General features: G+C 30.9%; 1 protein-coding gene across 1 annotated transcript; it reads left to right on the top strand.

Annotated features, from left to right (window-relative positions):
- Positions 1 to 22672: 22672 nt before the first annotated feature.
- On the top strand, positions 22673 to 125415 carry LOC148281242 (uncharacterized). Its single transcript, XM_088227016.1, has 2 exons — positions 22673 to 22737; positions 124864 to 125415. Exons 1-2 carry the CDS (start codon positions 22729 to 22731, stop codon positions 125413 to 125415), a joined length of 561 nt encoding a protein of 186 aa, XP_088083142.1. The 5' UTR covers positions 22673 to 22728.
- The last annotated feature ends 10361 nt before the right edge of the window (positions 125416 to 135776 follow it).

The raw sequence follows: 135776 nt of genomic DNA, 5'->3' as shown, positions 1-135776 counted from the left end.
AGTGTTAAATAATTTATTTAAATAAAATACATGAGTATGAAACAATAAATATTTAGAATAAAACCTGATAAACGTTTAATATAAATATAAGTTTGCCTTTATTCTCTTTTTCTTCTGTATATGTAATAAAATATCATAAAAACTAGGATTCAACAAAACATTTCACCATGATATTCAATATTGATTTAAAAAAACATTTTCCAATTCATAAATTGGAGATATTATGTAATAATATAATTAAGGTATTGCTTTATTGTAGCAGATTATTAATATTTAAAGCATTTATTTCATGGTCAAACATTTTGTTAAATGTTATTTAACAATTGTATATAACCTTACCGCCATTTTGTGTCTACTTGTTTCGAGACGTACTAGTTGTGACACCAATTATGCATGCGATTTCTACGTTATACCTTTATCATAGTAGTAGGTGTACAAAAATATAAAACCAACGTGCTAACAGGACACATGACGTGACCAGCCAATACCTTTTTTTTTTAATTTGCGATTTTGTTAGAGAAATAGTATTTTTTCAAAGACAAGAGAGGAAGAGAGGAACTTGAACTAACTAGACGTGATTTCAATTTATATGACCATAAAAATGAGACATTGTACAATGGACTATACTTTATGGTTATTTGATTATTGATTAAACGGACATTCTTTTTTTCAAACGGGTACGGATATTCTGTCCAATTCTTTACCATCTTATAAGAACACAATATCAAGTTTATTTGTAGATGCTCGTCAAACTATTGACAATTCAATTTCATAAATTAAAAAGAAATACTTGTTTATTTTTATTACCTTATACATGTTTTTTATTTTTTACTATTATATCAAATTGCATTGTAGTATTGGCAAATACGCATTTCAAAGATACAAATTTTATATTTCTTATTTTTTCGTGATAATATATGCTAGCTTGTTTATTAATTTAACTTAAAAATGTCTTTCTTGCTTACCGTAACACTTTATTTATTGTTTGCTTTACAGAATTTATTTCATAAGCTTATATCTTTGCATTTTTTGTTTATATGCTTACTGTTTTTTCTTGCATACCTTTGCTATTTTTGTTTTTTTTTTTACTTTGTAAAACTTTTTATCATATCCTTTTTAACTAATTTCACATTTTTTTTCTGTATATTCTGTTTAATATTTAGTATGTTAGCATGTATTTCATTTTTATTTTTTTTAAATGCCTTTTGGGCGTTAATGAACAAAATAAATAAATAAATAAGTATACATAGAAAAGTCAGTTAACGGTTATTCGTAAATATTAACTAACGTAAAAACTAACGTTTAGTCAAAAAAATACCAGGTAGTTAAATAAAATATTTATTTTCAAATACCATGACAATAATATAATAACCTACTTTAAAACAGAACAACCCCCATTCAGTACACGTGTAAATTCTACAATATCTAATAAATACATATATATATATATATATATATATATATATTTACATATTAACGTTATTACGTTATGCATCTTTTTCGTATATTAGAACAAATTGACATTGTAATCGCATTTGAAAAAAAAAGTTGTACGTATTACGTATAAAACATTATCACTTTAAAACCACTCAGTTTGAGACAATGTATCTTACAATTAAGATAATAAATTATTCATACAGAAAAACTTAATTTTTATTTATACCTGTCTTTCCTAAAATTTCCCTTTCTTCGTGTACAAGTTTATTAGGCCTATTAATGGTGTATTGCTTTTTATAACTTAAGTTGATAAAAAAAAAACAGTTTTATTTGTATGTTTTATAATGTAATTATAAATAAGAAATTTTATTCCAGTAAAATAGCTAAGTAGCACACAGCCAATTCTACCATTAACAACATATATTTTATTTTAACATAACAATGTAGAGATAACTTACAAAATAATAATAATAATATCGTGAAACGGCGGAAATTTTCATCCAAATTTCTTTAAAAATATCATCTCAACGCGTAAAAGTAAAAAATATTTTATTATTTTAAGCACCAGCAATATCTTGATATTGGTTTGCTTATAAATAACAAGGGATAATTAATATTAACGGAGGGATTCTCCAAAAAATCCCTTCATTAGTATCAAATCTCTTTTACGCAAAATATAAAAATATAATAAGCTTTGTTAAATGGAAATAAGGCAACCAAAATATTGTTTTTCTTCCAAGCAAATATATTTATCAAAAGTTTCAATATAACAGTGAGTTTCCATACCTTAGCTATTTTGGTTTTTCAGGTTAAGAAATATTTTCAGGATCAATAATAATGGCAAGCTAATACATTCACTAAAAAAGGAAGATGTAATATTAGTTTATTGAGTTTTTCCGAACATGTTATTTGAAAAAATATAATTGAAACCAATTAAATGAATCTTGGTAAACAAAGATGTAAACTTTCAATGTGTTAATTGTTCTGAAAAGTTTTTTTTTTGTTTTATACAAAAGTACTTTTAATCAAAACATCGTGTTTTATCTTATAGGAGGCCCAATTACACGGCAAATACAGCACAAAACACCTTGACTTGAGAAAAATCACATGTAATTTTTTGTGTTCTAATCGGAAATTGAACCCGGAACCTTCCATGGGTCAAGCATTTTAACATTTACCCCATGGAGACCGTCATTGATATTTATAATCTTCACTTACAGCATTTAAATTTTCTGCTGTCGATATCTTACGTATCTTAATTTTGATATAGGTATGTGGTTTTTTGTGAAATTGTATTTACATTTAGTCTTAGTAATAATATTATGTTTATTTTCGTAAAAATCATTTGAATACACTTAAACCGTTTAAACGGATACGCGGTGGCTGACAATTGTGATTAATAGGTATTTAAATATTGTTTTTATGTTATTCTTTCTCAAATACCTCCCCTTTACTGTGCGAAAAAGACGACTGCACGTTGGACTGATTATGCCTAAAGAAGTTCTCCAAAATCGATGTTGTATTTTCCCGTTTTTCGCACCCCAAAATAAAACGATTTAGACGTTTTTTTTTAAAAAATTTGCGAATGTAACTTTCTGTATCAATATTATTTCCGTTTTTCAAAATTGTTTATCATATTTCCATATCTTTGCTTCTGAAGATGACAAATAAAACTGAGGGCTTTAATGGGTTTGGATGATTCTAGCTCCCATAAAAAACAATTTATCAAAAAACTAAAACAATAGATACACGCTCATATTCAATATATACAATGCGAATTTCTTTTTTGGCTCTAGTTCCATAATTCAGGGAGAAAATATGAGAATACGTTTGCATGGTGAAAAGTCACTCACGTTTTCTCTTAAGGTTTATTTATATTCATTAAGTTGGCCTCGTGGTGCAATTGTCAGCGCGTTTGCCTACCAAGCAAGAGGTCTGGGGTTCGATTTCCGACATGGTTGATATGAAATATTTATTTGAAAGGGTGTTTTCAAACCAGAATATTTGGTAATACTGGTACCTGAAGCGTAAGACTGATCATCTTATCTTCATGTTTCAAAAAATGATCAAAATACGCTACGATTGTTACACCAATTCAGTGTCCTATGGTGAGGATTAAATACAACTAAAGTGGTGAGGATAAAATATAACTAAAATGGTGAGGATTGAATCTAACTAAAGTGGTGAGGATTAAATCCAACTAAAGTGGTGAGTATTAAATCCAACTAAAGTGGTGAGGATTAAATCCAACTAAAATTGTGAGAATTAAATCCAACTAAAGTTATGAAGATTAAAAGAGTTGTATTTTTACTGCGGGCGGCACGTCTTGGAAAGCCGTCTTAGAAACGCGGAATTGAAATTGGAGGAGGCGGAAGTGCTGGCTGGCGATAGACTTTTTGGAGGCGTCTAGTGATGTCCACATGCTGTCCACCACAGGAGCAGATGAGAAAAAGAAGAAGTATTTTACAGTTAACAATCGAATAGCTCAAGCGCTTTCCAATTGGATGCTCTAGCTTGGTGCCACAACATTATTCATTCAATTTTCACAGACAATTCTACTTCGATTATTTAGCCACATACGTATTAGCCAATTTTGCCAATAGAGAACTGTGGTCCTAAATGATTCCCTTTTGTCCTGCTGCGGATATCCAAATCAATCATCTGAACACATATTGTCATCTTGTCCCTTTTCCCCCAATCTATGAATCCCGAATAGAACTTTTTGCTACTATCCGTGGGCCTGTTATAGTTGTGATATGTTAATATTGACACCTCCCTAGGGGGTTGAATCCAGTCTTTGTCGACAAAAATTTGGACAAACTCAAAACATTGTTGAATGATAGGAGAGTTGTGAAAGATTTGCGGTTTACTTACCGTCAACGGACCTATCGGCAGAACTGACCGAGAAAAAGTGGAAGAGAACTTGAGACGTCACAAGCAGAGTAGTTTCAGAAATAAAAAAATCTGATAATACGATACATAAAAATAAAAAAAATGTTTTTTGCTTAGTTTAATAATCTATTAATAAATAAAATAAAAATAAAACCGTTGAACTTCTTCATTGAGTTTTTAAACCAGCTAATTTCAGATCAAATGTCCTGTTAATGGCTAAAGAAACATGTTATTATTCAAATGTTCTTTTAATAAAAAAAATCACTTTAATTAAAGTTTTTGTTTCAAGGTGTCTTAAACGAATTCGTTTGACACTTTGTCAAAAACGTCATTTCAGTTTGCTGCAACATTGATATATGACTATTAAAATTGTTTTCTAAATTAAGAACATCTTTCAATATATTTTCGTAGCCCAAAGTCATGCACAGACTGCTGTTATTAACACCTGCCACCATACAATATGAAGTAAAACACACGTTTACTATGTTCTCATACGTTTATATGAACCAAAACCACCTTGTGAAAAGTGCAAACAGTTTGTAAAGGATGAAAATGGGTTTTTGAGTACTATGTTACTATAAAATGAACATAGTTATGCAGAAAACAGCCAGTCCACGATTTTGATAAATAAGATATTGCTGATATCACGTTCAGAAAGGTCAATGTCATGAAAATGAATGTCAAATCCTATTTTATTTAGAGTTCGTATGAGGTTTCATTCAATATTAGTTATTCGTTTTCTGCGAAACGCAAATGAAAAGCGAAATGGTTGTGTGTTCAGTCAGACTAGAAAAATTACCGAAATTCTTTTAAAACATAATTTGATTGTTTTGAAGGTTGTTATAAAAAAATATTCATTAATTCTTTAAAATCTAGTACCCATATGCAAACATAAAATAATATGATCAATATATGATGGTGAAAGTTTTACTAGAGCTGGCTGTTTTTTGCGAAATGCACATCTTAAATTGTGTGTTCAGCAAGACTTTAAAAATAATTAAAACGGGTGAAATAATACATAAACTTATTACGCCTGCACTATAAAAAAAACTAATGCGAGCATTATTTTTCATTTGTCGAAGTAAAATACGTTCCACTTTCTGTGAACATTCGATTTTTCACCCATTTCACAAAAATTCTATTATCACAATTTTTCTTCTCTATAGCTGCTGTTTTTTGCACAAATACATCCAAATGTAGCCTTGAATTTATTTTTATTTAATAAATTTAATGCATGAAATTGGTATACATATTTAACAACGGGAATCTATATAAAACTAATGAATAGAAAATGAAAACGGAGTGTTCTGTGTTTATGATATTCTCAATCTAACATGCCTCAGCCATTTATAAGATGTTTTTTTTTCATCTTTTAGAGCATTAGTAGTTTTATACTAATATAACAATAACAATAAAAAAAAACTTCAACTAAAACTACTTAATTATAAATGGCTAGCTTATCAAATGTAAGAAATTAAAAATCGTTATTATACAAATATAAAATATATTTATGTGCCAAAAATACATGTACTTAAGCATCAATAATATAGTAAAATATTTAATAAAAAACAAATATAAAGTTAGGAAATACATAAAAATATAAATAAAATTTGTACCAATTATACAAAGTACTACGTTTTTTTATCTACATATATTTTTCAAAAAAACCTCTTGCTACACTATTTAAATACCCAATTATTTTTATTCTAAAATTTGTTTTACATTTTGAATTTTTAATATTTGGCAATCAATCATTCAATTTTTTTGGAGAAATTTCATTATTTTGCTATTTCTAAAAGCTTGCTTGGTACAAATGGGACAATACAGTGTATTTGTGTTGCTGAACGAGTATTTATATTTTGTTGGGTTCTTTTGACCTCACTTAATTTATCATAAAATTTAAGTAGTAGGCACCTCACAAACAATTGTCTTACATCTAATATCTTTAACTAAGCGACTAGATCTTCCGTTGGACACCTCGAGGGTTTTTTGAGAATGATCTTCATAATCCATTTTTGTGCTAATTTCACTAGTTCAAGGATTGAACGAGAGCAACCTCCCTAAGCTAACTTGCAATATGATAGTTTGCTTTGGCAAAAAGCAAAGTAAATTTTACTCAAGTTCAGCCTTCAAAATTTTTCTAAGGCTTTTATAAACGTATGCTGATTCCCGTGTTTTTTATTTATTTACACCTTTTATCAGAAATACAATTTTACGTTCACTTTGCCCAGCTAAGAAGGGTACATACTCCGTTCCAAGCTAGGCAATTACATTCTAATAAATGATAATAGTTAACATATTAATAGAGAGCACAGATAAATAAAATATAAACTTACTCGTTTACACATTTTGATACATATTTATTCACACATACACATAAATACATATATATATATATAAATACACACATATATACACATGTACATACACACACGCACATAAACCCATGCGCATACACATACATACATTCATAAAACATAGACAATTTATTTATAATGTGAAACTTCATGGTTGTCATCTGTATTTATATATTTTAAAATTATTCTTTATTTTCATAATTTATTTTTGACATCCAGTAAGAATCTCCAATCCGTGGCATGCGTTTTCTGACTCCCTACGACCAATGTCATGAAAGAGCGAGGTCAAAACCTTCCACAACTTGACAACACTCCCGTCTTTCCATGGTTCTGGCAAAAGGTTATAGACCTTTTTGCCTACGTAATAGTGTTGTCTTGATGCCAGAACAGTGTTGACCCCTTCACTTAGTATCAGATCCCTATTAGAATTGCTTGGATATTTCTATAATTTGATCTTTTCAGCTTTGTTTAGAACCATATATAGAATAATGTATTACTTAAGACGGAAAATTCAATAACTCAAAATGTTAAGCTCAACAAGTATTTATTTTGAATAGGTTCAAACTCATATTATCTTTTACTATAAAACATCTGTTAATTTCAACATTTTTTATGTATGTTGACCAGCCAATGCCAGTGGTCAGATGCCTTTTAAATTCTTAGACTTCCATGTTCCTTTCTCGAAAATGGTAACCATCTGTATTGCAACAAATTTCAATCTTAATGACTCCCTAGGGAGTGAAATCTAGCCTTGTCTAGAAACATTTAGACATACAAAAAATAATGTTTATTCAACTACCCGGTAGAAAGAGAGGTTAATTTTTAAAAGATATTTTAAAACGTTGGTCAGTAGATAGAACAATTCTGACAAATCGATCTTATCCATTTCAATCCAGGTTTCTTTATTTACGGTTTTTTTATTCCTCAAAAGTCAACAGATGGAAGAAATGAGGTCACGTGGATGCTTAAACAAAACCAAAATGATTGATATTGCAGTGTGTAAAGTGAACACATAAACCTACCAATTTCTGGTCATAAACCCTGTAAACGCATAGACTTCTTTTGAAAAAAAAAATATTTTAACAAAAAATGGGAATACTTGCATTCTTATGATTTACCCAAATATATTTAGATTTTGAGAGCATTTTTAACGATTTGTAATTAATTCACTATTAGGAAATGGGAATCAAGTTGGGGTAGAGTAGGGTTCGAACCAAGGACCTCTGATCTGCGAGTCTGGATCACAACCCAATTCTGTTTATGTTTGATTTAAAATGTGTTATTTGGTATCTTCCAATAGATGTTTATTTAATCAAATTAATTTAATAGTGAACTATATTTCAAACGTGCGTTATATAATTTATCAGTTATAAAGACGACAAGAATTTGCTCCAAAACAAAAAAAAATCTCTACCTCAAAAACGTTTTCCCTGTTTTTTGCAACGAATTTCAGTTTTTAAAAACATTTATGTACTATCATTTTATACAAACTGACAGTATTTAAAAGCTGGATTGTAAAAAAAATAATCCAAGGAGTATATCAGGGCAATTTCCCGAAAAATTACAACTAGAGTGAAGGAGCACATGAGTGCAGAGAGAGCAGGCTCGGTCCCCCAAAAAATTGACTCGGACTGAACACCACATAAAAACGGCGCATAAGTTTTCCTTTGCGCCGATAATCTTAGGGGGGCCAAAAAGTTACCAAAATCGATTGGTAAAAGAGGCGATCGAGGTCTACAAACATCCCGAAAATATAAACGGGGATGATGGGATGCGTTTAAAATCCCCCTGGTACTCAGTTATAAAGGAATCACATAGAATTGGGAAAAATCACATTTTTTATTTTTTTTTAGTAATAAATGTTTATGAAATACTGTCCAGTAAAACAATTTATTTTTTTCAAATATCTTAGTTTAATTTATTTTTTTTATTTGTAATTTTGAATTCCCGCAAAAACGGTCATTCCATTGGCCACGCCCCTAATACGTCACGATTCATGTTTATTTGTCCCTAGCCATTGAAATTTGTTTCGAACATTATCACAAATCTTGACGTCACAACAACCAAGGCCAAACACATCATTTTTTTCTAGCAATGTATTTTTATTAAATTTATTTTTAAATATGTGTACGAAAACATTTCGCCACAATATTAATATTGGTTTTGAAAATACAATTAATTATTTGATTTCCACTTTATATATTTTTTATCGATATTTGAAGCATCTAATATTTTATTATTGTAGACTGTGAAGGGCCGCAAAGTTCAAAATTGACAAATTGTAGAGAGCAACGACTACGACACCGTACAAATCCTAAGTAGTTAACGTTACCCATCTATGAACACAAATAACATCAACCCTGATGATGGACCCCGTAATGCGATCCAAAACGTCGGTAAATAATACGATAGACACACGGCAAAACAACTTAGAAAAACTTATTGTGCATTTATTTTCAACTTTTCCGAAGCTTTAGATAAAAAAAATCAATCATTTTCTACAGCGTGTTTGAATGATATGCCTTTGTTAATATATCTACCTGTATTTATTTTTAAGAGTGTGTTTACGCTAAAAATATATCATAGTCCCTAGACTGGTACCTGAAGTGTGAGACTGATTATCTTACCCCCATGTTACAAAAATGATCAAGATAGGCTGCGATTGGTGTATCATTGCAGTGCCCTGTGCGCCATTGGGAGTGGAAAAGGAATGATAATGATGATGAATGTATCTTTTGTTGAACCAAGTAAATACATATTTTTTACTTGCGATAAAAAGCACATTTGAATGATTTTTAAAAAACTTTTTATCACACACACTTAAGTAAAGGTTATTAAAAATTTAAATAGACCGTACGTAAATACGATGTGTGCGTATTTAAAACATTTCTTCTGGCAAGCCGGTATTGCGGATTAACGATTTTTTTTATTTATTTGTCATTTATTAATAGCATACTCATTAATTCTAATAAATATAATTTAAAAAAAATTTTAACGTTAAAATAATATTAAATCTTCAGAGAATTTTTTTTTATTGATTCTTATTTCGAAATAATGAACGTATTATAAATCACAAAATCAAAATGAAATCAGTTAATATTTTACTATTTTTCAAATTATTTTTATATCAAATCAACTTATTTGAGAACCGAATCTGGGACCTCAAGCGTGGTAGCAAAACATACTCACCATTACATTACGGACAGAATTTGTTTTGCAAACGGTGTTTGTAAATATTATGTCGTTAAACCACCCCATTTGTAATAGGGGTTGAGGGTTGAGTGCATCCAGTTGACAGTAAAGAGCGCACCCAAACACCGTAAAACGACAAAGAAAACTTTGTTTAGAGAGAAAAGATGGGTGTGAATTACCATAAGCTAATATAAAAAATCACCTTGTTATTTTAACATGTACCTTTATTACGTGAATTATAACACTATGAATTTTTGAATTCACCTTATAAAAATTGCTTCAACGAAACCAACTGAGTTTAGTCTCTTGGTAGAAAAATGTGTAAAATGTTGGTTTCCTTAAATACGATCCTTAGTATTCCTTTCACGACACCTTTCTGAGAGTGTCTAGTGAAGTAACAGCTGGTGTGACCGTATAGGAATAACGCGTGCCTATTCAAAATCTGATTCTGCCTCCAAACTTAGAGCAAAAACAATATGAAATTGATTAAGAATGAGATCTCCCTACGTGTGAATTGAATGTAAATTCTTTTGTTTCATGCAAACAAAACTTCAAGATCAAAAAATCGAAAATAATATACTAAAAAAGATACTTCCCTTTTTACCATAAAAGCATTTTAATCAGTGAAACCTTATATCAAAATATTGATTAAATTAAAATTAAGTATTGAGATAAGGGGTGGTTGTACATAGCAATATTTCATTTTTAAACAGTTTTTCCTGCTGATCGTGTTATTGCTATTTGGCTCTGAGGAAAAATGACAACACCCGACAGAAGTCTTAGATATTATTTGCTAAACTCATAGTTAAAGAAGTAGTAAAAGCTCTAGAGTTTTCTCGATTTTCGACCTAAATATTTTTATTTTTACGAGCGAAACCAATAGGAAGCCCCTCGATATTTAAAATGATTTTCGGGACCATGTAAGGAATCATTTAATTGCCTTTGATATTTTATTATTACTGGACTATCACCTAAAGCATAAGACAGACGAGCTTACTTCACGGAATGTATTTTCAATGTACGATGCTTTGGTAAACAAATACACTGTCTTATGCACCACCTGGTGCGGATAGGGATATAATTATAAAACGTTAAGTAAATAAATATAAAAAGCGTTTTTTATGAAACTTTTTTTTTTGTTTTTTTTTTTTTTTGACGAAACGCAACTTTTAAAAATTCCCATAAATTCCATTAATTACACATTTTTGATGAAAAGATTCATGAAAACGCATTGTTAATTTACGAACGTCATCAAATTGAGTTTTCATTTCAGTGTGTTGACGCTCGTGTTGCGAAACAGCCATATGTATAATTTATTTAATGAGAATTTCAATAGAGTAAGCTCAGAATTAGCGGCATCGTTCCGTTGTACGAGATATGGAACAGGAAGGATGTTGGAGAGGAGTATGTAGGTATGTTTGAACATAAGGGATGAAAGATGGGGATGAGATGGGGATGATTTGCGTCGTGTCGCATTAATGCAATGTTTGCTACAGTCTGAGCGAAATTCGTATCGACGATATAGATAGTAAGTACAAATATGTTATAACTAGGGCGTGAATTATGGGATTTCAGATAAAAGGTTTACTGGTAAATAATGCTTTGGAATAACTGAAAAATATTTATTTTTTTAACCGATGTACTAGTTAGTTTGTTTGCTTGCCTGGTGTCCCGGGTTTGTTTCCTGCAAGATCAAGGTTAAACCTTCATTTTAATGCAATATTTTGTACTAAAAGGCTGATTAGATTTTATGGGACTGATCATCCTGCGTTCAAGCGTGTTGTTTATCAATATATTGCAACAGCGATAGATAATATTCTAGAGAAAAGAATCCGTATTCTCCCCTTAGTGTAAGCTCAATGTCCGGTCTTTGGCTGGTTCACGTGGCCCCTTTACATACTGTGTAACATTCACACAGCAAAAGTGAGCTTATAATCAAGCCCATTCCTCTTTCTTATCTAACTCATATAGTGTCCGTGCGGCTGGACTAGGAAATCATCTCTTATCCACTATCAAAGATGTTACTACTGTATTTCTTTTTAAATCGCGTTAGAAAAACATCTTTTTTCTCTTTCTTCTTTCTTTCTTCTGTCTCCTTCTTTCCTGTTTCCCTTTTTTTCCTTTTTCCCGTTGAGTATTAGTATTGATTGAAGGGAATTTATATACAAAGACATTTTTTTTGTACTATATCGTATATTTTCGTATGTCTTAAGCTTTTAATTTTATTTTCTATTGAATATGTTTAGTAACTTAAATTTTAAAAATAAAACTTTTGTTTTATTGGTTTGTTGGAAAAATTACCATTTGACAATTAGCCCGCCAATGTACAATTTACGTCATATACAAAATAATATTTTTTCTCCATAACCATAATTTCTCATTTGAGTTGCATATCAAATGAATTCCACTTTTCCATCAAACTCCGTAACCCTGTTTTTATCATATTCAATAAAATGGAATACTTAAAAGTCTCCCTTTTCATTTTGCAGTGCGAGATATAGTCTTGATATTTTTTCCTTTTAAATATTTTTATCTACATGATGTAAGCAAACGTATTTACACATTGAAGGCAACTTGCAACTAAACATTACTTGTGTCTGTTTTTAATAATCCGACTGCTGTCGTGGATACATGGGTGTGTATGGAGGTAGATAAAATAATTTAGTGTACTCGTACAAAAAATCAACCACCACATATATCCTCAGACCAGAAAAAAATACATTGTACAATATGGATATTTAACTGTCTGGGTCTAGTCATATTCCAGCAAAATAACAGGAAATTGACACTGTAAATGGCTTGATTTCCATATTACCTTTTTTAAATTGTTCTCCATCTCTGCTGTAATATGTCACTCTTAATAATTCCCCAGGTGGTGAAATAAAGTCCATGTCTACAAAAACCTTGACAACGTTGTTAATTAAACCAACTGGTCCATAAAGAAGTATAAAAATGTCAAATATTTTTAAGCGTTGTCTATTATGTAGGTATAATTTAGTAGGTATCGTAAATCTTTCTTGTATCAATAAAGGTTTCAAAAAAGAATCGAAAAAAAAATGTTATGCAGTGTATAAAATGGCCTCTTAAACCAGCCAATGACAGCTTGCCCACCACATAATCTGAGGACATAAATCTCCTTGGCGATTCCTACATACACGGAGAATTTGCTCGTTGTCAAACGAGAAAAGCTGTCCAAAGGAGCTCTCTGAAATCTGGTAGCCTCCGTATTTTTAAGCTGAAAGAAAGTTATCCAGGAGCACATCATATGTACTTCATTGCATCGAAAAAAGAGGGAAGTGAATTTTTCACTGGCTGGGTCAAATTGATTGGACATGATCAATTCGCCGAAATGTTTACAAATCTTTTTAAAAGCCTTGAAATTCCTTTAGAAAGCTACCAAATCTGCATATCTGACAGGACTTATAACAGGGCCACGAATAGTAGCAAGAAGCTCCATTTAGTTATCATAGAGAAAAGAAAAGGTACAAGACCACAGAATGTGTTCAGAAGATTGTCTAGGATATCCGCAGCAGCACGAAGGTGTGTCAACAATATTTGAAACAAATATTTTTTGATTAAATTTACCATGACCTGATAAAAACTGCGTAGTCCAGTGATCGGGGATCCCAAGAAAAGTCTAAGCGCTGAAGGATTGAAGAGAAAAAAGGAAAGGTAACCTTTCCTGAAAAGGAAGATTCCCATCGCGATTGCCAAGCATCAAGAAGAGCATTTTAAGTCTTTTTTTTCAAATTCGATTGAGACATTTTTTCAGTTGGAAGTAGACGGACACCACCAATAACAGAGTAACGCCTTCTTTTTAGGTGGAAATTTGCAGATCGTTGCTGAACCTCCAGATCCAAAGGAAACAAGCTCGTTAGAACCAGAAGTGCATCCGTCGAGCATGTCCTATATGCTCTAGAAAGAGCCAGAAGAGGTTGCTTTTGTCCGCTTAAAATTATTCGCCTGAAATATTGCAAGTCACATCGGTATGCCCAACAACCAGCTGCAAAGCATACGATGCCTAGGAAAATGGATTTATAATAGACTGTTGAAGTTTCAAAAGACAATCCCCATCTGGCTCTGGCCAAGTGTGTAACTTTGTGGAAAGCCATCTTTCCCAAATTCACAGATTTCCTAGCATGGGAAATGTAAAAAAATTGCCTTTCAAGGATTACACCAAGGTTTGAAACTGAATTCGACGCTCGAATAGAAGTGCCCAGAAATTTGATAGATAGAGGACACACAAAATTACCTTTTAAAAGTGAAAATTGAGTTTTTTGTAGATCTCAAACAGATTTTTTCCTTAAACTCCTTATAATTTCTACCCATTTATTTATTTTAACTGGATTTTTGGCAATACTTAATAAACATTAACAATTATTTGTATTCAATACATAAAAAAAACGTATTTTTCCAGAATATCCCCTGTTGGTGAAAAGAATGTCGTTGGACATTTACAAAAAGAATTCCATTTAATAATATCTATTTTATGTTTTGGAATTCAACCAAAAGCAAGTACCTAGGTACCTATTTAAATTAAATATCTGAATATTAATAATTCATTACACGCTGGCGAGACTGTATTTTTTTTTGCTTTGGGAAACAGCAAATCACACAATGACAAAACAAAAATATTAAAATTAATATGAAATATATATACAAGTTATCGAAAAGTCGTTAAATATTTTTAGAGCGATTACATCATACTATTTTTAGTACAAACAGAACTAAATTTTTCATTTGCCCGCACACAGAAAACGGAGAAGAAAAGACGTTTTCATATTATTAATGCTTTATTAACAAAAATACAACAAAAAATAATGAAAAATTGTTTCTTAAGTTCTAATAAACCGGAGAGCGTATTTCACAGGGCATCCATGTTGTAAATGGGAGAGCTAGCATGGTTTTCTGTTATCCGAATGTTTTGAAATGACACACCGACAAAGCGTGGTGATTACAGCTCAAATGTATGTAAATAAAGCTGGATTTCCACGTCAGTTGCTTTACTTTGTTACCATACAGCACAAGGCCCAAGTTTGTGTTCTGTAATGCTTGTGTTACAATTTGACAACTATTATTAAATAGCAAAACACGTCACAATACCTTCTAATTTTACGGTTGCTTTAAGAGTATCAGTCGGTTACTCTAAATTTTTTTTAATGAAAGTATCATTTTTTTATAACATCGCGCCCCTTCCGTTCTGCCAGAAGTCTAATTGCGCCAATCTAAGAAAAAAAAACGACCGTAATAGTTTTGACATTCCTAATTTTTAATCACAAATCACTATAAAATAATTTGCTCAATACAGTTATACTGCAATGGTTTTACTAAACCGTATTTACTCGGGTATCGACATTTTTCATATTACTGAAAGAAAGTTCAGAGAGGATGGCTATCCTATAAAAGGAGGCTTCCTTTTATCATATTTCTACATTCAAAGTGTACTTTTTTTTCGTATTATACTCGTATATGCCTTGAATACTTTTCAGAATGTACATAAACGTATTCAATACATAAACTTAAAAAAAAATAATTCAATATAACAATTATTTATTGAAAAATATATTTTTTTAAACTTTTAAGATACTTTCTGTAAAAACTTGCTTGATTCACTGTGCGGAAATCTGAGGTTACCTTGGTTTAATTTTAGGTAAAATATTTCATTTAAAAAATAATTCTATATACCCGCTTGACTATAGAGTTTATTCCGAACAAGTTTAAGTATTGGGTGTTAATTAAAGCTGTCTATTTTATTCCAAATAAAGAGAACAAGAAAACACAACCAAAAAAATACGACAAATCAGTCATTAATTCATAGCATCTTCTCCGTTAACTGCGCAAATATCACGAACAGCTTTGGCAATTAAACGCGAACAGAATGAGGTGCCAAAATTAACATATTTAACGTAAAAACAAATACAAAATCTCGTGGAGCAGAAAATTTACTTTCGAAGTTTGTTAAATTTTTGGTGCTAATTTTTAAATGTACAAAAAACCGGACACAACTTATGTTAATATCTTATTAGCTTTGTTATCATATCCTATGATAACAAATCTAAAATAACAAACTATTTATAGATTTTATCATAACATAACGTTTCATCATAAATTATAATACATATGATGAAGCGTTATACCAATTTCCAGAGCTTATATCATTGTCACTCCCCGCTGCACCAACTTAATACATGTTTCACAACAGAAATGATCTATTTGTATCAGCATAAGCTGCTCCGTCTGAAAATTACACATCTTCCATCAGAGAGAGCCGAGTACATGGAATAAACCGCCGTAATTATGTATACATTCAAGTAAAACTACCGAGTACCCGATGTAGAGTGTGCTATGTCCACTACAGATTCAGCTTTCCTTCCCTATCATTAGTTACACCCTCTATCTCTCCACTTCAATCTCTGTCTCGTTCGTGTATTTGTACTAAAGCGACAGGTCAGGGATGACCAACATTTACTTTACAGTTGCAAATATTATTTTAAAAGGACAAATGTTTCCACTTTGTGATCGTACCGCACTCAGAAAATAACAGTGACAGAATTTAAAAAAAAATTACAAGAGAGCAGTTACACACACATCCGCGCTATCAGTAAACGTCGAAAAACAAAAACACAACCTAAAGTTGACTATTTTGTGCCATCAAGTTTAAAAATATTCAAATTACAATGTCTTGTGTCAATACTACGATCTAGAATCTTAGTACATAAATATAAATAAATAAAGTACAATAACACACATTAATTATATATTTTTTTTATTTAAATCTTAAAGTAGGGCACACATATCATACATATTGTTATGTGTGTTCTAATAATAACATTACAAATATATTTAATTTATAAATTGTTTATCACATATGTCTTGACAATTATTTTAAATTTTGATATGTTTTTTTCTTCATAAATATTTTTTTCCATTTCGTAATACTTTTTAATTGCTTTAAATAAGATTGAATTTTGTGACTTTGCCTTTTTCCTAAATGGGAGTCTAATTTTGATCTTTTCTCTAGTATTGTGATCGTGTTCATGCTGGTTCCGATCAATTTTTTTCCAAAATTCTGTTTTTTTATTAGAGTTTATAATTTTATGAACAAATATCATTGTATTGTAAGATATTCTTTGTTTATATGTTAATAATTTCATTTCATTTACCATCGACTTTACCCTCGTATATCTGTTTTTTTTCAAAAAAATAAATAAATAAAACAAATATATCAAATTGTATTCTACTTATATATGTATGACTTATTTTACTTGAATGTTATTTTTCTTTTTTACTAATCAATAACTTTAATTTATATATATCCCTTTATTTGTTTGTTTTTATGTAAGTTCATAAAAATATTGCATATTTATAAGTATGATATAATTTCACAAATATTTTTTTTTTTAATGACCTACGCTCAGACGTTTAACTCTTTGTTGGCATTTTTCCCAAATTGCGATTACTACCTGTGAGATTAAAAAATGTAATGTTTCCTTAAAAATATTGTTATATTTTACGAAAGTTGACGCATATTGTATTTTAGAAAAATAAAAAGAATAAAAAATGACAACGTGTTGTCATTTTTGCTTTTAAGATGACATCAATATTTTTTTATTACCAGGTCATTGATCGAATGGATGGGCAAAATAATCGAGAACGATTCTAAAAAAATAATACAAAAACAACAATTTCGGACTTGCATCATTATAATCGTTCAGGTGCGATACAAAGTTAAGTTTTTTGACCTGGGTTTTTTGACCATTACATTGGTGTGGTATTTTTACTGTGTTTGAAAGGATAAATAATACTGTTCTGTCAGTAAATTGAACCAGAACTCTAAACGAGTGTTTTCGACTCAAATTAACCTTCAAATAAAAATCCAGAAAACCAAATCGTGTAGAAATAGGTTCACATCGTAGCGTCGTGTTTGTCGCACTCCCCTACAATGCTTGAGGTCCTGGATTCGATTCCTAGGGATCGATTTCCAATCGATTTGAAATACCAGTTTTGAATTGTAATTTTACTCTAAAATATACCATTACGCTTGCTACTGAAAATTCACGTTCATTAATGAACCTACTCTAACAAAATCATATTCATAGCAATTTTATATGTCTAAGACAAACAGCTCTAATTTTAAGTTATTGAACATAAAACAGAATTCAAAAAAGGTTTACCATTACTCATTATACATTATATATTTTTTTACAGGCATTTACTTGTTTGATAGAAATATGCTTAAAACCCCTGGAAAAAGCAAATCCACCCCTCTCCCTGCCTAATCACTTGCAATACCAAACGCAACCTAAACTCTAGTTGGGGTGGACAGCACATTGTGTATAATGACCTTTTGTAGTCCTCTAACATGCACTCAGTTGCAATAGCGCGTTTCTACGATATTCAACCAAAATTATCCTTAATTGGTTGCAAATACTAGCCGCTTTTTCCGTCCATTATTCAAATTACATCCGACTTAATCGGAATTTGCTAATGCATCTGCCGCTTTGATTAATAATTATCTATTTGATATAATTTATATACGAATAACTCGGTCCCTTTTCATTACATAAAAATATTACTATTTAAAAATTATCTTTCGATGCAGATTTCGTCAATCCAAATACAATACTATTATTACAGTCAGAAGTCAAAAATATACCAAATATTTTATTTAAATATTACAACAGAGATAAAGAACATTTAAGAAAAGGTAATATAGAAGTTTAGGCATCTACAGGGCTTATAACCTGTCAATTGCTGGTTTAAGTGGCCACTTTACAAACATTTACCATTCTGCTCATATTTTAACATGTTTATTCCTTTAATTCTTTCACCTGTTGATGTTTGTGAAGTTAAAAAGCTGAAACCTTTATTTGCGCGGGTGAGATTCATCGAATTGAATTATTTCACCTACATACTAGGCAACGCCTAAAAATAGAAGTTAAAAAAAAAAAAAAAAAAATTCCATACTTTTTCGTGGACCAGATGGATTTATCAACAATATTTTGACAATATTTTGACAGGTCATAAGGCCTGTAGATGCCTTGACTTCTATATTACCTTTTCTTTAATGTTCTTCATCTCTGTTGTAATATATTAGTACAAACAGCTCCGCAGGGAGTTGAATCCAGTCCTTGTCTACAAAAATTTGAACATATCCAAATATTTTATTTTGCATAAACATACAATTGTAAAAAACTTCACCTCGATTAATTTAATAAATAATATCGATATTTTTGTTTTTTAGGTTAATAAACACTGTATTTTATAAACCTATCAATTTTAATTTTGTTGATTTATAAAAAAAATGATTCAATTTTGTGAGAATATTTTATTTCATAATATTAATTAAAATGTTTGACCACAAAGTTAATGTTTTGAAAATATTTAAAAAAATTATATTTGGTTTATTTTAGACTCAACAAGAAGAAGGTAGGTAAATAATTCAACAAATAAAAGTAAATAGTTATTTATTGTGTATGCAGATAATTGGTAGAATTCCATATTTAATTTAGTAATGTGGTTTTTTGTTTGAAAATGTCCTAACAAGACGAAACGCGTCACAATATACCCTTTGTATATTTTATAAAAAATAAAGTAGAATAACAATCCAATAAACTTGTTTTATTTTGGATACATTACCAAATTAAAAGTAAATAGCGTAAATACTTTTTTTTACCCAAATTATTTGGGTAAAAAAAAATATTTACGATATTATCTTTTATTTGTTGAATTATTTACCTACCTTCTTTTACATAGTAAACAAAGTACAAATGTCTAACATAAATCAGGGGGAAATGTGGTGTACAATGTACACGTAAAAAAACACAGAACATTGTTGTGATTTGCAAGCTCATAAAACATAATTGTTCATTTGTTTTCCAAAATTAAATATATTAATTTAGAAGGCAAATTTGTTTTTTTTTCAATTTTGAAGTGATTAAATGACTTTATTTTTGTTCAAAAATTTACTAAAATCGATCAATAATACTTAAAACGGTATATATTAAATCGCTAGTATTTTTAACTCGTTTCCTTTATCAATCAAAGCGCTCTATCTCAAATTTCACATCTTTCGGTTAGACGCTTAAGCGGATTAATCTATTTCTAATTCAGATGACGAAATGATGCATTTATTGAGTTACTCGTAGCTACGCGACTGAGTCTGTCGCGATAAACTCAATTTGCGTAAACTGTCAGGTGACGTCAGTTTCCAAAGATAAGTATCCAGATTCCAGGATTCTGATTTGTAACGAAAGAGAGACAGTTACAGCCTGCAATTCTGTAACTCGATTTAGAAATGTCTCGGGGAATCGCGTAATGATTTGCGGTATACCGCAAACAGTGTACATACAAATAATTTTACATTTTGTTAAAAGATTCTCAACATTGATTTTTAAAAATATAAAAAAACATTACAGATAGTATAAATAAAGCTAAAAATTGCAATAATATTCAATCGTTAATAGTTTTTTTTTTACATTGACAATATTTCAAACTCAAGACAACAAATTTATCTATGTTCCAACACCTTTGTTTTGTTTTCATTTGAGATATTTATAATCCGAAGAATTAAAATAATGCATAGTAAATCATAAAAAATCTAAATAGGAGAGGCTTTTGAAGACCTCAAAAAAATGGTCCGACCACTTGGCCGCTGTGGGAGGTAAAAACTGGCCGCAAGCAGCAAACGACCGAAAGAAATGGAAGGATATGGATATGTAACTGTACTCTAAGGCACTTCTCGTTTACATTCATGGTGGAAATAAAATTTACAATACTAACTATGAAACGCGTCTTAAAACAAAACAGCTATACATGGCACCTAAAATGACAACATCATTTGGTCAAAGGAGTCATGTATACCTTGCTCCAAGAATATATAACAAAATAATATTTGCCACAAAAGTGGATAAAAATCTTGAGCAATTTAAATTATTTGTAAAAAAATGGCTACTTGATTTGGGTGCCGAGAACTGTTTTAAGATAGTCACCCCACTAAAGCAGTAGACTTGTTTATCTAAAATTATTTTTACATTTTATGTTTTGTATTTGTATCCACACAGTGTCTCGATGAATATATGTCTTATACGAGTATATTTGGCATTTGTGCGGATGTTGGGACAGTAGCTTGTTATTTGACCTTATATCTGCACAGTAGTTAAGTATGTGTGCTCTACTAATAATATTATTTTGTTTGTTTTTTCTTCTTTTTTTCTTTTTTTCTTGATTTAATTTATTTTAGTTAAATTATTTATTGAAAATTCTTGATAGAATTCCATTGTTATGATGTCCAACTAGTTAGACACTGTTAGACATTGTCATAAAACAATAAATGTTTTTTATATAATGTAATCTTCTCTTAAAGTACACCGCCAACACATGTTTCAATAATTTGTCTCATTCTGTTCCATTAAAATATTACCTAAAATATATTTTTCAACTAATTTTTAAATGTACCTACACTTAAGATTGTATTTAATTTTATATAAATTATCCTTACACTGTATAATATTCACCAGTCTGAAGATGCCCATTAGAGAGTGAAAGCGCTAATTGGTCAAATAAATAAGTGGAAGTGTACCAAGTATTTTTAAATTAATAACTTATTTGTAAATATAAGTTATTACATCAGTACTTTTATTTATGTATGTATATATATATCTGTGTGGATTAAAGTATTAATATGTATTATTTTGTGTGTATTTTTTAGACACCATAAGTATATATTAAATCATGTAAATTAATTCCCTGACACAAGTTGTGCTCAGTGAGGTATTTATTTTTTAAAAATTGTGTTACGTAAAACGTGAAATAAAAAATAAATAAATAAATACGCTAAAAAGACAGCTCCTGAAAGTAAGAAACAGGACTCTGAGCTTTGAAATGATAGTTATTTGAATGAATCTACAGGATAAGTAAAATGTTTTTTTTATTTTTTTTTTATATATATTTAAAAAAGCAGCGTGTGAGCTTTGAAAACACACGAAAATCCACAAAAACTTTGGAGGGTTTATAAGTTTCATGCATAGTTTAAACATTCCGAGATCAAAAGCTGTCTATGTGATGATGGAACCCTTCAAGTTGTAACCCGCTTGTTGATGCAGTACCATAATAGTGCAATGTAGTGAAAGGCATAACCTGGAGGCGCGATGCAGAAGCGTTGGTGAGGATCTAAGCCACACTGGTTTCGTAATGAGTAACAATGACTTATTACAATACAACAAAATGTAAGTATCTTACATGGTTAAAATAGTACATGTCATAAGGGCAATAAATGATAACAGGACACAAAATGCCAATGTTTAAGTCTTAACTTTCAAGATTCGTTTTAATTAGTCAACCGTTGCCGTACACTATGCTCCATAGTCCATAGTCGATGACACACTTGTGTTAAATTAGTTCACCTCAAGTAGACTAATGACCGACGATGCAATGTCATTATTTTCTATCGAATCCAATAAAACTTATATTACAACTCTTGCAATATTGCACATAAAGATGGGATCGTCGCCCTGCAGTACATTCACATCGTCTCTACCATGAAGAAATGAACTACAAAGGAATATGGTCTATAAAGAGACCACAGGACGCAGCCAACATCAGTCAGCTCGTTCAGTGAGCCCAACAAGATCAGTGCAGTTCACTTAGTTCTAGCATGTAGTTCAAGTTCAGTTACTTCTACCTATCATCGCCAATACGCTCCTGCTACACAACCAAGTGCTGCATCTTATTTGGCGTGTAATAAATACGCACTAAACAGCAACCTCGTGTCTTCTCTGTCAATCTCTAACTGGGGTAGGAACTCTAACCAAACCCTCAGCAGCCTATTCCTACAGGTGCGAAAAGAAACATGGCGATGGTAATTATATTTTCATTACTGCACAAATACCAATATTTTATTTTTTTTATATAAATCTTTTTTCTGTCTCTCAGATAAAAAAGTAATTCAACGTTCTCGGCGTGGCGCATCCACTGTGACACATCATTTTTTGTTTTTCAGTATTTGAAAAATGTAAAACATCATTTACATCATGCCCCTTACAAGATTTAGTGGTGCATAGGGAACTGCATTGATTAACCGAATGAAACGTTTTTTTAATTATCTGTTAAACGAAGTTAATTTGAACGCCTCAGGTGATATTCCACGAACAATAATAAATTGCTATTAAAATAACAAGATCTTAAAAATGTTAGGCGAAGACGCCAACCACTAAGCTACAAGGCGTTCCTTTCTCTACTATTCTTCAGATTGTTTTATTATAGTAGCCATCGAGTTGAAAAGTACTGTCCAGGGTTTTGGTTTTATTTCACATTTCTGTATTCCTAATCTACTCGGATAAAGATAAATAAGAATTTATTAAAATTAAATTTAACTGTTTATTTGAGAAAACTTTCTGGATGATTTCAACCTTGGTTAGAGTAATAATGGTTTAAAAATCAGCTATCATTTGAGAAACCTTCATAGATTTCTGTTCCTCTTTTTTTTATCTAACAAGTTTATATTCCTCTTTCAAATCACTCGGTTAATATTATCAGACGGCTTGAATCAAATCATTTCATCTTTGAATTATAAACGGAAAAAAAACTAATTTACCATTTCTGAGATAAACCTTTTCATTGCCAAGAAGTTTTCCAAGAAATGTTTTACTTGACTTGTCATTTAAATATTTATTAATTTTTGGCAAGTTGCTAAAATAAAATAGGATACTAAATAAAACCCGTGTCGGCCTCGTGGTGTGATGGTCAGCGCGTAAGCCTGCCATGCAAGAGGTCTCGGGTTCGATTCCCGACATGGTTGATGTGAAATATTTATTTAAATGGGTGTTTTCACACTTTAATATTGCATAGTCCGTGGACTGATACCTAAAACGTAAGACTGATCATCTTACCTTCACAAAAATGATCAAAATACGCTGTGATTGGAGTACAAATAGAGTGCCCTATGCACCATTAGGTTCGGAAAGGGAACGATGATAATGAAATAAAACCTATTGAAGTTCTACTGTAAAATATAATCAATTCTGACGCCTTCATAACTGAAGATATAAATTTACCTTGTTAATAATATTTTGAATATGACCAAACGTTTGTAGACAAGAACAGGCTCTAACTCCATTTGAAAAATCGCAATATCAAAATATAATCAAAAAGGTTACTCTCAATAGCGTTACTTAAAAAAACGTTAAAAAGATCATATTAAGCTATTTTAAAAAATTACAGGACGAAAGCACCACATGCGTGCAATTACTAAAAATATTTGCTCAACACAGTATAATAAGCTCACTTCTATATTTGAAAAGTCATTTTCTAGAAAATTGGCGTAATATTTCTTTTTAAATTTGATTTTATAGTAAAATATTTCAGTGCGCACGGACGTGCGTCTAACATTTGATTTAAAATCCAATAAATTTGTTTAAAATTAACCATTGTTTTATTAACATATTACAACAGAGATATAGAACATTCAAGATAATGTAATATAGAAGTCTAGGCATCTACAGGGCTTATGACCTGTCAATGGCTGGTTTAAGTGGCCACTGTGTAACATTCACCATTCTGCCCATATTTAAACATCTATATTCCTTCAATTCTTTTCTCTGTTGATGTTTGTGAAGTTAAAGAGCTGAAACCTTTATTTACGCGGGTGAGATTCATCTAATTGAATTATTTCACCTACTTAAAGATGCCTTTACTTCTATATTACCTTCTCTTAAATGCTCTTCATCTCTGTTGTAATATGTTAATATAAACAGCTCCCCAGGGAGTTGAATCCAGTCCTTGTCTACGAAAATTTGGACAAACTCAAAATTTTATGGTTTTATTATTTAAGTAAAATTTATCTTATTATTTAATGTAATACAATTATTTCTATACGCTACGAAGTTTGACAGTGCAGAGGAGCAAATAGACAACGATTGTGGTAATGCCAATGAATAGATGTGTTGGTTATATAACAATAGCGCTGAAAGAGTTAACAATGGGGTAAAGAGGGTTTAAGAGATTACTTTGCATCTTGTTTTATTATTTTCCGATGTTTGTGATGATCTCGATCATTCTTTTACTATTTTACTTTTCGAACCGTACTTCTATTTTATTTTGAGCATACATTGGCCAAACGGCAAAAAATAAAAGTGGTTTTTCGTATCATTTTAGTTTCAAATAAGAGGTATGCAAGAAAAGAAAATAGATACAAAAGTAGAACTATGGATATTTGTATGTTAATTAATTATCGATATAGATTTAAGTCTTAAATGGTAAAAAAAGAGTGGAAAACGTGGAGAATAAACTGAGGAAGTGAAAGAAAATGCTTATTCAGGCGTGATTTAAACATGGCTACAGTATAAACAAAGTAAACTATCTATTTCATAATTGTAATTCAATTAAACAAAATATTTAATTAAATATATTAGAACAGAGACGAAGAACATTCTATAGAAGGGAATATTGAAGTCTAGACATATTCATTGGCCGATTTAAGTGGCCACTTAACACACTGTGTAACATTCATCATTCTACCTATGTTTAACATAAATGTTACTTCAATTCATCAATTGTATTATTTATCAATTTATCAACGGACAAAGTTCGATTCTTAAATGTTGACATTAAATTATTTATTTATTCCCTTCCCACTTTTACCACCTACCCTCATCACGGCAATGTGTATATTTTTACTTTTTTTAGTAATCCTTATTTCTCTTTTTGTAAAAATTTATAATTTTTATTTTATGCTGTTCCGAAAGAAAGGTTTTTATTTTACAATATGTTCATAATAATATTTAATATGCATTTTCTCAAATTGAACGATTTGGGTAGGCAGAATGAAATTGCCTAAGCAATATTATCTTCAGAATTATAAAATGCGGAATACATGTGTTCGTTTGCGTCTATTTGTTTGTTTGTCCTTCAAAAGAACACCTCAGAACGGTAAGTCGTTGCGACGTGAAATATAAAAAATATTTAAAATGTCATTTCTAAATCAACAATTTTTAAATATTTTTTTTTCGGACTTCATTGGTATTATTTATATTTTTAGATATCATTGTTAAAAAAATAGTTTTTTTAATGGTTAGTTATACCAGCGTGAAATTTGAAATCAACATTTAAAATTCCACTTTTACCTGTAGATCAACTATGCTGTTTTCAAGCCCTAGATTTTTATGACTGCTTCAACATTTTCGTAAATTAACTGTGCTATTTACGTGTAATTTTTTCCAAATTTTTCTTTAAAAAATCGTACTAGTTAGCCAATTTTTTAAAATTAAAATAAAAAAATACTAACGGTTAGCCATAGCGCTGTGCGACATGAAATTTTAAAAAAACACACAACATTTAAGATGCTATTTTTTCGCCAAATATTTTATTTTTATAAAAACCAATTGAAATTAAATCCACCAATGTGAAGTTTTTCTAAAAAGTTGTTATTTGTACTTTTGTTTACTGATAGGATAAATGTTGAAAGAAAGTTTTTGGTTTAATATGTATTTTAAACACGTATCAAAATTATCAAAAATGTTTCCACTGGCAGGAGATACGTAAATGAAGGAACAATAGTGATTTAAAAAAAAAAACAAATAAACTATACATGTATACATGCGGGTTCATTCCAATTACAGTTTAAATTCTTTCAATAAAAAAATCAGTTCCGTACATCTTAAAACAATATTTTATTTAAAACACAAATTATGCACTATTTTTCTTGAAATTTTAAAATTACAAAACAACGTAAAAACATACGCAATAGATGTTTTTTGTTAATTTTTTACCTCACTTTACGTTAGTATTTAGTTACAAAAAATCATTTTTGCTTTGAGGACGGTTCGCATTATTTGTAATACGAATTCGGCTATTTGTTTTTCTTTTGACAAATCGTCTTCTCCAGGGCTTCAAGGATGCTGGTAAGAAGGCTTAACACAAATGTAAGCAGGGCTTTTACTTTCTAGAAGATAGGTTGTTCGGAGGTCTACAACACCCCACTTATTTTTGACATTACCCGCGTCAAGAAAAACTTTTCTGAAAACAAAATGGTTTATTAAGAGTCCTGAAAAGTGCCAAAATTGGACGTTGTGTCTGCGTTGTGCTTACTGATGAAACACTTTTTCTATCTTTATGATCCTTGAAACTTAAATATAGCACAAATAAAATTAACTCGGAGAGGTATTTATTGTCATTTAATCCTTAATTGAGTAATTACCACGAGTAAATAGCATTGAATAATTTACCCAATATCTTCCTCCGTAAGGAAAGTTGACATTTAAGTCTCCGTTTTATATATATTCACTGTACATTAAATACAACGTTAATACCGTACAGATAACAATATTTATGTTCAAAGAGTAGAAACAATGATGAGTAGAAACAAAATGTATTCAATGATGCAATATAACTTAACAAATATTATTACACAACAGCACAAATGCGAATATAACTACTGTTGACGATTTTCAGTGTTAGTATAATTTTATTTAGAGTTAAAAAGAAACATCTAGGTCATAAATTCTTCTAAGATTATTTATATGAAAATCATTTTTCATTGAGTTAAAAATAGAAAGTATAATTCGAGATAAAATGGCGTGTATTCTTTTGGAGGCTGTCAGCGTAAAAAGGAGAACGATCTGTCGTGGGTTCATTGTTTTATATAATTTTGACAACGCCCTCTGTTGGCCGGTCTTTAATTGCATGTGACGTTCAAGGACATGATTTTCCCTTCTACTGCTTGCTTTAAATCTAGGCTGCATGTGACTATAGCTAGTTATAGTAGTTTGACGTATGTTTGAATTTGAAGATAGTCGCTTTGAACGATAGTACTTATTGGTGATTTGATTAAAAGGAAAATAAAAATACTTATTTCAATTTCAATTTGATATTTTAACACATTTAAATACTCCATCTTGTTAATTTTGTTGACTTGTTATTTTGAAATCATAGGGTAAATACGTATTTTAATAATTTAATATAATAACAATTGAGAAATGTCTTTGTCATACACATAAATAAGACGCTAAGGAATTTAACTAGCTAAATAGCACCATATGCTGCCTTGCTAAATTCATTGGAACTGCTTCATTTGTAAGCGGCAAAATATACTAGCTCATGTTAATTAATGTTTCTTTATTTTTACCCCTTAACCTCTCTTTAAATATGAAAAAACAAAGAAAGCATGAAGTAACCGCGATATTTAATACACTCGACTGTGAAGTCTGGCTTTGATGGGTCGATTGCTGTTAGATCAAAAAGCTATTTTATCTAGTCTACATAAAAATTACCAGTTTTTGTTTAACTGTTAAAAGAACCGCTCTTATAACAAAGTTAAAAAAGTAAAATTTTAAATAGCATTTTTAAAAAAACGTATGGTTAGAGAAAAACTCGGATGTGCCCAAATTTAACTATCAGAAGCACTCACTACCCATAACATATTACTATAATAGTGTAATGTATCAAGATCATTCTTACTTGAAGTTAACAAACGTTTATTCATAAATATATAAAATCTAAAATGATAAAAATATAAAACCTTATACAAACGTTCAGCAAAAGTGTAAAAAACACATTCATAAATTTTGAGCAGGATTGTTGCGTCTTCTATGATATACATTCAACTCTAAAGTTGCTTCTCAAAATGGACGCAAAGCCGATGGAACAAAAGGCATCATCATTCGGTGCGTATGTGAATCGTACTTGTATCTACCAGGAATTAACATTAAAGATGTGCTTGACGTGTTTTCGGTAATTTATTTATTTACATACATAAGTTTATTGTTTATTATTTAAGACAATAAGTCCCAACTCCATCGGTAGTTGCTTTCATTTTATGAACAATAATATACCATGTGAAAACAGTGCTTTATTTATTTGGTTGTTTATTGTTTACTTTTTATCATGAACACTTGGCTAACTAAGTACTCTGCCCGCGCGTATTTTTTATTTGAATCATTGTCATAAACTCTCAAATTATTTCTAACTTAAAATTAATTAATAGAGTTTAAAATTCCAATCGTATATGCGCTCTGTAGGTGCAAGATATGTTTTTAATCCAGCTCTAATTTGTAATCATCATCATTCACTTTTTGCTTTAGAAGATTTCATAGCTCCTAGGCCACGATTAAAAATGCTATCTTCATCGGTACATATCGAGACGGTATAAAATAAAATTGATATTTATGTACGAAAATGTATAAATAATAGTAAAAAATATTGGGTCTTCGTTGGTTACCCGCAGTTAAACATGCTTAGTAGAAAAAAAACGTAAACATATTACATTTTTCAAACAGAATACTTAACTTTATATTATAGATAAAATTGAAGATAAATATGAACATCCCATTGTATTGTGGGAATTGAATCGTAAGACTGATCATCTAACCTTCGTGTAACAAAAATGAACAAGAAATGTTGCGATTGGTTTACCAATACGATGCCCTGTGCATCTATAGGTGCAGAAAGGGAATAATGATAAAGTATTTTTAATCTTACTAAAGCTTTACAACAAATTAAAAATAGGTATGTCTAGTATGTTTAGTATTTCACTTCCATACTGCAAGAATGAGGGGTAGGTATTAGATCAAAAGGCATTATAACTATTTGTTAACAGTCGTGTTCCGAAACCGGTATGCGTATTAAATTTAATAACATGATTTTCATCATCGTCATCAGCATACTCTTTCTGTACACCGATTGCAGCGTATCTTGATAATATATTTTTCTTACATAAAGGTAAGATGATCAGTCTTACGCTTCGGGCACTAGTCCAGGGACTTTGAAATATTCTAGTGTAAAGACGCCCTTTAAAATAAGTTTTTCATGTCAACCATGTCGGGAATCGAACTCGAGACCTCTTGCATGGCAGGTCAACGCGCTGACCACGAGGCTGACAGTTGAAAACGATTTTGAATAAAAAACAATATTCAATTTTTAAATAATGAATATGGAGGCTATGTTTCATATCGTCGGTGCGCGTTGTGGCTGCAAGACATTTTTATCTGTTATTAAATGAAATTATAACTGGAAACAATGCAAATAATGCAAAGAGTAGTTTGTTTGTCGATACAATTCTACATGCAAAAAACTTTGGTTACAGAATTACATAAAATATTTTAGAAATCCATTTGATATTAAAGTGTTTATTAATTAACAATGAAGCAAATATTCAGGCATAATTTTTTTTTTTAATTTTCTTTTGCAGCTAGACGTTTTTATTTCTTTTACTTTTCGAAGAGAAAATAAATGGTATCGATGCGTATATTTGTAAACATTACTATTATGGCTGTTTTACGTTAGACGCGACGGAAGGGGTAAAAATAAGTTGTCTTGGGAACGCCCAAATATTCACATTATAAAAGATAAAATAATAGGAGCACGTCTTCAATTCCACTGACGTCAAATAAGGTTCCTACGGAAGATATACGATCTCTTTTGGAAGTAGGAAAAGAAAAGAAAATTTCTATATATCCATCTTGCTTCGGTGCAGATCTAACTACATATTAATTACTTTTCAGCTTCCCATATTTTCAACATTTTCAACAAAATATTTCATAAATTTTAAAATCCTCTTAGGAATAATCTTAGTTTATTAACAGTTTAATAAAATACATTAATTAAAAACATTATGAAATTATTTTATCCAAATGCAGTATTATGGAAATAAAAGACTGGTGAAACTTTAATCCACGAATTTAAAAAATCCAGTGACCAGTTTTATCTTCGAGACTGAGATTTTTACTAAGAAATTTATTGTATCAATCCATCCAAAAAAAGTATGGATAGAGAGTTCAAAATTATATTATAGAACCACGACGATAATGTATATATACAATATTTGAACTTAATTTGTTGCAAAAGAGAAGTAAAAAAAAATTGGGAGGGGACTATGAAAGTCTAGGCATTTACAGGGCTTATGACCTGTGATTGGCTGGACAGGACATAAGGCCTGTAGATGCCTAGACTTCTATATTGCCTTCTCCAAAATGTTTTTCACCTCTGTTGTAAAATATTAATGTTAACAGCTCCCCAGGGAGTTGAATCCTGTTCTTGTCTACACAAATTTGGACATACTCAAAGTATTATTGATAAATCCAACTGGTTTATGAAGATGTATAAAAATTGAAAATTTTTCATGCGTTGCCTAGTGTAGGTGAAATAATTTAATTAGATAAATCTCACCCGCATAAATAAAGGTTTCAGCTCTTTAACCTCACAAACATCAACAGATGAAAGAATCAAAGGAATATAGATGTTCAAATATGGGCAGAATGGTGAATGTTACACAATGTGTAAAGTGGCCACTTAAACCAGCTAATGACAGGTCATAAGCCCTGTTGATACCTAGACTTCAATATTACCTTCTCTAAAATGTTATTCATCTCTGTTGTAATATGTTAATGTTAACAGCTCCCTAGGAAGTAGAATCCAGTCCTTGTCTACAAAATTTGGACATACTAAAAATATTGTTGATTCGCTATTCTGCCTACGTTTAAACATCTACATTCCTCAATACTTTCATTTGTTGACTTTTGTGAAGTTAAAGGGCTAAAACCTTTGTCATGTGGGTGAGATTAACCAAATAATGACAGGTCATAAGCTTCGATATTTCTTTCTCAAAAATGTTTTCTTTTGCAACAAATTAAGATCTAAATAACTCCCTAGGGAGGAAATCCACCCAGTCTGCAAACATTTGGACATGCTCAAAACATTGTTGAATATTTAAACTCGTGGTATACCTATTCATAAGACACCTTAAAACAATTTGTTAAAAGGTATTTTAGACAAAAATGACGATGATTAACTTTAAAAAATTGATAAAATGATAATTCCGCCCCAAATAAATTCACAAAAATAACAACTTAATAAATAAAAGTCTGAATTATTCCAATAAAAAATAACTCAAATTATTCTCTTTTATATTCTGCATTACATTAATCCTGAAACTAATTAACTTTTTCCTTCTGTAAAATCAAAGAACACTACAAAATACACCCCTGTACTTTAAACGACTAAAATAAATAAATATCTTAAAGAAAATAGTAATTTAATAATTGAAAAAGGAAAAATATCTTTATATTAAAATGAACATTTTGAAAATTCAGATTCATTGAAAAATAAACTTAATTAGACATACTTATTTTTATAAGAAAAAATATCCACCTCAAAACGTGCTTTTTTAATTTTTTTTTTTATTATCGACAACGAGTTTTTCCATGTTACTATGCCGTGTGTCTATCGCACTATTTTTTTTTTATGTTAAGGTTGATATCAATGTATCGTTTTATAATGGTTTGTTTTTTGTTTTTTAATTGTTGATCGACGCATAAATCTTAACCCACAATTTATTATATTTATGGAGATATTAAACATATTAGATGCAATGTGTACACACGAAATCTCTCTCATTTTATATTACATTCTTTACACCCCTAAGACATTAACATATTATATTTCTGACAATTTAAATTATCTTTCTAATCATGGTCTATCACTTCGCTCTTCTCGGGAGAAAACATTTTCCGATACGTGAGTTTTTTTTTCTGAAAATTTTGTTTGTTTTTCAATTGTATAGCATCATCATTCTATGTGCGCTCCCTAGTTGGGGCATATGGTCTCCACAAAGAGCTTTTATACATCTCTATCGGCTGCCAGCACCTGTGCGTCCTCCCAAGTCAGTTTTTCGTCTCGTAGTTCTGACTTAAAATACCGGTGAACTGTCAGCTGTAGACGTATAGGACGTCATGAACTTTATGCCTTTTAAAGTAGGCAAGCGTGGTTCAGGTTCGCAGGAGGCATCGCATGCCTACTTTACAAGGCATCAATTGTATGCACATACGTTAATTCTTTATGAAAAATTATGTTTTAATTTGAATCTCAGTTTACTATGATTTTTTTAAATTTTTATTTTACGAAGATATATTTAACTGTTTATTTTCCACAAAACTTCACAATTTATTAAATAAAACTCTAATTCAAAATTATAAACGGACTTTTAAAAAGATATTCTAATTGAAAAATATATATTGTAGTTTATCCATGCAAAAAATTACAAATATAATTGCATAAATAACGATGTTTTGAGTATGTCCAAACGCTTGCAGACTTGCTGGACTTCCTCCCTAGGGAGCGATTCATATTTAAATTTGTTGCAACAGAAAGCAAAAACATTTTTGAGAAGGAAATAAAGAAGTCTAGTTATTTACAAGGCATATGATCTGTCATTGGCTGGTTTAAAAGTCCACTTTACACACTTTGTAACATTCATCATTCTGCCTATGTTTGAACATCCACATTTCCTCAACTCTTCCATTTGTTGAATTCCATGAAATAAAAAGTAGAATTTAAATATTAATGGCTCTCTAGGAAGGAAATCTACCCAGCCTTCAAGCGTTTGGACATACTCAAAACATTGTTGAATTAACAACCTGGTAAAAGAAGAAGTATAAAAATTGGGAAATTGTTTTCAGGCGTTGCCTATTGGTTCGACCCGATGAATCTCACCCACATGATAAAGTGTTAGCTCTATCACTTCACAAAAGTAAACATATATTATAGTTGAGGAAATGTGGAAGTTTAAACATAGGAAGAATGATGAATGTTACCTACTGTGTAAAGTGGCCACTTAAATCAGCCAGTGACAAATCATAAGCCCTGTAAATTCCTAAGCTTCCATACTCCCATCTTAAAAATGTTTTTTGTCTCTGTTGCAATAAATTTAGATGTAAATTACTCCCTAGGGAGGAAATCCACCCAGTCTGCAAATATTTGGACATACTTAAAACATTGTTCAATATTTAAACTCGTATACCAACTCATAAGTTACATCGAAACACTTTGTTAAAAGGACCTTAAGACAAAAATTACTCAACTAAAATTACTATTATTAACTTTAAAAAAAAAAAGATAATTCCGCTCCAAATAAATTCACGAAAATAACAACAAATTTCAAGCATAAATAAAGTTTTATTATTCATAAGTAAAAAAATCTGTAGGTTGCTTTAATTATTACTTTTTCATATAGCTTCACAGTTTATTTAATGAACGTTTAATTAAAAATAAAATAATAAAATTGATAAACAATGTATTTTTAATTATGGGTAATTCACACTCGGTTTAATTACCGCGTAGTGTAAAATAGGTATATTGATGCCGGGTTAGTGTGCGAAATAACAGAAAATAGGAAATGCATAAAATAAATAACATCATTATATCGCGTCTTAAATTTTTTGGAATAAAATTGATATACTTCATTCGACGAGCGTAGAATCAAAAATTGTGATTCATGTAACTTTTGTATTTCCATTAAAATTACCTTTATTCAAAAATTTCCCCTTTTCCTTGTTGGAGCTTTCATGAATAAATCATCTAGTCTAAAGATGTCACACACGGGTTTGTTACGGGCACGGAAACTTATTTACGTTGGGTAATGTAAAATGTATGAGGTGGGCAAATAGTATCAAACAACCTAACTAAAACACGAAAATTAACTTTCATTCGATACATTGATATTTAAGTAATCTAAAACCATACTCATCAAATCGTCAATTTCTCCTTCCTTGATATCTAACTCATTTTTTGTACTCGTATATAATATGTTATTGATTTACATTTCAAAATTTGAAACATAATTTTTGTGCAAAATTTGCAATATTTTATAATCATACTTGGAAGTAGGGGAAGAGATCTTGCTTCCCCTACATCCGTGCAAACGAATCTAGGAATCATGATCCATCATTTTCTGCACTTGATGCTCAATGAGACATTGCTTCAGTACACCAAATCTAGCCTTATACATATAATATGTTACATGAACTTGCGATTAAGGTGCCTGTCCAATACCTCAATTACTGCCTCGGTATGTCTTACCTACTTGTCATCTCGACATCATATGATCGAAACAAACAAATGAATGACCGCAACAATTTCGTCCGCGTTCCTTACGTCATTAACATTTAAAATATTTCTCATTTATATTTTAAATAGACTAAGTGATAAAAAGTGCTCTCTTCAAAGCGATTATAAACTGCAATGAGTCCTAATTCAAGCAAAAAATGCTCGCTTGAACATGATGTTTATGTAACTTTTGTCAATAACCAAGACAGTATGCTTTACGAAAGTCTGTCTTTATCTACCGAGCGGTTACAAGGCCGGGCCCTACAACGTTTCGATACATTTACTCCGGAAGATAGTAAAACAGACGGAAAAAAATAATTAACTAGTATAAATAACATAGATGTACATAAATACCTTGTTTTTAAAATTGCTTGAATATTTGTTAATTATCTCTGTTTTTTAAGTTAGTCCTCTTTGTTTATTCTCAAATGTAATTTCAAAACAGTATATTGTTAAGTGTCTTCGGCACGGGAAACTTCAGTAAAGTCACATTATGTTTATTATTAATTATAGTTTGATAGCAAAAAATATGAATAAATAAAAAAAAAATATGGGTATAGATGTGTGAGTATAGTTTGTATGTGACAATGTGGCTAAAATTCAAATTTAAGAATGCGTAAAAATTTCATGAAATTAATAAAAAACAAAAAAACTGCACAATTGTAAGTACTCACGTACATATATTATTACATTTATGTTTGTATAATGTGCAAATATTTAGGTTTAGAACATCAATAATCTGTTGATAAAATATGTGACAAATGAGAATACTTTTCTCATTTCTGTTTTTTGTCTTATCATGAAACATCTTGCTAGAGTCCTACTATTTGTTATCGTTAATACTGCTTTCGACTACACAATTTTGTCATGCAACACGATTCCTTGCTCCAATTACACATTAACGTTGTATTGATGGCGACTCTGTTTACCAACAACGCCGGAAGCAGAATTTCTGACCATATCCGTTTCCGCCGCCGCCGTCTTGGGTCTACGTAACCCATTTCATCTCCATAATTGATTAGATCCAAACAGGCTTAGCGGTAATAATTGATATTAATGATAAATGTGACACAGTGTTTATATTATCTACTCAAACAGTCAATAACAAGCCACAAGCTCTGTTTGTGCCCAAAATTCCCGAATCAAAAGAATTGTCTGTTTTTCGCCTTGTGTTCTAATGGTCAACGCATTTGCCTACCGTACAAGAGTATTTTAGAAATATTTATTTTAAATTGTGTTTTAAATGGAATTATTTTGTAACACCTGAGCTGGTATTCCAAACGCTCTTGTGGTCGTATTATTTCGTGTATTTACATACAAAATACACGAGAAAAACTGTTTTTTCGTGCCGCGAGAGTGATTCAGAATAGCACCCTAAGACTGCAACCCGATGCGTAAAACTGATTAAATATGCTGCAGTTAATGTACCAATTCAATACCTTAAGCGTCATTCGGTGCGGAACGATGAAGATGAATAACGTTAATTACGTTACTTATGTATACATTTTTTTTTTTTTTTTTGAACTTATTAAAATAATTTTAAAAAAAAAAAGATGCACATTGTTTAAAAATGGGAACTTAGTTTTGGTGGACTGGGTTTCAAATCTCTAACCGGATTTCTGATACGAATTCTACGATGCTACCCACGGAACCACAACCCATCTTGACATATCATTACATTTTTCATACAAATGTTACTATAGTTTTATGCCATAATTTTTGTATACTCACGAAAACATTAAGCTTTTATTGATTTTTCTAATATAATTTACATTTACATTTTTAGTCTTAACTATTTTTACTAACAATGAGAGTGAAGTTCAGTATAAATCTACAAACATTTGGATATACTCAAGATATTGGCCGATTTAAAGGTCTTGTCGAATATACAGTTCAGGCCGCTTTTATAAAGAATTTCAAGACTCTCGAGTTGAGTTTTTTTATCATTTCAGCGAATTTATCATGTCCAATATTATTTTTTTTTGTCAGTAAATAATTTTGCTTCAATCTTTTCATTAATCCAATAAATTACATAAAATGATCTTTAGGATTATCTTCTTTTAGCACACAAATGCCTAGGCTGCCAGATTAAAGAAAGATCCTTTCGGCAGTTTCAGTCTCAGAGTTTTTAGATACGGTGTGGAGTAATTGGTGGGCCAGCCGTACAAAAGCTGTTGTTGAATATATCAATAAATAAAATAAAAAAACTTTACAAAAATTGGAGCGGAAAAAATGGGGAAGGAAATAAGGAATTATTTATTTATTTTATTATGAAAACAAACATATGTACTCAAATATTGCTAATTACTTAGTATATTAGTGTAAGAAACTCATGCAAACATACAAAATTGTATATACTCAATAAAATAATTTTAATTATGTTCAATATAATAAATGTAAAAGAAACGAACAGGAAAAATATGTTTATTATAATAAAGTTAAATATCGGCGTCTCTCAAAATTTCTATAATTTTTGACCTAAATTTACATACATTGTCACAAAAAATATCAGCCTCGGTAAATATATTGTTACATTGGTCGCATATTCTAGGTATTGTAGATTGATTAAAATAGTTTGTTGACGCGTTTTCTGTGTAAAACAGAAGATTTTGTCTTGTCGGTCTAGATGGCACATGAAATGGAAGTCTTTCAAGTAGGTTAGGAGAATCAATTTTATTATTTATTCATTTAAATAAGAATAACTGGTTTTACATTATTTTTCGGTTTTTAAAATAGTTTATTCCATGGTTCTGCATACTTTCAGCATGTTTAGAGAAGTTAATGTTTAACCGGTAGTCGACCTGCTTAAAAAAATTGTTGGACCCTTTCTAGTCTATTAATACTTACATTATAGTGAGGTGACCAAATAGGAAAAAAATATGGGCAATTGAGGGGTTGAGGATTTAAAAATGTCTGTAATGGGATACAATTCTTACATATAAATATGTACATGTACATTTTTTACAATATTTTAAGTTTATAGTATGTTAAAATCTTAATTGATAATTTCTAGATTTTACCTTGACGGGATTGATTAAGCTGATAAGAATATGGATGTCTTGGCCTTTACACAACTTATGATCTATCATCAACTGGCTTAAGTTATTATTGGCAGACTCTTTTGATAACTTTTTCAATATTCTGCCTTTCAGTTTTTGACTTCCATATAATTATTTTTCGATTCTATATAATACTAACGAACTTGACAGACGTTATCCTGCCTTAACGTTCTATCTCCTCATGTGATTGGCTAACAGTTCTCTTCATTATTATTATTGACTTGATTATTTGTTATAGCGCCACCTACTGGGTCTAATTTTTTTTCCATCCAAGCACCCATTTAAACACACGCAACAAATTTCATCAAAATCGGTTAAACCGTTTAGGAGGAGTTCAGTTACATACACACGTACAGAAGAATTATCAACATAAAGATAACATATGCAAGGTTTGGATATAACTATATCATCATGCCTAGACTTCTATATTACCTTCTCTTAAATGTTCTTCATCTCTGTTGTAATATGTTAAATAAACTATGTTGCTTTGCTCTTAAAAAAAAAATGCTCAGTGCACATAATTTTATGAGCTAAGAAACCGGAATAAAACAAGAATAAGAAAGACAATTTAATAACTAATTCACATCACAATTCATGGAACGGAAAAGTCTAAAACGGTTAATCTCTTTATTGGTATGATGTAATAACTTATATTTACATAAAAGTTATTAATTTTAAAAATACTTGGTAAACTGCCACTTATTTATTTTGACCAATTAGCGCTTTCACCCTCTAATGGACATCTTTAGACTGCTGAAAGCGCTAAGTTGTCAAAATAAATAAGTGGAAGTGTACTAAATATTTTTTTAATTAACAACGTATTTGTAAATATAAGTTATCACATCATTACAATGTAATTCCATCAAGAATTGTCAATAAATAATATAAATGAAAAAATCTTTATTGGTAGGTTATTCAACCGACCAATTATCCTCTCCAAATGAAAAAGCAACAAATAAACTGTAGACAAGAACTGGATTCAACTCCCTGAGGAGCTGTTTATATTTACATATTACAACAGAGATGAAGAAAATTTAAGAGAAGGTAATATAGAAGTCTATTCATCTACAGGGTTTATGACCTGTCATTGGCCAGTTTAAGTGGCCACTTTGCACACTGTGTAACATTCACCATTTTGCCTATATTTGAAGATCTATATTTCTTCAATTCTTTCATATATATCACTAGGCAACGCCTGAAAATGCATGCAAAATGTCATTTTCAGGCATTGCCTAGTATGTAGGTGAAATAATTCAATTAGATGAATCTCACCCGCATAAATAAAGGTTTCAGCTCTTTAACTTCACAAACATCAACTGATGAAAGAATTGAAGGAACACAGATGTTCAAATATGGGCAGAATGGTGAATGTTACTCAGTGTGTAAAGTGGCCACTTAAACCAGCCTTTGACAGGTCATAAGCCCTGAAGATGCCTAGACTTATATATTACCTTCTCTTAAATGTTCTTCTTGTCGGTTGTAATATGTTAAAGAAACTGTAATGCTTTGCTCTTAAGAAAAAAATGCTCAGTGCACATAATTTTATGAGCTTCGAAATCTTGCAATTTTAAACTAATTCATTCAAAATTATAATGGCCATCATAAAAAATTTTATTCTTCTTTTAGCCCGCAAACTTGTAATGCCAAGCAACTCAAAAGAAAAGAAACGATGGCAAATACTGCACTACTAAAACAGTTGAGAGGGATTATTTCTTTATCCATATTTCATATTCCTTACAGGTTGATCTGTTTTAAGGAATACAGCCATCAATTCGTATATTGTTTAAAAGACACCATACCCACAGAGCCTCCGTTACCACTGCCCTTATTCATGAAACTGAAAAAAGTTTTCCATGGGCTGTTTTGCTAGCTTTCCGCCGGGGAGGGTAACGACGCGTGAATTCTCCGCAAAACGAAATTTTCAACGTTTTAACGTTATATTCTCATTTTCTTCTATCGAAATAAAGCCTCGTGCCTACATATATCCCACATACTTAAAAAAATAGACCCTTAGCTAGTATGTTTTGTTATCATCGAAACACTAATATCAGGTATTATCAAGTACATTTGTTTTCTTTTAGATGATTTTAAGACGGTTAGTAGTTTCAAATTTCTAACAAAAACATAATTTTTTTTTTAGGGAAAATAACAGAAATTTGAATTTTTAAATTTTTAAAAGAGAAAACAAATTAGGGATGCTGAATCTATTACATCGTTTCGTTAGATGGCGATGATTTTTGTTAAAAACAAACATCCACATTGGTAGGAGTGTTATCGGAAAGCGTCTGGATTCTATAATGATGTTTTGTTTTCAAAATTATTTTTGTATGTATACTAACTTTTGTTTGTAAATATTAGTATATAACCACTTTCCTACTTTTTTAGTAAACCGGTCATGAGACGTACTCGTCTTTACGTCAGGACGCTCACTACACCAACATGCAAATACACCTCCACTTTCATCATCACCGTAGTATATATATAGTATTTTCAAATATACATAAATCATATGCAGATTTATAGAGGTGCGAACACCGCCATGCCTAAACATGCATTAAGCTGAATTAAAAATTATTTAATGAGGGGGAGTAGAGGTGAGGTTATCCAGTTGGTGAATTTTTAATTCAAAAAGTGGGTTATTCTGAAAATAAATTTTTCAAAGCTTTTTTATTTGATAAACCTCTTTATTATTTTATTTTGTAAGTTATTTCTTTATCCTTATTAAAATCATGATTTGAAGTTATAAGATGATTAGGAAACTACGAAAAATCATTATTATTTAAACATTTCATGTGTTTTTAACGCGAATATTGAAGCTACGTGACGTTTTCCCAATGTATATCGATGGGCACAAGCTGCATTAGAGTTGATAAACTCCTGAGTTGTCAAATCTATCACTTTTATCTTTGCAATTAACTAGCTGACCCGACAGACGTTGTCCTGCCCGGACGTTAGCTTGCTTTGGAAAAGGTTTTTTATTGATAAGTAGGTACCTAGCTACTTGTTTGTGATTAAATTCCAAAACTAAAAATTGTTAATATTCAAATAAAAAACTTAAGTAGGTACTTTTTTATGGTTGAATTCCAAAACATAAAATAAATAATTTTTTTTGAATGTGGCATTCTTTTTGAAAACGTCAAACTCCGGTATTATCACCGATTGAGGGGTGTACTTATGTGGGAATAAGATTTTTTTTAATGTATTGAATTTAGTTTTACCAAAAATCCAATAAAAAGGACAAATGGATAGAAATTATAAGGAATTTAAGGAAAAAATGTGATTGTAAATGCCTAGACTTTTGTATTACCTCCTCTAAAATGTTATTAATCTCTCTTGTAATATGTTAATATTAACAGATCCCCAGGGAGTTGAATCCAGTCCTTGTGTATAAAAATTTATACAAACTCAAAATATTGTTGACATTTTTAAGTACATTCAATTGGTTTTTCATCTAAAATTTCAAAGTTTAATGTCTTTTTTTAAGAAAATTTTTGTTCCGTTTTTTTAGAAAGGCACTGCGTAATAAAAAGCGATAAATTATTTTTATAATTATACATTTTATGAAAAATGATAAATTATTTTCATGATTTAAAGACAATTGGGAACATCGCATTTTTTTACAATTTTCAATTATTAAAAGTCTATGAAATACTTTCAAAAAATTTTTTTTTTCCACTTATTAATAGCATAAAAAACATTTTTGAATTTATCATTTTGAATTCAGGCGAAAACGGTCCATTGCATCGGCTACGCCCCTAATACGTCACGTTCCGGTAAAATTTTAAATGTTGTGACCGTTTAAATTTAAATAGCACTTCGTCATGAATCTTGACTTAAAAATTATCAAGGTTGGGCATGACGCGTTTTTATGGAGAATTTTCGAATCAGGTTGTGGTCCTGTGGCTAGCGTTGCGGGCTCACGGATTAAAGGCCCGTGGTTCTAATCCCATTTTACCCCAACTTGATTTCCACTTTCTAATAGCGAATTATTCACAATTCGTTGAAAATGGCCCCTTAAAAATAAATACTAAGGTAAATAATAAGAACGCAAATATTTCTGAAAAAAATCTGTTTTTTGATAATTTCTTTTTTTAAATTATGTATAAAAACATTTTTCCACAACATCCATATTGATTTTGAGAACATAATAAATTTTTTAGGATCAATTTTACATATTTTTATCGGAATTCGTAGTATGATATTTGCCTATTAATAAATTACATTCGGTGTTCGATTCACCCTTAGCTACACCTAAGTTTTAATATCGTAATTAAGATCACGATAAACTCGCCACCCTAAACAAACCAATAACATTTCGCTTTGGAATCAATATCCCTTTAATTTGTTGGTCAGAACAAGGGTAACAATTCCGGTAAGACAAACAACGTCCAGAGAGGTTCCACCCAGGCACTTTCTTTGGCCGTATTCAATTACATATCCTTATTTCCCGGATAGTACATTTTCGCTCACCGCTGGGCACTCTGTCATTTTTCTAAGTAAACAAATGATCGATCAATGAAGGTTGCATGAAAGATACGTTTGGTCAATGCCCTGTCATTATAGAAGGTAGTGGATGGCTTAGCAAATACGATTCAATGAGCAAATACTGCTATACCAATATGTTACTGTACCAATAAAGATAATATATACTCCACAATACTAATACATTTTAAATTTAAACAATTCTGAACTGAAATTTTAGTTTCTTCTTTAATATCTTAAAATTTCGTATATCAATTTCTAACATGATGTTAAGATTTAGCGTACCTCTTTATAAGACACCAAGAAAAAAATGGTATATAAATATAATTCCAAAATTGAACGTTGTTATGCAGAAAGCAGCCAGTCCACAATTTAAAAAAAATACGATATTGGCGTTATCGGGTGCAGAAAGATCAATTCTAAGTTCCGCTAAAAAACAGCCAGGAAGCTTTCATACAAAAAACTGTAATTATCACTTTCTGAAAATAGTGTCAATCACAAAAACAACATTTCTTAATTTTCAGAAAACACCCACAGTACTTGAAAAACCATACGGTACTTTAAAAATCGTTAAAACTGGTCGAATACACAAAAAGACTCTTGTTTGTAATTTATAAAAAAATTATGTATTCAATTTTTATCATTTGTCAAACTCAAAAATATTCCAACTGTTAGGATGATCTGATTATTTACTTATTTCACGAAGGTCCAATCATCACATTTCACTTTTCTATGGCTGGCTGCTTTCTGCATAACTAAGTTCAATTGATGTATTTATTTTTTAATATTTCGTATTAAAAATAAGTCGCATGTCATAAAAATATCGTAATAACAATAACGTTCACCTTCAGATCAGTCTTCCACTCGGCTTTTCCAAATACAAAAGGTTTATTATCTAAAAAAACAACATGTTTTATAAGGTTTGCAAGACGTAAACCAACACAAAATATGTATTCCGCATACTATTTTCCCTATGTTTGAATATCCATATTTCTTTAATTCTTCCATCCGTTGAGTTTTGCATATTTAATAATCTGAAATCATTAAAATTTTCAGTTTTCAGCTATTTTACTTCACCAATATCAGCAAATGGAAGAATTTAAGAAATGCAGATGTTTAAAAACACACTAAATGTTTCATGTTACACGGTGTATAAAGTGAGCTAATGACGTCATAAGCTTTGTAATGCCTAGATTTTAATATTTCTTCTTCAAATATGTTCTTCACCTCTATTGTAATATGTTAATATTAATAACTCCCTATCGTTTGAAATGCAGTCTACGTTTTCACACATTTGGACAATCTCAATATATTATTTATTAAAAAATCTATTTTTTCTCGTATGAAATAAAATTTAACCATCATTTATTCTTTGCACATTTTTAACCATTTCTTCAAATTATTTAAGTAAACAAATTTATAAATTAATTTTAATAATTAATAATTAATTAATTTTTGATCAAAATTATTGCTATGTCGGCTAGATTACTGTTTAAATTAAGAGATATTACGCAAAACAAAATAAGTGGCTGTTTATATATTTCCAATTTTACCTGTTTCCAAGGTCTTTCTTAGATTTTAAAAATGTATCAAAAAATATTATTCCTTTTCTACATCATATTTTAGATCATTGATCTGATTTTATCTTCTTAGGAAGTGGAGCGACAGCTACCTTTTCTTGTTTTTGGTGGTATTCTTACGGTTAAATTATACTTGAGTGTATTTTTTATCTTAATTTGATGCAACAGAGGGAAAAGCATTGTTGAGCATGAAAAATATAAGTCTTTCTTTAATGCACGAAATACACAATTTTATCATAGAGCACAATTATATTTTTTTATGTCCCGACTTGTTAGAAAATTCCGTTTTAAGTCGGGACTCTTTTATATATAAATCAAAAACAGTTAAATACGTATTAAAAAATATACAAAATAATCAAAACAATAATAGAAAAATATACATAATAAAAAATTAAACATGTTGAAAAATGGAATGCAGAAAAGTTATATTATAATACATGCCAATTTAATAAGATTTTTAAGAATTAAAAACGCAATTTTATTTGATCATTTGATGGGTTATATGCAACTTGGCTCAACTTCTGAGGTGCGCGACCTGAATATCGTTTTTGATCAAAATTATCCTTTATTAGGCACATAAATAATGTAACTAGTAAATCTCTAAAAATGTTAAGCTTCGTGTTGACATGTGACTAAGGAATTCAAAAACATAAGCACTTTGAAGTTGATGTATACTTCATTAGTGAGAAGCCAGTTAGAGTATAACTCTACAATATCCTTACTACAACTGTCACCAAAATTATCTTGAAAGAGTTAAAAAAAATTCTGACGGTATATTAATTTTAAACTTAGAATCATTCATAATTTTTAATTAAAAACATTAAATTTGTTAAAACATAACGGAAGGAGAAAAATTGTAGACCTTTTAAATTTATTCAAAATTGTAAATTTAATATGGGGTTGCCCTGAACTATTATCTCTCATCAACTTCAGGGTGCCTGAAAGAATGAGTAGACAGGTGCCACCGTTTTGTAGCAACAATTCACAGACAATGTATACTTGTAATGCCGTATTAAACAGACTTGAACTCGGCAATAGTTATTCCCACGTATCTGATATAATATTTAGTGTAGGGTATTGTTCCTATAGAACAAACCTTTTGAACTCTTTCAAAGATGGTGAATGGTAATTATATTTTTAATTGAATCGGCATTCACTTCGTAACACTTCATTATAAATTATTATGAAAACAAAACTTTGTTATCAATTAATATAATAATGGTAATTATATTTATTTATTTATTTATATGCATTTCATAATATAAACAGTTTTTTGTTCACTTTGCCAAGCTGTATGAAACAGTACTTATGATTTTTTTTTTGTATTACTGTGGAATGTTTGATTATTTAAACTTTCTACTGAATATGCTGTTTATTTTTTAATATAAATCTTGTATAATTTTTAGGTATTATTTTTTTTTATAAATCTTGAGTTTAAAAAATAAAAATAAAATATCAAGCCCAAAATGTTAGTATTATAAATGTTTGTAAAATACAGATTTGCCGTTTATATTAATAAAATAAAATAAAATAAAAATGTTATTAATAAATTAATCAATAAGTCAGGGCATTTACAGAGATTATTACCTGTCATGAGCTGGTTTAAGTAGCCACTTTACACAATGTGTAAAATTCTATTCTCTGCGTTTGTTTTAACACCCACATTTCCTAAACTCTTCCATCTGTTGGCTTTTGTGAAGTATAAGAGGTGAATATTTTTTATTGATGTCGGTGAGATTCATTTAGCTGAATTTCACCTGCTAGGCAATGCCTGCAAACATTTTTTCAATTTTTAGATCTAATTAACTGCCTAGAGAGTAAATCCAGTCTGAAAAAAACATTTGAACATACTCAGAATACTATTTTTATAATCATTTAAATTTATTCGAATTCTTTGTACTGATGTTGTTTTATTTATCGATTTGTAGATTAATTAAAAAAAACACCCATTCTATACGAAATATAATTTGTGGATTTAAAGATCACCAGTTTGTAGTCAATTAAGTGCTCAAAAGTCTATCCTACAATTCGTTTATTTATTCTGATTAAATGTAAATTTGAATCAATGAATTGTGTTATTTTACACCAACTATACTAAGTAATGAACGTTTAAAACGTGTTTACACAGCTTAACGTAACAAAATCAGAACCATTGAGTCATCAGAATCAATTGAATCTCCTAAACGGCCTACACTGGGAGTACCCAATCAACTTAGGACAAATAATGTTAGCCAATCCGATAATAGAGTGATACGTCAAAGATGTCCGTACTCCAATTACAGCAGTGGCGGTGTGGTGAAACCTAACCCGGGGGTCCTTGTGCCACCCCCTGTCCCGGCCACTGGCGAACGGTCCCCTGGTCACTCTGCTCGGGGTCTGCTGGACACAGCCGCATATAAACTGACGTCCGCGTTGCTTACAGTGCTAGAAATGGATTTTTATTCATAATCTACTCGTATAAGTAAACGTCATATTATTACAGCGTATCATTTTTAAAATTATTGACTACTTGTTTTTATTAATATAATCATTTATTAACTCTAAATAATATGTCGACCCCGAGGTTTAGTGGTCAGCGCGTTTGCCTTCAATGTGAGAGGTCTCTGGTTTAATTCCCAATATGGTTGATAAGAAAAAACAATTTTATTAAGGTGTTTTTACTAATATTCGGATTGTGGTCCTGTGGCTAGTGTCTCGGACTCACGGACAAAAGGTCCGTGGTTCGGATCTTACTCTACCCCAACTTGATTCCCATTTTCTAATAGTGAGTTAGTTACAACTCGTTAAAAATGGCCCTCAAAATGAAAAATTTGGGTAAATCATAAGAACGCAAATATTTCTTTATTAAAAAAAAAATAATAATAATAATACTTTACTGATTATCTTACGTTAATGTAAAGAATATCGAGCAACGCTGCAATTTGTGTACCAATGCAGTGCCATATGCACCATTCAGTGCCATATAAGTGATGATGATTAATAATATAATTATTTTTTATCTACTACCTCACTAGGGCACAAAACAGCAAACTATTGAGTTTTTAGAATAGGTGTCTAAGAAGAATACTGAATGTGCTGAGCGAATGACTTCGTAAGAAATGTGGAAATAAGACAACGGACGCAGTGACTTACAGTAACAACCATCATGAAAGCAGAGGCAAAACGGATGGTTGGGCCATACACTACGGATGCCTCCCGAAAGCCTTGATCACGCTTGCCTACTGTCAAGGGTATTAGGATCTCGCGTTCTTGGACGTCTACGGCTGACGGTTTGTCAGCAGTTTACGTTTGAACTATGGGACGTGGACCTGACATGGTAGGACACATGGGAGTCGGCAGCAGACTGAGGCCTGAACAGATTTCGTGAAATCACGAACATGGATTAAGTAAACTTTATTTTTTCCATAAAAAACTAAATACATTTGATAATAAATATTATCATCTCCATCATCAAATTTTTTTCCGCACCCGATGATGCATAGGCCATTTAATTGATACAATTAAAATATATCTCGATCATCAACAGAAAATATCCCTTAATTTGCATCTCTACCACTATGTAGGGCCACTATCACTCATAGTTTAAAAGTTTAAAAAGTGTTCTAAACAGTTCTGGATAGTCTGTTATATACTTTTTAGCAGTATTTATTAAACTCTCCATAATATATTTTTATAAATCTCAACATAGAAAGTTCAACAAATGTAAGCGTTTTTGAAAAACCGCTATTTTTGTTGCAACGATTCATATTAATTAAATTATTGTTTGCACTAAAAATCAGTAAGATCTTTTTTTTTTTAAAAAAAAACAAATGCTGCACTGACGATTTATTTTATACTCTTTTAATTATCATCAATAATATAAATTCAACTTATAATACACAAAAGTCCACTTTAAGCAAATCTATGAGTTTATATAAAGATTTAAAAAAACATAGCATTCAGTTAAAACACTCTACTGCAAAATTCTAGGTTTGTTACATTTGAGGTTTTTATAAAAAGTTATTTAATTGATTGTTATACTAGTTTTGTAAATTTAGCTCTAGTTTGCTATGAAAAATACAAAAAAATCGTAGTAACTCATTTTTGTTGTTTCCATTTTAAGCTCGCAAATATAGGGGTGGAAGGAGAAATGGTGCATTTGAGGTGAGCCCACAATGTGCAATTACAAATGAATTGGACCGCTATCGTACAAAAATAATGAAACAATGAAATGAAAAAGTATTCAAGTACTTAAGCTGATTATGTAACATCAGAGGGTGACTATCAGAACACTTTTTTAATTAAACTTTATTAATATGTTAAGAATATGTCTGTAGAAACGCATCACATTTTGAGTATATCAACAGTAAAATTTCCTAAAAGGTAGGATTTTGAAATAAAATAAGAAAAAATCTTGGTTTAAATATAAGTTTTTTTAATTATTAAGACCTTTTTTTTTCACGTTTCAATAAATGTTCTAGTGTTCTCTTTATGAGAACTGAAAATCGATATGATGTCAATATCAAAAACCATTTTTTAATAATATGGTATTCGTAAATGGCTACTGATGAGAAGTGTAGTAGTAAATCACTTTCATTATCATCTCTCTTTCCGAACCCAAGTTGCACAGGGCACTGAACAAAATGCAAAGTAGTTTTATCATATGTTAGATGAATGTAAGGTGATCAATGAAAACATCTACTCTTTTCTCGAAACTGTTCATAAAAACTTGTGTCTTTCTTCAGCTTTGCATATCACTATCAATTAAAAAAAACTAACTAAGCGAAAATTTAATATTTCTCAACAGTTAAACCAAGAAAATAACAAAATTAAGGATTATTAAAAGCTTTCATTGTACTCCTCACTACAATATTGTCGATTTGTGATAAGTCCAATACCCATAGTCAGTACAATCAACTTTTTTCTAATTTCCCAGTATAACAGTGAAGGAATACAGTGTTAGTTCCAAATTGAGACCGCGGCCACACGCTCCAGATCCCGCTTCGGAAAGGAATAAGAACACAGTTATACAAACAAATCAAACAACGACACAAAACCCGAATACATGCAGAAAATATTTTAATAATTTGCCCTTTACAACATGCACTCAAGCTACACAAGAACAACAATACGTACCTATAATCAATCACAAAATAACATCAAATTATCAAGAAACTACTGGCAAAATCCTAACACAGATCCTAACATGATCTCTATCGAACTCATGTGAAATTACTTCTCATCATAATGTTGAATCCCTCGCAAAAACCCTAATGGTTCTAATACCAACAGTAGGAACAATCCTATGCAAAGACCCTAATCGTCCTAACAATCTCTCAGACCTCAGAGCGGACGAAACAGGTCCTAGAGCATGGTCGGCGCGTGGTTCTCTTGAGTTAGTCTACTGTTTAGATTTGTAATTAACCACTTCCCTTCTATGGGACAAGAACAACACAGACCGACAGGAGTTCATTTCAGACAACCGATGCTAGTACCCAAGTATGTATCGTTTTATTTTAAACTGTAAGGTAATCAGTCTAACACTTCAGGTGCCAGTCCAGGAATAATGCAATGATGCAGTTCAAAAAACCTATTTAATCAACATTTCACGTCCACCCTGCCAGGAGTCGAACCCAGGATCTCCAAGAATAGTAGGTGAACACGTCAACCATAACACGAGGTGGAATAATCTCCAACCGATTAACTTGTTCGGTACTTTTACCTGAGAACAGCCACCGATTAGAAAACACTCATCCAGGGGTCCTGATCTATTTTACACAAAAAACTGTATTTTTTATCCGCCTGGACACAAATGGCATAAGAAACATGTGATGCTGTATTGATCAAAATTTGCACTATGACAAACAGTATTGTCACAGAATCGTGATTTCAAAAACTCATTAAAGTGATGTTTGGAGTTTTACTATTTTATTTTATAATCCACCGTTATTTAAAAAAATCGCGATATAGGAACCAAAATAAAACGCGTAGAAATGCGTCCTTTGAAAAAACAAAATATTGTATCGTGTTTGCATTCAAACTTTTTTAAATTTACATTATCAATAGAGTTGTTTTGTTTTCATCTGAAAAGTTTAGAAATATCTTAAAAGTAGAATTATTCTCGTAAGTAGATTAAATGTGAACGTTTGTGTGGGTGGACTACCTATTCACCAATATTCGAAGTACTTTTAACATACATTTCCCATTTAACTACACTGTCCGCTGAGATGGTTTCAAAATCTTATTTTCTTTTTACGCTTTATCTGTTCTACCAAAGAAGAAACTTTTTTATTAGAGTTTCGAGTTTTTCTGTCCATTTAGAAAAAATGATGAGAGCTTTTTGTCACTCTACCGAGCGGAATTAAAACTTTGTTTTGACGCAATTTTAAAAAGTAGAAATAGCTGTGAGAAATTTCGTTTGAAATATTTTGCTTCTGGACTACGCGTAAATTTACCATCATGAAAATTTCAAGATGGTACAAATATTTTTGCTATTTAATCTACAAATCACACTTTATATATCAGACAAGTTTTTCATAAACATTTCAAAAAGAATAACTAGTACCAATATTTATTCAATGGATACAATTAAAAAAACATATGAGTACTGACATCTATTGCAATTATACGAAGGCATTCTGGAAAAATCTAGCAGCGGCGCGAACCCATTTTCAATTATAAAACCTACCTTCTGAACGCAAAACAAAGATGCTCACATCTGTTGACAAAAACGTCAACTTAAATCATCCCTACTGGGAAAATGAATTCTAGTAAATGAATATTTCAAAACAGTTTTCTAATTTTAGGATTAATGTAGCCATCTGTGGATGAAAACTTTTTACAGAAAAGGAAAAAGTATCAAATTTTCCAGAAAATTATTATTTTAAAACTTACGTCTTTTTCAAGATGTCTCTTAAAATATTATTTTTTTTATAGCATTTATACAAAATATTCATAAAACTTTATTACAATTTTCTAATATATTTATTATGTGATATGATATATTTTTATGAAATCCTACGATTCCAGGGAGGTCAGTAACGTGTTTTTTTTTGTGAAAAAGTTTCCGTTTTATTTTTTAATAGCGACAATGTCATTTTGTAAGCTAACCATGTAAACTAAATAATTGCATCAACTTTGTCATCAAACGTTTTATTCAATGTCAATAAATATTTGTGTATAACCACTTACCAACTTTCCAATGTTTACCGGTTTCAAGACAGGCCTATCTCTTCGTCAGGATACTAATTAAACCAATAATATTAGATACTAAATTACTTACAATATTCCTTTTGTTTTATTTACAAAAATAAACTAAATAACAGTAATATGATATTTTTACTTCATTTCGTACTACATAATATTTCAAATATAAGTTATAATGAGTAGGTGCGAAGGTTTTTACGGTCACTGTTATCAATACGTTTTTTTTTTGGGTGATACCGTGTGTGTTGGATTTGTTGCGACGTTTTGGCTGCCATTACAGGAGCCATCTTCGACCCAGTTTACCCTGAAGATGGCTCCTGCAATGGTAGCCAAAGTGTCGGAACAAACCCGACACACTCGGTATCACCCAAAAAAACATATTGAAGTTATAGTGACATTAGAATTCATAACGCGTTGAAAAATCGTATTTTGATAAGGACTTTATTTATTTAGATACTGGATTTTGTTTTCCAGACTCGATAATTGTGAAATAAAAAAAATACTTATGAAGCCGACTAGATGCATTTGAAATGTTGCTGTTTTTTTTTTTTTTTTAATAATACTCATCAAATAAATTGGTGCGTCACTTCCGATAGAGAAGCAAACGAGCAGTGATACGAAAACTTCACTTAAAAATGCCTCCTAAAATGAAAGTAGGAAATATTCCCCGCCATTGCCCCCCATACCCTATCCCCCGCCTTACCACCCTTCCCGCCCTAGACGCTTTGATAGTCTAATGCAATAAAACTTGGGCGAATTTAATAATGCAGTAATGAGAGAATTCCTTATTCTCTACGTATGTGTTCCTTTGGTACTACCTCTAGGATTAGATATTCAATTGTAGGTTGTCTGTAATAAGTATTTACCGAAAAATCTAGTACACAAAATAAAAATATTAAAAAAATTCTAGTAAAAATCGTATTCCATACATTTTCAAGTCTACAATGAATATTTATTTGTTATTTTTTAAATAAAATGTTAATGTGTATTTCGTTATTTTCTAAAAAGATTATATGAATTGATAAAAATAAAAATTTAAAAACGTTATAACAACCACTCAAACCAGCCAATGACAACTCATAACACTGTTAATGTCTAGACTTCCATTTTTCTTCTTAAAAATAATTGTAATCATGTAAGTATGACGTAGATATCAATAATCTGTTTATTTTTATGCATATTTTTTACCTTTCGTATAATTTCGTGTGCGGTATGTTAAAGGCAGTATATTGCAATGCAGCCTCGTTTACAAACATTTAAACATACTTAAAATACTGTTGATCAAAGTAATTGTTACAAAAAAGTGAATTTTGAATTATTTTCAGGCACAACCGAATAAATAGGTAATAATTCAATCAGATGAATCTCATCCACATCGATAATTTTTTTTGCCCTCTTTTTTTACAAAACTCAACATAATATCTTAAAGTTGAGGAAATGTGGATGTTCAGACATAGACAGAAATGCTACACCGTATCAATGTAAAGTAAATGCCTAGACTTCCATACTCGCTTCTTAAAAATGTTTTTCTTTTCTTCTCACATGCAATAAATTCAAATAAATTATTACGTTTAAGTAAGTAAATACAAACTGATTAATTTGTTGTGTATGCAGAGTAGTTTCAAACTATATATTGTTTTTTCAATGCGATACATTTTTTAATAACACTTGTTAAGATAATCACATTTAAAAAAATTAATAATGCCTCTTCTCTTTAATGATTTTATGAATAAGCCTAAAGTCACGAACTAATATTAATGATTATTCATTGACTCATTTTTTTAAAAATAATTAAAGTAATATTTTAGTTCTTCAGATTAACTCAAACATTTCAATTTTGAGGCCATTTTCTTCGAGTCGTTTATTTTTATTTTATTTGACACTTTATATACATATACAATATTTATACATATAAGGGCGGCCATATTGCCTTAAGGCAATTTCTCCCTACCTACCCAAACCGTTCAGTTTGAGAAAATTATAAATACATGGACATATTGAATCTTACAATTTTATACAAAAATTAAAAACAAAGATTAACAAAATAAAAAAAAATATCAAAAAAAAAATAACACTATACTATGACACTATAACATATTAACACTATACTAAAAATTAACACTATATTTAACCGTGTTAGAAAAAAAAAAGTTATCGTTATAGTTATTTATGTAATAATTTTCATATTTTTAATTATGATTACTTCTATTTTCCATTGTGTCATGCCTTAACTCAGCACAGAGTTTTCGATCTTATGGGGTTCGGAATTTAGGTACGCACTGTTGTATGAATAAATAAATAAATTGTTTTGATAAAAAAATATGGGCACAACTTTAATATTAAAGTTAGATGAAAAAACGGGTCACCATTGTTGTAATAGAAGCGTATCTCTTCAAGACCTGAGAAATGCATAAATTTGGGCGTAAACTTAACACGTTTGTTGAATTGAGAAAATAATTTCAAACACCTCGCCTCACTTGTTTAGTACGTGCTCTTCTCGCGTTGTACGTTTTCATTAGGCGCTTATGGATATTAAAAACAATTTCACTCACGAAAACTTCAAGTCGTAATATAACAATCGGAAGTTTGTACCTTGAACGTTCTTCTATGTATACCAGCCATGGACAACATTTCCTAGGTCTGGGGCCAAATTGACATTCTGTCTCCGAATCAACGGCCGGACCAAATTATTAAACATAATAAAGTGATATTTTATTACATAAAACACGTTGCTATTTATATATTTTTTTTTAAATATATGATGAACGACAAAATATTAGTATTATTTATTTTATTTATTTATTTATATTGACACATTTATACGTAAAAAAATATTATAACAAAATTAGAAAGACTCAATGGTTTATAAAAGACTTTGTGGGAGTGGAAGCGGGAGAGAGGTGTTTATAATTGAATTTGATTCAGTGATCGTTTGAATGAAGACAACTTGTTATCAAAGAAATCAAGACTGGTATGGTTGTTGGCAGACTTAAGAGTTCTGGGCATAGGGGAATGAAAATCATAGTTAATTCTATGGTTATCGGTATGAAAAAGTAAGTTTTGTCTGAGGTTTCGAGTTGGGATATTTAATTTTATTGAGCCCAGTGGTTCAGGCGCATCAAAGAGTGAGTTGAAAATTTGAAAGAAGACTATAAGGTCGGATTTATTTCGACGGTCTTAAAGAGAAGATATATTTAAGGTAGTTTCTAACTCATTATACGTATATAGGTCTCTGGATTAGCCCAACCTCAAGCCTATCTTTCTTAAGAATCGATGTTGAACTGATTCAATATTCTTGATGTGAACATCAAAACTCTACTAGTAAATCCTGGTCGTTTTTAAAATCTCTTGGCGCCGGTAAACCTAAGATAACATTATCTTCAACTGTCAAACTAGACGATCTCAATACTCACTTTGCTACACCTCCACTAATACTGGATGTCAGCACTAAATCCGACACTCTCCGACGTTTAAGTATGGCAGCTTCTTACAATTATCCACCGTTTTTATTTTCTTCCGTTCAAGAAACTGATATTCAACGTATTTTACTTTCTATAAAAACCAAATCTATGGGCAGTGATCAGCTGAGTATGAGATTGATACACTTTATTTTTCCTATTATCTTACCAGTTATTACTCACATTATAAACTTTTCTTTAAATACTGGGGATTTTCCTGAAGCTTGGAAAAAAGCATTTATTATACCACTTCCCAAAATTTCTTTACCAGTTTCTGTCAAAGATTACAGACCCATATCTATTCTTCCAATTTTTTCTAAAGTCATTGAACGAGTTGTATATAATCAGCTAAATAATTTTCTATTGTCAAATAATCTTCTTGATGCCAATCAATCAGGTTTTCGTGCGGGCCATAGTACAACTACCGCTTTAATCAAGGTTACAGATGACATTAGATACGCAATGAATAACAAAATGATAACCTTGATAACATTACTCGACTTCAGTAGCGCTTTCAACTCTGTGGATTTTGATCTTTTGTTGGCTAGACTTAAAACACTAAATATGACACAACCGGTTATAAAATGGGTCGGATCGTATTTACGAGCTAGACAACAGTGCATCAAAACACCAGATCATCAATCGGAATGGGTCGATATTGCCGCTGGAGTACCTCAAGGTGGAGTTTTATCACCATTACTATTTTCCCTGTTTATTAATCCGATTGCAGATTGTCTCAATTGTTCATATCATCTTTATGCAGATGATTTACAATTATACCTTCATTGCAGACCTGAAAACACCAGCAAAGCAATAGAATCGATGTCTAAAACACTAAATTGCGTGTCAACATGGACAAAAGAGTATGGTTTACTAATAAACCCGTCTAAAACACAAATTATGTTTGCAGGTAGTCAAAGATTGCTTAGTAAGCTAGACATACCTTCACTTAATCCTCTTATTGTCAATGGTACCAATATTCAGTACAGGAAATCCGTAAAAAATCTAGGAGTACTAATGGATGAACATCTCTGCTGGCGAGCTAATACTAATGAATTAAGCCGCAAAATATTTTTCAGTCTACACTCACTTAGAAGGTTGCAAAAATTCTTACCCATTAGTACTAAATGCACTCTTGTACAAGCATTACTACTACCCATTCTAGATTACGCTGATGTTTCCATGACTGATTTAAGCTGTGAGCAACTCGATAAACTTGAACGACTTCAGAATACATGCATAAGGTACATTTTTGGTCTTAGGAAATATGACCACATTTCTGATTATCGTAGGCAACTGAAATGGCTCAAAATTAGACAGCGGAGAGACTATCACTCCCTCTCACTTCTGTTCAATGTACTTCATAGTCCTAACGCTCCTATATACCTGTGTGAAAAATTTCAACGCTTATCAGTTCATGGTTTACCTCTTCGTTCTCATTCTCAAGGCACTCTCTTAATACCCATACACAATTCCTCTTTCTTCTCTAACTCATATAGTGTCCATGCGGCTCGACTGTGGAATCATCTCCCATCCACCATCAAAGATGTTACTACATTATATCTGTTTAAATCACGTCTGAAGAAACATCTCCTTTCTCTTCCTTAATCTCTCCTCCTTTCCTTTTTCCTCTTTCCTCTTTCCTCTTTTTTCCTTTTTCCCATTGAGTAATAGTTTCGATTTAAGGTAATTTATAAACAAATACGTTTATTTCTATTTTTATATATCTTTAAATTTTTAGTCTTTTTTTTCTATTGAATATGTTCTGTAACTTGAAATATAAAAATAAAACTTTTATTTTATTGGTTGGTTGGAAGAAATTGCCATTTGGCAATAAGCCCGCCAATGTACAAATAATCATTATGTACAAAAAGTTAAATAAATAAAAAACATCATAATATGGAGACCAGATAACAGAGGAATACTTTAGGTGCGGGCAAACTAGGGAACAGAAGAGAGTTTTAAGGGTATTGATATTTTTGAAGTCAACTGTGCTTCTGTTAATAAACCCAAGAAGTTTTAAGGATTTATTGATAACATGTTCAATATGAATTGTTAAAGAAAGTTGAGTATTATTATATACAGATTAAAAAATTCATGTGAAGACTGGCCTTATACTTGAATTACGAGACTCAATATTGGCGTTGGTTTTGCTTAAGGATAACCGCATAGAATTTTCGAGATTTTCATCTGTTATCCTCGTTCGAAGTTTTTCTTTTACGTGTTTCATCCTCGAAAAAAAATGTTCGAAAAGACTAATGATATTTCAGATGATTGAGGGCCGGATAAAATAGTTTGGCGGGCCGAATCCAGCCCGCGGTCCGGTGGTTACCTATATATGATATCGAGGGTATACTGACAGAATGCATTAAGTCAACAGTCTGCATATATTTTAGATCTTTTTAATATCGGTGCAAGATGTTGATTTCAAATCCTATGTTTTGCCTAAAATAAAGATGACTCTTTCAAAGCTTTTCAAAAAAAAAAAAATGAAAATCGTAGAAGAAATAATGCGTTGAAAGAATAAAACAGCTTTAACTGCGATTATTTCGGAAGTTGTTTTAATGAATTAATGCATTCTGCCAGCAAAGCCTCAAAATATACTTTGTATTATATTACCAGTATTCTGTATGATGCAGTAGTATAATTTTCCAAATAATGGTTTAAAGATTTTGATAAGGGTCTTATGTCTTTCAGAAAATCGCTAAGTATTTAATGTTTGATGGGAAACTCTGCATTGTTTGAATTTGTTGTAACTGAGGGAAAACATTTTTGAGAACGGAATATGGAAGTCTAGGCATTTACAGGACTTATGATCTATTGTTGGCTGGTTTAAGTTTCTCTTAAGCTGGTTTAAGCTTTAAAAAAATGTTTTCCCTCTGTTGCAACAAATTTAGATCTAAACAACTCCTTAGGGAGGAAATCAAGCCAGTCTGCAAACATTTGTACATGCTCAAAACATTGTTCTCCGTTGTTTAATAATTCAAATTGTTGTGTTAGCGTGTTTGCCTACTTTTGTATACATAAGAGCACGGATTTGATTCCTGAGAAGGTCAACATGAAACGTTTGTTTAGATGACTGTTTTCCGCTGCAATATTTCACAGTGAAAATATTATTTTGTAACTATATTTAATATAAATAAACACAGTGTTTGCTACATGAGAAAGAATGAGAATTTCCGACATAGGCCCTTCATATAATTTATCAAGTGAAAGGAGTAATGAAAACAGTAGTGTTGAATTCGATTAAAATCGTGGTTATTGAAATCAATTTTTTTTAAAAGTATCTTGATTAATGATAAAAAAATATATGTTTTTTTCGTATGAAGAAAACCAAAAAAGAGTATCTTGGTAGGCAGAGAGAATAGAATGCCAAATCATTCTGTTTTTGTATACATACTTCGCTTCCTCTACATTCAAACATTTTCTCGTGCACGCAAGCCGATTATTCCTACTCTTGACATGTCCATCTTCAAGTATTTGATGGATTTGATCGTGCCATGTCTTTCTCGGTCTTCCTCGTTTTCTGTATCGATCATCATCTGCATCGTAGATCCTTTTAGCCGTTTTTTTGCTGTCCATTCGCTCTACATGTCCAAACCAACGCAGTACCCTTTTCTTGATTCTGTCGATAATGCATGTCTCCGCCTTACACAGTTCACGGATCTCGACATTTGTGCACCTATCATACATCGTTTTACCATGAATTTGCCCAAAAGATCGCATTTCGATAGCATTTATCCCACTTCCATCATTGTTTTACCAATTTTATACTTCGCTACCATACATTAGAGTTGGCACTATAATTCCGTTGTGAACTGCTAGTTTTGCCTCCTGCGATAAACATTACTATGTTTTCATTTCAATGTGATAAACATTACCACGTTTTTATTTATTTTTAATAAAAAAATAATTAATCCGACAATTATTTCGTCTTTTTAGGGCATTGTATTTACAATTTCAATTATTATAATAATATGAAGTTCTACAAAACTAACGCCAACTCAATAAATTAAAATAAATTGACTTTCAACTGTTCTTTTCGTTAAAACATTATAAAAAGTGTTTTGGCTATAATCTTAACCTGATGAAATTTCACAAACGCTAGTTTTAGAGAAAAATTAGGTCTATAGGCTGCCTATAAAATGACTGACAATACTCTTCGTCTACCGGGAACTTACAATGAATAAATCATTCAAACTCACTTTTATGTTTGCTTACGATCGTCAACACGAACGATTATGTGTACTTATATGGTGTTACCATGCATACTATATATATTTACTAAAAGTACACACCACCAAATTGAATTATTTCACCTACATACTAGGCAACGCCTGAAAATATTATTTTTTCAATTTTTTTACTTCTTCATGGACCAGGTAATTGAATCTCACCCGCAAAAATAAAGGTTTAAGCTCTTTAACTTCACAAACATCAACAGATGAAAGAATTGAAGGAATATAGATGTTCAAATATAGGCAGAATGGTGAATGTTACACAGTGTGTAAAGTGGCCACTTAAACCAGCCATTGACAGGTCATAAGCCCTGTAGATTCCTGGACTTCTATATTACCTTCTCTTAAATGTTCTTCATCTCTGTTGTAATGTGACTTGTTATTGATTGAATTTACTAATATTTTCGATTTAACTAATATTATTCTTATTTGAAAACACCCTAATATTCTGTACTTTGCAGAAAAAAAACATCCCAATTTATTTATTAAATTTGCACGTTGCTAATATAAATCAAATTAATTATATGTTCTACTTCAAGCGTAATGGAACACGGTATTCTATCTCCAGTTTGATTTTATTTTTTCGATATTTTCCAATCAGATTTTCATTTTGGCAAATAATATTTATGTACTTATTTATTGCATAATTTTTTGCAAGAACTTTCATTTGTTTATAGCCGAAACAAGGGCTAACACAAATTTAAGAAAATCAGATTGAGATGGCGGTATTGGATGCAAAAGAACTAGCGACATGCTAACGTCGCAAAACGGGGACAAGAGTGAAAACGAAAGCGATCGGGATTCCGTACGCGTGGCGCTTAATGAACTGAGTCCCTCCTGTGGCCCCCCATTTCTCACACCACACCAACCAGCCTTACGTCACGGTTTCAAATAATAATCTCCTCTTCTCTTTTTTTTCGACATCTGTTCCTAAGTGAAGCATGTGGACATCACCAGTTGCCGCCAGGAGCCCCAATCGCCAGCTAGCACGCTTGCTGTCTCCCACGTTAATCTAGCGCCCCTGAGTTCCGCCAAATATCGTCGACGGCCTTCCAGGACGGCGTGAGCCCACAGGTTTAAAGAGGAGGCAACTTTGCGACAAGAGGTCAAGATTCTCCTAGAGCGTCGATAGCACGCGTCAAAGCAAGTTCACCAAAATAGTCATGCAGTCAACTCAATCAAATAATAATGAACCTGAAAACATTATTCTAGATCTATTTTATTCTATTTTAGTACCTTCATCAGCATGTCCGTGTCCGCACCCTGCAGTGCATAGGCCGCAGAAATGGTTCACTAAATTGCAGGGTATTTTAAATCAATGTTTAATATCCACCTTCCCAAAAATCGGAACAAGGGCGAAGTATGGTAGGCTAAGGTGTAAACCACTATACCACGAGATAGACTTATCCTCACTCAATTCCGTTCAGGGTTCTGACTCTATTTAAAGAAGAATAATTATGAATGATAATTGATTGATTCATTTATAAGATAAAATTAGGTTTTATCTCGAAAATGTAAGAGATTTTAATAAAACTATTATTTTAAATAATAAAAGTCGACGTAGCCACTACACTACTATGCGAATATTTTTTTTACCGGATCACTGTTTTGAAATTATAAATAAAATATTGGAATTAAAAAATATAAAGCCCTTCACTCTCAACTTTGAGATCATATCCTTTTTAAATAGTGACGGTATTTTAAAAATAACATGTATTTTTATACGCATTTTGTTTGTATGATTATAAAATATTTCCTACCTAGGGTAAATATATTTCTCCTTTTTTATTTAAACGAAAAAATATGCAAACTGATGAAAAATAGCCAAAAAACAATCATCATTAACTGAACCGGCATTCACGAAGTAACACTTCATTATAAATTATTGTAAAAATAAAAGTTTATTAGCGTAACACGATTTTATTAAACAAGATAATGTTTCAGATTACTCATGTAGCACTTATAACAAAGTTTTATTTTTATAATAATTTAAAAAACAATCAATTTTTTACGCAGTAAAGCGATTTTTTTTTGAGTTAGAGAGTTCCAGATATTTTATTTATTTCAATGCAAACAAGAATTATTTTTAGTTCATCTATTAACTAAATTTAAAATCTATCTATTTATCAAGATCCAAATAATTTAACAAAATGTTTTAATAGTATTCTACTATCAAAATATATTAATTTTTAGTGTTTATTGACAGTTCAAAACTTGTTTTAAGTCAAATCTTTGAGAAAAATAATAAAAACAGTTTTTTTAATGAATCATTTACAGTTAACCTGAGTGCTTGGGGGTTAGAAATATAGAAATAAGTGCAAGTGAAGAAAAGCGGTATATAAAACATGTGGTTGTAATTTTCAACTGATTGTATTCTCTCAAAGATTCCACTGCCTATGGATGTAGAAAAAAAATGAATTCTCAAGCGTCTCGTCATCCAGTTATTTAATGCTTATTTAGGTTTTTTGTCTGAAAACATTCTTTGGTTTTTATAAAACATTTTAAACCAATACATCACGTCCACCCAAGCAAGAATCAAATCTTTAACCTAAAACATGTTGAACAACACTGACCACTGCACTATGGAACAGATTTATCTCCACTTGATTTCCTTTTTTGGGATTTTTACTGGAGAGCAGACATCCAGCAAAAAGCCTCGTTTATAATTCTGGTTCTTTTTCTCACATATAACTGTATTTTTATTCCACTCAGACACAAAATACACTAGTCTATGAAGAGGACATATTAAAAATGTATGTGAGCACTCACAAAACATGATACACAAATCATAAATATTGAGTTTTGGCTGACCATCAAAATGGTTATTTTCTTATTATCTCCTAAATTGTAAGTTGATGGTGTCCAGCCAATGAACCACTCAATCAATATAACCAGATACAGTAATATAATACTTTTTATTTACCATGTATGCACTGTCTATAGAAATATTATGAAAATATATTCAATTTTGACCTTATTGAATCAACCTTAGTAAAGGGACTTAACACCCGAACCTGCTCTTTGTTCTATAATCTATGTTCCGTACCAGGGTTTTCAAAAGTATTTCAGCAACGAAAAACTTCGCAAATCCGGAAATTTCAACCAAACACTTAGCTTATTTTTTATGTTGGATTATTTATAATAGCAAAAATAAATAGTTTTAATTTTTTTCTTATTTATTGAGTGATTATAACAATTCATATAAAAATATTAGTTAATACAACTCTCGATGATTCCGCCAATTTGGTGTTCTGAAATTGCGTTTTTTTTATATCATCCACTGAGTGAGTTGAAATTTTATATATGTATCTGTTATGGCATCGAGCTAATTTCCGCATATTTACTTTGCTTCAGCCCAATTAGAAAATCTCGTGTTCCATAAAAACGGAAGTGGATTGGAAGGTCTGTTAACAAAACAAATGACCGTCTGTCCGCCTTCTCCTGACTAGTTTTCTGTGTTTTCCTCGTCACTAAAGCAAATGCTCCTAAAATAGGCCACAGCCGAAACATCTCACTCAATCCTTACATATTATGAACATATATGTTCTGAACAACTCTCGACTAAACCAACATATACTTACCTGTCCTTACTTTTTTGTAGGGCACTCCAAGTGACAATAATTCTACGTGTGAGTGCCGGAAACAAAATTTTAATTGCAGTACTAATCGACCATCAACCAACAAACGAGTTGTGCCAGCGTCCATTAAGACCGCCAGCTCCATAAAAGCTGTGCCAGCGTCTCACAATCGCCAGCATCACCAACCAGGTTCTAGCACACGTCACAACTCATCATCAGCAGGTTAATGAAGTTGCGCAACCTTCCTTCTCCAAAAATACAGTCCACTAACCAAAATTTCCTCCTTCTAAGACCAATTATTCTCCATACCTCGTTTACTCCTCAACTATATCTCAATATATCAGAATGTTTGTGTACGTCTGATAAGGCGAAGATATTTAACCTTCGCAAATTTGATCACATAACCGAATATCGCACGCAACTACACTGGCCAGTATCAGACATAGAAGAAAAATTTACAATTCTTTCACTTCTGTACAATATTTTAAATAATCGTACTTCGTCTGTTTATCTGAGAGAGCTCTTTCAACTTCTATCACAGCATAGGCTAACTATTTGTTCTAGTAACGAGAGAACCCTTGCAATACCCATTTACAGCTCAATTTGTTTGCCTCCTTTTTCACAGCGGTAGTTGTTTGATTCTGGAATAATCTTACCACTAATTTTAGACACGTTCTTTTTTTATTTACATCCTTAAATGTCCTCACTTCCTGAAAATGTCATTTTTTCCTTTTTCCGCCTTATTTTATCCTTTCTCTCCCCTCTATTCTTTTCATAGTGCAATGTAGATATGCAGTCGATTTTCTATTTCTTATTTTTTTTTATTAAATATTTTGTTCTGTCATGTAATTATAAATAATCCTAAAATATATTCATATCCCACTGATTTTCTCAAATTTTACAGTTTGAGTAGGAAGGAAGAAATTGCCTTAAGGCCATATGTCCACCCTTATACACATATATGAAAACAGTTAATGTATTTAAAGTGTTTAAAAAAAGAAACAATAAATTTTTTCATTGAAGTATTTTTTTTATTTTTTTTAATATTTGCGTTTGTATGATTTACCCAAATATTTAATTTTGAGGGCCATTTTCAACGAGTTGTAAATAACTCACTATTAGAAGTTTTTAATCAAGTTGGGGTAGAGTAGGATTCAAACCACGGACCTTTTAATAGAATGTTGTTTCTTGGAGTAAACAAATAAATAAACATCCCTTTGAAGAAAACATAAACCTTGTACATAATAAGCAAAATAAAAATTAATAAAACTCCCACATAAAATAAAATAGTCTAATAAACTCGTCCTTTAATATTTGTATTTTTATTTCTAATCAATTAGTCACTTATTCAATCCGTCACCGATTAAATAAATTAAATATTCCTAATCACTTGCGCTGGAATTTAATTTATTTGTTGTGAAAAATGGATTCCGATCCCAGATCTCGTCCTTACCAGTATTCGGAAAATTTTGCCAAAGTGTTGTTTTCCTTTAAAAATCACTCAATTTTTGTGGAACACCTATTCACTTAACACTAGTGTTCAGCAAAACATAGTTTGAGAAACCCTGCCCTATATACTGTACCCTCTACACTATGCCCTATACCCTCTGCCCTCGGAGTACTGGCACGCGCGCCTGGAATGTCACGCCAATCCTGTCGATATGTGTGACGTTTACGTTACACATCCCATAAATTCTCTCCGTGACTTGCCACACTATCGTATCTTACCAGAATCTAAGGAGATAGCACGAGCGGGGATGATTGGATTACCGTTAGAACGAGTAAATAATTAATTCGAATGTATCCCTCACAGTAATTTATAAATATAAAAAAATCCTCATCATCATTCCACTTTCCGCACCCAGAGGTGGTAAACTAAATGCAGATTATTTTGATAACCTGTTACATAAAGATAAGGTGATCAGTCTTACCTTGAGGGTGCCAGACCAATAATAATTAAACCTTGCAGTTTAAACAACCTTCGAAATATATTTTTTAAATATTTTTTAAGCCAATCAGCAATAGATTGTCATTAATGAGTAATACTTAATCAAAACATTCTTAAAATCTATTTAAATTTAAAAAAAGTATATAATTTACAAAAGGTATGTTTGTATATATTATATCATAATCTAGGCGAAAATGGCAAGTGTGACATCGCGAGTCAGGAGAGACAACACCGCTTGCTTTTTAAATGCCTGCCCTTGCTGTGGGAACACATCGACAGTACCGTTTAGTGAAATTTCGATCACTGTTTTGAAGTCCTTGGCAGAAAAAAAAGGAATCCGATGTTAGTTTTATAATTTTCCACAGCAAAGACAGAATTGGTACGCAAGTTACGGCGAGGTACATTGAGGTTAATCTGAGCAAGGATATTATGGGCATCTATATAGTTAGATATTAATTTGTGCAAGAATATCAAACCAGCCAAAATCCTTCTGAATTCTAAACTAAAAGTATGGAAGTACTCTAGACGATCATAAAGTTGATTATAAATGTATATTATAGACCCCCGTGGTTAATTGGTTACGATGTTTGACTCATGCATGGAAGGTTTTGGGTTCGAAACCCTGGGAAAAAAAAAGATTCTTCTCAAGCCTGGGAAGTAATTCACCACTGTATTGAGGTAATGCAGTGCTATAGGAAATTTACTATAAAAAACAATGCACACATTAAAAATTAGAACATTTAATTGTACTGCGATGTTTCACTGAAGTGTACGAAAAAAAATATAAATAATAATTTTAATGAAATTGATCAACTTCAAGTGACGTAACAAGTTTTTTTCTAAATCGACCAATAATAGAGTGTTATTATAAATTTTAATTTTCCGTTAAGCCAACCGAAAAAGCATGACAACTCATCAAATAGTCCTAGAAACGTCAGGCACAGAGTAATTAAAAAAATAATTAAACTTTAAAAAATCATAGCGATGATAATTCGATACATTTTTTTTTTGAACAACGTGGCTTTGTTTTATAGCCCATTAAAAGATTGTTTTAAAGAATAACCACTGAACTTCCTTATCGGGATATCACTTCCTGGTGTGTTGTGGTGCAAGATATAATACAAAATATCTATGTAATCAATTTGCAAAAACATTCGTAGAAGAGATCAATAATATTAAACATAAATGCAATGAAAAATTCTTGAATCGTGTAAACTATGCTTTTCCAGTGCCTTTGTCCATGAGATATAAACATATTTATAAAGAAGACGTAGAAAAGATTATAAAAAACATGAATTCGAAGAAATCTCCCGGATTTGATCAAATTAGAGTCAGTGATTTAAAGGAAGTAGTACAAGAAATCAGTCCAATCTTAGCGAAATTGATAAATTTGTGTATATGTCAAGGAGTTATGCCAGATGATTTAAAGGTATCAATAATAAGACCTATCTTTAAAGCAGGGGACCATAAGGAGTTTACTAACTACAGACCTATAGCCATCCTTTCGTGTATAGATAAAATAATCGAAAGAGCTGTTGTCAGCCAGATACAGTCCTTTTTAGATGAAAATAATATTATAAACTCAGTTTAATATGGATTTCAAAAAAACAAAAGTACTTCAACACTACTGTCTAAATTTACTGATGAAATGATGGCTAGTGTCTCGGACTCACGGACCAAAGGTCGGTGGTTCGAATCCCACTCTACCCCAACTCGATTCCATTTTCTAATAGTGAGTTATTTATAACTCGTTGAAAATGGCCCCCAAAATTAAATATTTGGGTAAATCATAAGAACGCAGATATTTCTTTTTTTTAAAAAAAAAAAAAAAAAATAAATAAATACTTAAATGAAGAAAAGTACGTGGGAGTACTTTTTATCGATTTTAAAAAGGCATTTGATACCCTGGATCATCAAACCTTGGCAATAGCAATGAATGAATGTGGAATACGAGGACCATTAAAATTGTGGTTCCAAAATTATCTACAAAATAGGAAAATACAAGTCAAGATAAATGACGAACAAAGTAATCCAACCACCTCAAATACTGGTGTGGCAACAGGCTCAATATCAGGACCAGTTTGCTACATAATGCAGGTAAATAGTCTTCCCAATGTTATCGAAAAATGTACCAAATACATATTTGCTGACGACACTTGCATCTTGTGCGCTGACAAAGATATTACACATGTTGAGAAAAATATTCAATCGGACTTAAACAATATCATGAAATGGGCTCACGATAATGGGATAATACTGAACATAAATAAAACAAAAGTGATGCTTATCCATTCTACGCATACAAGTAAACAAAACAAAATACTTAATGTTAAAGGTCACGATTATGAATGTCTCCATTTAAAAAAATCACCTTGTGCCTGTCAAACGATAGAAATGGTCAAACAATATACATATCTAGGCTTAACTATCGAAAATAATTTTCATTGGAAATTACATGTAGAAAGTGTTTGCCAAAAACTAAAAGCGGTACTTATAAAATTTAATTATTTGAAATTCTGTGTTCCGCGGGCCACCTTGTACTGTTTATACCATGCGCTGGTTGAGTCAATTATATCGTATGGAGTGAGTTGTTACGGGCTAACATTTACAACGTATACAAATAGGATAAAAAAATTACAAATTAGATTCCTTAAAATGTTAGCAAGTAAAACCAACTTAATAACTCAAAATGACTACGAAAATCTTTTCCCGATGTGTAAAGTTTTGACGGTACAGAATATGATATACTATCGCCTGGTAACAGAGGACTTCATGGATTTCTATAAAACGCCAATATCACATAAGCATGAAACGCGCCAAAAAGCGAGAGGAAACTTCATAGAAAGAAGAGCCATAAATGCGTATGGAGAGAGGACCAGGGCGTATATACTCCCTCGCATAGTAAAGAGACTCCCGGACGAAATAAAAAATAGTGATATGAATAAAAACAAAGTAAAATTGGTTTTAAAAATCTTTTTCTTAAATTCTAAGTTTAGTCTATAAAAAAAATTTAAAAAAAATTATAAAAAAATGGGGAAACCAAACAATTTAAAACAGTGTCAAAAAAAGTGTTTGTTTATTATTTTTTATATATTTCGTTTTCAAAAAAAGACTTGATTAACTTGTATTTAATTTTTTTTAACTTTTATTTTATTGATATTTTTAATATTTTTTTAAAAAAATATTTTATGTAAACATTTATTATATTATGTTACAAAAATGTTTAAAGAGAGAAATCCCTGCAAAAAAACTGCTTCTGCAGTTTGGCGGGAATTTAAAAAAAAAATTGTTTTGAATTTAAAAAAGAAAAAAGAAATAAAAAAAAAAAAAATAAAAATAAAAAAAGAAAAGAAATAATTAAAACGTTTATTATTACATTTAAAACTTAATTTACTTGTATTGCATTACGTTATCAAATATTTATGTTTAAAAGTTTAAGACACTAACATATAATAAATATACACGTTATACCTGTATTATTTATGTGTATAATATAGAAAATATTGCAATGCTCTCAATTTTTTTAAAAAAAGGCAATTACATATCACGATATTCTATTAATTAGTGCAAAAGAAGATAAGTATTTTCCTTTGTTCATATTTATTTACGTATAACTTATTAAAATTGAAACGACACTATCTGGGAGATGTCAATATTTTGAAAATTTACTTATAGATATAACTAGTTATCTACTCATTCCATAATTTAGATTTTATTTGTGAATGGAACCATTTTATGTAATCTATGTTTCTGAGTAGCAGTATGTTTCAACCATTTTTTACTCGCACTCGACGGCATACTTTTACCGCCCGTACTAAAAGTCCGTTAGAAAATTAAGATAATTATCCACGAATTAAAGTGCCATTGTTTGGTGCTTACACCATGTCATTGAATTATACGTCATTGGTTTTCAAATATTTTTTTTATTCGGCTAAACTTTGGTATTGATAATAAAAATATCCACTGATTGTAAAAATATTGTTAATAAAAAATCATAAACCTTAGATAAGTTAAAAAGGTGCAACGTAGCTGGTCTTATTTAACTATGTGATACTTTATTTAACTTCGCGTGTCTGACTTCGCTAGAACTAAGTCTGATTTTGCTTTCAGACTTCTGAAAGAAATTACCTGAAAACCTTTTCTGAAATGTACACATGAAGTGCCTCGGCGAATTCACGGATACCATGAAATATGAAGCTCCTCTTCAGACGCAGAGCAATTTAGGTTTTATTCCCAATTCACATAAAGCTGTATCAAGTTTAAAAATGAACACTTTGTTATATGATTCGAATAAATATACGATAACACCTTGGTATTATGTACCGTTACATTGCCAATCATACTTTGGGCTCCAGGTATGATTCCTAACATAGTCAATATGAACTTTATTGTCACCTGATATCCAAAACTGATCACCCAAACTTAGTGGCATACAATTATAATTGGCCGCAAATTAAATAGTACATTTAAATTATGGTATAGTATTCAGTAGATAAAGACTCCTACGCAAACTCATCACTTACACCATATGCGTCTTTGCTTCCTTATGTTGCTTTAAAGATTATTAGCTTTATTACAAGTCTTACTTCAGAACGCATTGGCGTTTACATATTATCCAGTTCTTTTTATTCATAAAAAATAAATTCAAATAAACAAATAAAAAGGAAAACCCGCTAAGCGGCGATATCAGCTTGTTAGCAGGCTTTTATTTTTGAGACGGGTAGGTGAAGGTAAATTTCGAAATTAATGTTAATAAAACTAACTTTACAAATTTATAATTGAAGCACCCACTTTGTAGTTATTCATTATAATAAAATAAAAATAAAACAACTATGTTTTTAACCTTTTTTCTACCAACCGCTTTCAAAACCACTCAAGTTTCTTTAAAAAAATCGATTTATTATTTTTTTAAATATATAAATAACCAAATAAACTATATTTCTTTTAGTCCACTCCTTTTTAATTCTAAAGATCGTATCCATCTCACTTCATACCTCCCATCTCTACAAGAACAACATGGAAAAAGGCTTGACATCTTAGCTCCATATGTTTCAATGCAATATTTAGTAATAACAGCTAAAATAAAATAGGATGATATTAATTAGTTAATTATTCCTTGATTAAAAAACTTGTGTTGCGTCCAAATCGGTAAGTGTAAGAAGAAAAAATAATTGATAATAAACTAAGTAATTAGATAATTATTTTATTTTAAATAAACTTATTTTCAATGAAATTATATATTTAGAAAAAGCAAGGAAAAAAAAATTTCTTGTTTTATAATTATTAATTAAGTTTTAATCCTCCATATATTAGTCTCAACTTCATGGCACAAAATACCTGTGTTGAGATGGAACAAATAAAATACTTAAATAACATAACACAACAAAACAAGAACATTATTAAAAGGTCACATCAATATAAAAAAAACAAATCAAAACATTTGACTTATATAAAACACACTCAAATATTTGTAAAATCATCAATATTATGATTTATTTACATTATCAGATATTTTCTTCCTTATAAGCAATTCCGTATTTTTCTGTAATTTTTCCATACAAATCAAATGATTTTGTTTTTAATTTGCATTTGTTTTTTGACATGTTTAGATATTTTATTTAAAACATTAAGAATAATTGAAGTAAAGTCCTTTGACCTAATTTGTGACCTAACTTAAAAACTTATAAACCTTTATATCGCAAAAAACTAGTTCTGTGTAAATGTAAAAACCATTAAGGCTGCAGTATGGTAAAACGCACGCAAAATTTCAATTCATTTTAAAACGATGGTTTTTTTGATCGTGCAAAGATAAAAAAAATAATTTGATGAAAAAAAAAATTCTAAGGTTTTTTAAAAAAAATATACTTTAAAGTTTTATATAACTAAAATATAATTACTTTTAGACTGGCAGATTAAGCCATTTCAAATTTAGACTAAACTTAGGTATCTAGGTTCTCATATAATGACTAAAGTATTGAACTAAAATTTGTTGTAATAATTTGAAGATTATTAATTAAAGTGGCCGAAGCCAAATCTAATTTTTTGTTTTTGAAAAGAAATACAAGCATTTTAAATCACATACATTTTTGTGACAAATTAGAATTTTAGACAAATAGATTTTTTTTCGGCCACTTTTATGTTCAATTTATTATCTGCAAATTATTACAACAAATTGTAGTTCAATACTTAGTAATTATATGAGAACCCAGATACCTTAGTTTAGTTAATTTGAAAGAGCGTAATCTGCCGATCTAAAAGTAATTATATTTCAGTTAAATAAAACTTTTAAGTATATTTTTTAATAGAAATGCTTTTAAAAATGACTGTTTCTATTTAATTTATGTTTTTTTATTATTTTAAATTTTTATTATTGCGCGATTAAAAAAAACATTAGTTTTAAAATGGCAAAATCGTATGATTTCTTCATTTTTTAAGCGTTTTACCAAATTACAGCCTTAAGTGAATTTAATATTAAGATAATAGTAAATACAGTATGTTTATACTGGTAAAAGTTCAGACCATGCGTAGATACGGAATACAAGCTGTAATCGACTTTATTAACTGATTCATTACGAATGTTATTTCGACTACAGGATTATGAAGAGGATTAAAATACCATTAGATTCGGAAATAAAATTTTATACAACACCAGAACATTATATGGGGATTTTCTTCCGTTAAAAAAATATTCATTAACAATATTTTAATCTCAAAATATTTTTACAGGAAAATAACATGAAATTTTCTATATTTTAGATATTTTTTTATTCTGGAAATACGAATATATAAAATGAAATACAGGTCCCCACAGCTAGCCCACTATATACCACACACCGCGTTTGATGACTCAAGTTTCTTAGGCGGTGCCCATATACAAGGGAAAATTGCTCGTTGATATATAAGATTATTTTCTTTGTTAAATGGTACCAGGGTCCGTATTACAATTAAAAGATTACAGTTATCTTCAATTTTATCGACTAAGTAAAATTAAGTTTTCTGTGTGAAATATAAAACATACGTGTATTTTTTTTCTTGAACATGTTCAATTACAGGTTATCGATGAAAACATTAAATTGTTTTAAAAATATTTAGACTATTTTGTACAAAAATTATAATTTTAATTTATAGACAGTCGAAGATAACTCTAACTGATATTTAAATATAGTCACCTAATTAATTTTAATCGTGACTTTAATAAAAAAACAGGAGTTAAAATCTTAGATGTAAATAATTAAGGTTTAAAAGTCAATAATATGGAAATACTTCACATTCGGAAAGCTTTAAAAAATAATGTTAATTTGATCAATAATCAAACAACCTTTCAATATAGTCCTTTATGCGATGTTCCATTGTAATGGTCACCCTTAACCTATTAAACTCAAGCTCATACTTTCATCCCCTCCCCCTTTTTTTCAACTATTTCTCAAACAACATAAAATATTTTCATAATGTAATCAGCGCATGTTTGTCCTTATGCCAGTGCATGTGCTTATGAAAATGTATGTCTTGTTTGTTTTATATTTTTGTGCAACAACTATAGTGAAGGTGTACGGTGGGTTTTGCATGTTGGTTTAGTAAGTGTCCTGACAAAGAGACAGGTACGTCTCAAAACCGGTAGACGTAGAAAAGTCGGTAAGTGGTCATATACAGATACTTAATAACATTTAGAAGAAAACCTTGTTACTTCCCATTGTAATCGGAGTCCAGAATCCTAGACGACTGTTTTTAACTCGATGGCTACTCATAGCAATAAAATCCTGAAAGGGGAAATTAAGATCATATATCGGCCTAGTAATGCAGTGGTTATCACGCTTGTCTTCTTTGCTTGAACCCACCATGCCTGGTTCAATTTCTGGCAACGTCAATATATTTTATATTTTTAAAGTTATTTTTTACTCTGCCAAATTTCACTGTCCCTGGACTGGCTCCAAAAACGCAAGACTGATGATCTTACATTCATGATCCTGATGCAAATAAGCGGAATTTTGTTTTCCAATCGAATGCCTTATTCACTACCGGATGCGGATAAGTTTATTATTACATTAAATCAATTAATTATTTTTTTAAATAACACACTTTTTATTTTCGAATGAAATATTTACATGTTTTCGTGTAAGGTAAAAATGGGGCTGGTTTTTCAACACGGTCAGGCTGAGGCCGGTTGTAGTGCGCTATGTCAGTTTGTTGTAAAATTACGGCGGAATTGCGTGCGCTCTCCAGTGAGTAAATGTTGCAAATAAATCAAGTTAATTGCATTCCCGGCCCGATGCACTACTGTACAGTGTACAGTGTACAGGGCGGAGCGGAAACTATGCGAGCCGCTTTGGCGAATTTAAAAACCGGCCCGAGATCCCCCCCCCCCCCACTCTAATGGCTATAAACCCCAATTATTCTCCTTAGAGAAATTGTAGATATTATGTATGAGTATGTACCTTCACTTCATGTGTTTTTTCTAGTTTTTTTTTTATTTTAATTAGCATTGTAAGGTCAAATTATTATATTTATTTTTAATATCAAGTATTATTTTTAAATTTATTTATTATTTCCTTTTTATATTATGAAATAAATAACATCACGTAACGTTTTTCTACATTACAAATTATATTTATAAATACGATTAATTAATATTACATTCATATTTATTATATAAATAAAAGACAAGGGATACTTTAATCCACAAATTTGGAATATCCAGTGAACGGTTTCACCGCTTTCGTGACATCTTATTTATATAATTAATTACAATAAACTTCCATCAAGAATTTTCACTTACAAACTTAAATGTTTTACATTCATATTTTTTCTCATTACAATAATTAATTAACAATCGCCTAGGCAAGGCCTGTGTTTGGACATACTTCAATTATATTGTAAAGAGAAAATAATAGAATACACTTTTTTATGTATCATGCACGAAAAACATAACATACATTATATATTATATGAAGGTAAATTAAAAAAATACATATTTAAAGAAATTAAATATGAAATAATAATACATAATACTACTCAATAAATATGTATTTTGCGTTGATGTTTTTATTTTCGATAGTTGTACAAAAAAAATTTGAACACCTAGTTAAACCTTATCTCATAAACAATAAATATATCTATACATATATTTATATAAACAATTTCAAAAACGAAATATTATTATAAAACCCAGATGCATTCCGATGACACTATCTACATACCAGTAGCGAGATGTGATTTATTTTAAAGATAATATACACTATCATATCAATAGTCCATCAGAAACAATGTTTAAAATATTAGTTTCCAAATAGAGAATCTTAAAATAATATTTGTAATCTGCAAAATTGTTTTATTACTAAAAAAACGCGACAAGGTTAAAAACGTGAAATATTATGTCATATTTTGTATAGAGTAATAAAATGTGGTAATCAATTAGTTTCATCGTTCATTGAGAACGGGCTGGGCGCTAGGGGCACTTTATGGATTATTTTTTGTAGGGAGACATAAACCGTGGTGGTGATTTAAAATAAATTACAATTATTTTTAATTTATTTCAACAGAAAGGGGAAAACATTTTTGAGAAGGGAATATGAAAGTATGGGCATTTACAGGGCTTATGACCTGTCATTGGCTAGTTTAAGTGGCCACTTTACACACTGTGTAACATTCACCATTCTGCCCATGTTTGAACACCCACATTTCCTCAATTCTTTTATCTGTTGACTTTTGTGAAGTAAAAGAGCTGAAACCTTTATCACGTGGGTGAGATTCATCCGGCGGCTTCAGGCGTTGCCTAGTAGGTGATTTGATTCAGACAGAGAGGATAGAACGCCACAACACTCTATCTTTGCACACAGATCTCGCTTCCTCTACATTCATACATCTTCTCATGCACGCGCGCCGATTATTCCGAATTTTGACATGTCCATCTTTAAGTATCTGTTAGATTTGGTCATGCCATGTCTTTCTCGGTCTTCCTCTATTTCTGCATCCATAAACATTCGCGTTGTAAATATTCTTAGCCGTTCTTTCGCTGTCCATTCTTTATACATGACCTAACTAGCGTAGAGCTCCTTTCTTGATTTTGTCGATAATGCTTGTCTCAGCCTTACATAATGTACGGATCTCAACATTTGTTTGTCTCAACAATTTTTTTTAAATTTTAAATTAATGAAATCCTTAGTCACTACCTATAAAATCAGTATTCCACATGACCCCTGCCAGAAATCGAACTAGAAACTTAAAGCATGGTGGCAAACGCACCGGTTACTCTAATACGAGGTGAAATACCTGATCTCCACTCCTTTTCCTAAAGACTTTTTACGTAGGAGTAACGTAAAGTGAAGTAAAAACATTCGTCCAGGATTCTGGCCCTATTTCATACACATAACTCTATTTTTCATCTGATAAGACTGAGAATAAACTTTTAATTATACTTGTTATTTTAATGATATATCTCTATTTTTTTATATAAAATTTGTGTGTCTTTTTTTGTTTTTTTTTTTTGTTTATTCACTGAAATAATTTAGTTGAAAAGGGATCATTCAATGCTTTTTATGACAGTGATATCGGTTGAAACTGACCTCTAAAACGAAACGCATAAAACTGAAATCTGATCCTTCTAGAATAATTACGAATATTTTGTTTTATGGGGACGTTTAATAATTTACTTAATATTAAATCAATTAAAACTGGCATAAACTTGAGGTATTTTTAATGTTCTGCGTTTTATTTCTTGTTCTTATGAACATGAAAACGAGAAAATATTTTTAATAAATTTTCTTTTATAGAGTGGTCGTAAAATTTATGGCCTACTCCCGTAGAATTATTGTTAGAGCTACAAAGGGAAGATATTTATCAAAATCCAGCAATTTATAATTTTATGCATTTAACTTATTTAATATTTCGCAGGTAAAGGGGGTGCACAACGATAGACAAAACTATTATAGCAAATAAATTTTAGAATTAATAAATAATTTTTCAAAATAATCAATACATACTTATGTAATAAATTCATTCTTGTTGATATTCTTGTTGATATTCTTGTTGAATTGATATAAAAAACAAATCCATTCAAATATTTTGCACTTTGTTAGTAATGCGCCTAATTTTTGCCAATAGCCAGTTTTATTTATTTATTTTTAAGAAACAAACAGTCGACAATGATAAAGTAACATTAAATAATACATTTTAAATACAGATCAGCAATGTTTCCAAATAAGAATCAAACATATTATTAAATTTTGTTACAACAAAAGGGCGTGTGTATGTGTATTTGTATGAGAGTAAGTGGAGATATGTGTTATGTGTATTAGTGTAGGAGTGAGTGTTCAGGTGTGTGTAAGTGTGCGCATCATTAAATAGTAAATAGGATCGTATCGCAGCCATAAATAAGGAGTCTTAATTTATTTTTAAATAAATTAAGGGACATGTTAAATATATCAATAGGTTAAAAAAAGCGTTATAGTCAAAGCAAGAACAATAGAGGAAAGAGTGTTGTGTATAGTTAGTGCTTCAGACTGGTAGATGGACCAAATACTTATTTCTTGTCACGCAAAAGGGGACATTTTTATGTCATATACTCGTGTAAGCAAATAATATAAACATTAAAAATGAGTTAGGATGGATATGGAAATGTAATTATAAATAAACTAATTGAAATTTTTTGTGTCCGGGTGGCTATAGAATATAGTTATGTATGTACATTAGAACTAGAACTTTAGACGAGAGTTTTTGACTGAGTGCGTATCTGAATGCAAAATGAGTGCTCCATGTATTGTAAAAATCGGCGCATTCACCTGTTTGTGGTCCAGGGTTTGATTTCTTGTAGGATTTATGCGAAAATTATATTTTGACGGTGGTTTTACACTACATTTTTTTATAATTTCTGGACTTGCACTTGAAACCTTAGATAAATCTCCATCATGAGCATTCCTTATCTGTACGTTATGGTATGTAGGATACTTCATTAGTACACTAACCGCAGCGTATCTTTATAATTTTTTGTTACATGAAGGTGCGATGATCAAGTTTACGCTTTAGGTGCCCGTCTTGAGACTATTAAAAACTATAGTGTGGAAACACCTTTTTCAAAATTATTTTTATTAAAACCCTATCAGGAATCAAATCCTAGATCTCTTGCATGATAAGTAAAGTGCTCATTTTATGACCACAAAGCTGACAAACCAGCTTATCTTTGTGATTGAGATTCGCTGCATTAGGTGCATCAATTCAGTGCTTTTTGCACGTTGAGTGCGGATAAATACATATTTTATAATTAAAAAAACTATCCAAATAGATAATTAAAAGTAATAACCAATCAGTTTATAAATTTATCATGCATTGTGTTTTATATTTCATTAAAAATTTAATTTTTAAATTTACATAAAAATGCAAGATACCTCAAATTCCCACTCAAAACTTGAACTCAACAGCACGAATGAATTCAAAATGCAGTTAAAAAACTTTTCGTTATGAAACGCAAGACCTAAACTCGTTGGAAATTTGTAGGTACTAAGTATTGAAATTTTCAGAAAACTATTTCTCCACTAACTCATTGGCCAAACTTTCGATTTAATTCAAGCGCATTTCTTAGAAGTTTCAAAGAATCGCCAAGTTCTTAGAACAAACATGACGTCAATTTATTTTCCGTGCAATGTTTAACAAGAAGTATCTCTTTGGAGCATTCGACTTCAAGAAATATGATTTTTTGTAACAAAAGTAAAAAAACGTTTTATGGCAAAACATAAAACCGCATTACATTTTGTATATATAATTAACCAACCTACTTATCTTTTCTTATTTTTTTAAATTTAAGGGTGCTTAATTGTGTCGGTGAGTGTAACAGTGTGATATTGATTTGGGTACCTGGACACTCAAACATCGACGTTAACGAAGCAGCTTATACATTGGCAAGTCTAGGAGCTGAGACAAATAGGCCCTGAACCCTACAGTGAGTTACTCAAATCTGCTTCACGTAACCAGCTTAGATCACGAGCCAAGAAACAGATCATAATGCTCTCTGATAAAAGGGTAATTGCAAATGTTTACTTTCGACCTAATAAAGCTCAGCAGAAATCAAGTGAGGATTATCACTCAAGCCAACTCACTTAATTTGATAAACACCTTAATAGAATGAACCTATCCAAAATGGATATAAGCTTGCCTCTTTCTAATGCCCGATACTTTACGGATCTGAGCTTGGAGGGCGAGATTAAACAAAAGTAGAACTCTCACCTTCCACAGAGTAGCCAGGCTCCTTCAAAACCTGGGCTTGGAGAACGAAAACTATTTGCGGGAATCCGTCATAATAGATATTTACAGGTCGCAGTGACGTCAAGAGCTTGTAAAGCACTGACCCCTCTCTCTTACCCTCTAAGAATAACAATATATTATATTTTTAACCAATGTTGCAATTTCAATTTATCAAATAACGAGGGGGGGGGGGGAATAATAAGCTTATATCTAAATAATCTGTAACTAAGCGGTTAAAAAAAACAAATGATGTAAAAGAATTTAACCAACAATAAAACTAGAGATAAAAACAAGAAAAAATCACGAATGCCGATGAAGAGAAAAATAGATTATCAAAATTCACTGTACAGGTGATTGTAATTGTTAGAACAGAGTTAAATACCTGAAGAAATAAAAGAAACGAAAAGCTTCAAAAAGATTCAATTTTATTAGTTTTTTTTTTTTAATTTTTATGTAAGTAAAATGTAAGCCGGATTAAATAATCCATTTGCCTAAATGTTCTTAGAATGGGGGCAAGACCTCGCGTCTACCTTAAGAAAAATAATAAATACCTGTAAAATAAAAATTGATTTTATTAAATTAAAACAACTTTCATGACGCAAAAACATGCTTTAAATATCTATGGTTTAAAACAAATGAAAATATAACAATTTTACAAATGCTTAAGATTTAGTCATCTAATTTTTTGTCATGGGTTTAATTTTCTTTACTTGTATTTTATTTTAATTGTGCCTATTTTTTTTTTTTTAAAAAAGGAATAACCCGGTAACCCTCTAATCTAGAGGCTTTCAGCAGATGGAAAATAAAGAATATGGAGGGAAGTTATGAATCACAACACCCAGACCATTTGAGAAAGAATCGAACCCGCGACGCCAGTTTCGCAGTTGGCCATTTTTAACCAACTGCGCTACGAGGCCTGTATATATTTTATAAAGAATTGTGTTTGCCGTTTTCCGATTGAACTAATTCTTTTTTTTACCGAATATTATAAAATACGTTATTAAAAAAATATTTACGTATTTTCGATATTTTCATTCACTTTTATAAAAACTTTAATTATTTAATCGTGGCTAAAAAACGTATGGGAAAAATCTGAACTAGCTCATTTTCCAACCACATTCTTCTCACACTTTAAGTTCAAGAAAGTTTCCAAGGAATGTTCAAATGCGGAAAATTACGATCGCACCCCTCTCATACCAACTGAGATTTGTACGTTCAAGAAATTGCAACCCCATTTTTTTATTTCCAATATGTACGTCAAGTTTTTTTCTTTGGTAGTTTTTTGTCAAATATTTTTTTAAAAGAATTATGTTTCTTTAAATTATAATCTTATTAGTAACTACGCATTAAATTTTTAAATTGAATGTCATATTTTTTTATGGAATTATAATTGCCTCTCATTTGCCCATACCAATATTGAATCAACTGCTCCACGAGTGTAAAGCTCGTGTTAGGTTTTTGTTATTTTCATTGTGTGTTTTGTAATATAAATAATATAGATGTATATAAATACCTTGTTTTCAAAACTGTCTGAATATTTGTTAATTATCTTCGTTTTTTTAAGTTAGTCTTCATTGTTTATTCTCAAATGTAATTTTTAATAATTATATTGTTAAGTATCCTCGGCACGGGAAACCCCAGTAAGGTCACATTATTTTTATTATTAATTATTGTTTGTAAGCAAAAAATGTGAATATATAATTATTTTTTTTTAAATATTTTGAGTTTGTCCAACCAGTTTTTAAACCAGCCAATGACTGGTCATAAACCCTGTATATGTCTAGACTTCTATATTACCTTATATAATATGTTTTTCATCTTTGTTGTAATATGTATATATTAACAACTCCCTAGGAAGTTGAATCCAGTCCTTGTCTACAAAATTTGGACAAACTCAAAATATTGTTTATAAATCCACCCAGTCTATGAAAAAGTATAAAAATTGAAAAAATAAAACTTTCAGGCGTTGCCTAGTATGTAGGTGAAATAATTATTTTAGATGAATCCCACCCGCATAAATAAAGGCTTCAGCTCTTCAACTTTACAAATATCAACAGGTGAAAGACTAAAAGGAATATAAATGTTTGTAAATTGGCAGAATAGTGAATGTTACACAGTGTGTAAAGTGGCCAATTAAATCAGCCAATGAAAGGTCATAAGCCCTGTAGAGATGCCTAGACCTTTATTACCTTCTTTAAAAAAAAATTCATCTTTGTTCTAATATGTTAATATCCTTTTCATTTAAATATTTATTTATTTATAGTGCATCTAATTGATTTAATATATGAAAATAAAGAATATTTTTTAAAAATAAATACACAGATGGTAACCATGAAGTTTTGCATTAAAAATAAATTGTCTATATTTCATGAATGAATGTATGTGTATACGCATGGGTGTATGTACGTGTGTGTGTATGTACATGTGTTTATATTGTGTGTATATATATTAGGGTGATGCTTAAAAGACCCAAAATTTTTTTTTGTTTCTTTTCTCTTGATTCACCCTCCCGTTTTGTTCTACCTAATAAGAGAAACTTAATTGAAATTTTTTGAGATTTTTTGAGAAAAATTTAAAGGTCGCTACCGAAGATTAAAAAATCTAAAATTTTCCCAAAAAGTGATTATTTAAAAAAAATTGTATTTATTATATATATTTATTTTTTTTACATAATAAAAGCTAAAATGATGTTATAAGGTCCATATATGTTACTCAAAGCTAATTTTGTATCATATATGTGTTACAATTTACTTTCGGGATGTGAACAAACAAGAGGAAAATTAGACAAAAAACACAGATTTTTATAAAATTTCTTTAACTGTCACAATTTAAAAAAAACTTATTACAGAATTAATGTAAGCTTATATTAGTTGTTTAGAGTCCTTAAAAAGATTTTGATGCACAATTAACACGTAAAAAACTCATTATGCAGACAGCAAAGTTGCTTTTTTGTAGTTCGGGAACTTTTGTCTGAAGGACTTCACAAGAAGCAAAATATACTGCTTCTGGTCTTCATCTAGGGTCAGTATTTTGTTGTACTCTTGGATTAAGGACACCCCTCTCTCTGCTGTATCATTGACTACCTTAAATTTGGATACTATCTCCTTACTTTGAATATATTCCTTGTCTTTGATCCAGTCTTTAACTTTTTTCTTGAGGAAATCGGAGCTTAATCCGGTAATAGAAAAGAATCGTTTGGTGTTACTAGTGACAAAATCTTCTAGATTTTTATTACCAATGTTATCAATGTCTAAATTAATTCTTTTCGGGCAAAAATCAGCTCCTTCTTTCTTTAGAGCTTCCACCATTTTCTTCTTAGTTTCATTTCTCACTTTGTCGTCAAAAAATGATAAGGCGATAAGTTCCTCTGAGACATACCATAAATGGCCACATACTTTATTTATTGCTTTTCTAGCTATGACAGGGTTTACATCCTCATACTTCTTTAAATCTTTGAGGAGTTCTAAGTCGTTTCTTGGGGCTGAACAAGCGGATGGAGCTTGGAACCAATACTTTATATAGATTAAGACTGTAAAAATACAGATTTCTCGCAAACCTTTTTCCTCTTGTTTTGTTAGTCTGAATTGTTCTCGAAACAAGAACATTTTCAGAGAGTAGATAGACTTTGCCATCCAACGTGCTCGGTGCAGACCTGCAGGATTTTTGAATGACACGCCATTTTTTAGTTCTTCTCCCAAAAATACAATGCTTAGTTGCAAGAGTTCCTTGTAATCATCTCTGGGCTGATATTCTGTCAATTGTTTCTTAGCAAAATTAATTATTTCATCTTTCACATCTTGGAGCTTTTCAATAGATTCTTCATCAGTTTCTAACGTCGCATACTCTTTTTTATTAATTAATTGCCAGTTTTTCTGAAATCTTTTGAATAATGAATTATCTGGTCCAGACGAAGGCCCAATTTCGTTTTGAGCAACTGATTCCAGCATAATTTCCATAATGTGATGCCTACATGCTAGCCAGAGCATTTCCTTATCCATTTTCTGCTCAAGTAGAATACTAGCTCCTTTTCGAGACCCGGTATTAGATGCGGTTGTGTCAAAACTCATACTCATTACTTTATTGAGTAAACCCCATAAAAGGAGGGATTCATAAACTGCTGATGCAATTTTTTCACCTTCAGCAGACTCAATTTTTGGAATGCAGAGAAGCTGATCCACCCCTTTACCAGAAACTAAAACTGGAAGTCGGTCAACAACTTCATGGCCTGTGAAATCTTCTAACATCTTTCCGTCCCAGTGCACAGTTAATAGAACATCAGTGTCAAAATCTTTTTTTATATTTCCAGCTATTTTTTGTCTACACTCAAGTCGCTGACGGCGTATGGAAGAAAAGTTTAAATTATATTCAGCAGGATCACAGCCAAGGCGATTCAAAGTGGATGTGAGAACAAGAGCTGCTTTGCGATCGCTTATTTTTGCAACATCCAGGCTCGTAGTTAGTTTTTCATTAAGTAGTTTTTTTCTACCTCTTTTCTTCACACCTTCATTTTGTTTTTTACCTGCTGATGACGTTGAAGGGCCATAAAAATCATTGTCTTTGCCATGAAGGGACTCATCGTCGGATGATGAGCTAAACATATTTGATTTAGAAGTTATTGAATTGATAGATTTATTTTCTTTTGCCTTAAACAATTCGATTCTAGCTCTTTTAAGTTCTTTTTCTTCCTCCTTTTTTGACAGTTTTTTGTCAACACTACCTATTTTACCTGGACGTCCTTTTTCACGCTGTGCCAGCAAAAAAACCCTATCTTCTTGAATGCGAATCATTTCTAGAGCATTTGCATGTGCTTCATCAAATAAATCATCTAGGTTATTATTCCATGTTTTTTCATTCAGCCTTAACCCATCTGACATTTTAGATTTATTTTCTTTATTTTTTTTTAGATTCTGCCACTCTTTAAAAAGCTTTTTAATCTTATCCTCAACATGAATTTTCTGTTGTGTTGGAATTCTAGCTTTATTCCAAATTTCCAATACATCTTTGGAAGTCGAATGAGCAGCTTTACGGATTGTTTGCTTTTCATGTTCTTTGTAATAAAAAAATACAGAAAGAGTTTCACGTTTAGAAGGCAGTTTGGTTTGATTTAATGTTTGAGAAATTTGACCTACTAGCCATATTTCCGTCTGTTTTCTTGTAGAAACTACAGGCACTTTACAATTCTCCATAAATAACAGTAATAAAATTATGGAAACCAAAAATTGAGAGTCCTAGGCCTTAATACATTAATCTGAACTCTGTTAAAAACAGCCAAGACAAGTCATATAACCTTTCAGTCTATTCAAATTTATTTATTCATTATAAAGTTAATTGTTTATAATTCCCACAAATAAAAACTCTCACTAACGAAACTTGTTAGATTCACTGTAAAAAAAACACAGAAGATAAATCAGTCTATAATATAAGCGAAATACACTGTTTTGAAGGTTAGACTAACTGCACACGTGCATACACCACACTGATCATAGACAGACTACACAGACAAGCAGTGACAGGCTCCTCAAGTTGGTGGGGGGGGGGGAGTTGGTCTAGAGTGAAGGAAGGGGTTGTGTGGTTAGATTGGAGTCTTCCTGGCATAAAAATAAAGTGTTTAGTGGGATAATAATTTTTTGTAAATAAAAAATTACCACAGAAAATTAAATTGAATTTTATCATTTTTTATTAAATTTAAAGCCTGGTAGCGACCCCTAAAACTTAATGAAATCCAACAAAATTTTAGTTAACTCCATTTTACATATGAGAGATCAAAATGGGAGGGTGAACCGTTGAATTTTTTAACTTTCATTTTTAAGCATCACCCTAATATATATATATATATATGTGTGTATATATGTTAATGTGTGTATCAGTGGCGTGCGGTGACTTTTGAAACTGGGCATGCGGTCATAAGAAGGTAATAAACAAATTAGAATCTAAAAAAAAAAATCAGTTTTTTTACATTATTAACTTTTTTTAATTTTTTTTAAATGAATAATATTTGCGTTTTCACGATTAACCCAAACATTTAATTAAGAAGGCCATTTTCAACGAGTTGTAAATAACTCACTATTAGAAAATGGGAATCAAGTTGGGGTAGAGTGGGATTTGAATCACGGACCTTTGATCTGTGAGTCCGATATACTAGCCACAGGACCACAACTTGATTATTTGATAAACATAATATCGTATGCTTTAGAACAGCAGTTTCCATTTTCTGTCTATGGAACCTTAATTATTATTGGTCATCTTTTTTGTGGAACCCCATCTTGATGGAAAAAATGTTAACTGACAAAAATAAAACCCTTGAAACAAAATTGCGAATTTCTCAGATAAGTTCAAAGTCCTATACTAAGGGGTAGGCAGAGAGGATAGAACGCCATACCACTATTTCCACGCACGCCGATTTAAAAAAATCTATAAAACTAAATATCCTGTTGAAAATAATAACGTTCCTTTTAATTAAATGGAAGACCACTAAAACTTATCTTCAGTAAAGATTTAATTAGGCAATTTCAATCAATCCAAGGCAGTCTACATTCATTGCTTCCCTGAACGACCATATTAGGGATTATGAGATAAAAAAAACAAATAACTAAAAATAAAAAACAAAAATAATAATTCAGACTGCAATTTTGGAGTTAAATATGTAAAAGTTATCGCGATAAGCTATATTTTACGTGAAAAAAAAACACTGAACTCAAAAATAATTTTAAATTTCGTCGTTTGGGTAAGGCATAATAAAAACCGGAAGTCAACATTGTTTTAGTGATAAAACGTCAAGAGTTCTAACAACGCTGTTTTACACTAAATAAAATAAAAAAAAATTAATTAGGTAATTATTGCTTTTTTACAGATTGAAATTCTCATTTGGTTACATAATTATAATGTTTTGAAAATTATATCCACAAAATTCTGTTTCCTGAATATTTTACTAAATTTAGTTAACAGTTTCAATTATAAACATAAAGAAATGTAGAAAACCACAAAAAAGTCCTTACCACGAAAAATGGAAAAGTATTTCAAAAAGATTTTTTATTACTTGGTAGGTAATCTTATCCTCATACAAAATCAAAATAAGAGCAGCATGCGCAGTTGATAGTGTAGGTTGATATAACAGTGTAAAACACCCCAATACATGGGCGGAATTAGCGGTTTCAGTTCTAATGCGCATGCGCTAACTATTCAAAATCCTAGGAGCATTTTGAGCGTATGCGCATCTAATATTTTATATGCGTATCAGTTCATTAGTCGGCTGCGGTCAGCCATGATGCATGGTTAGTTGTTGCCGATTTTAGGGGCGATTACGTTTCATAATTCCGTCAATAATCTATGATTAAAATACTTGATGTTTTTTATTTTTATTATTTTAAATCTTGAAATAGGGCACACATAAACATATTCTTATGTGAGATCTAATAATAAGAGTGTACATATATTTCACTTACAAGTTATGTACCTACTACCTACATAGTTTTCCAGTATTAAAGGCATGCGCCGCATGTATCGCATGTATGGACGACACGCCACTGGTGTTTATGTATATGTATCAAAATGTGTTCACGAGAAAGTTTATATTAGTCTGTGCTCTCTATTAATTTGTAAACTATTATTATACATTATAATGTAATTGCCTAGCTTGGAACGGGGTGTGTACCTTTGTTAACTGGGAAAAGTAAACGTAAAATTGTATTTTTGATAAAATGTGTAAATAAATAAATACGTTTATATATTTTTATTTTCATTCTTTCTTTTGCGTCGGTTTTGATGTTTTGTTAGTAAAAAGTACCATAAACGTGCATGGATTATTTTTAGTAATTTAGATTAATAAATATAAATATACAATTTTATATATATTTTAATATTCATCATGTTTTGGATTGATTTTCTTTCTATTTGATTTATTTTCAATATTTTTAGTTCATTTTAGGATTTAAAACTTTCGGTTTAATTTTAATATCGGATATATTTTATAAATTTAACATCACTTCAATAATATTTTTTATTGCTTGTAGCGATTGTTCAAATATTAAATTATATTTCATACAAAAAGCATACCAGCTTATCAACAATATTTTAAATACGTCTAAATGTTTGTAGACAAGCCTGGAATTCACTCCTTGGATTTAAAAAAAATTATTTTAAGAAAACAATTTAAATAATTCAGCAAGATAAATCTAACCCACAGCAATAAAGATTATAAATATTTTATTTTACAAACGTCAATAGAAAGAAAAATTTAGGAAATGTGGATATTTAAATTTAGAAAGAATGGTAAATGAAATACAATGCGTAAAATTTACACTTAAACCAGCCAATAATAGGTTACAAGCCCTGTCTATAAATTCTAGATTTTTATATTCCTTTCTCAAAAATGTTTTTTTATTTCTGCGAACTAATTTTTAATCACGCTTTTTTCAACACAATGATGACGAAACTATATGTTTAACTTTTTTAATGTAATAAGGCAAATACATAAATTATTTTTACGGGTTTAAATTAAATGTTTTAATTCAAAAATTAATAAGTTGCAAAACGAACTCATTATTGTAATTTTAGAGAAAATTGTTCCTTAAAAATGATAAGTAGGTTGCCGAACCGAAATTTGATAAGCATCGCAATGTATTTCTTGGATTCAATTTTCAATAATAAACGATGTTTTTGTTTCGGATCTAATTAAAATTCCAGTTGGACCTCCGATAGAATGCGTTATTCATGGCGGGCAGGACCCCTCACCCGAGGGTCAGAAGATCAGCGTAGATATTCGGGGGATGACATGAGATTAGAATGTTGGGAGAAGAAACACAGGAAATATATAGGGAACAACTATTTACTCAATATTTAGTTATTGTTACATACCAAAACATAAATTAAAATCGATTAAACATTAACTATAATTATTTTCAATAATGTTTTGAGCATGTCCAAATGCTTGCAGACTGGCTGAATTTTCTCCCCAGGATGAATCACCCGCATGATAAAAATTTCAGCTCTTTAACTTCACAAAAGTCGACAGATGGAAAAGTTGAGGAAATGGGGATGTTTTAAGATAGGCAGAATGGTGAATGTTACACAATGTGTACAATTCCCTCTCTGTTGCAACAACTTTATATATTATCATTTTGTCTATTTCCAGAATAATTCAGTTATGTTTGTGAAATAAAACTAGAATACTGGACGAGTGTATTTGACGCGATGGCTTCTCTCAGGCAAAAGTATTGAAAAGAGAAATCGAGTGAAGATAAATTCACCTCGGAGCGTAGCGTAGCGGTTGGTGCATTCGCCTACCAAACTTGAAGTTCCTGGGTCTCGATTATGATGAGAAGATAAAATTTATCTTCAATTTTATCTACAAAATAAAATTTAGTTTTCTGGATGAAAAATAAAATATATTGACAATTTTTTTTCTAAATTTGTTTAATTACCGATTACCGGTGAAGATTATTTGAATTTTTCTACAAATATACACACTTTTATACATAAATATCGATATTAGTTTATACCGTCTCAATACATACCGATGAAAGTAGGTTCATAACTTATTTTAAAAAAAGAATTTAAAAAAATAGAGACATATATATATTGTTTTAATTTTTTTTAAACTAACTTAACTTTTAAACACAGTTCTATATTTTATTACTGTATATTGTATTTTTTTAAAATTTATGTTAATACACTCATCTTTTTTTTTATACCAACTATACTTCTTAACACTGTTCCTATATTTTATTTCTTTATATTGTGTTTTTTTTTTTAATCTATATTGTTTATATACTCATCTTTTTTTTTTATACCAACTTTACTTCTTAACACTGTTCTATCTTTTGTTGCTTTATATTGTATTTTTTTTATTTAATGTTGTTCATGTATGTAAAAGCCTTATGGGCGTGAAAAAATAATAAAATAAAATAAATAAATAAAAATAATCGCGGCCCTGGTTCGATCTACGTTAATTACGTATTTGTTTTGAGAGGTTAAACACTGCAATATTTCACAGTTCTTGGACCGGTATCTGATGCGTAAGACGAATGACCTTACCGTCCATGTAACAAAAATGATCTACGTACGCTGCAATTGGAGTGACAATGTTTCGAGTTTGTCTATTTTCTTGTATAATACTGGATTTTACTGCCTACTAGGGAGTGATTAAGATTAACATAGTACAACATCATCATCATTCCCTTTCCGCACTTATATGTATAGGGTACTGCATTTTATTTATTTTATTTTATTTTATTTTGTTTTATTTTATTTTATTTTGTTATATTTTATTTTATTTTATTTTATTTTATTTTATTTTATTTTATTTTATTTTATTTTATTTTATTTCATTTCAATTCATTTCATTTCATTTCATTTCATTTCATTTCATTTCATTTCATTTCATTTCATTTCATTTCATTTCATTTCATTTCATTTCATTTCATTTCATTTCATTTCATTTCATTTCATTTCATTTCATTTCATTTCATTTCATTTCATTTCATTTCATTTCATTTCATTTCATTTCATTTCATTTCATTTCATTTCATTTCATTTCATTTCATTTCATTTCATTTCATTTCATTTCATTTCATTTCATTTCATTTCATTTCATTTCATTTCATTTCATTTCATTTCATTTCATTTCATTTCATTTCATTTCATTTCATTTCATTTCATTTCATTTCATTTCATTTCATTTCATTTCATTTCATTTCATTTCATTTCATTTCATTTCATTTCATTTCATTTCATTTCATTTCATTTCATTTCATTTCATTTCATTTCATTTCATTTCATTTCATTTCATTTCATTTCATTTCATTTCATTTCATTTCATTTCATTTCATTTCATTTCATTTCATTTCATTTCATTTCATTTCATTTCATTTCATTTCATTTCATTTCATTTCATTTCATTTCATTTCATTTCATTTCATTTCATTTCATTTCATTTCATTTCATTTCATTTCATTTCATTTCATTTCATTTCATTTCATTTCATTTCATTTCATTTCATTTCATTTCATTTCATTTCATTTCATTTCATTTCATTTCATTTCATTTCATTTCATTTCATTTCATTTCATTTCATTTCATTTCATTTCATTTCATTTCATTTCATTTCATTTCATTTCATTTCATTTCATTTCATTTCATTTCATTTCATTTCATTTCATTTCATTTCATTTCATTTCATTTCATTTCATTTCATTTCATTTCATTTCATTTTATTTCATTTCAATTAATTTTATTTTATTTTATTTCATTGGGTAATTCAACAAAGATACATACTAGAAAACATACAATTTGAAAGCATTCGTCGATACAATTTTACATGCATATATATCTTTAATTATAGAATTACACAAAATTGATTTTAATATTAAGTTGTAATACATATTTTTTAATATTTTTTTGCACAGGATACAATTCAATAAAAATAAGTTGTAGGTACGTGTGTACTTATTGAATAAGATTTATTCCTAAGAGATTATTCGCAAAAGCTGAGAGAGTATCATGGAAAATGACAATTTTATTGTATCGGCAGTATATATTATATTCCCGACACATGCGGACCATAGGGGTGTGGTATGAAGCATTATTTGAAAACAAAAGCAGTTTAAATATTTCCCAATGTCTTAGTGTTCTCAATCCCGCATTTATTTGTTTTTTTATTTAGGAGGTTAGTATCTACTTTGTAGTTTAATATTTTTTACAGAAATTTTATATCGAAAACAATGCGGCGTTTTATCAGAGAATTAAATTGAAAAAGGGTTAGAAGTTGCTCGTAATTTGAATTTGAACGTAGGTTAGAAAATAGTTTACCAATCACAGCGTATCTTGATAATAAATAAAAAAAACTTGAATTCAAGATAATCACTCTTACGCTTCTGATACCAGTCCAGGAATTATGAAATATGCTGGTGTAAAAAAACATTTGAAAATAAATATTTTATTTTGAGCATGTCGGAAATCGAACCTGAGAACACTTTCATGGTAGGTAAACGCGTTTACCACTACACCATGATGCCGACTGATTTCAAAACATTTTACAAAAAATATGGAAATCATTTAAAGGGCTTATGACCTATTACGGCTAGTGGCTATTTTACCCTCTGGAACATTCACAATTCTGTCTATGTTTGACTATCTGTATTTCTTTTCATTCATCCGTTACGTTATTAATTTGTGAATTTAGAGAGCTAAAACATTAACTCATATATGTTTTCTATTTTTTTCGTTTTTTTTTGTTATTAACAATATTGCAAGATTACAACAAAACACAATTTTATATCGATTATTATTAAAGTTTCACATTACGTAAAAGAAAAAAAAATGTGTACATAAAGGGTTGTGACGACTTACAATCATGTGTTTTCTTTTAAAATAATTATATAACTGATTGATTTCCCATATAAGACAACGCCTTCAAATAGTATTTACAAAGATATGTTGTAACGCTTACCATTTTCTACTCGTCACAGAAAATAATTACGATCTTTCTGATTTTTCTGATGGCGAACGAATCTACTGAGTGACGTTTTCTCTAAACGTTCTTACGTAGCAAAACGCGAACAGAATAGGCGATTTTCGGCCAAAGGGACGTAAGTATTTTTAATTACTTTAATTCTAAGTCTAGGTCTCTAGACATCCCATTAATCTTTTATTGAAATCCATTGAGTCCCTTTTTTTAACCTTGGATCTTATCCATACAATAGTTGTCAAATATATATTTGATGGGGTAACAATCATGGAAGGAACAGATAGACACATTATTTAAAAAAATAATTAAAATTAAAAATAAATGCATTCTGCAAATAAATCGTGTTTTCGCAAGATCAGCATATGTTAATTTAGTTTTTCTTTTCTTATTTTTCATGTTTATGTGATACCATATATATATGCTATTAACTTTTTAATAATTAAAAAAGGAATGGCCCACGCTCAGACGCTAAAGTCTTTGCGGGCATTTTTTCCAATTCATGTTATAGCTTAATTTTAAATTTTATTTTTATGAAGTGTTTTTTTTGTAGTTATATCTCTGTATAAATAATATGTTTATGGAAAAATGAACAAATTAAAAAAAAAAAATAATGAAAAAAATAATAAAAAAATAATTTCCAAGGACCAGTACCACGTTTTGCATTCTTATTGATTCAATGTAAACCGATCAGGGGTAAAAGTTATAACGCAATCTATAAATTAATTTTTGCACCAAATTAAAAAATAAACAAAAATAGATTATGCTTTAATTGGAGAGGAACGCATCAAGAAATTGTCATGTTTATCAAAATGCTCTCAGACTGGTCATTGCATATGGAGCCGAATGCTGGGTTGTGACCAAAAGAGATAAAAACATGTTATTTGTATTTGAAAGAAAAATATTAATGAAGATATGTATATATATTTTTTTTATATACGCCTCCACTCGTTTTCGAGTAGGGAGATATTTGGTGCTGTCAACGAAATCGGAGTGTAAAGGAGATGGTTTAATTATGAATTAGAGGCAATGTATGGTGAACACAACATTGCACAATTCAAAAAAAGGAAGATTACATTGATTGGGCCATTTGCACAGAATGAATGATAATCGCACCTCCAAAGAAGATTTTTTTTATACCACTCCGGAAGGCAGACAAAGCAGAGGCAGACCAAAATTAAGATGGCTGAATAATGTGGAAAGTGACATGGGAGCAATTGGCCTAACGAACTGGAGAAGAGCCGCAGGGTGCAGGGAGGAATGGAGACATATTCTGGAGGAGGCCAGGGCCCACAACAGGCTGTAGCGACACTGATGATGATCGAAATCCTCTTTTTTTGGTGGATTTTTCCGGGCGATGAAGTTATGGCTCTCAATGCAAACAACAATTTACTGGACCTGATAACAAATTAAATCACATGTCCATTGACTTGAGATAAAACACTCCGGATTATTGAAGCAACCGGGCAAGATGATATTTTCAAAACAAAACTCTGAGTTCAACGCGTTGCCATTTTTTATTTATGCAAAATTTCCTTCACTGCAATAATTTAGTCAATATTTTCAACAGAATAGCTTAAATAGTATTTTAAATGGATTCTTGAATCCGGTAGAAGATTTCAATCAAAAAATTAATATTTAATGTTACTGTTATTAAATTAATATGCCGTCAGAACCGGTGTTTTTTTTACATTTTTTTTCTTCTCTGAACTTATTTACGTGATTGATAAAATAAACTTGCAGCTCATTTAGACCCGTCATGTTCTAGGGTGGCGTAGGCGGTAGCGATTGGTTTTGTGAGAGAAGGATCGCGGGTTTACGAAGATAATTTCGCATAAACTCTTTCAAATTTCAATTTCATTTCAATGTATCGATCCTCCACGAAAAAATAGCTGCAATGAAATTGTTTATATTTATTATCTACAGTCAATCAACACTTTAAGGGTCTGGACACATCACCACGGCGTGGCGCCGCACCACGTGACGGCGCGGCGCCGGCTCACGGCGCACCATCTCGGCTGTTGATATTTCTCAAAATATTCGTATTACAGTTCGTACTTAAACTTGTAGTTTTAGTCTAGATATGGACTGCAAAAAACTAGATATGGACTTCTCTTTTTATTAATAAGAGTACGTCTTCCACGGTCCATAACTGCAAGTTTGAGTACGAACCGTATTACGATTGTTTTGAAAAACATCAACTGCCGAGCGCATGCGCCAGGAGCCAGCGCGGCGCATCGTACACGGCACCTTACCGCGGCACAGCACCGCGGTACGGTGCGGCGGCGGCGCCGCGCCGTAGAGATGTGTTCAGACCCATAGTATGGTAATATTCAAACCATACATATATATAATGAAAATTTAATATATAATTCAACTTCTAAAAGGAAAAATACTTAATATTACTGTGTGTAAAGTGGTCAATAAAACTAGGCGATGGCGAATCGTAGGACCTTTATATGTCTAGACATCCATATTCCCTTCTAAAAAATATTGTCTATCTCTGTTGAAGTATGGTATTTGACACAGTTTTTACCCTCTGGCCTTTTATTTATTATATCCCCGTGATAAAATTTCGTAAATTTCAAAACATTTATATTTCTGTAAAACAATAAATTACCAGATCGCCCCTAATGTGGGGGAGTATCCTTATAAAAGCCTCGCTAACCCGTAGTTCGGTTTCCGGTTCCATGTCGAAAAGCTCTCCCTCATTCGGACCGGTAAAAGCTCTCGGAAGGTATTCTGTCTGGAAGGCTCCTCACTTTGCTGATTCAACCCTGAGAAATATTATCATCCGGCCACTTAGGATCCGGGGATATTAAAAAAGGGATTTCAAAGGTTTAGAAAATCATGGTAGATTTTTGAGGCTCTTTTTTTTTTTTTTAAAAAGAAATATTTGCGTTCTTATGATTTACCCAAATATTTAATTTTGAGGGCCATTCTCAACGAGTTGTAAATAACTCACTATTAGAAAATGGAATCAAGTTTGGGTAGAGTGGGATTCGAACCACGGACCTATGGTCTGTGAGTCCGAGACACTAGCCACGGGACCACAACCCGACAAGCTCTAGCAAATTTCAAGGTTTTCTAAGTGAAAATAGGAGGCTTTAATTCAGATTCTTCCTCAGTTTATGCTGAAATTATGTTAAATAAATTTAAATTAATGTTTTGGGGTTGTTCAATGTTTGAAGACCAGACTTTTTTTTGTGATTCAGTAAATGTTTTAACTTTCTCAAAATGTCATTGATTTAACTAGCCGAACAAACATGTGGTATAAAAGTTACAAGTATTTTCAGTTGTTTTTTATCATCTATAGTAATTTAGATTTACCTCATCTGCATATGAGTTTTCGGCTTTAAATTCATAAAAGTTGTCAAGTTTTAGAAATGTGGTAACTCAAAAATAGGCGGTAAAGGTGCACATCAAATTTTACATGGTATTTAATGTTTTACCAGCCTAAATCAAATCATGAACCATAGAAGTAAATGATTTTTAATGTTTTTTAGTAAAGAAATAATGGGCTAAGCCTCTATTTAAGAAGCTTTTCAGCAGGTGAGAAAGAGAGATTTTTTGGAAGAAATACTACAACACCCAGACTAATTGAAAAGTAAACATTCCGTTGATCTATTTCATGTAACTAACGGGAATCGAACTCGCCAGTTTTAGAGTTTTTTTTCGCAGTCTAACCAACTGCACCTCGGCGTCAGCGTCTGTTTATATCCTAACAATTTCGTCTCAAATAATTATTTTGTCTTCTTTGAAAAAAATAGTAATTTTAATAAAATCTATTTCTCTTCTTCTTATATCAATCCTTTTCTCTCCATTGCTAAATATATCACCTCTTTAAAATTTTCCTATGTTTCTATGTCCTGGGCATTCTGTTTCCACCCATGGCCCACGAGTTCGAAGATGCAGTCGACTTATCTACTCTGTAGTATCTCCACATACCTTTCGTTTTCATAGTGTCTCTAATTGAGCATTCTGAAGGTCCACATATCAACTTCTTGTTTCTAGAGATAGCAAAATCTCTAGAGGTTGAAAACGATTATTCGATTAAATGAACACAACTTAAGCATTGGGTGAGCATTCTTTCGATCGACGAATGCTACAAAACTAAAAAAAAAACTACTCATAATGTAATGATAATGATATTCTAGAAACAAAACTTTTATTTTAACATTAAATAAAAGTTTTGTTTACTCAAAGGGTTAAACGCGAATCTTGGTTTCAAATGTGATTCTACAAAGCAATATTTTATTATTCCTGGACTGGCACCTGAAATGTAATACTTATGTAAAATACGCTTTTAATGGGATATTAATTACGTGCCCCGTAACGCCACTGTAAGTGAACAGGAAAATAAATATAACAAACACTTATAACAAAGCTTTTATTTATTAATAAAAGATTCAACAGTTTTTCTTAAGATTTCTTCGACAACTGATTTTTATGTACTCGTATTGTAAAAACATGCATGCTTTTTTAAAACTATCTCATTTCATTCTTATTAAATTTTGTATCTGTATGTGTGAGTATGCGAATCGGTATGAATGTGTGAGTGTGTAGTAAAATAATTTACGGCATGGTGTAATATGTTCGGCGGCTTTGTTTTATTGCATTCGTAAACACTGGTCATGGTGCAAAAACACAAAAAGGCTACTTCCGCCCACCGCAAGCGCGCCCATAATGCATTCAATACACCTACCTTCATAAATAACTGTACAAAACATTCGTATTTTAATCAAATTCTTAACTTTATTTTTTTTCGAATCTGTACAAAAAGTTTGGAAAAATATCCTATGATATAGATATATTTTTTTTAATATTTTATTTATTGTCTTATTATTTAATACAATTATTCATTTATACAAAGTTGCTATGACTGTCTAACAAAGTTTATAAACCTCGTTCTAAGACAGTCAAAATAAATATCAAAATAGTAATTAATACAGTGAAAATATAGTGAAAACATAGTAAAATACATTTTAAAAAAACTCAGTAGAAAATGTACCAAAAGACATATAAAAAACTTTTTAAAAAAACTTGGTAAAATACGTGATAAAAACAAAATTCATATTAAGAAACACAATAAAAGACGTATATTTATGGCAAAAAACATCAAAAGAAACATTAAAATACGAAAAATAAAAAACATAGTAATCAATATTTAAATATAATTATTTATATAAATAGTAAAAAACTTGTTAAAAAAATAATAGTAAAACAGTGTTCCCAAAATTCAATGAATAAAATAGTAAATACATATAATTATAATTCAAATATGAACATGTGTTAGCCATCTAACGAAATAAATGTATTAGTGTGAGTGACCACCACCGCCTTCATATTATAAAAGTGCAACTGAAGTTTCTAAGATGAATATATTTTATACAATTGTAAAAAGTAAATTTATAAATAAATAAAATCAAGTCTACCTGTGTCAAAAAAAATAAATTATAACTTCTCAATTATAAGCGAGCAGCTTAAAGCTGACGAAGTTAGTTGTTGGCGCTCTTTAACTTTTACAAAACAAACATCGTCCATTCTTGAACCCATTGATATTACACGTTGAGATCAGGTCTTGTGGAAGATTATTCCAAACATCAACAACTCAAACAAAATATGAATTCTTGATAATTAATTTGAATCATCTTGGAGACTTAAATAAGTTCTCGCTGTTTTTGTTCAATGGCTTCGATTCGTATGGCACCAAATTTCTTTGCTTTTGAATCGTTCTTTATGCTTTTAAGGTGATTCTAAACGAAAATATGAAACTTATTATTCATATATTTTTTTCATAATTTTGTACGTTTATTTAAAATGCTAATTTAACTACAATATTTGAGTTTGTCCAAATGTTCGCAGACAAAAGACTGGATTTCACTGGACTGGACTGGATTTGTTCATGCTAATTTTACGTTTATTTTTTAATGGAAATTTTACAAAACTTGTTTTACGGAAACTTTACACTATATTGATTGTGTCAAATACCATAACAATATAATTTAGGTCCTTTCTACAAATTAATGTACAAAACAAAAATAATGTAAGTGTTTGTTCAATCTGCAGTGCCTTGTAAGGGCTCTTGTGAAAACCCTCACTTGGTTTCGACTGAGCTTTATTTAAATACGGATACAACTTATGTTAACACGCAATATTTTTATCTTTTGTTTTGTGTTTTAGAATAAATAATTATTTTTTAAAGAAAATAAGAATGTTCATATCAACAGAAACAGTTCATTTATTTCTTTTTTTTTCTCTATCTTGAATAATTCACACTTTGACCCCTACGGCATTTAAAATTCCTGCCTAGTAAAATTTAATTTTGCATTTATAAAGTGTTAATTTACTTGTATCATTACTGTACTTTCTCCACGAGCTTATTTTTTCCCATACCTTCCGTGAAACGTAGCATATTATAATATACTATGCATGTTATGCAGGTCTGCATTTGAGAATCGGGACGCCAAAGCCAGTTACTGCGATGGTGCAGTGTCGGCTATTTGTCAAGCTGTTTTTTTTTTGTTGTTGCTATAAATGAGAACGTGTGATACGTGTCTTATGAAGTATGTGCAACCAACACCACACGAATAAATTTTGATGATTTCAAATGTCTTTCAAAATATTTTTAAAAATATATATTTTCAACTGTAGTTGATTGATATATTTTTTTTGTATTTAAACTTATCTCTCATAATAATTCTGCTTTGGTTATTTTATTAAAATTAATAACAGTTTAAATGTGGCCAGAATACTTATGTGTACATAGAGAGAAAAAAAGAATATAAGGCCCGCCATTTAATTAGACATATTATGTTTACTTTAACTTAACTATATAAATCAAAGATATAAGGAATGTCAGATACAAAATGTTTGTTTATGGAGACGTTCACACTGTTTTTGACATTTATTTAATACTATAATTAGAAGTAAAAAATAATAAAACAAGTTATCAGCGATAAAAACACAAAAATTAATATTCGAATATAATGTGAGCAAAGAGAAAAGTACCTGTATTTCGGGTACTATTTTATTTTCATGATTTATAATTCAAAATATGAAAATAATGATTTACGGTAAGAAAAATGTAATATCGCATTACATTAACTAAAATAGTGATGACGATTAATAAATCACATGTTATTCATTTGTTTATTTATTAACGGATATTGTCAATTTAAACAATAATTAATAAAATTATAGTTTAAAAAAAAATAAAAAGAAAAGAAGCATTGACAAACATAAGGGACATCAAGACAAGATCTGGATTATTTATTTGGTGCTTGTTTAAATCGGTGCAAACTTAAACCAAAAAAGTTCAGATCTCGACTTACGACAAAGACGGGTCATTGGAGAATTAAGGCCATAGTTTGTTTTATGCTGATCGATAAACAATACTTCATTGTTTCTCAACCTACGAGTCGGAATATTGAATTTTACTTGTCGTAGTAATGATGGAACATACAAGTAGATTATACCATTTAGTAGGCTGAACATATACCTGTATATGTAATCAATATTAGTTCTACGTTTTTGTAGACCAGAAATATTTAGCATTGACTCCATATCAGCATAAGAATAATTACCTCTATGTTACGTAAAATATGTGGGTATGTTTGTGTTTATGCATGCATAATCGTAAACTTCTATGTTTTATGTTTTTATTTGCCTACATAATAATATATGTACAGTTAAATAATAAAATTGTGTAAGGGTGGTTTTTCAAAAAAAGGTCAATAAATACAAGAACCTAATGAGGAATATAATACATGCACTTCAGCAGGATGTAAAATATAAATAACATAATGTAGTTATTTTCCTTTAATATTTTTTTTTGTATTTTCTATGAAATGTGTTGTTTTAACAAATGAAAAATGAAAATTTTTAAGTTGCCAGATGCATTGAATAATGTAAAATAGTAGTCATAGATACGTTTTAGTCAAAAAAGTCGGAATGTTTTACATAAAATAATACTAAAAATACTCATTTTGCCCCTTTTCATGAAAACGTTACTATTGCTAATTTAATCTCCACATCACTTTTTTTTATTTTTCTGGGCCTTACTTTTACCGAAGTAAAAAAAATACTCGTTTCGAGCAATTTAAACAGATTAAAAAAAATCTAAATACGGAATGTTTTATTCGGGTATTTCGGGAGTTAAAGAAATTGAGTTATGTGGTCTAACCAGAAGCGTTGGTACGCACGGAAGCCTATTTTCGGTTGATAAAAAATGTTCTTAGTTTATATATGTTATTATTCATTTCTTAATTTTAGTGTGTTCCCTTTATATGCTCATAATGGTTTTATTTTTTTTCAGAATTTTATTTATAAGATGGAAAAAACATTTTGTTGGAAGAAAAAAAAATAATTATCTAGATTTTCTTAAAGATTTATGCTTCTGTCTTTTTAATTTGTGAGAATTAAAAATTTGTATCAGCTTTAAAGAGTTATTTATTTTATTTTAAAGGAAAAAAACATTATTTTATGTTTCAGTATGTTATGTTTTTTAAAATATTGTAAGTTTAATTAGACGATTTTCTCGCTCAGTATTATTTTAATAAACAAAAAAAATATATAAAATATAATGTCTTGAACTCCTATTGTAAGCAAGTTATTTTGTAGACTATTATTTTATGACATTAATCATTCATAGTGGTAATTAAAATATAATGGCACGAAAACTTAAAACAGTCATAAAATTAATTACGCCTATCGTAAAACAAAAAAGTAAAGTGCTTAGTGCACATTCAGTATTAAAACGTGCGGTCTTAAATATTTTTGCAATGCTTTATGAAAATGTATTTTTTTTTAAAAAACCTTTTTTTAGAAAAAATGGTTAAAAAATGTGGCAAACTTTTTGGACATCTCGCAAAAACACATTTTTATTTCTATAAGTAAAATCAAATAACCAAAAGCCTGACTTAGTTTTTATAAAATGACCGTACAACATTTATTTTTCAGCAAATAAATGATCCGTTTTCAATTAATATGAAAAGGGCGATATTTTTAATTACTTATGATTTGCTTTTTATTAATTTTGCTTAAGCATCTTATGTTGTCAAGAGACACTACATTAGCACACCAACCGGATCTCAATGTACTTTTTATATACATACATTGATCTTTATGTTATTTTTACAGTTTATATTGACTATATGCACATAATACCGAAAAAAAGTGTCGGAAAAGGAAAAAAAATATGGAAGCAACAATAAAATAAAGGCTGTTCTCGTGGTTAAATGGCTCAAACGCTTGTTTTACGCACGGAGGGTTAAGGTTTGATTCCCGGTTAGACAAGAAAAAACTTTTTCCTTCTTTTCTAGGTTATGCGTTTGAAAAATTATACATCGATAGCTGGTAAATGACTACCGTACACACATTACATCATTCACCATTCTGTCTGTATTTTTAATCTGATTAAAGATAAGGCAGTGAAGAGGCTAAGGATTTTAAAACGCCTTTGATTAGTTAATCTTAATGTAGAAATTTAAACAATCTTGTGTTTCTTTTTTTATTTCATTATCATCTTTCCCTTTTCGCACCTAATGGTACATAGGGCACTGAAATATACACTAATTGCAGCGTATGTCGATCATTCTTGTTGCATGAAGGTAAAATGATCATTCTTAGGCTTCAGTTACCAGTATAGGGATTATGCAATATTTTAATAAGAAAACACCCTTTAAATAAATATTTCACATCAACCATGTCGGGAATCGAACCCAAAAAAAAATGCATGGTAGGCAAACGCGCTGACCATTACACCACGAGGACGACATAATTTTATTTACCTTAGGTATATTATTATTATTATTACTGTATGAGGACTTTTAGGTGTATTTATTATTTACGTGTCCTGGCAAAGAGACGAGTACGTATTGAAACCGGTAGACATAAAAAGCCGGTAAAGCTAGGGTTTCCTAGAACAGCGGTGCCCGCATCTTAACGGCCGTAGTGAACGGTGATGCGGTGGACAGCCGTCGTAACGGTGCCTAGAGAGTGGTTTCCTAGGAAAACGGTGTTATCAACACCATTTAACACCGTTTCTCTAGGAAACCCCTCTCTAGTCGACGTTACGACGGCTGTCCACCGCATCACCGTTCACTACAGCCGTTAAGATACGGGCACCGCTGTCCTAGGAAACCCTAGCTTTAGAGATACACTTGTATAAACTTACATTAATAAACATAAAATATATCAATTGATGTGGATAAAGCAAAGTCGAAAATTCATAAGGCCAAATATTTCTCCTGAGGAATGAGTAAAGGAAGCTTTATCAGTGAAAATAAATCTAAGAATTTTGATTACGTCATACCCAAAACCCAAAAGACTTTTGCTCAGAAGCACCTCTCTCTTATTTTGGAAGAACGTATTCAGCTTTTTGGGACAACATCGATTTACAGGACTAGATTTCAAAACCCTCAGTTGGCCTCGTGGTGTAATGGTCAGCGCGATTGCCTACCAGGCAAGAAGTATCGGATTCGATTCCCGGCAAGGTTGATATGAAACATTTATTTAAAAGAGTTCTTTACACCAGAATATTTTATAATCCCTGGACCAGTACCTGAAGCGTAAGACTGATCATTTTATCTTCATGTAAAAAAAAAAATTCACGATACGCTGCGATTGGTATACCTATGCAGTGCCCTATGGACCATTATGTGCGGAAAAGGAATGATGATGATGATTGAATTCGTATTTTTTGTAATCTTCAAATGGACATTTTCACACCCGATTTAGAAAGTAAAATTTGTAAAACTACGCTATATGTAAATACAAAATATATATATCCTCGCCACGCGAAGAATGAATGTCCGCTAATTCAGCAACACAGTAGCATATATACAGATACCTTATACAAGACAGAGCACGAAGATAAAAGTCATAACGAGAAAGACAGAGACGCTATTCTGCGGTGGGTGTCGTCTAAAACAGATTTAGTCTTCAGTCGGTTGATGACAATGATGGGGGATGCACGCGCGTAACATGAGCGTCGTATTTGTGATTTGTGATTTTTAATATATTTTGCCAAAACAGGGCTAAATTATATGTTTGTTTCCATAAATTATGGAAAAAGAATTATCAAACAGTTGTCTTCATGTTTTTCATTGTTTTCAAATGTTTGAACTTTAGAATGTTCCGACTTTTACTTGTGGTATCACGATGTTACACCACCGCGCGCAAAGGCATTATTTACCACAGTCTTTTAAGAGTTGAAGATGTATGGAAGTTTAACATTAGAGTGGGCCGATGATGAATGAGGTTTTTTTTTTTTTAGACATCAACGTGAAAGGGGTCTAAAAAGTTGCATTTTGGATCAAATTAAACGTAAAAATTATTTCATACTACTTTTGGCCCTCAATCGAGGTTTGAAGTTTATCACTGTCTGAACATTTTGTTAATTATCCATATTGATAAAATTGTTTTGTGTTAGTAAAGAAATAACTTAATCACATTAAAAATTCGAACGCGCTTTAAAACTACCGAAATGGAAAAAGTTTACACTCCGCGGAACTAATTCCGTCGAGCGCCTGGCTAATATTGACAAAAACAATGGCCTATTAAAATAATGCTAACCATTTATTACAAAACAAAGTGCAACTCACGCCCTTAGATGCTTATTTAATAAGATTTAATGCACATTATAACATTTAATTAGACTGATTTTCTTACTTAAATACGAAATGACCGCCGGTTTACTCCAAAAAATCGACTTTTTTGAAAATTTCAAGCTCTGGGGTTGAGGACCAAAAGTAGTATCGAATATTTTTTTGGATATTTTTTGCATTCTAAGTAATCCAAAAGGCAACTTTTTAGACCCCTTTCATTTCAAAATTCGGAAGAAAAAAATTATCGGCCCACCCTATTAAACATGGAACTGGAAGAGAAACTGGAGAGGTTAAGTTTTTAGATATAAATATAAGAAAGGAGTGATAAAGCGTTGATGAAATACTTCTACTAATTTAAACATCTGTATTACAATGCAATTTAAATGTGTCAATCTCTAGCGCCGATAGCTCTGTGAGCTTCATTTCGCACCCCACATTTGTTGGCAGAATGTACGTGAAACGCTTACAATTCCCCGTTTACATATAGCATTGTGTCGGCTCTATTAAGGCTGCCGGCAATCATATAATAATACCCCGAACAGTACAAAGTACGATACGTAAATGTTCTCACATTCCAGCCGAGAATAAGCGACTAAATGATTTACTCAACACATTACGTCTACAGCTCCTTACTCCGTATACCGCGCGGAGGGGTAATTTACTTCCCTTGATACAGTCTAAGATGGTTTTAATACCCACACAGGGAGAAGGGGAAATTAGATTAACAGAAATATTATTGTGTATATAAAATAATAATTCAACACTTTGTTTTTAAAACCACCCGCGAGTTTATTTGAGATTTAAACATTCAACAATTAGGCGCTGAAACAATAAATGGAATCGTATTTTATTATTAAATAAAATTCATACAATATTTGAGTTTGTCCAAATGTTCGTAGACAAAATACTAGATTTCACCCCCTCGGGAGTCATTGAGAATAACAAATTACAATAGGGACGGAGAAAACCTTAAATAAGGAAATATGGAAGTCTAGGCATTTAAACCAGCCAATGACTGGTCATAAGCCCTGTAAATGCCTAGACTTCCATATTTCCTTATTTAAGGTATTCTCCGTCCCTGTTGTAATTTGTTATTCTCAATGACTCCCGAGGAGGTGAAATCCAGTCTTTTGTCTACAAACATTTGGACAAACTCAAATATTGTAATAAAACCAACTGGTCCAAGAAGAAGTTTAAAAATTGAAAAATTGTTTTCAGGCGTTGCATAGTATGTGAAATAGTTCAGTTTGATGAATCTCTTCACAACAATAAAGGTTTCAGCTCTTTAACTTCACTTAAATCAACAAATGGAAGAACTGAAGAAATATGGATGTTCAAACATATGCAAAATGGTGAATATTACACAGTGTGTAAAGTAGCCACTTAAACCAGCCAATGACAGGTCATAAGCTCTGTAAATGCCTAGACTTCCATATTCCCTTATTTAAGGTATTCTCCATCCCTGTTGTAATTTGTTAGAATTCATACGTTTGCAAATAAATACGCAAATGGTATGGATGTATTTAATAAAGCACTTTTAAATTTTAAAATGCAGTTTATCAATTTATTTTCTTAAAATACTACTTACTTTATTGATTAAAATTGTATACCTTTTATCAACTTGTATCTGTATTCTTAATCATAATTTTAAGATTTTTTTATTTTTACTGATGGAAAAAAAATGTTTTCTCTCCACTGCAATATACGTATGTACTATGTATACCTGTATATTTCTTTACTTGAAAAAATGTCGGTAAGGAAATTCAATCATTATGTAAGTGTGTTTGTTCGTACAAAATTGTAAAAATATATTTTTTTCTCTATGCATTTGGGAGTACTATCTTGATTATTTTTAAATGCTATATTATCATACGTGAATCATTAACCCAATAATTAAAATTATTAATTTTCCTTTAAACATATATGTTATCTTGGTTAACTAGAAAAAGTACGCATGGGTAATTACTAAATAGGATTATATTTTGGAATGACTGTAAGACTCTAAAGAAAATAATTAACTTCATGATAATCTATTTGTATATCTCTGTCTATTGTTTTGCATTAAACAAAACGTTACACGCTTTTGTATTATTATACGAACAAACATTAACTACATGAGAAGATTTTAATAAATAACTTATTATTTTAAATAAGTTTATCCTATCCAAATATATTTTCTCAATAAACACGCCAAATTGTCATATTATGTATATTCTATTTATTTATTACTTTTTATTTATTTATTTAATCCAATATAAAATACAATACAAATACATAGTTAACAAAAATGTCTATACAATAGGTAGGTACATTCAATATATATATATTTTTATGGATATAGCCACTCCACTGGCCCACAGGCACGTTCCGGAGTGTCAGTGTATTTTTTATTCATACATAATTGTACATAATTTCACATCAATTGTGTAAAAATTTAAAAGAAATAAAAAAAATAAAAAAAATTAAAACATATCTACATCAATAAAACGAGAAAGGATTTTCAAGAAACTATAATTACATTCTTATATATGAAACATATTCCTCAGCTTCCTGTCTAGTCTTTTTAGTAATCCATTTATGTACTCTAGCTTTGAAAATATTGTTTTTCATTTTGTTCGCCAATATGTCCTTGCTTAAAAAGTTGTAAAGCTTAGGGGCCAGAAACGTATAATGCCTTTGTCCGTAATTTGTTTTTTTCTTTGGGAGCAGAAGTATTGTCTTTTGTCTTTGCCTAGTGTCGTAAATTTGTTGTCCGTCATTATGTCTGTCAGGATTTTGATGGAAATGTCTTAAAATTGTCTTTATGTATATTTGTCTTATGTCTAGTACTGGAAATTCTGTAAAAAGTCTGTCTGTAGAGTATTGGTAAGGCTTTTTACTGGCTACTCTTAGTAAGGCTTTTTGGGCTTTTATTAATGGCTCTAATGTAGTTTTATTTGTTCCTCCCCATCCTATTATTCCGTAACTAATAGTTGATTGTGCTAGAGCATAGTATACATTAATTAGAGTTGCTTTGTTTAGGATGTTTCTAATGTTTTTAAATAAATATATCATTTTCCTTAGTTTGGTTGCTGTCTTATCTACGTGTATGTTCCACTTTAAATAACTATCAATGTGCATACCTAGATATTTTATATGATCGACCTTTTCTATAGTTTGGCAGTCACAGTCGCTGTTTCTTGCATTTGTACATTCATGAATTTTAAGGGTTCTTTCTATTGGCTGATTCCGTTTGTCTATACTAAAAGTCAAATATTTTGTTTTGTGCGCGTTAAGTGTAAGTAAGTTATAATCTAACCATGTTTTCGTCTTTTCCAAGCCTTTCTCACTTTTACTGTACACTTCTTTCCAGCTTTTAGCATGGAATAAAAGCACCGTATCATCTGCAAAAGTTACAATGCGTCCATCAACATTCAAGTTACATAGTCCATTTACATATATTAGAAATAATGTAGGCCCTAATGTACTTCCCTGAGGTACCCCGAAATTTCCGGTAAGATTTTCGCTAATTGTATGACCTATTTTTACAGTTTGTTTTCTTTTGAAAATAAAACTTTCAAACCACTTTAGATATACAACTTTTATTCCATATGCTTGTAATTTCTTAACCAAAAGTATTTGTGACACTGAGTCAAAGGCTTTAGCCAGGTCAAGGAATACTGCTAATGTTTTTTCATTTTGGTCTACGTTTTGATAAATGTATTCAGTTATGTCTAATATGGCATCCTGCGTTCCTATTCCTTTACGAAATCCATATTGATTTGTTGAAAGCAGATTATTTTCACTAAGGTATTTAGTAAGTTGAGTGTTAACAATTTTTTCCAGAACTTTACTGAGAATGTTTAGAAGAGATATTGGTCTATAATTATTTAGTTCTGTTTTGCTACCTTCTTTAAAAATTGGTATCACACAAGCTTCCTTCAGCTGGGTTGGGAATTCACCTGTTTTTATACTTTGATTGAATACGTGGCAGATTGGTATAGCTATCTCTTCATACAAAATCTTCAAAAGTTTAGCATCTATACCATCAGGTCCTTTTGAGCAGTCGGTTTTTAGGGTTTTTAGGTTTTTTTTAATTTCGTCTACTGTAATTTCTTTTATTGTAAACATTTCTTGAGAGTTAAATTCAATATTTTCAGTGTTTTCTAGTTCCCACTCTTTTTTATTCAATTTGTTAAGTATTTTACCAGCCAGTTTTTTTCCTATGGTAGAAAAATGTTTGTTAAGTGCATTTGCAATTTCTTGTTTATTTGTGAATGTCCTATCACTTTCAACTATGCTCGGTATTAGTGTTTGGTTTTTGTTTGACGTATTGTTTATTTCTTTAATTACCTTCAATATAGTTTTGGTATCATAACTGCTTTCTTCTATTTTGTTGGCGTAATATTTTTCTTTGACTTTTTTTATAGTTTTGGTACAGGTATTTCTATATTTTTTATAATAATGGAGTAGAGAATCATTGTTTGGGTGTTTTCTAGTTAAACTATGTAGGTGATCACGTTTTTTTATACATTTCACTAAATATTCACTAAATATTCATAAGTACAAAATATTAGTTACATTAAATAAGCATATGCATATAAAATCTTAGTTGTAACTTTATTTTAGGCTCACTTCTGCATTTGTTTGCCTAAACCATAGTTTTTACATGTTAATAAAATATCATTTTCTTTAATTTATTAATTGCTAAAAAAGACGTGTTTGTATCGCTATTTTCTAAAGCATTCTTTTTCTTTTTTTACTTTTCCATTGGCAGATATATTAACGTAAAAGTAACTCAGAAGTCTAGGCATTAACAAGAATTATGGTAAATAATATTCATGTTGACGTTACCGTTTTGCACATTAAGTAAGTGATTGCGTTATAACTATGTAGACGTAATATTTTGTAAAAAATAAAACAAATATGTACATCAAAAAAATGTATGTTACATTCACAGATATTTTGATGTATTTAGTGAATTCTTTTGTTCGTTGATTTTTATGAAGCGAAAGTGCTGAATCTTTTAACGTCGTATAGATTTATCTGAATTATTAATTCTCTTGTATAGCACTCGCAAAAAAATATTTTTAAGCCTCATTTTTAAGATAGTTGAATCAATTCACAGTAATTTAAATATTTTGAAATCGCCATTATTTATTAATGTTAAATTAACCTGTATATAAAATCTTAAATGCATTATTAGTTAGACATTTTATTTATTAGGATTTATTTGCGCACATCACATTTTTCAAAAACACATCAGATTTTAATAAAAGCTATATCGATGTATCGGCAAAGAAATAAACACTGGAGAGAAGAATGATATATGCAAAGAAGCTTATACTCGTAGAAAGCACCAAGTAGTACTCCTACTACATATTTTCGTCTTAGCACTGTAGCTTAATATGGTTTAAAACGACTTTTTTTACATAAATTTTGAGTTTAATGTGAACATTTTTTTTTTATGGGCAATGAATGAGTCTTTTTTGTCACGCATTAAAATGAGACATTCATTCGGTTAAGCACGGAGAAGCCGAACAGAGCGTACAAAAATCATTTTGAAGTTAACGTGTTTAATCTGTCACGCTTTGAGGTAAAATGTCGATTTTTTCATTTATTTTTTAAATACCATTGTGTTAACATTTATTGGGAAAAGAAACACAGTTTCAAGTAAAACAACCAAGAATGAACCATGTCTGTAAACTTGGCCTGACTAACTTGAAAATCCGTGTTGAGTCGAGACTTTACAAGACCATTTCAATCGTGAAAACTCTGCACCGTGCCGTCTGTTAATTATAATCCCCGCGTAGGTAACCTGGTGGTTAAAAAATATAAATGACTAGCGGACCCGACAGACGTTGTCCTGCCCAAATGTCGGCTTGCCTGTTAGTAGCTGATTGAACAAACTTTTTTCGTAAATAAGGACACAGGTTATTTATTTTGGGTTTTTTTGAGCAATTCATATATTCGTAATAAGGATTAGTTTTTCGAGGCCTCGTCGTGCTCAAATCAAAATCAAGCAAAAATCACTACTCTAGTGCCATAATCCATGGAGAAAATACGTAAATACGTGTTAATAAAAATAAGACAGACAACGTTTTACCATGAGCCACATAAACTTATGACTCTTAACTGATGCCCAACGCGAATTTAATCATTTTTGATCCACCAGCCGTGTTTTGACGTAAGTTTGATATTTAATTCGAAACCAAATTAAATGTTAAAAAAAAAAATTGTGTCGTTAAATCGTGCAAAAACTGTTCTGATAAAAGGAAAAAGACTTTTCATTGATAAGTAGGTACCTAGATACTTGTTTATGATTGAATTCCAAAACAAAAAAATATTAATATTCCTGAACGTTAGCTTGCCTGCTATAAATCTTTCGTAAATCAGGACAGATGTTATTTATTTTTGTCTTTTTTTAGCTATTTATTTGTTTGTAATAGGGGTTTGTTTTTCGATTTATCTCTTCGTGTGATTGGCTAAGAAGCTTCGTTGTGCTCAAATCAAAATCGTGCAAAAATCAATACTGAAAATAAAACTGTTAGATTGTGTAGTAAAAGCGTGCAAAAACTGTCTGGATAAAAGGAAAAAGACTTTTTATTGATAAATAGGTACTAAGATACTTGTGTATCTTTTTGCAAATATCAAACTCTGCGCTTCTTACTGACAGTGTTGTATTTTGTGTAAGAATCCGTTTTACAAAAATTTATCAAATATCGGTTAAAATTATAAAAGCATTACTCAAAATCCATTAAAAATCTGTTTATATGTAGAAATTAAAAGATCGTAAGAAAATTATTAAATTTTGTTTAAAATAATTGTTGATTGTTAACGCTAAAAATAAGCTTTTTAATTTAAAAAAAACAACATCGTCTAAATTTTTCAATATATGCATTTTAAAAGAATGCAACCCTGGAAAATCGATGAAAACACATATAGGTATTCTTCTAACTTTTTTTCTACTCAATATATTGAAAATGTTTTTATTTGTAAACCTTGAGGACGTAAATTGAATTTTTTTGCAGAAAACTGCCGGTAAATATGTCAAGCCTTTTGCGAGCTTTTTCGAGACCAATAACGGCGATTGATTTATATATTTGTAATCTATATTATAAATAGATTACAAATTAGTAATACCAAAGAAATGTATTAATTGAAAAATCTGTTAAAATCATCATAAACTTGTCATTTTGGTTATGCGGTCCTATAAACGCACATTTACTTTTGTAATCGTTCAAAGACAATTGCTAAATTTTACATTCGAGGGATTATCAAGAAAGTCCTTCAGTAATGGGGGACGTTTTTGAGAAGTTTGCTATTGTTTTACGCACACGGCTTTCATAAACTATCAAACCCTTTCATCCCTTACTTTGAAAAACCATGGTCTCAACACCAAAATATAAGGCAGATTATCCCCACGTCTATCTTCTTTTCTCCTGTTCACTGAATGCCAATTAAACGCAGGGTTAGTTTAACACACTGGAGAAATATTGCGAACATTCGAACTGTGAGCGATATTTCTGCAAAACTTTTACACTGCAAAATGTAAATGAATCGTTTAATATTCCACCTCTGAAGACGACAATTCCGGTTAAGCTGATGAGCGCAAAAAGGAGTTAAATCCAAAATCATAACTAAGCAAAAAACCATACTGTTTAAAAGTTCACTTCATAGAATTCTTTTTTAAGTGTTAGAAACGTTACTTTTTAAAATCAATTCAGATGATTTTATTTTCACGAATTATATATTTATTTTATTTTATTTATTTAGAATACTTACAGATGTACAGGTTAAATGATTGTAAATAGAGACAATAACATATACTTATAAATACTCGTAGTAGTCTGCCATCCAAAAAAGCGATGATGGTTTAAAATATATAAAATATGTTTTTAAACAATGTCATTCATATAAATTAAAATAAGAGAAAACAAAACAAGGAGGCACTGGGAAGAAAAAAGAAGGAAATTGATGAGAATTAGTGGAGGATGAATGAAGCAAAACTCCTACTTTTCGTTATTCATCCTCCATTCAATAAATTTAATCGTTGATTTTTCAATTTAGACGTATGTTCATAAATATAATGAGATGGTTTTTTAAACAGTTAAACACTATGACTAAATGTGAGATCATTAAAAGAAACACGTTAAGGAATTTGCGTACCGGGAAGTATGTTTAGTAGGGATGGAAATACAAAGAAAGAATAACAAATCACACCGAAGAGGGGAATATTTAAGAGAAAAAATTATGCTAGTCTTGGCATTTACAGGGCTTATGACCTGTCATTGGCTGGTTTAAGTGGCCATTTTACACACCCACGAAAATCTCGACCCTTTCGAAGATTTTGTTTGACATAGAATTTTGAGCATCAAAGCACGGAGTGTTACCCAGTACATGGGTTTTTGCAATATTTATTTTTTAAGCCCGTGCATGCGGAGAACATATTAACCTTATCTATAGACCCCTGACTGAATCAATTATAACCACATCATCGGCATGCTCTAGGTCACAGAGTCACAGGGGAAGATGGATATTCCTTGATCTAGTGTAATTGACTTCCTTGGGATGAAGTCCATAAGGATTATAAAAAGGAACTATGCAAGGACGCAACCATGGCAAACTCCGGTGGTGACCTCAAAGCAATCTGTGACAACATTTTTAATTCAGATTCGGCATTCGCTAGTTGAGTGAAGGGCTTTAAAAAGTTCGATTAGGCATCGCAAATCCTTCTACTATTTTCCAGAGTGTAGGTTTATAAGGACTATCAAACGCTTTTTTGTAATCTACCAAGCACATAGCTAAGTAACTATTAAGTTCTTTGTTCTCCTGCAGTATACAGCGTGTGTTGTAGATATGGTCCGCTCATGACCTACCAAGTAGGACCCCCGTCTGGTCCTCTCTTAAAACCCGCATTATAGATCCTCAAATTCTTTGCAGTATTATGTATGCAAGTACTTTTCCCGGTACACTAAGCAGTGTTATGTTTAATGGATCATCCTTTTCTTCAATCTCTCGGGCACTTCTCTTGTTCCCACACTTTGGTCATTAGTTGGTGTAAAGGGCCAATAGTTCTTGTGATGCTGCTTTAAAAAGAATTTGGGTGTACACGTATATTGTCAGCTCCCAGCGTCATTCCATTTTTTTTTGTTGCAACAGAAAGGAAAAGCATTTTGACAAGGAAATAACTAAGTCTAGATTTTTACAGGGCTTATGACCTATGTATTATTGGTTGGTTTAAGTGATAACTTCACACACGGTATAACAAGATAGGCAAAATGGTGAACGTGTGTGTGTAACACAATGTGTAAAATGGCCACTTAAACCAGCCGTTGACAGGTTATTAGCCCTGTAAATGCCTAGACTTTTAAATTTCCTTCTCGAAATGTTTTTTCTCTCTGTTGCAGTTTTTTTTTATAAAGTAAGCTCAAGGGGTTATGTTTGGTCAGTTCAATGCCTCTCAGGCATCGAGTAACTGATAACAGCGGGATTTTAGAGTTTTAGCGGACTGTATGGAATTGTTACTCACTTTTAATGTTCTTCCGATTGTTTCTTATATGAAGCACTTCACTATTGCTGCAGCTCGTATACCGGTATCGTGTAGATGTTGTAAATGATGATGAACTGTACAATTTAGTCTATTTATAACACACTAAACTTCACTTTGTTCGAATATGCTGACGCAGTATATGATAAAGATTTATCAGAGAGGTGAATTTTCACATGTGACTTTCTCACAGAACGGTAGAAGCAACAAGAATTTTGAAAGAGGAGGTATTTGGGAAGGAAATGAATATTTACAGTCTTATATGAGTTGCCAGTATAGAAAATGTAAAATCAGTACTTAACAGGTTATATTGTCAAAAAACATCGAGCATGACTGTTTCTTGTCAGTTGTTTCAAATTGGCATCTGAAAATCGTATTATTTGAAATGACCTTTATTGTAATGATTATGTAGAGAACGAAATAACGGAACAACTATGGATGGTTTCAGCCAGACGACAGAATTTGATTTAGGATACGACACTACCCGACGTAAGAAGTACCGCTTTACCCACTGTTAAACTACTGGAGGTCTTCCTTAATTCTGACCTCTCTCTTGATGCTTAAATTAATAGAATGATTCATGCTTCAAGTTCATGCTTCTACCAGATGAAACTAATTTAAGGGATACTCGAAAATTAATAAAAGCGTTTGTAGAGTGGAGAGTCGTAAAGAGATTATTGTAGTGGTATCTACACAGGTCTACCAATGAATGACATTTCTCGCCTACAGTCTGTATTTAAAGCCGCATCGAGACTTTTTGGAATCTCTAAGTTTAATCATATCACTACACTACTTCGGGAATTAAACTGGCTATGTTTTCCACAAAGGGTGGATTTACAAACTCTGTTGACTTATTTATAAGTCACTGCACAACTCTGCTCCGGAATTTGAAGGGCGAAAAAAGAACTAGCTGACAGAAGTCTTACGTTTAGATCAGTTACATCTACGACAAGAGGAAAATTTATTATTCCTCTACGCAACCAGCGCGCTAAATTTGGTAAACGTAAATTTGCGATTGCAGACCCTATGGCATGGAATGCTCTCACAGCAAAAGTGCGCATTTGTGAAAGTGAAGTGGCGCTTCGGTAAAACATAAAAACCTTCTTGTTCTATAAATTATTTGAAGACATCCGTAGCATGTGGTAACAAAGTAAATTGTTTTATTCAAATCACTCATTTAAAAATTCAAATTATTTTTTTATTTTTTTTAATCATTTGTAAAGCGCCATTTAGGTATTATGTTATTAAAATTCCGCTTGGTAAGTTATACATAATACTAATAATAAAGATTTTTTGTCATTTCATTTACAATACAAATAAAATGTTGTTATTATTTCAATAAAAACAAATAATTATGAACAAGCAATTAATTTTAATGTGCCGAAATCAAATTGAGTGACGTGTGTATCTCGCGCGACCACTCGCTTGACTGTGTAATATGTGATAAGGACACAAATGTCAAAATTCGTGCAAAACGCAAAGCTGAGACAAGTATTACCGACAACATTAAGAAATCTACGCTGCGTTGGTTTGGACGTGTAGATTAAATAGACAGCAATATAACAACTCGAAAGATTAAGGATGAAAATGTTCATTGATGCAGAAAACGAGAAAGGCCAAGAAAAACACGTTCATTCTGTTTTTTTATTTTTCGATTTTGGACTTGACTTCTTCTATACATCACAGCCACATTATATTCAAGTACTACAAAAGTGTTTGTTGCGAGAGCATTAAGTCTTTCGTGTGTGGTTAGATACATTGTTCCGCTCGCGGTATTTTAATAACACAATTCAGAAATTCGGGGATGCGAATTTCTCCCCTTGATGATATTAATATAAACTTGTTATAAGTGAGAATACACAACTTTTAGAAATTGAGAAATAAACATTATCTTGTTCGAGAATTTAATAAAGGCTTTTAAGGTATTATGCGTAGAGAATTCTAAAACTTACAATCTCTGTGCGTAACAAGTAAAGGTAGGCTGAGGTTATACTAAAATATTATGAAAGATAGTATTATTAAAAAAACAATATATATTTTTGTTGGTGCTGCTTTGAAATAAGCGTTTGATGATTTAAATTGGGCAGTCTTTGGATAAATCATATTTTATATATCATGAACTTTCTTGGTATTGGTATAGTTCTATTGGATAGGCCAGTGCTGGTCCTGTAGTTGTGTTGGTGTAATACAGCAAATAAAGAGTTGGTGCGGTTAATTTGAGATATAATATCTAGACCATCTATCTTATCGGATAGAATTTTATGTTTTTTTTTAGAATTTCATGTTTTCATTTTTGAAAAAAGGATAAACAAGTAAAAAATTGTTGTTGAATTAATGAAAAGTATTTACATATAAGCAAATAATATAAAACAATGCGATGATATTTGTGTTTAATATTAAAGCTTAAAAAAAACACTATTTTTTTAATTTTTTTTTTATCAAAGCCAACTTAAACATGATCGCAATACTAGAGAAAGGGCAAAAATCATGCTTTTATTTAGAAAAAAGGCGAAGTTATTTTATTACGTTTTATATAAGGCAGTTAAAAATTATGATATGGGAAAAAACATCTCTGAAGAAAAAAAAAACATCACATGCCCTTTTTCAAGATTCAAAAATAAAAATTATAAACAAATAATCATTATGAAGTTAAAGTACTCCTAAATTCTATGCCAAAAACATTAAAATATTCCAGTTTATCAAAGGAATTATTCAGAGTATTCTTTAAACCGTTTAGGTAGACAAATTTTTTAAGGTGAAACGCGGTCTCACTGTTTTTGATACAAAAGTATTCCCGTATTTTCTCCCTGAATTGTGACACTAGAGCAATTATACTATTAATAATTGGCGTATATTTAATGTTTTGCTTTTTAATTGATTGTTTCTATCGGGATCCAAAAACTGAAAAAAGCGACCAGTTTTATCTGGCCTCTTTGAAGGTATGGAAAACAAGTACGATAAATAATTTTTAAAACCGGAAACAATACCAACACAAAAAAAAAGGATTTTAAAATTAAAAAAAAAAATAAATAAACAAATTAGTTCAGTTTTGGGTTGCGAAAAACGGTACAGCCAAAACGTCGATTTCGTCGATTTTAGTTTGGCAAAATTAGTCCGACGTGCAGTTGTCTTTTTTCCGCAGTATCGGGGAGGCATTTGCGAGAGAGTAACAGAAAAACAATGTTCAGATACCCATTCATCAAAATTGACTGGCATCGCATACCCTCTTGAGATATTTGCGTCGAAAGGCTTCAATCCACTTGTTTTATAGGTAAGATTACGTCACGCATTTGAAAATTTCATTCAAGGTACCAACCAGTCCTTGTATTCGGGTAATGTGCCTTCACGGTACAGCACTATACGCGCACGTAGGTTGTGTTGACACCTTAACCTTTCACAGGCATTGTTGTTCAATATACAGAGCGTAACGCTCCCCATAATAGAGCTTAGCGGCATGATTTCATAAATCACCCTGTACCATTAGCATCATCCTGTTTGTATCATTTACCTGGCTACCCACTTCTGTACACGTACGGGGACAGGGACGGAGTGGAAAAAAGGAAATTAAAAATGGTCTTACGCAATTTCTAAAAACACTCATATTTATTTTATCATTATTTATTTCGTACTTGACGTTATGACATGTAATATATCGTTGCTCTAGGTGTGACACTTCGTATGCACAAATTGGTCAAATTTCCGGGAGAGAAAAAACAATTAAGTCAACCGCACAAAGTGTTAGCAAAGCTAACTATAAGAGGTCACTGGCAACCAGTTTTTTAATGAAATAACACTCCTGTACATACAAGGTATTACCAGAAAGATGAAAAAGACTAAACGGACATTTTTGCATCAAAACTTAAAATGGATCAAAAACTGTTGTTACGAGGTGTCATATCTACAGCAAAGAAATTTGTACCTACTTCTATTGTAAATTATTCACATCACTAACGCCTAAAAAGTTGCATTTTTCATGATATATGCTCTTGTATCATCATCATTATCCCTTTTTTCGTACCCAGCGTAGTTCGATCTTCTGTTACATAAAGGTAAGGTGATTAGATTAGTCTTCCGCTTCAGATGTCAGTCCATAAGCAATAAAATATTGCAGTTTATATACTTTTAAAAATCAATATTTTACTTCCACCTGCCAGGAACCGAACCCAGGACCTCAAGAATGATAAATGAATGCGCCAACTACTATACAACGAGGCGGATTTATCTACACTCGATTTTTTTATTCGGGATTTTTACTCGGGAGTTCTGTTCTTGTATCATAGACTGTATTCTTTATGAGCCTAAACATGGAGAAATTTACTATGATTTACCAGGTAATATCAATTTCCAAACCATTTTCAAATAACGCCAATATTTATGCTGGAATATGGGAATTGTGGCGTTCAATATCAATAATAAAGAATGGGTGGAGACGGACGGACTGCGTTATCTGGTATCGTCAAGCGGCGAGATGAAGAACTAGACCCTGATTACCTTTAGACCAAGGGCGCATAGATATTTTAGAGCGCGCGGTAGTTTACCCGCAACAATATAACTCATAGTTTTAGGTACGAGTGCGCGCACACGCGGGTAAATTATCACAGCGGTAAAAAAATCATAACCTGCTGCATGTTTGACGCGGTGCAGCAATCATAAATAAAATTGTTATGTATTGACTTGTATTAAATTGTGAAAATACTTCCTTAACACACCTGAAACCATTTTAAAGACCATTGGTATTCCGATCAGTTTCACTTGTACAAGAAAGCATTTTTTTCGTTCAAAAAAGCGTTTTATAGGAAGAACAAGTTTTTCCTATAAAACTTTCAATTTTATATATCTCGATTTTTTTTAAACTCTAGCTTTCTCTGCTTGCTTGCACTGATTAAACAAACAATATGGAGATCTCTAATCGGATATTGTCGTTCATCCTCATGACCATGACCAAACACGAATGGTAACAAAAACTGTACTTACTTGTATCACAATAGCCTTAGTCCATTACAGTTATTTAACAAATTTAAAAACATCGGATTAGATTATAACTATCATTTTTTTTTTTAGCTCTGACACTAATAAAGAGAGAGAGAAAAAAAAAGAAGAAGCTTTTATTTTAGCCAACCAAAACGTTTAGAAAACTAAAAGTACCGCCAAAGGTTGGAAATGTTCAGGTTGAAATTCTACACTCCATAATAGATGACTGGATTCAATGTGTTTTACGCTTTAAATGGTGGCACAATAGGTGCATGACATACTCGTACTTTGGTATCAGGACATTATAATGTGGTAGGTGCGATTGCTTGATATGGTGCTAATTATTGCAACGTGGGTCTGCGAGAGTACGCAAATCATTGATTTTGTATTAAACGTTTGTTTTTTTTTCTATGATTCAATAGGGTTTTTTAAAATTAATGATGACAATATTTTCAGTTTGTCCAAATGTTTGTAGACAAAGACTGGATTCAACTCCTTGAAAGGCTGTTGATAAATCCACCTGGTCAATGAAGAAGTATGGAAATTGAAAAAAAAATATGTTCAGGCCTTGCCGAGTGTGTAAGTGAAATAATTCAATTAGAAGTATCTCACCCGCATAAATAAAGGTTTCAGTTCTTTAACTTCACAAACATCAACTGATGAAAGAATTGAAGGAATAAAGATGTTCAAATATGGGAAGAATAGTAAATGTTACACAGTGTGTAAAGTGGGGACTTAAACCAGCCAATTACAGGTTATAAGCCCTGTTGATGCCTAAACTTATATATTGCCTTGTGTAATATGTTCATTGAAATGTATTTTTTTGTATTAGATATAGACTAAAAATAAAAGTGCGCACTCTTAGAACACCCTACCTTACTAGCAAATAACCAGTCTTTATGTCCAGCATTTTTATTAGTAGCAACTGAATATTCTTTCAAATATTGGGAAAAAAAGTTAAGTTTTTTTCGAGTATTTTAAAAGCATGCCTAGCAAAAAAAACATTAATACATTCATAAAGATTCCAAAATGTAAGTTTTACCGTTCGCCCCTGTAAATGGGCTACCACGACTCACTCGGAGGGATGAGGTCTACCATCTCGTCCACTGTCCGCACGCGTTCTGATGTGGATCAGGATTTACACAACAAAACCCATATTGACAGACTATAGGTAGACCCGCCAGAGAAATTGAGAGTCAGTTAAGTTGTTGCTTACCTCAGTAATTATAATATTCTAGTTCTCAAAATCCTTCTATAAAAATTTATATTATGAATATAAAAAAAATAATCTGCATCAAACAATTATGAGAAGATAGTAATTTGTATTAAATTGAACCAGATACGTTAACTACTCTTGGGTAAAAATTCTGAAAAAGAAAATTGAGTGGAGATAAACCCAATTGTAGTATAGTAGTTAGTTTGTTCGCCTATTATTATTCACCTAGTTTTAAGCATGGTAGGTAAAGGGTTCGGTCCGAGGTTTGATTCTCGTCAGGATAAACGTAAACATCGGTTTTAACGGTGGTTGTACACTGGAATATATATTTTTCTTAGACCGGCAACTAAAGCGTAGGGCTTGACTTTGAACTTAACTTTCATATTTTCAACAAAAAAAAACCAGATATTCTACAATTGAAGTACCAAAGCAGTACCTTATGTAACACCGCATGGGGATAGGAAAATGATGACGATGATCCACAAGCAAATCTTTAAACAGGTTTGTATACCTGATGATATCCAAGCCGTTCATCTTCATATGACTTGTTTTTTTGTATTATTTTTTAATCAAAATAAAAACCATTAAATTTGCACATTAAAAAAAATATATTCACAGCTTAAATTCTTAACTGAGATAAAATAAGCCAGAAAGAATAATCCACTCGGGGTATATTACTTCTCCATTAAATGAAAATACTGTTCATTCAATGATCTTTAAAAAAAAAAACTTCATGTCTTTTTTTTTAAAAGACTCAAAAGTCAAATTTCAGCAACGTGTGCAATGATCAATCGTCAGCAATATGCAGCTAATCATTAATACAAATCATTTAAGTACGTTTTTGGCTATCATCAAAGTTTAACGAGATATTAAAATTGAGGAATATTTTGAATTTGAATTAAATCTTGAACTTTTAATAAGACACTGGTTTAACAAAATATATTCTTATCAATTTCTTGTTACTGTTTATGAAAATTTTGATTTAACACTATCTGATTGGTAAAGTATTTGGGCATTCGATAGTTCAAAAATTCAATTTAAAGAGAAGCACATTATAAGTATATTTTTTGATAGTCTAAAATTGAGTTCTCCTCCCATTTTTTTAATTGAATTATATCTACTTTTTTTCAGCATTATGCTGATGCCTCTATTTTAAAATACTTCGGATTTATTTAAATTCCCATTGTTTTAAATTATTGATGGAGCAAAATCGTTAAATCTAATAAATAGTCTATTGGTAACTGTAACGGGAGTGTTAACACACTGTTGGCTTGCAAACCATTACATCTCTCTACTGTCTACTGACCATAAATCACAAACCGATAACTGCCATATTGAAATATCAATCCTGATAGTTTATGGCAACCATTCCATTAAATAGATTGGTGATCGGAGAATGGTCAATGGCCACCCTATATCGTAATTCTTGCGTGTATAACGTACTTTATTGGCCACCCAATCAATACAATGGAACAAGTAAAAAATAAACGTGTTTCAACTATTCGCATTTAGCGTCAGCCAAAAAATATTTTCAAAAGTAATCTGATTTTTAGTAAATAAACACGTTGTTTTTATGCAAACCACATATCAGATTTACAAACTCGCAATTACATCTTTGTCCTTAATAATCTAAAAAAGTCATGTATCAAACAATACACGATATGCAAAAAATTATGTGAGAAAGAGATAAACGCATTTCCTTTTTTCAAATTTTTGTATTACTCTTTGCCATAGCTACGGCACTAAGCGTCAGTGTATGTTTATGTATTTTGAAATTTTATTATTAAAAACCAAAATAATTTATTTCAAAGCACTTTTTGGTTATTCATTATAATAAAAAAAAAACATTTATGTACTACACAAATATGATGAACATTTTATGGAAGCTAATGTAGAAATCTAGGCATTTAGTCTATAAAAATTTAGACAAACTTAAAACATTGATAATAAAACCAGCCTGTCATCTATTGACTTTTGTAAAGAAAAAAAAATAAAACCTTTTTCATGTGGGTGAGATTCATCCGGCTGAATCAATTCACCTACTAGGCAACGCCTGAAAGCAATTTTCCAATTTTTATACTTCCTTTTGTACAAGTTACTTTAATCAACGGTGTTTTGAGCATGTCCAAATATTTCTAGATGGGCTGGATTTCTTCCCTAGAGAGTTATTTAGATCTCAATTTGCAGAAAAAGAAAAGGAAATAAGTTGGGAAAGGAATGTGGATACTCCCGAAAGTAATTTTTTTCTCTCTGTTGCAACAAATTTACATATGAATTCAGGTTCACAAGTATGGGTCGTTCCTGGTTGTGTCACTGCCATCAACTAATGTACGTATAATGTTTTAATAAATAAAATAATTAATTAATAAATTCCCTATAGAGGAAATCCAGCCAGTCTACAAACATTCGGGCATTCTCAAAACATTGTTGATAAATTTTTTCCATTATATTTTTAACAAAACTTTTTTCACGGTTGGTGTAATTTTGCCATTTTTTCATTATTCGCGACATTTTGCTGTGTAGCGTTACGTCTTGTCGCGGTGAAGGCTCGTTAGAAAATTAAGGTAAGAAAGGCAGTTACCCACAAATTGAAATGCTATTTTTGCACTTGTCACGTGTCTGTTTGATTATGCATTATTACATCGGACACATCCAGTTAGAAGTGTTTGATTTAATTTTTATCACTTGTAATTTGAAATCTAAATCCACACAATTCCACATCCTTTAATGCCCTTACGCTGTAATCAGTCAAGAGTCTGCACATTATGTCGCTTAGTGTTAGCAATATTGTACCTTCATCAAGCAGTATAATAAATGTGTCGTGAAACTTGTCACTGACACGCGTATATTAGATTCTGGTATCTATGGAAGGATGCCGTATTCATAATATGTATAGAGGTCCTTAATTTTACCAATTACACACCAAATGGGGTGGACTAATTTACGGGGTTTCATTTTTGGGCCTCTTGAAAACGGTCCAACCTTCGTCAAGGGAAATACTTCGTCGGTGTTTGAGATTTGAAATAATATTGATTGAGGAAACAGTGATTTCGATTAAGATTTTTTTGTGATTTTTAAAACTTGCGCGACTTCAAACTCGCCTTTTTGTCACTTTAGTTTATTTGTATATAACAGACCAAAACACAAATCTGCATAAATAGAGCTTTAATTTTTTTTACTAAATAGAGATAAATAATGACCACAATCTTAGTCAAAATTTTGTTCAAAAAACTCCTTAAATATATATTTTTTATATATATTGTTCATTTGAATTTTATAGTTAAAAGATTTCTTAGAACTCCTGTATACTTAACTCAATTTCGTTTACAATGTTCTGCTGGACAAAAACGAACTAAAGCGAAATATTATGTACAAGACTTGTGATTGCTAAAACTAGTTGGTTTCTTGTAAAAATGTAGCTAATATAATTATTGCATAAGGATCAAGATAAGGTTTTATTTATTTTGAATGCATTATTCTGTAAAATTGTTTTCTTTATATTTTAGTTTCAAAGTTTTTAAAAAGGCGTTTATTAGTTAAAAAATTGTAATGCTATAATTGATAAAGAAATAAATTAATTTATGTAAATGAGAAACCTGTAAGTATTATAAGGTTCTTCTTCTAGTGCCTTGCCGGGTCCCCCCGACGGCGACGTTGGCGATCACTACAGCGAAAGCATATTTATTTCAATTTATTTATTTTATAAACGTTTATGTATATTAAAAAAATACAACAGGGATAGAGAAAACCTTAAATAAGGGAATATGGATGTCAAGGCATTTACAGGGCTTATGACCTGTCAAGGCATTTACAATTAAATGCCTTGACATCCATATTCCCTTATTTAAAGTATTCTCCATCCCAGTTGTAATTTGTTAATCTTAATGACTCCCGAGGGAGTGAAATTCAGTCTTTTGTCTACGAACATTTGGACAAACTCAAATATTAATTATATATATTACAAAATATTTGAAAGCATACATAACACGAAAAAAATAATACTAAAATTTAAATATACAAAGATGGTAACATATGGATATACATATGTATCTGTTCTGTGCTAATTTTACATTTCCCAGCCAGGTTGACTGCTTAGTGATGTATTCGCCATAGTGATTCCTGGAAAAAGATGACCAGAGTGGTTTCGCGTTGCCTTCTCTGGTTGATTTTCTGTCGGGGTTACCTTTCCTTAGCTGGTTGGTTCTAATTTTGAGGCGCCAAAAACTCGCCTTTTATCCTCCCGTTATCTGCTGTGATCACACCATTATGAGTGTGATCCCATTGCGTAGGGTTCGCGACGTGGACGCTAATGAGTTGGACTAGTCAGTAGTGTTGCCGGTGGAAAGGTTCTAATATTTCAAAACATTTTGATTGAGTTTTTAAAATTTTAACTCTTATGTTTATTACATTGGTTTTTTTATGTATCCACCTAAAATTGAAATTATTACTATAGTTAAAAGAATGTATTAAAAAAAAAACTCACTAATATATTTCAATTTGGAGGACATTTTCTTTGAGTCGTATAACCGTGATAGAAAGTGGGAAACAAGTTGTTGTAGAGCGGGGTTCGAACCTAAGATCCCCTGATTTGAAGTCTGCGACACTACCAATGAATGGGATGGCAATATTTTTTTCAGCTATATTGTTTAAAATTATAGTAACCAATAAATTGATTTAGAAAATAAAACAGATTATAACAAAATAATAGTAAAATAAACAATGTTCAAAAATTTAAATACACAAATAATAAGAAATCAAATGATTTATTAGATAAATATATTACAACAGAGATGAAAAACATTATATAGAAGGCAATAAATAATTCTAGGCATTCACAGGGCATAAGACCTGTTATTGTTTGGTGTAAGTGGCCACTTTACATACTCTATAACATTTATAAGACTTCGAAAAAATTCAAATTTGTTTCGATTTTTTAAATCACAGTTTAAAAAAGCGATTCTTATGTCGGCCTCGTGGTGTAGAGGTCAACGCATTTGCCTCCTGAGAAAAAAATCTCGGGTTTGATTTCCGACATGGTTGATATGAAATATTCTTTATTATAAAAAGTTAAATGATAATAAATTAACACTTATGTCCTTATAAAATAAAAAAACTAGACCTTTTTTCTCTTGAAAACTAAATCAGTTTAATGAAATTGAAAATTTTTATATCAAGATTTTCTCAGTGAGAAATACATTCCTTATTAAATTATTTTATGCAATGTGGCGATTCATTAAATAAAATAAAAAAAATTAATATAAAAAAATAACGTAACTCATTATTATTTTTTACCATTTTTAATTAACCTGCAATAATATTTACAATCCATTTGTGAGTGCAATAAACCTGTTGGAATGCACATAAACAGTAGGTACGTTAAAATAGTTCGTTTGTATTATTCAATAATATTGACCTTCTTATTCTGTTGATTTAGCAAAACCTTGTAAATCACGAATTACTGTGATTAAGCGATAGTTTCGACTGTCAGCAGTTTTAATCGCGCGGGTCTGTAATCAATGCAGTTTGATATATGTGAAAGAGATAAACGGAGTATTAAGCGGAGATTTACATATCAAATGGAGTTAAACCAAACACGTATACAGTACAAAGCACGTAAGATGATAAATGTATTATTACTCTGTATTTTCGAACGTGATATACGTATAAAATTCTGCACCTGATAATAGTAAACTATTGTATTTAAGAGAAAATTAAAAGGTATGAAAATTAATAAGTTTTTCACAGTGTCAAGTTAACATTACAAAAATGTTCTCTTTCGTTGTTTTAGCGGCTACTTTACCCCAACTGCTTCTTATTCCAGTAAGTCAAATAATGTTACCATCGGTATTACCCATTTGCATAATTAATTTAACACGTTATTTCTACTATTACAACTACTATCAAAATTAAACACTTTTTATACATATACAATTTACATATCTATAAAGGCGAGCATATTGCCTTTAAGCAATTTCTAACTACCTGTCCAAACCGTTCAGTTTGAGAAAATAATAAGTACATGGACATAGTTTAAGTTCTACAGAATGTTAAAATTTTATAAAAAAATTAACTAAAAATTTACACGATACTATAAATAAACGAGAGGGGATGGGAAAGAAAGAAGAAGAAGAAAGAAACAACCCAAAAACTTTGATATTGACAATTCATTCTTAATTTAAATGTAAATAAATAAGGGGTGACTCTAACATTAGTGGGTAGTTTATAGATAGAAAGACGAGGCATGCAATTAAAGTGGTGAATAGGTATTAAAAGGGTACAAAAAAAACATGCCAAGGCCTTTAGCCAAGCTTAAACTGAAGAGGTTGTTGACTCCTTTCCTTTGTAAAATTGGTCACGAAGAATCTGAGGGGTTGAAGGTAGTTGATAAATATCCATCACGTAATCTTGTTTTTATGTTTGTTTTAAATACTTTTAAAAATTATTTTTTTCAATTACTTTTTCATTTGTACAATTACATAGATATAAGTATTTACTTTTAACCTGGTATAAAGTTACGCCTAAACATAGTGGCAGAATAAGGATAGGAATACTTTCTTAATTATGGTAGTAGAATAAGGACGGTACTCCCATCTTAATTTTACCACTATGTCTAGGCGTAACTTTATACCAGGTTTATAAGTAATGCCCATTGTGTTTTTGGCTAGTAAAATAGTGTATTTTTTAATGTCTTACAACAAGGATAATTACCCTAGTTAGACAATCAAAGCATTTTTTATTAAAATCATAATTTTTTGTTTATATAAAATGATAAATGAGTATTTTTTTACTTAAGGGTAGCTAGGAAAAATAGAACGCCACATACATTTCTAGTTTCCATCACATCGACCTACAATTTTGTTAGCTTTTGAAATGACCGAGCTTTAAATTTTTGTTTTTCTACAATGTTTTGAGTATGTCCAAATCTTTGCAAACAGGCTGGATTTTCTCCCTAGGGAGTTGGTCATATTTAAATTTGTTGCAACAGAGAGGGAAAACATTTTTGAGAAGGGAATATGGCAGTCTAGACATTTAAAGCGCTTATGATCTGTCATTGGCTGGTTTAAGTAGTCACTTTACCACTTTACACACTTAAACCAGCCAATGACAGGTCATAAGACCCGTAAATGCCTAGACTCCCATATTCTCTTCTCAAAAATGTTTCCCTCGCTGTTGCAACAATTTTTTTTTTCTGATCATGTTAAGTTTTTTAAGACCCTCTTTTTTCTACGTTACCATGTATTTTCTTGCCATACATATATCTACTACCATGTTTTCTTATATATTCATTCCATACATTAAAATAATCCTTGTGTTTATTATTATTTATGCTTGTCTTAGATATTTATTCGCATTTAATTTCATCACTTGTCACTGTTATACTTCGACTTCCAACACATTTGTTTGAAAGATTGCATTTAAAACGCGTCCATTATTTATCTGCTCATTCCATGTTTCACTTCACCATACATACGTAAGTGTCGGAATTAAAACATCATCATGCATTTTGAAATATACGGTTCCTTAAAACTTATATTCGTTATAATGTTGGTTTCACTAATTTTTTTATAGGAAGTTCATTCAAAATGGATACCACCTTGTCAAATAGTCATAAAAACATCTATATATCCTGACTCCAGCTCTTCATTGCTTCGATCATTTGAATCTAACTCTGATGAGTGTATTTGTCCCAAAAGGGTGAAAAGAGACATGAGCTATGAAGATGAATCGATCAATGAAATCAACAAAGAAGACTCTAACGAGGACTTTTATGAAGATGATGATGACAAAAATACTCACATTGCCCAGGAAATATCTGAAAATTTCGAAAAACCAGAAGATGATACCGAAGATTATTTTGAGAAAGACGATAATAAGATTTTAAGATTTAAATTTAATTTAGACGAACTATTGAATGAGGTTCCTCTACCTACTAACCTAACTGAAGAAAGTGTACACGAGAAATTTATTTCGGCCACAAATAACACAAAATTGGTAACTGAAAACTCAGACAATAACGATTATCCAGAAGGAAATATCTTCACGGAATTTCGAGTATTTGTAATGGGATTCCCGATGGCAATCCATGATGTTTTTATGCCGAAGATAATCTCCGCATTTTGAATTTTATTTTCTTTAAAATTTTGTGTATTTAAAGCCACTAAATTTGTATTGTGATTATTTAATTAATTTATCTATTAGAATAAATGTTGATTTTAACATGTACATTGTTATTTTTTCCAAACCACTTTCAATTATTACGAAACAATTAATACCACCTAAACAACAACAAAATATTTTTTACTGTAGTAAAAAATAAGTATGAAAAAAATTTGTTTTCTTCAATATAATGAACGAACCAAAGTTAGTTTAATTTGTACCATTATCAATAATTGTTTGCATTTTACGTTTTTTTTTTTACTTAATGTTTCATTGTTTATTTTTCAATTATTTTTTTTCCTATAAATTGATTTCTGTTTTTATTTTTTTTCTCCAGTCTAAGTGTTTTTTGCTGTAATTAAGCCCCCGGGTCTTTTTTAGTACATCAAAAAACAAACAACTCAGAAATTAAAAAAGTATTATATTTATAAGGACAAATACTTTTATGTAACTTATACAAAAAAAATCATTTTTCAAAATTGCGAATACTTTTATGACTTCGGAAGTATATCATATTTTCTTATAGTTATCTGCAATAATTCAAGAATAAACCTAAATGATTTCTTTCAAATTATAAAACTAATCTATCTTTCGAGTAAACAATAAATGTTTTTATATAGGATACAAATTTAAAGTATGCATTTAAAAACATAAGATCACTACACTAACCAAAAGAGACAACATGACTTGACCTCATAAAAGGTTTAAATAACCCTTACGGGTTTTTCAAAATTTCAAAAATATGTATATGAAAACATTCGATTCAAAAACTATTTAAAGCATTATTTTATTATGCGGTAACAATCGAAATATTAAATGGCCTTTGAAGTTTCTGTTGAACAATTTGGTATGTTCAATTAAAACCTACTTTAAAAACAAAAATAAACAAGTTTTTATTCCACGAACACAAAATTGACCGAGTAATATATTTCCGTTATTTTTCTTTCAAAATGTTCCAGATAATTTTAATATAACCCCTTTAAACGCACACGATATTGTTTTCCAATAAGCCTCGGTAAACATGAAAAGCGAAAAAATATTTTTCCATCTTGTTTGAAGCTGTAGGCTCCATTTCTTTTTTCCCTTTCCTCCGAAACGAGATGTTTCCTTTCGATTACCGCCTACTGTTTGCCCATCACTTTCTGGATCAACTAATCGACTTTGACGACAAACAATCCTTAAAAATACACGACATTTTTATACATCAATAGTCTCAAAACACACAAGTTAAAACCATTTAGGCCGAGTATCTACGATGTCTTTTGTGAATTTAATATTGATGGGAATGAACATACAGTATTAAATATTTTCTCGAAAAATATTAAGAGATTGAGACCACAAAATATATTTTTTAGGGAATTTTAAAAATTAGGGTTCCGCGATATATGCTTTAAAACCTTTGCAGCTGTCAATAGTATTTTTATTTCTCCATCCATCGCCACATTATCTAACTCATTTAAAACCGTTTCTACATTAGTAAGATGTTGAATCTTTTTTGGTCTGTTCGATAAATTAGCTATATGTGGACTCCATTGAAGCTTAGAATCTAATTTTATACCCAAAAATACGGTGGCATCCACAAGATCCAGTTCTTTGTCTTTAAGTTTTACATCAAACATATTTTGTTTGACATCACGTGTCACGAATCTAATACATTAAGCTTTTTTCATTTAATAATAAATTAACATATTTCAACAGAGATGAAGAAAATTTTAGAGAAGGTAATAATATGGAAGTCTAGGCATCTACAAGGCATAGGCCATAAGGCCTGTCGTTGGCTGGTTTAAGTGGTCACTTTACACACTGTGTAACATTCACAATTCTGTCCAAATTCGAACATTCATTTTCTTTCGATTGTTTCATCAATTGATGTTTGTGAAGTAAAAGAGCTGAAACTTTAATTCATACGACTGATTTATCTAATTGAATTATTTCACCTACATACTAGGCAACGCCTAAAAATCTTATTTTTTACATTTGTTTGCCTCTTTTTGGACCAGGTGGATTTATCAACAATATTTTGAGTTTGTCCAAATTTTTAAAGTGGCCACTTAAACCAGCCAATGACAGATCATAAGCCCTGTAGATAGATGCCTTGACTTCTAAATTATAACCTTCTCGAAAATGTTCTTCATCTCTGTTGTAATATGTTAATATTAAAAGCTCCCCTGGGAGTTGAATCCAGTTGTATACAAAAATTTGGACAAACTAATGCAATTTTATATTGCAAATAATACTATCTTACCTTTATCATTTTTATTTTCAGTAAATTCCTTTTTGTTCCAAATTGTATTGCTTGTGTATTTATTTTTATAAGTTTACAGAAATTAACACCCGTAACAACAAGAAAATACAATATTTACAAATAAAGAAAAATATGAGGTCAATTATAGTTTTCTATATTTATATTACAAAGCCAAAAAATCGTACATGTGTTAAGCCAATCCGTATCGCTCTATTTGTTTTTTTTTAATACCCTAATAATGAAATAAAGTATAATAAAAACAATAAGCTTTTTGTTAAATCGGTCTTATAAAACCTTTTCGCCAACGGATACACACTGAGTGGCCCCAGATTAGCCTTCTTTTTTTCAAACAAGAGAAAATAAAGGAAAAATTAAATCATACAAATGCATACAATAAATACTATATTTTTATTTTTTGTTGTTTAAATTGTTTAAAAATTTATTTTTTATTTTGATTGGAAAAAACAGTTTTCTAATATCAAATTTTTATTATATTTTTTTTTACTCTGCAAAGTTTAACTTTTTATTCTGCATTACAGCATGCTTTTTTTTGTTTGTATACTTACATGTATACAAAAAAAGTGTTGTTTATTTTAACAATAATACTTACTATGTTTGTACTTACCTGTGTATTATTTATAAATGCGCCTCGAGCGTATTGTAAAATTAAATAAATAAATATTAATAAATAAAAATATTATAAGTTTAAATATGGAGTTCTACAAAATAAACACCAAATCAATCAATAATTTTTTTAAATTGTTATCAACAATATTTTGAGTTTGTCTGAATTTTTGTAAACAACGATTGGATTCAACTCCCTGGGGAGCTGTTAACATTAACATATTACAACAGAGATGAAAAACATTTAAGTTCTTTAACTTCACAAACATCAACAGATGAAAGAATTGAAGGAATATAGATGTTCAGATATGGGCAGAATGGTGAATGTTACACAGGGTGTAAAGTGGCCAGGTAAACCAGCTAATGACAGGTCATAAGCCCTGTAGATGCCTAGACTTCTATATGACCTTCTCTTGAATGTTCTCTTACAAATTTTCTTCATCTTTAATATCATTTCCATTTGTAAATACTCACTACAAACTACAAACTTTAACATATCTTTTTTCACTTAAATTTTAATTTTTAAACAACTTTCATTTATGTTTTTCTTTTTCCTTCTCTTTTTTATATTTTCATAATTAACCTTACGTATAATTGCTTTATAATATTAAAAATTCACTGGTCCATTAGAATTAAGTCTAATTGTGTAAAATATTAAACTTTGTAACTGTACTGTATGTTTCCTGAATAAAAGAAAAAATATATATAAAAAAAATAAAATCTCTGTTGTAATATGCTTATATTGTGATGTTTATAGTCACAATGTTCTTTTTTGTTTATACTTATTTTTATTTAGTATTGTCAAATACACGTAGTCGTTATTAGGGGTAGGTGATTTATTTTAAGCATACTTTGAAGATATTTAATGGGTTTTTCCATCGTGGCTAATGCGTATTTTGAAATGTCCTTCACCACAGTACTACGCCATTACATACCAAATCGTGTTTTTGAGAAGAGGGTGTCAGTAAAAATCCTTTTTTTAAATTTAACTCGCATAATCCCGAGTGAGAATACGTGTTTTCTGCTGGCGGACTGCGGTATATGATTTACTCCTCGTGTAAATAGATTCTAGTCACGTTTCGCACAAACACGAATTGTATTAACTTCACTTCTATATGTATCTTCTCGTTTTTCTGTATCTTTCTTTCTAGTTCGCTCTCCTACTGGGTATCTTGTTTCGTGCATTTGCGGCGCACTGGAGACCAACGGACCCAGCAACCCATCATCGTCATCACACCCTTACCCTCTCCCAGTACAAGGGAGGCAAATTCAGGGTTACATGAAGGTAAAGTGATCATTTATACGCTTTAGGTGCCAGTTAAGGAACAGTAAAAAAATGCGGATTATTAAATTAAAAATAACCTTTTCCTGTATTTTTTGTACCAATATTAACGAAACGTTATTTTTAATTTATACATTGAGTTGGTTTAATTTTATTTTTATTTTTAATAGACTATCAAACAATGTCAAAAAATTATTTGGTTTTTATGTATCGTATTACCATCGCTATGATTATTTAAGGTTTTGTAATTCTGAAATTACTCCGCGCGTGAAGTCACAAGTTCTCTTCGGAGAGTTTTACTGATTGGCGAGTTGGCTTCTCAAACACCAGAAATCTATTGCAACACTATATCACTGTTTTTTTTTCTCGATAACTTGTAACGTAGTAAGAAGTAGTTAAGTTCTATTATTTTTTTCGTTTATTTTACAGAATCTTCACTATAAAACTAAATGCTAATTTAACCCCGTGTAAGAATCATTTTTTATATTTTATTTCCTGTTGCGTTGAACTTCCTCGTCGCTAGGTTCCAGGATAGATTCCTCGAAAGAAGTGTAAGAAATATTTGTTTTCCTTCTTCTTCTTCTTCTTCTTCTAGTGCCTTGCTGGGTCCCCCCGACGTTGGCGATCACTACAGCGAAAGCATACGCATCTGTCCTGCGCTAATGTTACATTTCGCAGCCAGAACGGCTGCTTATTGATGTACTCAGTGTAGTGACTCCTATAAAAAGATGACCAGAGTGGTTTCTCGTTGCCTTCTCTGGCAGATTTCCTGCCAGGGTTTCTTTCCCTTAGCTAGTTGGTTTTGGTTTTCAAACGCCAAAAACTCGCCTTTCATACTCTCGTTATCTGCTGTGATCACATCGTTATGAGTGTGATTTGACTGCCCTGGGTTCGCGACGTGGACGCTAACGAGTTGGACTAGTCAGTAGTGTTGGCTGGCACCTGAAGCGTAAGACTGAACGTACCTTAAGTACCATGTTGTGCCCTATGCACCGCTGGACGCGGATAAGGAAAATATTATGATGACATTATACTGTCCCTCCACTGGCATCTGAAGCCTACTCTTCTTACCTTCTTGTAACAGATATTTATATTAAAAATGTTTTAAGTTTTTTATAAAGTAAAAAAAATTTATTGAAATACGCTTCATTGTACATTGGCGTGCAACTGTCAATACCTATGCACCATCAGATACGGACAATGGGGTAAGATGAGGATAATCAATCATCACTGTTTTACCTGTTAAATACCATATTTGAACCTTTTGCAACGGAAAGAGAAAACATTTTTGGGAGGGTTATTATGAAAGTTTAGCCATTTATAAATATGACCTATGATTTACTTATGACCTGTCATTGGCTAGTTTAATTCGATTTTTCATGACAAATTTTAAAACTAGTTGAGTTCATTATAAATCTGGGAATAATTATTGATAAAAATCTACAACGGGAGGTCCAATCGCTGGTTTCCAGATAAGGAAAACTGTGTCATGTATTTTACTCACTTAGAAACATCTAAAACATTGGCAACCTTAGAACTGTGTATTTTGCTATTTTATAGTCAGTGGAAACCTATGGTATAGTGGGCTGGAGAGGTTGCACTGCGTCTATCATGAACTCCCTAATAAACGTACAAAAATGCATGCTTTAGTGATGCTGCATTGTCCCCCCACTTTCCTATCTGAGAGATTATTCCAATTTATAAAGGTTTTGGACATTAGACAACTTTTTACAAAGAGTCACTGACACATTTCTGGTCATGCGACTACAAAAATAGATCCCAGCAGAATGCTCGTACGAGGTTTTCCTGTAATTTGAATAATTTAACTCCAAAAACAAGTACGACGTTTGCTCAGAGAAATTTCTCTTTTGTGGCCCTAAGAGTGTTCAATGTCTTGGATGAACATATTAAGTTCTCCAAAATGAAAGCCATTTTCAGGAGGAGTGTATAAGTCTAGATTCTGTCCAGGGAAACAGACCATTGCAGGAGACTGCGGCGAACTATTGCGTAGATTTATATACTATTAAGTGTGTTGTCACGATGGTCTTTGAAATAAATGTATGTTTTTGGCTATTATTTAATTATGTTTGTTGTTCCACTTTCAATTATGTTGTATCCCAACTCAACACAAGGCCCTTGGCCTCATTACGTTTGGGATACGTTATTACTGTATTTTTTGTAATATGTATGTATTTGTTTCAACAAACAAATTCATTAAATAATGTACTTACAAATATAATTGACAGTTGATATTGAGAATTGTATATTTAATAAAATAATAAATGTCTGTGTGCAAATGACGTCACAACCCCTCGACTGAACAGTGGACCTCTGTTCTAGAGGCCCGTTCTTTGTGATGAGTGACTCCCCCCTGTTCCCGAGACCCGTGACCCCCTCCCCCTCACCGACCCTAAGTTAACCTCCCAAGTCCCGAGGGGGCCGTATGGACCCAGCGCGAACGATTGCATCCCCTCTCTATTGCCACTTGTGATGTCACGTACCACGTATCACATAAGGACTAGACCTTCAATTAACTTTTATACTGATATAAAAAACTGATGAAGATTTTATAATATAGGTTAAGAGTGATGTGTTATAGACATTTATCATATTTTTTGTATTTTAAAGGTTAGTTTTTTAATATCAATCAAATTTCCAAACAAAATGTACCGAAGTATTAGGTGTTAAGATAAGCTGCGTCCGTTTATTTCTAAATAAAACATGAGCACTTAGTGTAAAATAAAATGGCAAAAGTTATATAAGTTCTGTTCTACGAGGTATTGTATTTGCTTTTAAGTTACACATAATATGTTATTTGAAATCAAGTCATCAAAATGGAATATCAATTTGACGAAAGTGTCGAGGAAATAAAGCTGTCGAAGCTGTTCGTGATATTTGCGCCATGTACGGTGAATTTACTATGAATGAAAGGAAAGGTCGATGGTTTTTGCGTTTTAAAGACAGTTATTTGGACCTAAAAGACATGGAATATTTTGGACGACCAGGAGATATCGATGTGGACCACTGAAATCCTAGTATTTATGAAGATCCCCTTCGAACCACCGTAGAATTGGCTGAGCAGATGAATTGTAGACACATAACTGAATAACGCTATTTTAAATCGTTTTAACGTTTTTGAAACGCAAATACCCATTGAAAAGCTGTTTTTTTCATTCGTGGTACCGTGCGCAAATATTACGAGCAGATTTGTTTATTCCCTCAAAAAGGAGGTGTCGAAAATGATTATTTTCATGAATGTTATTAAATATTTGTACATAACCACATACCGACTTTTCTATTTCTACCGGTTTCGAGACGTACCCGTCTCTTCGTCAGGATACAAATTAAACCAACGTGCAAACCAACATACAAAACCCACTAAATACCTTCATCTTTGAATCCCTTAAAATATGTTGGCGTATATTTATGTTTTTCCTTTTTGAAAATGTTATTATTTTTTTATTTTAATTCTTAAGTTTTAATTACTTTAACAAATTTTCTTAATTTTTTTACTTCAATTTCAATTTTTAAACAACTTCCACTTATGTTTTTTTTCATTTTCTTTCTTGTACTTTAATTAATAACCTTACATATAATTACTTTATAATATGGAAACTTCACTGGTCCATTAGAGTTAAGTTTAAATGTGTAAAGTATAAAACTGTGTAACTGTACTGTATGTTTCTTAAATAAAAGAAAATAAAAACTTTATTAAAAAAATAAAAATAATTGTTGCACAAAAATATAAAACCAACACGACATGCATTTTAATAAGCACGTGTATTGATTAGGACAAACATGCACTGATTAAACTATGAAAATATTCTGTTGTTTGAGAATTCCTGAAAAAAGTAGAAGGGATGAAGGGAGGGGGTAAGCTTAATAGGTTTAATAGGGTGACCATTACAGTGGAACATCGTTTAAAGGACTATATTGGAAGTTTGTTTGATTATTGATCAAAGGAACATTATTTTTTAAAGCTTTCCTTGAGTGAAATATTTCCATATTATTTACTCTTAACCCTTTATTAATCGTTTGTGAGATTTTAACTCCTGTATTTTCATTAAAGTCGTGATTTAAATTGATTAGGTGATTTGCGAATTCAGAGAAATTATTATTGTGAAGACACCTTATATGTTCTTTAACACGAATATCGAAATTTCTTGATGTTCTTCCAACCTTAACTGAAGGACAAGTATTGCATTTCAATTGGTAAACACCTGAATTATTGAAAAAACTATTTTATTCTTTATTATAAAGCAATAATTTACCAATATTCTTATTTGTATAAAAAGCAAGTTTGATATTATTTGGTAAAAATTTTGATACATTTGTGGATATTGTATTTACATAAATAATTTTTCTCGAAAAGTGGTTTTATACAAATATTTAATAACATATATTAAAATGTTTGACCACAAAGTTAATGCTTTAAATATTAACAATAGGATCAATTTCGTCCACTTAACGTTCAATGTTGATGGCTTGTTATCAAATAAAATAATAAATGATACGTGAAAGCAAACATTATATCTTGTAGGGCAAAAATTTTTTTTTGAATTATGGAAGTGACTGTATAATTTTGCTAAAATAAAAACGCCGTCATTAGAACCCTTGAAGTTTATTTTATGGCTTGTAACTTTACAATATATTTCTTTATTATTTTATTAATTACGGTTATAAATATAACTAAAATGGTGCGAAACTTTTTCGGAACCAACGGTTTAAAAACAAGGAATTTTAGACTGATACGATAATTTAAATAAAGAGAGCACGTGAACACTTTGCGGTCCGCTCCTATTTATGACAATTCAATTCACTCCAAATTCACAAAAACTATTCAGTGATACCAATAAAAAAGAAATCATTAGATAATTAATCAGTTCTTAATTTACAACAGAGATGAAGAACATTTATAATAAGGTAATATAGACGTCTACCCATCTACAGGGCTTATAACCTGTCATTGGCTGCTTTAAGTGGTCACTTTACACACTGTGTAACATTCACCATTCTGCCTCTATTAGAATATCTATGTTCCTTCAATTCTTTCATTTGTTTATGTATGTGAAATAAAAGAGATGAAAACCTTATTTATGCGGGTGAGATTCATCTAATTGAATTATTTCACCTGCATACTAGGCAACGCCTAAAAGTTTTATTTTTTTAATTCCTATACTTCTTTATGGATTAGGTGGATTTATCAACAATATTTTGAGTTTGTCCAAATTTTTGTAGACAAGGACTGGATTCAACTCCCTGGGGAGCTGTCAACATTAACATATTACAACAGAAATGAAGAACATTAAAAAATATATTATATATATATATATATATTTAAGAGTCGGCCTCGTGGTGTAATGGTCAGTGCGGTAGCCTGCAACGCAAGAGGTCTTGGGTTCGATTCCCGACATGGTTGATATGAAATATTTGTTTAAAAGGGTATTTTTATACTAGAATATTTCATAGTCCATGGGCTGGTACCTGAAGCGTAAGACTGATTATCTCACCTTCATGCAACAAAAATGATCAAGATACGCTGCAATTGGTGTACCAATGCAGTGCCCTATGTACCATTGGGAATGGGAACGATGATGATATAATTATAATGATAATTCAATTACAAAAATTTAAAAAATAATTCGTTCAAAATGTCAAAATAATGTCGTAAGAAGAAATTAGAATATTAATAAATGTTATCGTAATAAAGCATATTTCCTCATTTTAAATGCAAAACCTTCAAATAGGTTACAAAAATTTTCTTAACATTTAGTGAATTGGCGATGTGAAATAATTAAATACAAAAACGTCTTGATAAACTGACCCCCTAGTGACTTGCGACTAGATGTCACGTCGTATTTCCGGCAGGGTTGACGGGACGCACCCTTTATATTATGTTTGCACCGGTATCAATCGGTTTATCTAATAAATAACGCTTATACACTTCCCGCCGGTTTCCATCTACGTGTACCGGTACACCCACAATACGTGTCGTATTTTCTTATTTGAAGAGATAAATCAATGATGTTTTAAATTGTTAAAACATAACCAGCGCGATAAAACTAAGATTTCCGCCATAAATTCTACCTTTTTCATTTATTTCTGGTAATTTCAATCACGTGGATTGGTTGGGAGCAAATTCTCGCATTTTTTTTCTATTTGTTCAGGTGATCG

This window comes from Micrasema longulum, unplaced genomic scaffold, assembly GCF_059751315.1.
Source record: "Micrasema longulum isolate JH-2025_06_02 unplaced genomic scaffold, ASM5975131v1 h1tg000482l, whole genome shotgun sequence".
Classification (NCBI taxonomy): Eukaryota; Metazoa; Arthropoda; class Insecta; order Trichoptera; family Brachycentridae; genus Micrasema; species Micrasema longulum.
Note: the sequence above shows the minus strand (reverse complement) of the source record. Positions and strands in the feature narration are given on the sequence as shown.